The 142,898-nt window shown below is 44.8% G+C and overlaps 3 protein-coding genes across 3 annotated transcripts; all 3 read left to right on the plus strand.

Annotated features, from left to right (window-relative positions):
• Positions 1 to 4,434: 4,434 nt before the first annotated feature.
• LOC146176681 (uncharacterized) lies at positions 4,435 to 46,233 on the plus strand. Its single transcript, XM_084581357.1, has 3 exons — positions 4,435 to 7,175; positions 18,297 to 18,352; positions 45,837 to 46,233. The coding sequence occupies exons 1-3, from the start codon at positions 4,518 to 4,520 to the stop codon at positions 46,231 to 46,233; spliced, it is 3,111 nt and encodes a 1,036-aa protein (XP_084437483.1). The 5' UTR covers positions 4,435 to 4,517.
• On the plus strand, positions 36,702 to 93,805 carry LOC146176682 (ATP-binding cassette subfamily G member 4-like). The gene is made up of 14 exons (XM_084582921.1): positions 36,702 to 37,061; positions 58,022 to 58,122; positions 63,518 to 63,649; positions 70,047 to 70,164; positions 71,302 to 71,491; positions 74,332 to 74,477; positions 83,850 to 83,973; positions 85,046 to 85,160; positions 85,419 to 85,585; positions 86,281 to 86,370; positions 89,715 to 89,883; positions 90,917 to 91,017; positions 91,769 to 91,924; positions 93,129 to 93,805. Exons 2-14 carry the CDS (start codon positions 58,074 to 58,076, stop codon positions 93,486 to 93,488), a joined length of 1,917 nt encoding a protein of 638 aa, XP_084439047.1. The 5' UTR covers positions 36,702 to 37,061; positions 58,022 to 58,073; the 3' UTR covers positions 93,489 to 93,805.
• A 24,397-nt stretch (positions 93,806 to 118,202) lies between these two features.
• LOC146176683 (progestin and adipoQ receptor family member 3-like) lies at positions 118,203 to 120,409 on the plus strand. The gene has a single exon (XM_084582922.1). The coding sequence runs from the start codon at positions 118,232 to 118,234 to the stop codon at positions 119,054 to 119,056; it is 825 nt and encodes a 274-aa protein (XP_084439048.1). The 5' UTR covers positions 118,203 to 118,231; the 3' UTR covers positions 119,057 to 120,409.
• Positions 120,410 to 142,898: the final 22,489 nt, after the last annotated feature.

Below are 142,898 nucleotides of genomic sequence, written 5' to 3' on the forward strand. Positions count from 1 at the left end.
ATTCCTTGCTGCAAAAGTGTACTACGAAAATCCTGCACATCTGCGGAAATGCATAAAGTGGCCAAACTACCCACTGTTTAATATGCATACAATTAAATGTATGAATTCTTTGAGCAGTGACTGCTTTTATAACCTTGCAGACAGTAACCTTGCGCCAAGCGTACGTGATGCGTTCCATGTTTCGAGACCTGCTGATCTTTTCACTCATTATGCTCGAGTCACACTCGAGTTAAAGGAAGCATACCGCATTCCTAAATTATGTGAAGTGTCTATTAGGAATTTGTCAATTCAATTTGGAAACTATATAGTAACTATATTTTGGAAACTATATAGAGAGGAGATGGAACCACATATGAAATTATTTTTTTCATCTCAGATGAACTTCAAACTTGTATAATTTCATGTGATCAGCTCATATAAAAAGTGCCAGCAGGGATTTCAGCTCAATGCCGGCTCGTTCAGCTATGGATACAAAATACACGATTTATGCTCATATTAAGGGCATTAAAGTAAATTTTATTATTGATGCGTAGTTATTTGACATTTATTGACGTTGATGTTTTTTGACTGCACAGTATTGAAATGACAGCCTTGTAGCTCAGCCAGTGATTTGACTCATTGTGAGGACATTTAACAACTTTGCTAAAGCCAGTAAGCAATACATAATGCCCTTCATGCAACGTGCAAAATATTCAAAAGGGTCAGGATATTTAAAAGATTGCGCATTGTTGTTGGGTTAAATACGAGTGTTTAGGGACATCTCGTAAACAAACTGCGGACAGTTTACAAAGCGGGACGCAATGCTATAACGGAGAAGGGAGGAGGAGGTATAGGTTGACGCTTTCACCGCTTTTAACAGTTCTTCAGCCAGGAACGATGTGACACGCATGTACTCCTCCTCTCTTATGCCATCAATGGCAAACTTTCTGCCCTTTGCTGCTCTTTGTGTAGTTTCTAACCTGGCATTGTCGTCCGAGCGCAGCCAGCTTCTAATGGGACAAGCTAACCGTAGCCTTCCTATAATAGCACAGAATTCAGTACATTATAAAATGTGCGCGTCTGCCGTCAGCTGGCTACATTGGTAATTGCTTCACCTGGCCGCAAACACTACAAAAGCCACGATAAAGCAACAGTATAAACCAGCTGCAGGAATGAGACCACACGAGGCTTTAACTCGCACATGCGTGCGCGGCATTTGTCCCAGCTGATCTGTCACAGCTGGACGAGAAGCACGCCGAAGTTCATGCTCCGGCCACGAACAGGTAGGCTACAGGGTGGTCCCCAGGTATGATTGCCGATGTCATATAACTAACGCTCTCTTATTGCGAACGATTTTCTGGCTACCATCACAATATGCATTAGGGTGTTGGCCCTTATTTCCAATGAAACCGAGGACCGGGATATTACAACTCAGAGCGAACGAAGATCCATCAGTAACTTGACTCCCCAATCGGGAAGAGGGAAGGCTGGGGGGGGGGGGGGAGGGGTGCTTTTAAGATTTGCCTTTAGGGGCATGAAGAGACATCGTTTAACGTCTTCCAACCACAGCTCCCCGCACAGATTCTCGCTCGAAACCATATACTTTGCCACCAGCTCATTCACTGATTCCTTATTTCTGTGCTGCAGAGTGGGTCAGAGAAATAACTCGTTACCGAAATTCTAGTGGAAATTAAGAAGAAGAAATGGACATGGGCAGGGCATGTAGTGCGAAGAGAGGATAACCGATAGTCGCTGAGGGTAACAAACTGGATTCCATGGGAAGGAAAGCGTAGCAGGAGGCGGCAGAAAGTTAGGTGGGCGGATGAGATTAAGAAGTTCGCAGGGGTCAAGTGGATGCAGCTAGCACAGAACCGGGTTAAGTGGAGAAATATGGGAGAGGCCTTCGCCCTGAAGTGGGTATAATCAGGCTGATGATGCTGACACTTGGCCTACCATCCTGGCTCATCGAGCACGTGGCGCGTGTCACCTGCCCGATCAGTTCTTCAACTCCTGCGATTTGGGTGTAGTGCGCATACAACAGCAGCAGGTGACGTTTGTTCCCGAGGTCATTCGAAGTAATTAGTAATAATGACCCTGAAAATGGTATTTCGAACAGATAAAATTGGCCAGAGTAACTGATCAGCATTAAGAAGGAGACAGAAATAACAGACCTTTTGTAAAAATCAATGCCACTTTTGTCTGACTTTTGATTTTTGGCTCTGAAGGAAAGGTTGAGTCACTGCGATACCCTGGAACAGAGGACGCAATGCCCCCCACTGACAGGTTTAACAGCGGGTTCGATCGTCACCACCGATATCTTGACAAGGCCAGCGCACACAGGCAGCCCACATCACGACTACGGATAGGCAATAAAGTGCAGACAAATGAAGCTGTGAGCGCCCATTTAGTCGATTCACACGGTCTCCTCTCGCACTTTACCACCTCCGTAAGCTCAGATTCATTTACTGAACCCTTTGTCACCCATCCGCTGTCGTGACATATTTGCTGCTAGGAGAGGTGGTCATGTACCGGTCTCGTTAGATAGTCGGTGGGGACGGATCGACGCAATTTTGCAAACACCTTCCAGATCACGTATGCCTGATATATGGGCTCATTTTACGAGGGCGCCTAAAAGAACTTTAACTCAAATATCGTAAATGTTTATTACTAATGTTTTTGGAGCTACTCGTGCTCTAATTGCAGGGCTTTAGCTTGTGTCGAAGTACTCCTTTCGTCTTCAAATAATGCAGAGTAATAGAGGTCTCTTTTGCACCAAGCAATCAAGCCAGTTCGCCTAAATGTAATGCATTTTGCTTAATAAAAATAAATTCTTTTCTAATCCAAACGAAAATTTGCACTCATGTTAGAATGCTATAATTGTCACCAGATATTTGAGCTCTGTCAGTTTCTCTATACACGTGTTTGGTACGTAAGGAAAACGGACTGCCGACAAGAGTAGCAAAGACAAAGAAATAGAAGAACATTTAAGGCACATACTGAGACGCGTTTTTGAAGTTGCAGGCATTTAATACAGTTAAACATTCGTGTATAAACATCAACCATGATCAGGACAAAGAACTTGTTTACAGCGAAAAGGCATATAGTATTCATGGGTGATTCTGTGAGAGCATGGTATTTTATACTAACAGCTGGGGATGTGCGGATGTGCAAATAGAGCTTTTTTGATAGCGAATTGAAAAAGATAGGCTAGGTTTGACATGGAATGGAGCCATCAGTAGCCTAGTTGAATATCAAATCCAATACGAATCGAACGGTAAATGACAAATACTGATGTGAATGTAATATTTGTGTGATAATTAACGACTTATGCCAATATTTCTTAAATGAATATCGATGCGGCACAAGAAAATGTCAGCGGTAACATGCTAATTTTGTGCTTTCGGAACTGTGACTTTAGAAAGATGCAGCCCGAACTCAGTATATTAACTCTTTAATAGTCATAAATACTGAGAAAAATACACTTCGCTATTAAGGACGAGAACGCTTAATAAAGGCCCATCGGGTCAGCAGCAGTCACCAGTGTTACGTTTCGAACTTCCCGAGTAACGAGACGGTGCACGTGTCGAGATGGGCGTCCGTTTTTCTAAGAAGACTGCACGCGACCACCTCGGAGTTCGTGGACCAGAACCACCCAGGACGCAGCAACGCGGTGTCGCATATCGGCAGCGACGGCAGCAGTTGCCCCAGTTTGTGTCCGGAGGACTGTGCGCAGAGGCGCTAACGAATTCGCCGAAGAGCGGGCGCGCCTGTGTTTGGAAACAGAGAGCCGCGGCGCCTGCGTGTTAGCACCGAGGAGAGAGAGCGGGTCATCTCCCCCCCGTGGAGAAGAACGGTCACCGCATTCCTTTCGCGCGGAGTGCTCCCGCGCGAGGGGTCCGCGTGGGTGGCGCGCGGTTCCGACCTTGGACAGCCAGCAAGCCTCCTTGGGACCGCCATGCCTGACTTCCCCCGGCGGAGTCGCCATCGTGCCGCTAAAGTGGAAAGAGTGCGCTGGGAGGACGTTCTAGTGGGCGGTTCCCGAATGCCAGCAGATCAGGAACTCAAATGTGATTGGACTTTGACAAAATAGAAAATTCCCCAACTAGGTACTTGGGGACAAAAAAGTTGTTAAAAACGAGAGCACGAGTGCTCTCCAGTGTGTACCTTCTCAGATTCACCATGTAAATAAACCTTCGTTAAGTTCTCTCTAACTCTCGGCCAGTCTCTGCTTGGGTGACCACCGCCCAATATTGAAGTGCATGCAGCCCGACGTCTGACTCGGCTTTTCGCTACCCGTTGGTCCGCTACCGGAGCAGTACCAACGCAAAAGCTGGTTGGCAGCGTCGGGATGGACTCCGCTGGAATCATGGTTGCAAGGTTCGGTGAGTGCTTGGCTTTTCTTCACTGAGGTTTTACCAGGCTTTGTAGTAAGTAAGTTTACAAAAGTGGTGGGAATTGTTTATCGTTAGCACGGGACTTGAAAGTACGTGACGATAAGAGATTTCTAAAAGGAAGAAATTGCAGCACTCGGGATAACCATGAATTTGAAAGTGTTGAAAAAGCCACTTTTGCTGGAGTTGGCCAAAAGTCTGGGTTTGGATCTTCAGGACCAAACGAGAAAGCCAGATATCGTTGAGGCTATTGAGGCACTTGAGGCAGACGACGATGAGCTCTCGGAATGCCTGGAGCTGATTGCTGAGAGAGAGAAATCAAAGAGGGAAGCAGAAGAAAAAAATGAGAAACGCATGGCTGAAGAGAGTAAGCGCTTAGAGCAGGAACTTGAGCTGAAGCGTCTCGAACTGCAGGTGCTAAAAGCTCGAAATGAAAGTGATGAGAGCGTAGCATCGGGCACAGTAGAACGCAAGTCGTTCCGCATGAAAGACCTTATGCAACCTTATAGGAAAGGAGAGGACATAGGTCTGTTCTTGGTAAACTTTGAGCGCACGTGCGAGAAGGCAGGGTTTAGCAAAGCAACTTGGCCACAGTGCTTGCTGACACTGTTGCCTTGTGAGGCGGCAGATGTGATAGCCCGCTTGACTAAAGAAGATGCAGATGATTACTATAAGGTTAAATCTAGTCTGCTCAAAAAGTATAGAATGTCAGCGGAAGCTTTCCGGCAAAAATTTCGCAAAGCTAAAAAGGAGAATGATGAGTCGTACCCGGAGTTCGCGTATAAGCTTATGGCTAACTTGGGGGAATGGCTCAAAGAAGCTAAAGCTTATGACGAAAGCCAAAGAATGTTGCAATGCTTCGGACTCGAGCAGTTCTACTCTTGCTTGCCTGATGAAGTAAGGCATTGGGTGCAAGACAGGCCAGAAGTTGCGACTGTTTCGAAGGCAGCAGAACTGGCAGAAGAGTTCGTCTCGCGCCGTGCGCTGGACAGGACGGAAAGCCCTAAATACCAGAATAGGAAAGCAGCTGGATGGAGAGGGCAGCCTGTAGAAGAGAGACAGCAAGCACGAGGCGTAGACGTCTCAGAAAGAAGTGTGATCGTAAGAGAGGAAGCACTTGAAGCAGAAAACGGTCAGAAGAAAGCTTTTGAAAAGAGACGGCAATTGGTTTGTTACAACTGCCAAAAGCCGGGACATTTAGCTGCGGCTTGCAAAAGCCCAAAGATTGTTTGCTTGTCAGTGAACAGCAACAATGAAAGTATGCGGCTTTTAGAGCCATACTTACGAGATCTCGTCGTGAACGGAAAACCGTGTCGCGTGCTTCGAGATTCGGCGGCTACAATGGATGTAGTTCATCCTTCGTATGTAGAGCCAGAAAATTTCACTGGAGAGTGCACATGGATTAAACAAGCGGTGGAAGCAAATAGCGTGTGCCTTCCAATCGCTAATGTCAGCATTAAAGGTCCATTTGGCGTACTTCGCACAGAGGCTGCCGTGTCAGCCAGTCTGTCGAAGCAGTACCCCTATCTTTTCTCGAACAGATCTGACCAACTGTTACAGCAGAAGGGACTAGTGTTCGGAGAGGGGGCTGCCCAAGGGTTGACTCGCTCGAAAGCAAGAAACCGGGCTGCTAAAGCCAGCATACTGGAAGCGTCAGGTGGCGTTGATGCGGCAGAACATGAGCCGTTAGACACGACAGAGGCAATCCACGCGTCGACTAACGAGGATGGTATGGAGTTTAAAGAGGCCTGTCGGGAGCTTCTCATAACGCCGCCATCTGACAGCTTGCAAAGATTGCTGGGGGTGGACCGATCGTCCCTGATAGCCGAGCAAAGAGCCGATTCCACACTGCAGAATCTTAGGCACATGAAGAGTAAAGGTATCGCGAAGAAAAACGTGATATTCTTAGAAAGGTCCGGAATACTTTATCGAAAGTATCGTGATCGCAGAGGAGTGCAGGTCGACCAATTGGTCGTACCAAAACGCTACCGCGGTGATCTTTTGCACTTGGTTCACAAGAGCTCCCAGTCAGGTCATTTAGGGCTCAAGAAAACAAAGAATCGGTTGTTGCAGGAATATTACTGGCCGGGATGTTTTCGGGAGGTGGAAAATTTGGTAAGGACCTGCGACACATGTCAACGGGTGGGCAAGCCGGGAGATAAGGCGAGAGCCCCAGTGAAGCTAGTGCCTGTGATCACGGAGCCATTTCGACGACTCGTGATCGACACTGTTGGTCCCCTTCCAAGGACTAAGACTGGTTGCAGCCACATTTTGACAGTAATCTGTCCTGCCTCCAAGTTTGCTGAGGCAGTGGCCCTGAAGGAGTTAAGCTCAATGGAAATTGTGAACGCACTCATGTCCATTTTCGCACGGGTTGGGTTTCCCGCTGAAATACAGTCAGATCAGGGGACTGTTCTTACCAGCGCACTGAATACAACTTTCCTGGAGAAGTGTGGGATTAAATTAATCCATAGTTCAGTGTACCACCAGCAGTCCAACCCGGTAGAAAAGATGCACTCGGTAATGAAACGCATACTGAGAGCCCTGTGTTTTGATCGCAAAACCGACTGGGATGCCTGTTTGCATGCAACAATGTTTGCGCTGAGAACCGTGCCTCATGAGGCCACGGGGTTCTTGCCGGCCGAAATGGTCAACGGCCGCTCCCTGCGATCGCTACTACGCTTTCTTCGGGAATCGCGTGAGGGCAGGGAAGAGAACCCTACGATGGTCGAATACGTGCTCGCGCTGCTTGAAAGGTTGCACAAGGGGCAGGAGCTCGCGGGAGGCGAAATGAGTAAAGCGCAGGTGAGGGCCAAACAGTGCAATGACCGAACAGCGAGATTACGCTGTCTTGAAGCTAGAGACGCGGTAATGGTGCTAGAACCGTCCCAGAAAAATAAATTGGAAGTTCAATGGGAGAGCCCAGCGGAAGTCATTCAGAGACTGTCCGACACGCGCTGTCTAGCTAGCTTGCCCGGAAAGAGAAAGATAGAGCCACGGTAAACCTAACGGCAATGCCGATGACTTAAGTCAATGCTTTTGGTGTTATTGATAGCATCGATGAGTCTGGCTTGGGTATGTTTTTTTTCCTGGCATAGGTTTGCATAATTACCATTTTTCTTTTAATCTTGAACATTGTGTTTGTGTGAATGAATAATGTTCTGGTTGTATCAAGTGCTGAAGTAGTAGTAAAAGGATTACAGTAATATTGGTATGAGAGCCTGGTGGATCTCGTGGAGAGAGTCCTGGCGCTTGCCGTCTTTGCGGCTGTGATTTTCGTGTTGTTCAAACTGATGCTGTCTTTCCGGTGAATGAGCTGGTCTGCAGAGATCAAGAAGCCCTCCATAGTCTTGACAAGAAGCAACGAGGAGCTGCAGAGTCCGTTGGAGGCAGCAGAACATCAGCAACAGTGAACCGAACCAGAACGACATCGTGTATCCCTCTGGACAATGGTTGCTGACCTTTGTGCATCGGGATCTTCAACCGCCGCCGGAGAAGCTGTTACGTTTCGAACTTCCCGAGTAACGAGACGGTGCACGTGTCGAGATGGGCGTCCGTTTTTCTAAGAAGACTGCACGCGACCACCTCGGAGTTCGTGGACCAGAACCACCCAGGACGCAGCAACGCGGTGTCGCATATCGGCAGCGACGGCAGCAGTTGCCCCAGTTTGTGTCCGGAGGACTGTGCGCAGAGGCGCTAACGAATTCGCCGAAGAGCGGGCGCGCCTGTGTTTGGAAACAGAGAGCCGCGGCGCCTGCGTGTTAGCACCGAGGAGAGAGAGCGGGTCATCTCCCCCCCGTGGAGAAGAACGGTCACCGCATTCCTTTCCCGCGGAGTGCTCCCGCGCGAGGGGTCCGCGTGGGTGGCGCGCGGTTCCGACCTTGGACAGCCAGCAAGCCTCCTTGGGACCCCCATGCCTGACTTCCCCCGGCGGAGTCGCCATCGTGCCGCTAAAGTGGAAAGAGTGCGCTGGGAGGACGTTCTAGTGGGCGGTTCCCGAATGCCAGCAGATCAGGAACTCAAATGTGATTGGACTTTGACAAAATAGAAAATTCCCCAACTAGGTACTTGGGGACAAAAAAGTTGTTAAAAACGAGAGCACGAGTGCTCTCCAGTGTGTACCTTCTCAGATTCACCATGTAAATAAACCTTCGTTAAGTTCTCTCTAACTCTCGGCCAGTCTCTGCTTGGGTGACCACCGCCCAATATTGAAGTGCATGCAGCCCGACGTCTGACTCGGCTTTTCGCTACCCGTTGGTCCGCTACCGGAGCAGTACCAACGCAACACCAGCCTAGGTTTGACGTGCGCGCTACGGTGAGCGGAAGTGTAGGCAGCGGCAAAATTGAACTATTTATTAGACTCCACTTGAAGCCTCCACGCATTGGCTAGCCTTGGATGTTCTAGTGTGCCGTCGCCCGATAAATGAGCATACGCTTGTAAACCTTATGAGCTTAAGCGATATGTGTCAGGACTACAGCTCCACCATCAGCTGTGCGCTGGCAGTATACCTAAGTCATCATCATTATCACCAGAAGCAGCATCAGCCTGACTATACCCACTGCAGGGCGATGGCCTCTCCAGTATTCCTCCAATTAATCCGGTTCTGTGTTAGCTGTATTAACGTGACCCCAGCAAACTTCTTAACCTCACCCGCCCACATAACCTTCTGCCGGCCCCTGCTACGCTTTCCTTCCTTTGGAATCCAATTTGTTACACTATGCGACCATCGATTATCATATCTTCGCGCTGCATGCCTTCCCTGTGCCCATTTCTTCTTCTTGATTTCCACTAGAATGCCATTAACTCGAGTTATCTCTCTGACCCACTCTGCACGCTTCCTATCTCTTAATGTTACCCCTACCATTTTTCGTTCCATAGCCCTCTGGGTTGTCCTCAATTTAAGTAGAACCCTCTTTTTTAGCCTCCACATTTCAGCCCTATAAATGAGCACAGGTAAGATGCAATTGTCGTATACTTTTCTCTTGAGCGATACCGGTAAGGCGTCAGGGGTTGATGGAAATACCGGCGCTAAATTTGCACCAACGCATTAACAGGATTTAGCAGCCGCGGGGACACCTCGAGGTCAGCGTTTTGCTGACCTCTTTCCAGTCAAGCAGAACCTTAGCCGATATAGTTGTTGCATATCCTTTCAATGTCGGCAACCTCTTTCGTACCTTTTATTGATTTCGTTTTTGGAGGGTAGTTTTAATTGTGGTACTCTACTGGGCTAGCTGTTCCGTCAGTGCGTCATGCTTAAATAATGCTGCATGTTAAAGAAGGCACATACTGAATATTTCCAAATCCTGCGCGTTGATGTTTGTTAAGACCAGTCCCGTATGACTCCTCACTCTGTCGGGTGAACCGGCTAGGATGCGCATATATGCATGAAGCGTATTCCTTAGCAATCTGTGGCTGCTCGCGCGATATTTCACAGTGGCGTGTCCGTCTTCGCGGAAGCAGCGATATCAAGCCGAGCCACGCAAGTAAACCGACTACAAACACAGTGACTCCAGAGCGATAGCGTCAATCATGCTTTCTCGAGTGCGGTTTCGCTTACTGTGGCGGCAGCCATTAAATAGGCTTTTTCACAGCACAACGCTCAAGCGGGCAACAAATCCATAGAGCAGTATCAATTGTGGGATATTTTCAGATTACCTGAACCGCCATTACCACTGCTGTAATGACAAATTATTAACAGAAACTTGAACCGCAGAGACAGTACACAGATGCTGTTTTTAAGACGAGAGTCCTCAGAAGCAAGTAAGCAACATTAAATAAATTGCAGTGCTTAATTACTAGTTCCATCTCTAAGTTTATTTTTTTATTTTTTTTTTCTAAAGTTCTAAAAAAGCGCCATTTTAAAGATTGTTTCACAAGATTACGTCTACAAATATAATTCTACAAGGCTAGCATAAGATGTGGGATTACTTTCTTGCTAGGCTTTTTCTGCTCTGTGAAATGATAAAGTGTACTCATCCGACCGCTGGCAGCTTGGACATGTTGTTCACCAGTCAAGGTGGCTAGTCTCTCACGTGATTCTGAGCGAATCCCTGTTCACAGGGGATGCCGTCCACCAGTCAGAGTGGTAAGTAGAGGAAGAGGTGCAGGTCTCTTTAACTGAGTGGATGGATTACGTGCTATAGAACGCCTCGCTATTAAAGAAACGGTGCAGTATAAATTCAATGTTCGCAATTAAATTCTCTTCAGCAATCTGCTAGGCGCAGTTACACAATTACGACGACTGCTCTTAAAGTGCTACGCGCGCATAAAATATTGTAATGATGAATATCTTAATGGCATACAAATTTTCCAACAAGAATAAACAGATCGACTAATTTTATTTTTCCCTCACGTCCCTGAATTTCACAATGCTTCAAATATACACAGCGAGACGTCGTCGAAATTGGAAAAGCTGTGGCATGTAGCACAGTTTTCTCTTTAAACCGCCTGTTAACAACTAAGCCGTCGTCTGCGACCACATCGCGTTTTAATTACAGTGAGTTGACGGAGACGTTATAGGGCGCCGCAATCTGAACGCTGCGTCGTTCGTGTTGACTGCTGCTGAACGGATGCCAAGGCTTAATTGTATACATTATTGCCAACGGAAACTTGCACCCGACTCGTTTCCCACAGACCTATGCTGTGGTTACCACTTCTAAAGTGGGTATTTATGTCCGCCGTGATCATCACAAAGAAGCTACTTTTGAAAGCCGAAGCGCCAAGAAGATGCGATGCAGATACCCCATCCGTGCATGCTGTCGCGAGCATGGAATATTCGCAGTTGGCATCACAAGGACATTGTGCGTTGCTATTTTCACCCGTGATGTGCGTGAATGTCAAGCCGTGTTTTGTTTCATCCTCGCATATATCATTATTCTCGCTGTTGTTCACTTCGAAAAGCAGCCTCGCTCGAGGCCTTGAACAACAGCCTCCTTTCCCACGCCTAGCGTCCCTCCTCACCCAAAGTTTCGTTTCCCGTGTCGCTCTCGACGGCTGTCACGCAATACGCTTTAAATGGAATATGCCCAGACGTTGTACAACGCCGATGTCCGTGCATGTACGCAGACCCATTTATTCTTATTCTTCTTTGCGTTTCAAATGCGAACTGCACCAACCAAGCTTGGCAGAAAGGAAAACAGTACATGCCCACCGTCTCCACCGTCTGTACCTTAGCTAGTCCGTTTTTGCTGACTTAATCTGTCTTCATACTAATAATGCAGTCACGAGAAACGATTAGGGGAAAATTGGCCTTGCTCTGTCATAATCGTCGTTTTCTAAGGCCGTCACTAATGTGAATAGCGGCAAATACATTCCGCGCTCTCCGTCTACCAGCATGTGCTGTCTACTTTTTTTTAGCCCTTTCCACCTTGGGTCTCGTCGGGACTTTGCCGCGTCGATGCCTGCGTTACGAGCTCGAAAAGTGTCGCATAAATCTTTGGTTACGGGGTTAAATTGACATCCGTTTACAATGTGTATCCTATTTGTAACTTCCAGATACTAACAATAATAAAAAAAAATACAGTTTGAGGGCAGATAAGCACCACCTTTTAAAGGGCCTTCTGCTGCCGGACATTAGTATGAAAATAGTGGCATAATTTAGCATCAACGAGTGTAGACCTCATGGTTTAGGCAGAAAATTCTATTTTCAACTGGTCAAGGAAATCAAGCTTGAGCGGATTGTGGCGCTATGCTGTGTCCTCTCGTCACAGCAACCATGGTAGAAGAATGGAGTACCTGAAGCGAATGTACTGTAACGAAGTGTTTGTCCTTGATGGCACGATGGCTCCGCCACATCAAAGAAGGGGACCAGCACGTATAAATTGACAGCATTGGTTTACTCAATTTAATAAAGATAAGGCCGAACATTGCTTAAATCTAATGAACTGATACAAATTAAACGACAAACTGAGACTAAACAACAAAGCAGTCAGTCATGCCCAGGGACGCGCAACATCTTCCGATCAGAGGTCCCGAGCAACATCTCGGATGGTGGCTGTTTCTCGTCCACTTGGCGCCAAAACCCGCCCTTAAGTACACTTCCCTAGGATACTGAAGACCCTGAAGACAAATAGAATATGAGCTTATCGGAGCCATTGAGAAGAATTACTTTAAAAGTTAAGAATCAGTAGCACGCTGGTGCACTCGAAGTTGTTTATTCGCAAGGGCCGTGTAAATTCCAGGAGGACGCGACGCATTTCTGCTTGGTGCACAAACACACAAAAGCGGCAACCAAAATACAAAGAAAACAAATTCACAGTCGGTACCACACGCTACGCTCCGTCCGCTCTCAGCCATCGCCACCCGTTTCGGGGGCATTCGGTCCGTCAAGCGGCGTGTTGTCCAGAGCGATAAAAATACCACTCCCCCAAACCCCCCGGTGTCCGTGTGTTAACTGACCCCGTTTGGCGGCTCGGACGAGAGCTTACAAGGACTCGCCCCTTCGTAGCCGGTTAACCTTGTTTGAGAACGGAGTCGGCCGTAAAGCATACCCCCACAAAGAAGAGCCAAATTAGCCGGCGTCCGCTAACCGCTCCACCCTGTGAGCCCCCTTTAAGCCTCCCCGTACAACGGCGCATGCACTTAGCTTAACAGGTGAAGACAGCAACAGCCACGTCGCGCAGGCAAGAAAGCATTCCACTCCTCGGCTGTGGGCTAGGAAAACTGGCGCGCGAACTGTCGCGTAGCTTGATATGCTACAACACTATACGTTTCATGACTATGTCACAGCATCATACAGACAGTTATTTTCATTCACACCAAGTTAAGGCAGCCTAGCTACTTTTCTGTCCTTCGATCAACTACTGCTAATTTATTATTTAATCATGCTTGATAAAATAACAAGGTGCTTCCAAAAAAAAAAATACGTAGCCAAAGACGCCGCTTTAGATATAGCGGTGGTGCCATCGACAGCGAGGCAAAATCAGTTACTGGCAGCTCTGATAGATATCACCATGAATATTTAGGCATTCATTCCTATTATTTCAATTAAAGCTACCTTAGTAGTCGGAATTATAGATTTAACAAATATGTGCATCTTAGTAAAGCCGTATTCTGCACGCGACCCAGGCATCGCGGAAGTCATCGTGTCCATATATAGAGTTGCATATAATTACTAAGAAGATTAAGGTAATGTTCAATAGCCTAGGGAAGGAACAGCAGTTTACGTTAGGTAGCGAAGTACTGGAAATAGTAGGCGAATATATCTACTTAGGACAGATAGCAACCGCAGATCCGGACCCTGAAAGGAAACTAACGAGGAGATTAAGACTGGGATGGAGTGCATTAGGCAAGCACACCAAGATTATGACTAGCATCTTACCGGTATCGCTCAAGAGGAAAGTATACAACAGTTGCATCTTGCCTGTACTCACCTATGGGGCTGAAACGTGGAGGCTAACCAAGGGAGTTCTACTTAAGTTGAGGACAACGCAGAGGGCTATGGAAAGAAAATTGGTAGGGATAACGTTAAGAGATAGGAAACTTGCAGAGTGGGTCAGAGAAATAACTCAAGCCACTGACATTCTGGTGGAAATCAAGAAGAATTGGGCATGGATAGGACATGAAGCGCAAAGAAAGGATAATCGTTGATCGCTTAGGGGGCAAGAAACTGGATTCAAAGGGAAGGAAATCATAGAAGGGGGCGGCAGAAAGTTAGGTGGGCGGATGAGGTAAATAAATAACTCAAGTCACCGACATTTTAGTTGAAATCAAGAAGAAATGGGCATGGACAGGACATGTAGCGCGAAGAAAGGATAACCGATGGTCGCTTAGGGGGCAACAAACTAGATTCAAAGGGAAGGAAAGAGTAGCAGGGGGCGGCAGAAAGTTAGGTGGGCGGATGAGGTGAAGTTCGCAGGGGTCAAGTAGATGCAGCTAGCACATGACCGGGTTAAATGGAGGAATATGGGAGAGGCCTTCGTCCTGCAGTGAGTGTAGTAAGGCTGAGGATGGACTATACTAACCGTATATAGCTTATATATAGCCTTATATAGCTCATGAATCGCCAGTGTGGCCGGTCATGTGTCTGTCACCGTATAGCTTTTAATCAAACTGATGACGTCATCAATAGTTTATTATAGAAGGTGAAAGCCTTTAAGAAAAAAAACCATCCTTCACCGGGAATTGAACTCCTACCATTCCGATCACCAGCCGAGCGTCTTTACCGATTAAACCACGCCGAGAAAACGAGAAACATATTTATATTCTCCTTGTCTAGCTTCATGCCAAACGCAGTTGCCATGGAGACCACCGCCGGTGATGTCACGGCGCATCGTAGCAACAATGTGACGCCATGGGAGAAAGCGGTGGCGTGATGACGTTGTGACAAGAGAGCGCTGACGCGGCGAAAAAAAAGAACCTAGAAAGTTCGTATACGCTTCGAATCCGCATCAGGCACTTCTGGCTTGTGTCAGAATGTCACGCAGTTATAAAAACGTCGCGCGACAGGAGCGACGCCATACCGCCAATTCGACAATTCAGTGACCACTGCAACGAACAAGCGTCAAGGAACGCCAAGGCCTTTATAGGGTCATGACAGCACCGTCTTTGCCAAAAGTAACCAGGCTGCAGGGTTTTCTTCTCAACCCTGTTTGGAGCCTTTGATCTATTTCAAAAGGCAAAAAATGGTCTTTACAGATAAGAGTGATGTACTTTTTTTTCCGCACAGGTGATTAATAATTTGGCATGTCCTGTAAAACGCTTAACTACAGGGCTAAGGAGCAAATCGGGCAGCTTGGTTACTTTTGGCAAAGACGGCACATCCATGCCTACGTCCTTCCTCAGAAAGTGTCACATACACGAATAAACTTTATCAACTTCTAATCTCACACTCTGTCTGTAAGAAACAAATAAACTTCTACTTGCCGAGTCTTACACACGTACGTGCCGTGCCGTCCTTGCCAAAAGTAACCAGACTGCTCTGAAGGCTGCCGGAGCAGGCGCGCGTACGTATGGCGGCGTTGCGCTCACTGGTGCAGCACCTTGTCGGTGCTTGTCAGCCCCGATGAAGCAGCTAATGTAGCTTCGTACCTCCACTCTCGCTATTTGGATGATAAAAAACTAGGCGGGTATGATGTGCGGGCCGCGTTTTCACGTGTGCAAAGTCCGGTAGTGCGCAGCGTGAGCGCTCAGTATTGCAGCGGTGTTATTCTCCTCGAAGCTGATATAGGTCGCGTTTTTCGCTATATAAGTGTAAGTGCTTGCGTTCTGTATTCCTCTGCTGAAACGCACCAGCGCAATTGCGCTTTTCAGCTTGTTTCACGCGCCTGTAAGTTGAAGAATTATAAAGCAGCTCGGGGAATTTCAATACGCTTTCTTCGAGATGCCCTGAGTACTGCCACTTTCTGTAATGTGTCTCCGGCACAAAGATGCGGAAAAGCTTGTGAACCGTTTCAAGAACACTTATCTCCCTTTGCGCCTTGGGTGGGGTTGTAAAATTATGTGCAGCGATTGACTATAATAAATTCGTGCATTTGCTGTGGATAAGGTTTGGTATGAGTAACCAACTGCAATGAAACCTTCCTCATGGTTAGCCAATAGGCGCACATGATCCCTTTCGCAATCGCGGAACACTTTTATTTATGGAAACACTGTCTCTTAAACCTAGCACATTCTTCCTAGTAACGAACACCCAGAAGTCACTGTGCCTGCTATCACCTCAGTTTCTTTTTTTTTTCTTTTCGCATTTACCGAGAAAAGCGAATTGCGCCATCTCCCAGCACAACTGGGCTTCGCACAAGTGAGAACGCAGGCCGCATATCATACACACCTAGTTTTTATCATCCAAATAGCGAAAGGGAGAGTACGAAGTTACTTCAGCTGCTGCACCCTCGGAGCTGACGAGCACCGGCTGGCGCCAGCGGACGCAACGCCGCCTCACGGCCGTTCGTCTGCCTTGGCAGCCTTGGGCTGACTGAGACTGAATGAAATTTATTCACAATAAGTGAATAGGGGAAGTCAGCTAGCGTGCCGCAGGCCGTGGAGACTTTTGGCAACGCCGGCCCATTCGACGGCCTTGAACTGAATGCCACGGTCATCGCTGGACCTTAGCTTGTCCCAAGCTTCTTTAGAGGGATCAGGCAAGAGTTCTGAGGGAGGCTTATGGGCTTTGCACGCCCAGATCATATGCTCGAAGTTGTCTTTCTCCACGCAAAACCGGCAGTATGACTTCGGAGCAGCATGGTTACTTTTGGCAAAGACGATACATACACACGGAAGAAAGAACAGACCGACATCGGCGAAATCAGGGAATGGGAATGCCGCGGTATGTTTCATTCCAGTATAAACAGTTCTGTCTTTGTTATTCCTGCTTTAGGCTAGTAATGAAAACAAGATTGTCACACAGCAACGCTCTACTGAAATTCAAACACGGCAAATTCACTTCGTAAATCGTCAAGCAGTAACGGGAAGACAGAATGCCGTCATAAAATGCAAACTGCGAAATTGCGTTGCTACACAATAACACGTTGGGTCTAAACATGTATACAGTCAATTTCTAGTGTTTTACTCTCGGATATATCTCTATCTTTGTCCATCTTCACCTTTTACTTGTTTGCACTTCAGGAACTAGATTCCATCATTTCTTTCATCTGAAAGGTATTTCCTCGGCAAGTCACACTGCAGCAATTCTCACGTTTTTCACAGGTTTTTATTTCGCTTACGCGCTGTTCTGACGCAAGCATTCAAAAATATATATTTGGTGAAGAGTGAAGTATATATAAATGCAAAACCAACATCCGTTTGGGTACAAAGAGTGCATGGTTTGTTTTTCGCAACACAGACGTCTGTTCATTTGATAAAGGTATTCCGGGTAAAGGGGAAGCAGAGTAACAAAAAGGAAAGATAAGTTCACAAAAAGATAACACATATTGCGGTTCGCTGGAAGTGGGTATGCTCGGCCACTTAATGCTCATCGACGCAGCGTTATTTCTGGCAGCACCCAGCTTTCACAGATAGCATTTCAGTAGATCTAACCACGTGGGCGCACTTTCTCGTGGACAATTTTACGTAGCTCTAGCAGTCGACGGCGTAGCACTTTGAGACAGAGAAGCCCCTTATCCAGCCTTTGAGCAAAATTAAGCAAATGCATGTAGTCTAGCACATTCACTCTGCGACCTGTGCGTGGTGAGCACAACTAATGCGGCTGTTCAAGTCCACTATTCGGCAGCGTCAGCTTGGAAACAATGCAAAAAATTCATACCGCCGCTCTGAAGGGAAAAAAGGCCCAGGAGATCTCTGTATAAAACTGTTCATGAACTGCGGGGTGAGAAATGCAAGGGTGTTGAACAATCCAAGTCACAAAGAAAGAATCCATGGCGTAGCTTCTCTGAAATCTAGAAAGCAGCTCTGAATGCCTTCCCTGCACTGCATTGTCCATAACATGCACAAGGGAGATCACAACAAGTTATCAGATTTGTGTAACTAAATAGCGCGCACGCAAGTTATACTATATATCTCACTGCATTCGGCCTTTTCTTTCGCGCAGAGAGGACGGTATTAAAATAATATCGGTATAACTCCAGATTTTGATTCAAGCAGTAAGATGATTGTAAATGACCCTTATAGCCCAGAAAGTAAAAAATAACATACATTCAAGGTAGCTACAAAACTCCTTTTGTGTTGAAAACAAGCGAATTTCCATTTTTTGCAAGGCAAAAAAAGATTATTTCTTCAGGCAAAGTTCCTTCAAAAGGCAATCATCTAAAAAAATTACCTCTATGCAAGCCATTTTTGTGAATACCCCAAAAAGACTTCCTTTATTAAAAATTGAGAACATTCAGTTTGCTTGCCCCGTTTACCGAAAAGTTCTTATTGTTATTTCCTATTTTAATCCAGCTAATCCCGTTTCAAGAATTTCGAAGTTTGCCCCCTGTGAACCAGCTCTCCCCTTGCAGTAAAATGAACATTGCATTTTTTCTTTTGAGCAGTTCCACTCGAGCAAAGTGCTGGTCATCCAGAAGCTCGCAGATGCACGCGACAATAGGTAGATCGAGTGTAGCGTACGCCGACGTAAGCGAGCCATAGCGTACGCTTCAAAATAGCGTGGTTCGCAACGCACATCCGCTAAACGTTAGTTCGAATCGAGCTTTAGCGTACGTTCGCACTCCGCACGCTATTTATTTCGTTTAGATTGTCCGGCTCTTCCCCTCACCTGAGTGCGAATTCTTCATTGTTGCTGTGTTTCTCGCGGTGTTCACTTCCCTTCGCCTGTGACAAAACTCATATGTTTTGTCGCAAAATTGTGCTTTGTTTTTTATTGTAATGATGATTCCTATGCCTAAAGAGGGCCATGCTTTTATTGACCAGAATGGTGTTTTCTTTATAACCACCCGATGACGCCACTTAGACAAAGTTATCGTGGCCATTCCTGGCCCCGGCAGGTCTCTCTCTCAATCTACGGGTAGACGAACAATGTACGAACCACTCGGTTATCACATTTTCATTATACAACCACGTCATTCGGACCACATAGCTGTCCCCATCCCACTCCCTTGTCAAGACCCAAAGCGTAGCCTGCAGACATCACACCCAATCATTTCCTTCGCCCTATATCATACACAAAATTCATCCCACCTTCTACTAAACCCCCACTGAATCCCACGCTAAGTACCATATACAAACATATTGCACTACCTATGGGCATGTCCGCACACTTCGTGGCAGTACCAACCATCCCTTTTTCTCCCCCACCACCTGGGAAAACGCTCTGCTGACCGCTCGACCATATGACCAGCTACAGTTTGTGAGCTATGCCTGACACGAGGCGACAACCACAGAAGAGCAGGATTTGGGAGCCTTCCCAGGACCTTTTGCTTAATCTTCAGCATGCTGTAATACCCCGTACTCCTTGTAACTCGGCTTGCGTACAGTGAACTCAAAGATCGAATGTGACAGCGCTCAGCGACCTCATGCGCAGATGCGCTATACCAAAACTCAAATTACTCGCATCATCCACGCAGACCAAGCGAATAAAGCTTCCATAGAGCTATCCATCGCTATGGTATACAATAGCGATTTTATGAAATTTACCGTTTCATAAAGCGTCTCGTTTCATACCTTCAAATTCCTGTCGTAAACCAAGCCTCATCGTCATGAAACCTTTTTATCCTTACCTCTTCTTTCGCACCAAAGAAAAGTTTACCGAAAATTTTGTTGGTAGGTCTGTTATACCAATTCCTTTTTTAGGGGCAGCATGATAACACGGCACCTCCCTCCCCCCCCCCCCCCCCCCCCTTTTTATTTTGTGATTTTTCAACCTGAGTTCATAATCGCGCGATTTGGGGCTCTTTTGGGTTAATCAGAATATATTTTTTTTATCGATTCAAACATTCTACTTATCAGAACTCGATTCTCTATCTTGTAGTGTACTATCGGAGACTGCAGTTTGTCGACCACAAGAACTGCAACCAAAGCGCATAACTTACCTATCGGCCACTAGTCTCTGACTACACTGTTGGATGTGAAAGTTGAACTTTAGTTATTTCATATGTGCTATAGAAATATTTGGGTAAATCGTTTGCATTGTGTGAATTGTCTAATCCAGACGTGCTGTCCAGAGACTTTTGTGCCCGAGAGTACGCAACTTTAATGATTTTAACACTGGTGTTTCTAACCTTCCTTAAAATTTTTTACCTGCGTTTTGCATGCGGAGGGTATTCAGGCCGAAACTGGCTCTACTTCTAAATGCCTGGGGCGGCTATTTCTTTAGTATTTTCTGCTGTTCGCGCCACTAAACACCTAATATTTCATGCGGCTTCCTAATCATCATTAAGTGTCATCATTTCCACTATGTACAGCATTCAGAGTCCAATGACTATGAGAGTAATAAGCTTAATAATAAACCTATTATAATAAATACATTCACATGGTGGTAACCAGAGCAGCAGATTCAGGCCGACAGCGCCTGTAGATGATGCATGTAAGTTTTTATGAACAATGTTCTGACTCAGCCTAGGAAAAATTAAACAACACATAGTTTACTTGCTTATTTTCGGTGACGATATATTTGGCATCGTGTGGGTTGAGGGGAATACCCGTGACCTGTTCTGGTCACCGCCTCGATTTCCCCCGGCTAAGTTCATTGTGGATGCAGAGGAGTGTAAAGTTTGCTGTCTGTCCTTCGGTGCTGCTTGTACTCATCGCGCTCTAGACACTTTTCTTTTGTGAGCCGCCGCCCCATACGCTGTGCCATGGTCACAGATGTCAGGGCCACTTTTCATGGTGACAAACACAGCGCTTCTTAGGAACGACAAGTAGCTCGCACCTTTCTCAGCCTAGTATCGTGTTCTCAGAACTGGTTCGACACTTAAGACCAAGGGCAATCAGCTGCCCACCGAGCTTTCGACTGGCAGTGCTTACCCCCCCCCCCCCCCTTCATTTCTTCTTCGAAGGAAGACCACATGTATGATCTGTTTGTTTTAAACCACGACATTCTTGTGGTCTGTCTGCTGTATACAAGGTTGTCGGCGATTTTTAATATTTGATAATCGTTTTTTATTCCCTGACCACGTAAATGAGTTGTTAAAGTAGAAAAGAGTTAATAAATGAATGGAAATGAAACCAAAACCCACGTGAAAATCCTAACTGGTGTAAAGGGTTTAAAGAACAATTCCCAGTTGATACCAGTTAGATCCCAGTTAAATCCCAGTTGGATTCCCAGTTGATACCAGTTAGATCCCAGTTGAATCCCAGTTAGAGGCAACTGGGATTCAACTGGGATCTAACTGGTATCAGCTGGGAATTGTTCCTTAAACCATTTAGACCAGTTACGATTTTCGCCTGAGAAAGGCTCGCCAATCTGGTGATCTCTATAGGAGTGAGTGATGATATGGTCCCTGAGTCTAAGCACGCAGCATGTGAGGACGGATTCTTTGGCAGGAGATCCACTGCAACCAAGTGGCACATTCTTTTGCGCTTAGCGCCGGTCAAACCCAGCAAAGGTGGTGGATCCAGGGAATTTCAGACTGGACACTCGGTGCGGAGATACCGTTGTAATAAATGTTTCTTCTGACCGTATTTTATCTGCAATGGTAGATTTCGAATGATGTGGGTAGGAAAAAAAGCAATGTGATCGCGTGCTAGAGATAAATGTCGATTATCTACAATCAGCTCACGCGTGCGATGGGTCGTCGCGGTTGGCGAGGGTCATCTGATTTTATCTGCTTCGAAATTTCCACTCGATAGTCTTGCTCTCCATCGTTCAGTTTGGCTGACATCTCACTCGACTTGCTTACTGTCACCTACTCTGCATTCAGCAAACCCAGACGCGAAATACACTGCACTAAACGTGAGTTCCCGTATTGTTTGGTTTGGTTTGGTTAGTGAGGTTTGACGTCCCAAATGGACTCCGGTTATGAGAGACGCCTTAGTGGAAAGCTCTGGAAATTTCGACCACCTGGGATTTTTTTAAACAGCACTGACGTCGCGCTGCCCACAGACGCTTTGATTATCGCCTCCACCGAAACAAGGCCACCATGGCCGGGATGCCATAGTATGGTAGCCTTCCCCTGTAAACTGCTTTTACCGCTCTTGTCTTGATTTTCCCCCATATGTTTGCTTTCATTTTAATTCTCGCATTGATGTTATTGTACTTCTACTTAGTTTGGTTATTACTACCCCGTCGTTTATTATTATTTTTTTTGCTTGTTTCTGTGAAACTTGCATGCGTTTTTAAAATGTTGGCTCTGCGTCGCTCCGCTACCTGCCAACGGGGTCCAACTCCTTTGTCAAGCCTTTTTAGGTATTAATTCTCGCGAAGCGTGGCCTTGTGGTAGAGCATCCACCTCGTGTTCGAGAGGTACCAGGTTCGATCCCTGGTGCCGCCGGGTACCCACCGGCTTTCCAATGGGTACAAGCTTTCTCCCGGCCTGGTGCTCGGCTCTTTGGGGCGAAATGTTTGGGAAAGGGGTCATAGGTCTCAAATAGTTGCTCCGATGTGACAGTGATCAGTTCCGTCATAAGCCCGCCTTGTGCGGCAAAAGCACATTATGTGCCCCCCCCCCCCCCCCTCCTTTTTTTTTCTGTCAACCCGACCTTTGCTGGTCATTAGTTTGTTCGAACCTTTAAGCCCTCGAAGGACCACAGCAGGGTTAGCAGATCCTCTTCCAAACGCACACCCCTGAGAGAGCCTGGCGCCGGGCCGGGGGACGCTTGTACCCATTTTACCGGTGAGTGTCCGGCGGCGGGTTTCGAACTGACCACCTCGATCATGGAAACCTTGAGGAGAAAAATACTGCCGTTATTATCCGCGCGCCATAATGCAAGCACATAATCTGTGGGATAATCTCTGTATATTCGTACTCATTACACTGGGTTCTCATCATTCACGATGCATAATTAGTCAATTTATATATTTTCATTTTTTTTGCTTTTAAAACGGTCGTATATGAGAATGCCACTATGCACGATCGAAAGCATGCACTGCTGGTCCATCAAGTCCGTTCTCTTACGAATCTGTGTTTGTTGGACCAAGTGTCCCTCAAGGAAGAGAAATGTTGTCCAAGGTGTCAGCTGCATATCGGAGCCGACGCTAAAGTATCTCATAACCCTTTTAGTGCAGACGCCTTCAACTAGTTGGTTTTCAGCATCTGATGTGTGAGACCTGTATGTCAGGTTTTATTTCATTGGTTAAATTTTTTTTTTCTTGACGTGTTGATTATTCATCACAGGCTGCTACGGAATTAATTTTGTTGCTTTCAGACCAAGAGAGCAGCCTCGGACTTCTGTTTCTAGTCGCTAGAACAGCTGAGTCAGTCTTCACCAGCCATTAAAACTGTTATAATTTGCATTCTCTTTAATCAGCAGAAGCATTTTTTTTCATAATAAGATGTAAGCCAAAATTTGTGAAAGAAAAAAGAATTTCAGCAATATATTGTAAAGCACTCTTTAAATGTTTTTTTTTCTTTGTAGGTAACAGGATTCGTGCTTTTTATCTCAGTATATGGCTGTAATGTAAGTTAGTTGTATTCAAACTTTTTCAAACATCCTGACCACATGTTCCAATACGATTATTCATATATGCAGATTCACGCATAAACTCTCATCTTTTCAGCTTTCGGTGCGTTTCTGCCTACCTTCAGGAAGCGTCCTTGTAATGAGTTTAAAGGGCCTGTAATAAATGTTTTGTTCCTTTATCCGCCGCCCCATTTTAAGAATGAGAAATGATTTGCAGAGTTTCTAGCTACACCTTGAAGCTTTACGCCACTTAGAATTACCGGCACCGAAGCAGAACAATCTGTTTACCATTCAAGGTTACTTAAACTCTGTCATATTAGACTACAGGCCCACAACGCAGATTTTAAAGCGTTGCCTTATTTTTCTTTGTTATATTTGCCGCTCCTCTGGACATATGCTTTCCTCGGCGCAGCTTTTGCCCGTGTACTATTCCGAAACGCAGACAGAATGAAAGAAAACATATTGATCGGCAGCTGCTCCGGGTCGTTTTCTGAGCCGGCAATGATTAACCAGCTGACGCACTTTCCCGCACACGCAGCCAGTTGTGTTCGCCTTACCTGCGTAGGCGCGTGATTGCCCCGGAATGGCGTCCTTCCTGCAGTCCCGCCTATGTATTCCACAGCGTTGTTCTATCAAGTCCGAATCGCCCAAGTGAGGTTGGTCGTTTACTGCTCGTTTTTCACGCGTTCTTAATTACTTTATAAATTAAACACAGTACGTATGTTCCCTCACCTTATGATAGCTTTGAAACACCGCCAGGAAGCACACCGGGACGTTCATGGTCGTGAAGATGCCGATTGAAAAATATTAGAACGTCAGCGTACTTGGACTCCAAAACATGTAAATGTGAGTGAAGAAATAAGGCCTATAGAGAGAATGGTAATTAAACAAAGAGACGCGAAAATCTCGTGCTTGATGATAGCCCTACCATTTCGATTATCGAGAAAAAGCAAACGTATTATCCAAGGTACACCGCACTGCAGATCAAGTTTGAGGTGTTTAGGGTAGACCCGCGCATTTCTCTCAGAGGAGCACTCTTTCCTAAAGAGGCCATTGGTATTCCTTTTTTTCTTTTTTAGTATCGCCTTCGTGCGTTTCTTTGCTAGCCGTAGGCCCATGTTTCACCCTCTGTTATTCTATTAGTCCAGTCTTCATGCCTGGTTCATTGGCACAAATATCTTCTCAGCACCCTCCTCAGTAGCCAAGCATGAGGTTAAATATTGGCTGAGGAAAGCAGCATGCAAGCAAATTTCCTCGTCGAGCTCTGAGAGTGCTACCATAGGAAAACTCCCCCGTATTCATAAGCGATGGTGTCAGCTCGAAGAAGGGAAGGTGTAAGGTCGTCAATAGTGCATGTTTGCTCGAGTTTTCTTTTTGTGTGTGTTTGTGTGTTTCCTCCCGTTTCGGAGAGCCGGCCCGCGCGCGGGCGGAGCGGCGCCCGTACCCTAGGAGGGGGGACGTTTTTCTTGTTTTTGGTTAGAGTAGGAAGTGTCCCTGCGTGGCGCATTGTCTGTTTTATGTCTTTCTTGAGAGGCGGGGGTCTCGCGCATTGAAAGGCACTCGGCCGTAGTGTGTTTGGCCTGTTGGTTAGCGCGCAAGGCTCCGAACGCCGCTGGCGGACCCCGTTTAGCACTCTCTGGCTGTTTTTAGGGTTTTTTTTTTTTAAATTTGTATGCGTAAGAAGCGGTCGTAAATCTCGTGCGCATCCTCGAGAGTGGTGGAAAGGCCGGGGTTGAGACGCTTCGGGGAACTCTAGCTCGGCTACATTTTCCACGAATCTGTGTGAACGGAGGGGGACACCAAGGACCTTTTCATGGAAAAGTGAGACCGCGCGTAAACGACGAGTTGCGAGAGGTAGCCCGGGAGTTGCGGCTTGAGCGAACAAGAAGACGGACGTTCTCCTGTACGCTCGCTTGGGATGACAGACTGTCCTAAGCCAGAGGGCGACCCAACTCAGTGTCTTATCTGCTCTTTCTTTCGACTGTGCTTTGCTTGTTTATCCAACCAACCTATTATTTTAATTTAACCAGTTTGTTAATTTAATGCGGCTCATTGCGATTCTTTCGGCGAACAAGAACACGAAGAAGAAAACAAGAATCACCAACAAGAAGAAATAAGAAAAAGAAGTTTACTGAAGAGGTAGGAGGGGAGGAAGCATTAGAGTTTGTTTTCAGTTTTATAGTCCGATGGCGCTGGCATGAAGGAAGTAAATTAAACTTTATCAACCTCTACATATCTTAATCGAGGTTTTGTGTCTCCCAAGCTTCTGCTGAAATGTGGGGTAGTCAAATGGCTACTTAAAGATAAAAGGTACCCCTGCAAGATCCTACTCGACATCCACGAATCTTTGACAGTTTGTTGGTCCGTGCTCGTATATGCCGACGCTTGGCTTCATTCTTTTGTGCTTAAAGATGCGGCCTGATTTAGCTCGAATGATCGCAGCAAATCGCAACAGCATCTCCTTCGTTGGAGAACGATCTTGTCGCTTCTGGCGGCTTACCTCGAGCGTTACTGGTCAATTTTACAATGAGCCCGCCCAGAGCGGCAAACATTCCTTTCTGCATCCGCTAAGGAAACATCTTGCTATCACTGCCGCTGAGTTGCAGTCTTTGTGGGCGCAGTTCAGTACACTAAAGGTTCTCTTGAGAGAGCCATGGCATGTGCCCCTGACTGCGTGTTGTCGTTACCACTAGATGCCATTTTGTTTCTTCCATACCGTATTTAAGTTCATGATGTCGTTACCATTTGATGCAAATTTGTTACCTCCATGCAAACGTAAGTTAAACGCAGTCCATCAGCGTCTAAGGTCAAAAAATATGAAGAGCAATGATCCATATGCCAGCGATAGCAACGACTGATACTGACCTCACTTCCTTGCGCGAAATCCGTAAGCAGGTGATGGCAGCAGCTCCATGAGCGGCAAAAGCAGCCAGTGCGGAAAGGCGTGACATCCATATCGGAGAGAGAAGCGGGTGACGATATCGCTCCGTTCAGTAGAAAAACGACCTGGCCAAACCCAAAACCTGACGAGGGTCAAACGCCAAAGGCGTAGCACAATTCAGTAGATTGTACGCTTTACCTGAAATTAAATTGATGCTCACACCTCTTGATGACCAATCACAATACTTCTTTTTTTTTCCCGCGTTCAATCATTGGTGACAGATTTTATTCACCGCGTGTAACTTCCTAAAGCGCTTCCGGCTTGAGAGACGCTGTACTGGAGTGGTCCGTATTTCAGCCCATTGGGGTCATTGAGATGCACTGGCAGCACGCTGCACAGGGACTACCTGCATCTTGCCCCCACATTTTAGAATCGCGGCCGCCACAGCCAGATTCCAACACGCATTGCCCTAATTTTGCGCTGTTACAACACCATCCGCTGAGCCACTCTGGCGAAAATCATAGGTGAAACGCTTACGCCCAAGATAATCATTATTTGAAAGGGTATAAAATATATTTTTTTCTATGTTCTATACCATTTTTGGAAGAAAAAGAAATAAATTACTTCCTCAGCGCCTTTCCAAATCCTTAAAGCAGCACAGCAAACTGCGTTGCTTTGAAACAGCACAGCAAGCAGCACTTCACTGGAAATGATTGTCACGCAAGGCGACTGTTCCTTCTGAAAGTGAAATAATATGAGCGAGAAATAGCTATTTTACCCTCTCGTGACTCCCACTAGGGCACTAAGCGTCTAAGAACGACATTTTATATCATCGCTCACCCTCAAGCATCACAGTTTCTGCGTCAAATTGACACGAGTGGTGTGCAAGCTCATTACTGTAGCCCAATACTTTGTGTCCCGATTACCTGAAACTTCGCAGCACCTCTAGTGTACTGGAGTAAAATTTGTGTCCCATATGAACAAAACTGTGTATTATTGATTTTTTTTTTTTTGATACCTTAACCAATATTTGCACCGATCGTTCTCTTTGTTTACTTCTCCTAGGTAATGTAGGCTCCTCATTTCTTGTATCAATTGAATCATTTTTTTTATATCAAATAGCGAACTTAGTAAATGACATATCTCGACACATCAAGCACCCGAGCCCGTTCTCTGCCAAGTTTCCCGCTTTAGGGCGTTTGTACCGGAGAAATCAGCACTTTTAGTATTTTCTGCTTCACGCCTCACGGAGAGCTTCATAGTGAGGGGAAGCCCCGTGAGTCTCGCTGAGTGAGGGGAGAGGGCAATAAAGGGGAAAGCTGCTCCGCCCGTCTGTAATTGAGGTATGCCGTCATGAGGTAATTAGAGGCGTGACAGCGGCATTGTGTTTCAGCCGATCGCGCTCTGAGGATCTTGCTTACTTCTCGCAGTGTGACGTTTCACTCTCATGAAGAGCAGCACTTCTAATCAGTGTTAAGCTCGCTGTCGGTGCTTGGCTCCCATGATTACAGCGAAGGGGAATACCAGAACCCAGTGAGGACCCAGGGCTGACTCGGAGCGGTCACTGCGCAGCGCAGCAAAAGCAGCGGTGGTAACGGCATGTTGTGGCAAAGTGGCCTTGGTTAGTGAAACAACAAAGAGTTCGTCGCTAGCGCCTGCCAGAAGCAGGTGCCCTTTTCAGCCTGCAGTCACTTTTGTGTCAGGCGTCCAGCGCGATACAAAATTGACACAGTCGGGAATCAATCAATCAATCAATGAATCAATGTATTTTATTTTTCCAGAAAACAAGCTTGATGGTCTCCTGGGCTAAGAGCTCCTCCAGAAGCTTGACTAAGGCCCAAGAGACCACTACGTTTCAGTAGCATACAAAAAGAAAACACAGCGGCAGGATATAGCACCAACAATTGTTATATAGTTGGTTGATAAACAGTCGAAAACATGATATTTACATTGGACAATAAAAAACAAAAACAAAAATCAAACAATTTACTAATTACATCCTAAAACTTAAACACAAATACAGTTCAGAACACGAAATTCACATCCGGGATGACAAAAGAAAAAGAAAGTAGTGAAACTTCAACTTAAAAAATGAGTTCGATCTAAAAAATAAAAAAAAAAGCTGCAGCGAAGGAACGCCAATGAGAGAACAAAAAATACCGCCAAGTAGAAGTATTCACTAACCGGTTCACTGGTGGAAGCATTTGCAGCAGCTTACACGGTTGGAAGCTGAACTTACTGATGTTGCAAAAATGAACGCGCCAAGCCTCATACTACCAGGCGTTCATGGTGAAGTAGACTGGGGAAAGCTTAGCGGACCCTGGGATTGAAATACAGATACATTACTACGGAAAGTTTAAGCAAACAAACCGAAGGTAATACGGAATGAGCTGATAAAAATTCAGGCATTTTCACGCGGTAGAAGAACGTCAAAAGAAATATGCATCAACATCAGACTTCAGGTGAAATCACGGCTATTTGCTGAAGCTGCTCGCACCAGATTGTGTTATCATGCATCAAATAATTTTTCTCCTAAATGCTTAGAGTAATGTGCGCGACTTCAGTTTCCTTTTTTCCTCAAATGCTTCTATTTCGATGTCAGCCGCAGCGATTTCGAGCCGGAAATCTCACAAAACACTTTCTTAAATGCTTGACGTATTAAGCAGGAGTTATATTTCTTCTGGAGAAAACAAACAAACAAACAAACAAAACAAAGGTTGTCTGCAAGCATCTAAAATGATGTCTGGTGTGTCTGGTGTTCCCATCGAGACGGATGTACGACGCCAAGCTCGGTTTTTAGGTTGAGGTAATCATGCAACAGCAAGGTCAATGATCTGAGCCTTTGCTCACGAGCTAGTTGCGTAACCAGGCGCAGACGTTGCAGCGCATCAGCCTTTGCAAGGCCGGCAGAGAGGGGCACACCCCACGCAAGCCTATACTTTACCGCCCTCCCTCTCTCTTATGCCTCCTCGCGCTTCGTCGAGCCCGCCTTCATGGTAGGTATAATGTGGCTCTGGGACAGCTCCTTCCTCGAACCGGTTATGAAAAAGACATCCGCAACTCTGCAGCCAGCTGGTTGCTTTCCTCCTCTCTCGCTCTTTTGAGGGGTGCTACACAGCAGTGGAGTTGACCGCATACAAGCGCCACTCTTGGCTTGTTGGTTAATTTTCAACATTTACAGGGTCTCGTGGTGTTCGTTCCACCGTCCTAGTATGCGGCGCTACTTTTTCTCATTACTGTCTCTGTCCTGTGAGTTCATTACAGTACATTCCTGCTTGGTGCATCATGCCTGGCAACGCTGAAAACTGCCGAAACGTTAGACGAAACTAGGTACTAGTGAAATTTCTAGCTTTTACACTTCAAAACATGGTCACCAAATATCTCATTTTATTTATTCAGGCGCAATGCTTCAAACCTTCTGCCTTTGTTATTCAGCGAAGGCCACTGTGGCACCTGTGGCCACTGTGGCACCACACCATTCCTGCCACTGTGGCACCAGAAGCATATTTATCGCCGTGAAGCAGTTAATATTCTAGCCGGTTCGCTTCCACCGAAACCGGGTCACCATGACCGAGTTTGAAAACAGGTTATTCGGCTTTGCAGTTGAATTGTCTTACACCTAAGCCATCGCAGTGGAGCGAGACTTCGGAAGAAATGCTGCGGCAGTGGCAATTGCCCAAAAACACCGCTGTACTTTAGGGGATGTTAGCGTTTAGAATATGCATATCCGCTTTTTGGTGAGCAGCACGGCGCTAGTTTACCACAAAAAACGATCCGATTCATGAGCCTCCAACCAACTCCCTTTGATGTTACACCTAAGCTGGTCTTTTTCGGGGGAAGTAAAAAAAGTATATTCGAAGCACCGTGAAAAACGTTTTTAATAGACACACGAATACATGCACGCCGATCCAAAATGTAGATGCTGAGTGGAATATCTTCGCCATGTTTTACCTATTTAACCATGATCAATGCATAAACTGCTCCAGCCCACATGCAGTCGCCGATTCACAGATTCCTCCTGAAGTGCCTCTTTGAGTCTTCAGTCGCATTTGATGATTAATAATATTTATTGGTTCAAGGGCATCTGTAGCCAAAGAGCTCCAGAGACTGACATTGGACGGTTACAACGTGAAATGGCCGAGATTCATGAAATGCTGAAAATGTAAAAGAAAAACGAAAAAGCCAAGTGTAAATGGCTGGAAATGTAATCGTAAATGTAATGAAGCGCCAATAGGCGCCAATGAAGCGCCAATAAGGCGGTCGATGATGGGACGGCGTCCGCCATCATGTGCAGTTTGCTGTGCTCTCACCATGTGCGCATCTGATGATTTTTGGATGGGATTTTTTGTCAACCGCTTCGGCGTTAATTTCTTGTGGCGACCGTGTTATCCATATGAGAGACAGATTTTTCATCTGAAGTTTCTGAACGACATCATCCCCTCGTTGCCGCCGCTGATACTGTTTTGCCTCCTCAGTGCGAAAAACTGCTTACCGTTGTTTCTGACCACATCACTGACGGGGACGTACTCATCGCACCATCTCATCGTCATCTTGCACTCGGTATCGCCTTCCCGTCTAGTCTTGTGAGGTTCTGCAATGGCTCAGTGACAGTAGCGGCCACTAACACTTCACGTGAATCCCTCGTGCTCCCAAAAGGAACTTCTCTCCCCTGCATGGTGGATGTTCAACCTTTGTCCTTGATCGTGCTCACCGCCCCTCTGCCTCAGCACCGTGTTTCGCCAGACGTCTCTCTTTCTGTTCTTACAAAGACTATTAATCCTAACCTCACGCCGAACCAACGCCAAGAACTGCTGACATTGCTTCGATACCGCCAAGCCATTATTATACCACTTCCCCACCACTGGGACGGACTAGTGTTGCGCACCATCCCATCATTACTGAAGGTAACTCTATCGTTCGCCGACGGCCTTATCGTGTTTCCCTCTCTGAACGAAAAGTAATTGAAGAAAATGTAAATGACATGCTCCATCGCAATATTATTCGTCCCTCAACAAGCCCATGGTCCTCCCTAGTAGTGTTAGTTAAAAAAAAGAACGGCTCGGTACGCTTTTGTGTTGATTACCGCGCACTCAACAAAATTACCCGCAAAGATGTATACCCAATGCCAAGAATTGATGACGCCCTTGACTCTTTCCAAGGCGCCGAATATTTCTCGACTTTGGACCTTCGCTCAGGTTATTGGCAAATACCTATGCACGAGGACGAAAAAACCGCTTTCGCAACTCCCGATGGCCTTTACGAATTTAATGTTATGCCTTTCGGACCTTGTAACGCATCAGCGACATTTGAAACAATGATCGATACTGTGCTTCGGGGCCTAAAATGGAGAACCTGTTTATGTTACTTGGATGACATTGTCATCTTTTCGTCAACTTTTAACGACCATCTCACGCGCCTGAATGAGGTCCTCACGTGTCTCGATTCAGCGGGCCTTCAGCTCAACACGAAGAAGTGCCACTTTGCACAGAATGAAATTAAAATATTGGGACATCTAGTCAGCCTTGACGGCATTCGTCCAGACCCCGAAAAAATTATCGCGTACTTGAACTTTGCTCGTCCACAACGGACTACAGAATTGCGCAGTTTTCTCGGCCTGGCGTCTTATTTCCGGCGTTTTATAAGGCATTGTGCAAGTATTGCTGCTCCCCTTCATGAACTACTTAAGGCACGCAGCCCTTTCGTGTGGACTGAACAGTGCGAAGCTGCTTTTAATAACCTGAAGCACGCCCTCACATCAGACCCTGTTCTTGGCCACTTCAGTGACAGCGCTCCAACCATCCTGCACACTGATGCCAGTGGTCTCAGTCTTGGCGCTGTACTTCTGCAGCACGATGCAACCTGCGTGAGAAAGTGATTGCCTTCGCCAGTCGGACTATGACTCCAGCTGAGAAAAACTACACCATTACCGAGCAGGATCGTGCCTTGCCGTCGTCTGGGCTGTCCAAAAGTTTCGCCCTTACCTATACGGTCGGCACTTCACAGTTGTGACCGATCAACATGCTTTTTGCTGGTTGTCTTCGCTCAGAAATTTGACAGGCAGACTTGGCCGTTAGATTCTACGCCTGCAAGAATACAATTTCGATGTCACTTATAAATCGGGTCGCCAGCACCAGGACGCCGACGCTCTTTCTCGATGTCCACTTTCGGAATCGGCTTGCTGTTTTTCTTCCTAATGCATTTCCACCTATGACCACAGCCGACCATCTCTTTCCCCGACGTATATCACAACAGTTTCCTTTGACGACTCTGAGAACAAACACGCTCTCCGCTCACAGCAGTTAGCCGATGCCTACTGCCGTCCCATCATCGACCGCCTTATTGGGGCTTCAGACCCACATAATGCTCGGCTTCGCCGACAACTTCGCAATTTCAAGCTCGAAGATGGCATCCTACTCCGCTTCGTGTATTGCCCTGATGGAACTCGCTGGATCCCAGTCGTGCCGCGTGTGCTTCGCCCACGTATACTAGCGGCTCTCCACGATGACGCTACTGTAGATCACCTTGGTGTTGACAAAACCTACGACAGCGTGAAACAGATTCTTTTGGCCTGGCCTAACTTCCAGCGTTGCCAAATATGTCGCATCCTGCCCTCTGTGCCAACGTCGCAAAAGGACGACTTCTTCGCCCGCTGGCCTTCTACAACCTGTTCCCTGTCCCGCCACGCCATTCGGCGTAGTCGGCATCGACTTATATGGTCCCCTACCTCTCCCCGATGGGGGCAACCATTGGATTATAACAGCTGTCGACCACATTACACGCTACGCTGAGACAGCACCTGTACCGACCGGTTCCGATCAAGAAGTAGCAAATTTCTTTTTGCAATCAACTGTATTGCGTCATGGCGCTCCTCGGGTGCTCCTAAGTTACCGCGGGACGGCCTTCTTATCGACAGTCGTTGCCGAAGTTCTATACGCGTCATCCACCCTTCATAAGACAACCTCAAGCTACCATCCCCAGACTAACGGGCTGACTGAGCGATTTCACCGCACCTTATCGGATATGATCTCCATGTACATCACACCGGATCATCGAAATTGGGACATTATTCTACCATTCGTCCCTTTTGCCAATAACACAGCCGTACAGCGGACTACCGGTTATTCTCAATTTTTCCTCGTTCATGGCCGGCCTCCCACTACAATTCTCGACACTTCCTTCTTCTCTACGCCCGACTACTCCACATCAGTACCTACCCAGTTCTTATCTCGTGTGGCCAGATGCCGTCATCTTGCCCGCCTCAACACAGCAGCGTGCCAGGAAGACCGCAAGAGTCGCTACGATTCTACGCATCGCGTGGTCTCTTATCGTCCCGGTGACGAAGTACTGCTTTATACTCCACTGCGCACCCCTGCCCTTAGTGACAAATTCCACCACCGCTACCTTGGTCCCTACGAGATCATCAGCCAAACTTCTCCAGTTAACTACAAAGTCACGCCTGTTGATCCCCCAGCCGATCGACGCCACCGTGGAACTGAAATTGTTCATGTTTCTCGCTTGAAACCGTTTGTGCGCCGCGGTACATCGGTTAGTTAGAAGCGGCTAAGCTGGCCGCTTCCGACCCCCCGGGCAGATTGTGTGAGCCTTCTGTGGACCTTCTTTCATTTGTACATGCCATGATCTTCTTCTTTCGTTTGTACATACCATCATCATCGTCCCGCGGCGCCGGCTCCGGCGCGCACCTGGGTTCGCGATCGGATTAAAAACGCTAGACAAGGCTTCGCTGTCCTTGCCGTCACGACCTCGCCGTCTCGACCTAGCCTTCTTTTACGATATTATAGACATAAACTATGTGATGTCCCGGTTAATTAAGAGGTAGCATGTTTAAATTGAGGGAACTTGCAGAGTTTGCCATGAGCAATAGGGCGGAGAAATTATCGCCACACATGGCTACGGCGCCCTCTTGTCATTGTTAGGAGAGAATTTTATCTAATGTATAGAGCGATTCCGCAACCGTGGCCTAGTGTTTAGAGCGCCTGTCTCGGCTGCGGGAGGGGGTTAGTTCGATACGCACCTCCGAACACCCACCGGTAAAAATGGGTACAAGCCTCCCCCGGCCTGGAGCTCGGCTTTTCTAGGGGTGTGCGCTTGGGATAAGCTCCGTAAACCCCGCTGCGCCCCCCTCTCCGGTGGGCCCAAACCCAGTTTCGAACCTCGTAGCCTGCAAATGTGGTTCATGTTCATGATAAGCCTGTGTCATATCATAGGCTCATCTGTAAAGTGCCTGCAAGATGTAAACTTTATAAAACCGCACTGTGTAGTGAGTGCAAGTCTAGGAGCTCTTGTCAGTTCACATAAAAGAGACGGATTGTAGAAAATGAATTTTCTTTTAATAAGTTAAATGTTCTCGCCAAAGAAAATAATCAATCGTGTGCTAGGAAGAGCTTTGGATGAAGTGGATTGCACTGCTTATACACGCCTATCGTTCCTTCTCACAGCGGGTGCACTCGATGAGTGCATGCACAAGTAGCCGTGCTCCCCACATTTATCACATAGAGGCCGAGGGTCGGACGTGTGTTGATACGAGTGCGTTCGATGAGTGTGGCCTATCCTCAACCTTGTCAGTGCCGCTTGAACGAAGCACAGCTTCACTAATTTTTAAACTACGATGACAATGTCGCTCATGTCTGCGATTGTGACGAATGGCGATTCGACCATGCTTGCCAAAACATATATGCAGCCCTGCTCTCTCAGTTTCCTTCGAGACAAATCTTCGCTCGCGTTGTCCATGGTGGTGCTCAGTACTGACTGTCAATGTGCGTGTAATCTCCCTGGGGAATATTGTAAAGCAATAGCGTTCAGGGATCCGTCCCGTAGCAAATCTGGAGTCGGCGGTGTCTGCGTTGTGAGCGCGATCATGGTCTTGACTTTGTAATCTGACAGCTGACATGACCGGGAACTCACTAGTCGTAAGACAACAGTGCGACATAACCTCCCCACGTTACGTGGCCAATTTGGCAGAAGCTTCCATCCAACTTGGGTCCAACAATTAAGAGGAAAGGGTTAGAATCTTTCATTCCGAATCAGCCAAGCTACCTCTAGGTTACGCGTGTACGTTCGTACATCATCATAATCATCATCATCATCATCATCATCATCATCATCATCATCATCATCATCATCATCATCATCAGCCTGACTATACCCACTGCAGGGCGAAGGCTTCTACCATATTTCTCCAATGAACCCGGTTTTGTGCTAGCTGCATCCACTTTACCCCTGCGAACTTACCCTCATCCGCCCATCTAACTTTCTGCCGCCCCCTGCTACGCTTTCCTTCCCTTAGAATCCAGTTTGTTACCCTGAACGACCATCGGTTATCCTCTCTTCGCACTACATGTCCTGCCCATGCCCATTTCGTTTTCTTGATTTCCGCTAGAATGTCAGTAATTTGAGTTATTTCTGCGACCCACTCTGCACGCTTCCTATCTCTTAATGTTACCCCTACCATTTTTTGTTCCATAGCCCTCTGCGTTTTCCTCAACTTCGTATATACGACTTCGTTAAGTGAGGCTCCAATTTCGATGGTCTCTGGCATATATGGTTATCCCCTGAACTACCATAGTATGACAGCAGTATTTACTAGATGATAGTGGTAAATTTTAAGGGATTAGGATGTACGCCAGCTAAGATCCACAAGGGGAGCTCCGGACGGAAGTCATTAACGCCTAAAGGCGCAGTTTCAGTGTCCCCCTACCCACTCCGTCCTCCTCAATTTTTTTTTTAATCGCTTGAAAGAGGTAACTGACTTATTATCTGTGAGTAGAGCTCAGACTCGAACTTTGTTAGGTTATGGTTAGACAATGAGCAATGCCGATTTTCCGTCATTAGCTTCCGTTTTGCTAGGGGACTCTCCCGCCCTAAGCCCCTTTTTTGGGGGGGGGGCATACGTGGTTTCGGCCCTCCGACGAGAATGACTGTTTTTGGCGCTTGTATTGATCACAATTTCTTCTGATAAAGGAAAGAAAATGCAGCGCTTTTCACAAAGTACCATATTGCACATGATTCGCTCAACACTGGCCAATACCAACCGTTTTCGATCTTCTTTTCAAGTAATTGATTAAGGCAGTTGTATCGGGCGCCAACACCAGTAAGCGCCGCTCCCTCACGCCGGGCATACGTCAATAGCCTCGATTAAGGCGCACGACTTTTTCCCTTCGCCTTCCCCAGTTCAGAGCAGTAGGTGAGGTGACCTTATCACCGGCCAACTTCTTCATGTCGGCTATAGACATTTCTTTTGGTATGCATTTTGCTCTCCGAATGGAGTGAACCCGTGTTACTGCCGCTCCCTTTACGTGAAGTGCACCTTCATGCGCCACCGGCAACAAGTGCCTCCTCTCTGTTGCCTCCTTTTATTTTCTTTCTTCCCGTTCTTTGCCCTCCGAACCGTTCCTCTCACCGCGGTTTGTCTCTCTAGTGCGTGACGCCACGTCACTTGCTCTCCATGCCCCTTTCCGCGTCTGTAAACGCGCCAAGCTTTCACCCTCTCCCTGTCAACCTCCCCCAGATGACTATCGCGAAGGGATATTCTCTCACAACGCGAGTCTTAGCCGTTAGGATAAGCAGCGTGCGTGCTGAGCGTGCAACACAAAACCTACGATCGCGCCATACAAGAGGTGCAGTTCCCCAGCTCTGAAAAAGCTCGTTGTAGACGCGTCCCTTCTTTATTCCTAACGCTGCGGTGACGGAATCCCTTATCAATTTCTCTCGGTTACTGGCTCTTGTGCTTCTGTGCGCGCATTTCATCTCCAGTGGGGCTTCGTATGCAGTGTAGATATGTATCATGGTGGATATATCGCCTCTTGTCGGCTGAAGAACCAAGCGGCACTCTGACGGAAAGGTCAGTGGAAAGTGTGTTTTCGTTTTTCCCGACATATGCGCCTTCGCAGGAACGAGTTTATGTGTGAATTCGGTAGTGGTTGACATTATCCAGCATTTAACTCATTTTGCTGTCTGTTTTAGCGCTTCATCTCGCTTGAGGAAACGCTAATCAAGAATGTATGCACTACGACGATCGTATATACATCTCATTCGATTGATCTGCAAAACTATTCGGATACACGATTGTTCCTTTTACTTTAAACCGAACCTTAATACGCAGATCATGGGTGGAGAGTGCTCCTCTGATAAAGGAGGTTGAGTGCTGAGGTGATTCGACAGTGTCAGTTGATGGGGGGATATTAGGGTGCGTGAGGTGGTCATGTAGATTATCGACGGTGCTTCTGGAAAGCAGTCGCTTTCCGATTTCTTCTCTCAATTAGATTCAGCCATCTCTTTCGTTTTACTGCTGCTGTGGTTTCTAGTGGGTGAATGACAGGTGGAGTGTAGAGGTACGTAGCGTGGCTTTAGTGGTGCGTGCAAGGTGACAGGGGGTGAATTTATGTTCAGGGTGTGCGAATAGCAGCTCTGTGTGTGACAAGGCTGCGCTTCAACATATATATATATATATATATATATATATATATATATATATATATATATATATATATATATATATATATATATATATATATATATATATTGTTACGTGCTTAGTACACAGAGGGGGGGTTTATTTAGAGAGGGATTGATGGAAGCAGGACCGCGACTAAAAATGTCCTTCTGACCCTCGTCCTACTTTCTCTATCGATCGTCCAATGGTTCATCTTCTTCCGTGCTATGGTGCTATGATGCGTGGCATTTACCTCCTCGCAGACGAAGCCCGTAGGGCCAGCTAAAAAAGATAATCTCGAATGAAACCGCTTGAGGCGGGCGACATGCACCACTTGAGACTGGCGTGATCGCCCGACGGTTCATCCCTTCTTGCGATGTTTCTTGCGCTTCGTGCTATGGTGTGTGAAAAAGAAATATATGTATATATTGTCACGTCTCGATAGAACGCCAAGTAGGACCCAAAGATAGGACGGGTTTAATAATCAACCAGGACGAGTCTTGCGCTCAAACTTCCTCCTCTTCCAGGCTGGCGCTTGAGGGCCAGTCATCATCTTTGGCGTCGTCTTCTATGCGGCAACATATTAATATATATATATATATATATATATATATATCCGTCTTTCTGGTTATGACACCACAGCGCTAACAGGTGCCGTTTGTCGGCTCCTTCTGCGGATCTTTTATTTGCTCATTTGGTGGTATTTTATCTGTCCCACTTATTCCAGACATACTCGATCAGTCTTACGTTGAAGGATATGTAAAGCCCCACCCGAGGTAAATATAAATGACCGCTTTGCTCAAGCCGGAGGAAAAACCTGCCTGCGTGACCCAAATGAAGGGTGTCCCATTCGGGATCGAAGGATCATTGAGGGCTGGATTCTTATCTCACATTCCCATCTCAGAGGCGAAGCGCGAGTTGGCAGTGCCTGGCAATTCGGCAATGTGATTAGAATTCATGACGTCCCATAACCGGACAATCATTCTGCGCACGATCATTACCTGCCAACTTCTATGTGCCAGAGCCATGGCCGTGCTTATTTTTATTTATTTTTTTCCCTGACAACGCCCGCGCTGGCGCTATGTTTTCGGAGAGCAAAGCATTTAAAGCTATCTCGTTAAAGGGCTGGCTAGATTTCAGTGTAATATCATGACCACGCTTTCAGTACCATCACAACTTGCGCAAATAATTAAACTGGGATAAAAAATAAGGACTTGCGGAAACATTCATATACATTTTATTATCCCTGCTCAATCAATACCGCTACTTGTAAACAGGCAAATTCTTATTAATAAATCGGGACAAATTGCAACTACATTGCAGATGAAAAAAAAAGGTATTTATTCTAAAGATAATATAGCACTGTTCGAAGACACTGCTGTTGCAGTTCAGGAACAACTACACTTATCAAAATACAAAACAATCACTCCAAACGTCAGCGATTATCAGCAACGAACCTTTTACGGTCGCTGCGGTAAACGAAAAAAATATAGTGTCCAAAAAGTTTTGCTGTTCACATTAGTGTTGTCATCATAGTGCATGCGGCCTACATCCTTTTTAATAATCTCTAACAGTGTAGACAAAACTGCATGCCTGCATTTCACATTGCGTTGAAAATATTCAGCTAGCTCTGTGTTTCTTTTACTAACCAAAGTTAATCGAGCGAAAGGTCGCAAGATTACAGAGAGCAAAAGCCGAAGCTTTTGCCTCAAATGGTGCTCGACGTAGAGCATTTGGTTTTACCTTCTGTATAAATTTTTCTTCTACAAGCACCTAATCCTAATACACTCTGGCATTTATACTTGATCCATACCTCAGGGACTATTTGCATATGAAAGTGCATCGCAATAACGCCAAAGCTTCTTCACATTCTTCCCTACTATAAATATCGCGATCAAGCATCGCTTATTGATAGAAATGGCAACAAGGCTGCTGGTTGTAATTAATACGCAATTTATCTTTTTATCTTTGTCGGGAATATAACATCAAATGAGGAGAAGTATTGATCAGATCAGATTTTTTTTTTTTTTCATTTTTACATCGTACAGTAAGCGCTCAATATTGTCTATGGCGTGTAGAGCGAACAAAACCAAACAACGTATCTGTCTCAGGATGCGCATCGTCAATGTAGGGTATGCCAGCAAGAATATTAAGGTCTATTCACACTTCCGAATAGATGAGGACGCGCGACTACCAGTCGCGTGAGCAGAGGAGAGGAGCTCGCCACTACCAATGTTCACACTTGCGACAGTCGCCTCCTCGTTCTGTTCTCGTTCCGAACGAGTTGGGAGTAGGAGAGCTGCTGGGCGATGACAGTGAACGTCGGTAGCTGCCGCTTGCCATACACTTGAGCTTTTTCAGGCGAGCCGGTACGCATGCCGCGCTCTCGCGTTTCCAGGAGAACGCCGACGACAAATAGACGATGTCAATCACCGTGGTGTCAATATAAAATCTTGCACCTGCGTGAATAACCCATTTCTCAAAAGTTCATGGTACTTACGGGATAGTCCGAATATCTTTCCAATCTCCTCCCAGCCCATATCCTATCTCCCTGCCTTTGAATTCCGGATGCCGTTTGTTGAAAAGGTAGGGGTATTCTTTATTTGCACTGAGAAGGTGCTCGTTCTAGTACTCCGGGACCTCGCTGATTGGTGAAATGGTTTGCGACTAGTAGTCGGGCGACTGGAAATTCGAGCAGTGCCCGATCGGCCCGCGGCAGTCGCTTTTCGACCGATGCGACCATTTGCGACTGTCGCTTTTCGACCAAAACGGTCGCGCGACCGCTGCTAGTCGCAAGTGTGAACGGGCCTTTATTCTGCCCTGTCTTCAGCTCCAAGAAAGAAGTTAGGGCTCTACTTAAGCATTGCCTTAAGGGTACCATGTGATAACGGCTTGTGGCGCGGTCTAATTGCACGCTTGCTTATTAGCATACATTCGTGAAATCGGACTGTACGTGAAAGATTGCGCCATATGCATAAAGAACTGCTTCTACCCCAGGCGTTGAGTCCTTCCTTGGGTGTCGTAATGTGACCGTGACGTCGTGACCATGTCAGCCACTCTGAATTTTTTGGCCGCATCCAACATCTCCAACGGCAACGCTAGTTGTTCTGTGACACGCCAACATTAACTGTACCGCGTTACAATAAAGCTGGCGAACAGCTATTAGATTTCAAAAACTGCATTATCAATGCTTAGTGGACGGTTAGCCTGTAGACATTGCTAGATGGCCATCACGACACAGGATAGAGACTAGAACCCGAGTATTGGTGAGGTCAGGGGAGTAAACGAGGGCGCGTCATTACAGATTTACGACTCCTTGTTCCTTTCTTGCAACACCCTGTTAATTATAGTGGATATCCACAGAGCGGATTTGGTATTAGTTCAGCTATAATTAGAAAGAAGGGTACAATATTTTACACCTCGAAAAGCGCAGGGCAATGTTTTTTTTTGTTTTTTTACACTGTTTTTTTTTTTTTTTTTTTTTTTTGCGGCGTTTTATTAAGCGAAATTATGATGCCTTTTTTGAGCAGCGAAATAATTTGAAAGAAGGCGGAAGAAAAGATAACCACATGCTATAGGTGTGATTGAAACCATAACTACACCACATGTCACGTGCAGTCTTCTACCGACTGAGCGACGGCTGTGGCTAACGCGTTGCCTTCTATATCAAAGGATACTTCTTGGGAGCATTCAGCGGCGACGCACACAATGATGTCATAGAAAGCGGGGTGCCCTGTTACTTGGTGTCATAGAAAGCTTGAACGAAGGAGGCTGAGTGTTACAGCACCGAACGTGACGTGATATTCAGTGGCAGTGAGTTCGCAACCATCGACTGCATGTGACGGTCTGTTCTCTTACTTTAGGGCAGGGTATCTCTTGGAAGTTTTCACCCACTTTACTTTCGCTCTCGGGTAAAATGACTTAGGATGTTAGAAAATAAAACTGATAGTTTACTGTGCTTTCCGCGGCCTCAGATTTCCTGATAACAAGTACAGCTCAGCAAATAAGCGATTATAGTGGAGGAATTTCAGCATAGGCATTTTCTTTTAACGCACTCACAGACGTGTAAGCGATTATCACTTCCGAAATCTTATTTGGACGTCACTAGCAAGAAGCTACCTAATCCTTACTCCTTAGACTCCCGCACCTCCTGAGGGTTTTTCGTGATGGATAATGAAGGGGTGGAATGGCATTATGTTATTTTGCTCGTTTAGAAGTTTGCATCTCTTGACTACTAGTCGCACTATTCTAGCGTGACTATAGGTACTCCTACGATTGAAACGCAATCCCGTTTTCCTTTTTTTTCGCGTGTTTTATTAATCGTTATAGGCTCTATTTATATATGTAAAACTTCATGATAGCAGAAATATCTGAAAAAAATTTAGGCTCTTGTTTTATGAAGCTAACACATAGGAATTTAACTTGGCACTTCATTCTCCAGCTGCGTAACAAGTGGGTTGTATTTTTGTAGCAAACCAATAATGTTGCAATTCGATTTCAGAAAAGGTGCTCACCTATATATCAACACGTATCAATAGAACGCCAAGGATGGCCTGAAGATAGGACGGTTTGAATGGTCGACCAAGCTTGCGTTCAAGCTTCCTTCTCTTCCAGGATGAAAACAAAAGGAAGTAGGAGGTGAAGGTCAGTCCGAGTTGTATGACTTCATACGTACAACGTGGACGATGTCGGCTTGTTGCTGGCGTCGCTTTGATGTCGACACCCCGTCTGGCACCACCTCATAAGTGACGTCGGTTAAACATCGCTGAACAACATAGGGCCCGAAGTATCGTCGCAATAGTTTTTCGGAGATTCCCCAGCTGCGATTAGGCGTCCAGACCCACACTTTGTCGCCAAGTTCGTACATCCCATGTCGGTGGCTATGATTGTAGTGTCGTTCATTATACTCCTGCTAATTTTTGACCCGCACACGGGCTAGTTGGCGAGCTTCCTCTGCACGCTTAGCGAATTCCTCGGCGTCCTGATCGAGATTATCGGTGTCGGCATTCGGGAGCAACATTGAATCCAGCATAGTTGTTACTGGTCGCCCATGAAGGAGGCTGAATGGTGTCATGCCAGTTATGTCTTGATGTGCCGCATGGTAGGCGAACGTGACGTGGGGAGGAATTTCGTACCAATTCTTGTGGTTCACGTCGGTGTATATGTAAGGCATGTCTGCGATGGTCTTATTGAGGCGTTCCGTCAGCCCATCCACTGGTTTCAGGGTGATAGGCTGCGGTTTTACTGTGACTGGTATCACTGAGGTGGAGAGCGGTGTCCAAATGTTCGGCCGTAAATGCGGTTCCTCGGTCAGTTATAATGAGTGCTGGAGCGCCATGCCTCAGGAAAATGTTCTCAACGAAGGACAGAGCTGCTTTGGCGGCGGTACCCGTTGGCAGCCTTGGTCTCCGCCTAGCGAGTTAGATAATCGGTGGCGACAATCATCAATTTATTGCCGGCTATAGACATCAAAAAAGATCCCGGAGGTCCATGCCAATTTGTTTAAAAGGTGTCGTTGCTTGAAGAGAGTGGAGTAGGCGGCTGGTTTTACAGGGGGTAACTTACAGCGCTGGCAGTCTATGCACGTACGTCGTGGGCAGAATAAAATGGACTACGCTTCCTGATTCAAATGCTTCTGTGCCGTCATCTGATAGAAATACATAAGTTTGCTGCCCTCGCGTTCAAAAACAAAGTAAATGTTACAGTCGTATGCAAAACGCATGCGTTATGTTTTGCTATTTAACGCGTGACAAGACTCTGTCCGCCAAAGCATGGTCCATATTAATTCTTCTGTCCGCGACTGTACATAGTGCTTCACTTTCGCCGGCAGTTTTGGCCAGTAGTATCAGTGCTATACTCTAGCCAACGTGCGGGTGTAGCCTAGGTGATCGGTGTTTGGCTCGTCGTGGCACGCTTGCAAAACTTCACTACGGAGAGCCGATGGATAGACGAGTAGATGACCGTTTCCAGGACGGAAGTTCTTGTTAACAATGTTGTTGCGAATAGAGAATGAAGAGATTACTCGTCGAAAATATTAGTCACAGTTGTAGTTCGCTTCTACAAGAAATCAAGAGGAGGGAGCAATTCCTGGACCCACCGTTGCTGTTGGGAAAACGTTGTGTCATCTAGGACACCTAAAAACGCATTGTCTTCATCGATCGTAGTGGAAGGTTCGACCGGCGCTCGCGAAAGGCAGTCAGCATCCGCGTGATTCTTTCCAGATTTGTAAGTGCCATGTAGAATTCTTGTAATTGATAGCTCCACTGCACGAGACGAGTCTCCCTGAAGGGTCCTTTAGGTTTGTCAGTCAACAGAGAGAGTGATGGTCGCTAATGACTTGAAAGGAGCGAGCGTACAAGTAAGGGCGGAACTTCATAACCGCCCATACCACTGCTAGGCATTCTTTTTCGTTTACCGAGTAGTTCGCTACCGATTTAGATAGGGTCCTGCTGGCATAAGCAATTACTTTTTCCATACCATCTTGGGCTGCACCAACACAGCACCTAAATCCACGTTGCTGGCATCCGTATGAAGCAGTGTAGGGGCGTCGTAATCAAAGTGCGCTAGGACAGGTGGTGTCTGTAGACGCCTCCGCAGCTTATTAATAGCTTGGTGCTGTTCTCCACCCTAGCGAAAGACAGCGTTGTCACGTGTTAGTGAAGTTAATGACCTGGCAATTTGTGAGTAGCCAGCCATAAATTTACCGGCGGTAATGGACGCAAAGATCCAGGGAGCGCCGCAACGTCTTTTTGTCCGTAGGTGTTGGGAACTTGGCAACGGCTGATAGCTTTTCAGTATCAGACCGGACACCTTGTTGGCTAACGACGTGATCTAAGAATCGCAGCTCCTATTAACCGAAGTAGCACTTCTCGGGTTTTAGTGTAACGCCCACAGATCCTATGGCCTGAAACACAGCTAGCAAACGGCGTAGATGCTCTTCAAATGCGGCCGAAAACACGATCACGTCGTCAATATACACCAGGCATGTTTGCCACTCACGTCCCGAGAGCACAGTATCCATCAGCCTCTGAAATGTTTCTGGTGCCGAGCATAAACCGAATGGAAGGACCTTAGAGTCATACAATCCGTCGGGAGTGACGAATGCTGTCTTCTCCCGATCCCTCTCATCTACTTCGATCGGCCAATATCCACTTTTCAAGTTCATTGATGAGAAGTAACGTGCATTTCGTAGGCGATCAAGGCAATCGTCGCTGCGAGGAAGAAGGTATACGTCTTTTTTGGTCACTTGGTTGAGCTTGCGGTAGTCTATATAATATCGTAAGCTGCCGTCCTTCTTTTTAACGAGTACCACGGGGTAGCCCAGGGACTCTTTTACGGCTGAATAACGTCGTCTCTAAGCATTTTGGCCACCTGGCTCTGAATGGCTTCACGTTATTTCGAAGCCGCACGGTAAGGATTTTGTCGAATTCCCGCGAATTGAGTCATCCGCGATATTTCGATGTTTTGTCAAAGGCATTTGGCCGATCCGCGATTCTGTAGCAAAACAGTGTCAAAATTGATCTATGAAATCCAAAAGGCGGTCCCGTTCTGAAGAAGACATATTTGGGCTCACATCGACGATGATTACGGGCGTCTTGCATACTGATCCTTCCTGTTGCAGCAAAAAGCAGTGCTCCGCATTTTGGAGGCTGTCGAAAAAAGCCACAGTTGTGCCTTTCGGAATTTGCTGACGCTCGTCGCTGACGTTTGTCATCACCACTTCAGTCTGCCCATCGGTCAAGTTGACTAGCCCTCGAACTATAGAAACACCTGTGCTGAGTACCAGGGTGACTGCCCCTTCGGCGACGCCATCGCTGGTATGCGCCACGTCACACTTCACTTGAGCATGACCATGGTGGTAATGCCACCGTCTCAGAAACATGCCGGCGGCCATGAAGTGGTCGGCCGAGGGAACTTCCCTCCTCTCTGGAAGGGAGTTCGTTAACATCATGAAGTTACGTCTTAATGCTCTGCCATGTTTGGTCAGGACGAAGAGAGGCCGCCAAGCAGACAAGACATGCCGTGCAGGATGCAACTCCCCGGAGTGGCTTTGTCATATTCTCCAGGCCTGCGAAAGAGCCCACAGTGCGAGACGACGGCGCCACGATGTGATGGTTAGATATTTAGCGCGGAGACTCCAAAAAAAGATTGGAGCGTGCGAGTGGAGCCAGTGTTCACCTCCAGTTTGGGCAAGCAAATCCCTGACCTGGTACTCACAAGAGGGAGCCAGGAAGTGGTGCTGGATGTTCAGGTGGTGGGCACTCGGGTTGCCCTGACGGACGCGCACTTCGCCAAGAAGGCAAAGTATTCCAACAGTGACCTGCTGGCACAGATTTCTTCGGACCCCGTCGTGGTGACAACGGCGACTTTGAATTACCGTGGATGCTGGGCCAAGCCCAGTGTGGACGGACTGAAAGATCTTGGACTTGGCACAAATGACTTCGTGATCCTGACGCTCCGTTGCCTCCAGGGGGGGTGGCTTCGTTGCTTCAGAATTCATCAAAAGATGACCTCCGTATCGAGTGAAGTGGTGTTGCGGGGCCACCCGCTCTCTTCAGCACGCCACGGAAGGGGCAATTAAAGTTGGGGTAGCACTGCCCCTATTCAACAACTACAGTGCTCATGCTTTTCCTCAGATCGTCAAGAGGAAAAGTTGAAAAAAAAAAAGCATGACCATGGTGGTAATGCCACCGTCTCATTGGAGACTTGTAAGGCCATCAGTAGAATTTCCGCATAACGAAGGTCTTCACGATTTTTGCTGAAGGTAACGATGCTATACTGAATGCTGATTACAGTCCTATGAAGACGCAGAAAGTCTATGCAAAGATGAGGTCTTTGCAACAGTGAGGGAGAATAACGAAGCAGCCAACGAACACCGCGTTGCCTATTCCTATCAGGGCAGTGCACTTCCCTGTCGGTGCCAGTAGCTGACAGCCAGCACTTATTACTGGCCAAGTCCATTCGGTTTTTACTTTGTGCAGGGTGTCAGACAGTTTCTGGCTAATAGTTGAAAATTCCGCCCCCGTATTCACCAGAGCACGTACCTCCAGCCCGTCAATGGAAACGGCGAGGTCAGCGCTAACAACTTTATCTGGGTTGCTCGTCTCTTTCGGCATTTGCGGCGGAAGTGAGGCAAGGTCGGCGCTGTCAGCTTCGTCGTTGAGACTGCTCATCTAGTGCGGCAGTTTTGGCGGTTATGTAACAGCTTTTTTGGGGTAGTGCGGCAATGTCAGTTTTAACGAAAAATAATGCTGTGGCGATGGGGAGGAGGGGGGGGGGGGGCGGAAGCTCGGAGATTCGGTTTCCCTGCTGACCTGGAGGGTCTTCCTCGGTTTGAGCATGAGTCAACGTTGAAGTGGTGGCGAGCAGAAGCAGGCGTAAAGGCTTGCTCCTCTTCGCGCTACGGCAGTAACGATGCACATGGCCAGCTTGTTTGTTGAAAAAACAGAGTGGTCGGCTGTCATAACAGCGCCACCTGTCAGTTTGGCGTGGTTGAGCGCGCCTGGAAGGCACCCACTAAAGCCCCTGGAAGAATCGCGTCTCCTGACAGCTCGGTGAGCTCGATGGAGAGTGGTCTGGAGGCGGGCGACGAAGGACTGCGGCATAGCTCTCGAGTTGCAGCTCGTGGTAAGGTGCAGAAATGTCGGCCATGTAGATGACCGGTTGTGGAACGTGGTATGGTTCGGTAATGGCTGCCGAGTTGTCGCGGGGGTGAGACCGCATAGAAGACGCAAATGCCGCATAGAAGACGACGGTGAAGATGACGACTGGGACCACAAGCGCGAGCATGGAAGTGTAGAAAGCTTGAATGCAAGACTCGTTCTGGGCGACTATTCCTACCGTCCTATATTTAGGCCTTCCTTGGCGTTCTATCGAGACGTGACACTGGTGGAGCGTACTCGGTTTGCAAAAGAATCCTCCCGGCAGCACAAAGCGGATCCTAGACATCGACACGCCGGTCCATCGCGCTAGCCGCCGCCTTTTAGGCCTATAGCATCGGACTACAGCCATCTGCCGAGCGACTCTTCAAACGCCCAAGTTCGTCAGGTCTCCCAAGCCATAGCACATCCGTACCCTATGCCGGGGACTCTTCAGAACACCAAGGTGACAGAGTGCTTTCGTGGGGACACGTTTGGAGATGTGGAGGACTGGCTCGATCATTCTGAGCGAGTGGCCAGGATCAATCAGTGGAGTGCTGACCAGAAGCTTTCCAATGTTTATTTTGCCCTTCTGGATAATGCTAGAACGTGGTTTGAAAACCATGAGGCCAGCTTTTCCACATGGAATGACTTCCGCCGCCAGCTGGTAGATACTTCTGCGAGAACTGACCGACGAGACAATGCGCTGCGCATACTTGAAGTGCGCGTCCAGAAGCCGAATGAGAGCGTGGCTATGTTTGCGGAAGACATGGCTCGCCTTTTTCGCCGGGCCGAACTTGATATGAGTGAGCCAAGGAAGTTAGGGCATCTCATGCACGGTATCAAAGAGCAGGATTTTGCCGGCTTTGTACGCAACCCGCCTAAAACCGTGAGTGAGTTCATTAAGGAGCCAGGGCCAAAGAGTGCGCCCCCCCCCCCAATACCGGTGCCGCCAGTACTACCGACCCGTTAACTGGGCTCCGGCGACTGCAGTGGAACTGACTGCAACCCATAGGACCACTCTTCGAGACCTCATTCGAGAAATTGTCCTTGAGGAGCTGAAGCGAATTACGGCTACGAAGGCTCAGTCATCAGAGACCCTCATAGAAGCTGTGAGAAATGAACTGCGGTGCGCCTTATCGCTGTCTGCACCATGCCGCGAGTCCTGCATTCAAGCTTCCTTCTCTTCCTGGCTCGCGATCGTGGGCCTAGTTATTATCTTTGGCGTCGTCTTCTATGGGACAATATATATTTGATGATGGGAAGTTTGGCTCGTCATTGCTGCATAGACAAATTCTTGCTTGTTCGCTATTTTGCACATAGGTTTAAGCCCGTACACACGTTTTTGAACGTGATCGGCCGCAAGCCTGTCATGCAGCTTCAAGCACACATTACAGAAATGCAAGCATTTTTTCCCAATGATGCGAATTATAAGGCGATTCGCATTTGTCTATATGCTAATGTTGCCTCAGTTGGTTGGTGCAGAAACATTATCACTATGTGGTTTGGTTTGTGGGGTTTAACGTCCCAAAGCAGCTCAGACTATAAGAGACGCCGTAGTGGAGGACTCCGGAAATTTCGACCACCTGGGGTTCTTTAACGTACACTGACATCGCACAGCACACGGGCGCCTTGCATTTCGCCTCCATCGAAAAGCTGCCGCCGAGGCCGGGATTCGATCTCGCGTCCTTGGAAACAGTTGTCGAGCGCCGTAACCACTGCGCCACCCCGGCGGGGTTTTTTATCACTATGTAGAGGTATCGATAACTTTGGGAGACCGTTGTATATACAGCACATTTAGACAACATTTTGTAGCGTCTATTGCGGCGATAACTGTGCACTAAAACTGGTATGGAAATATCGGAGTTTCTGTAGTACTGACCTCTGCAGTGAAGACAAAACAGAAATAAAGAAAAGAGGTTTCTTTCTTAATGATCTGAGGCAATTTTCACGCTCCTATTCTGTACTGCTATATAGCCTACTACCAGTGGCCACAGGTAGCCAAGCATGAAGAAGATGCTACCAGAGCTGCTAGAACGCGGAACACATTTTATTATCTGCCAAAGTGTATGAACGCGTACTCAACAAGGTCATGTGCCTGCTCATGGGGTCCTGTCAGCGACGGAGGGAGCGTTTCCGCACAAACGCAACACAACGTGACGCGCACTCAAAGCAGATCGCATGTCGGTCGGCAAGCACAACACCTCGTGCAGCTTTTGCGTCGTGTCCGGCGTCCTCAGCTTATACTACACCACTCCGAGACTCGATCTACAGGTGACTAAGCCGAATCGTAAACTGCATCAAATCAAGTCCAGGATTCTGGAAATCATTTTATTTGTAAAATAATTATGATATATCGTAAGATACTTTCATAAACACGTTGATAAAAATCGCTTAAGCTTCAGTTATATAGCAAAACTTTGCTTCTGAAGTTTGTCCTTCATTCCGAATGAGTAAGTATAAGTGCCGTAGAAAACGAAGGATAGACTTTTCATATAATTTTGAGGCATATGAAGAATATTGGAAGATAATTTTATGAAGTTTGTGGTAGAAATATTTTACGTTTCCGATAGGCAGCAATATTTCCGTTAAAAAAAAAAAAAAAACAGGTCTGTGCCTTAGTCCGATTAAGAGAGGAAATAGCGAAAGCCACTTTACAGGACTGTTTTCACTAACTGCATTGTCACTGTCATCATTATTATAGTCAGCATTATCACCACCACCACTATCATTGCTGGGTTCGATTCCAGGATCAGGACGAATTTTTCTTTAACTACGAAGTTTCTGAGAAAGCTGTATAGCTTTCCTTTGTAGCCGTATGGCTGCGCTTGGGTGGATGCAAAGAGTAATTACTCCCATATTACAAATCTACTCCACCTTGGGGGATTCCCCTAAATATTTGACCAACCTATCGCCACTATCATCATTATTATCAACCGAACGCAACGTCATTGCCATCCCTACTACAATAATTATTATTACTAACTACATCGTCTTTGTCATCGCTATTATCATCCTCACGCTGGACAAAGAGCATTTCGATCGGTTTCTCATGCACCCGGCCTAGCCTAGCGGTTAGCGTGCTCGGCTGCAGGGATCGAACGGATCGTGGTTCCATTCCCAGTGGAACATTTACTGCGGACACTTCAGCAGTCCATTAGCCTAGAAAGGCTTTCGCTTTTAAGGCTCGTCCTGCACTCGCAACAAGTAATCAATAAAGCAATAGTTTGCGTTTTTTAAAATAACTGCCAAAACGCAAGAAGCCTGCCGAGGAACCTGCAGATATATTGTTACCGTGAAGTCATCAAACTCTGATAAAGTTATGTTAGGAACCGCTTTCCTAGTAATGTCCGAAGCTTCTTATTATGTCTCCAGTGACCAGCTCAGCAGATCTGTTCTCTCCCTCCCGTATTATATCTTTCTCATAGTTCCCTCCACTTAGCAGTTCTGAGAATGCCTTGAAAAAATAAGCTAGCAGGCAACTTCGAGGCAATGTTTTCGTTTCGAGATAGGTGACCGTAGCATTTCCTGAGGTCATGACATCACCGTCAGCAACTGTTCCTCTGAAGAACAATAGCACGAACGCCAAGTTCCGGAACCTTCCCTTGCCTGTGACTCGTTTTAATAGGTTGTCGTCCTTATATCTCTTCATACCAAACACTTTGGATGTATTACTGCGTTGATTGGCAGTAAGTTAGAGGCCAAGCAACAGCACATATTGCGAGGGTACTCCCAATGCATAAAATATTTTACGCACGTAAAACATTGGCTCTAAACGAGCTTTTTTATTTCAGGCGTGTTCTTGTTCAAGTAGGTGCCGTCCTAGCAAAGGTTCTTTCTTGAGCTCCCAATTATTAGGCACCGGACCGAAAGGTTAAGTACGTTTTTGTGCGCAAATGCCTTTCATCACCTAAGATGGCAGTGCAACATTTCTGTTTAGCTTACAGAAAGCAGTGATCATAAAAGCAATGAATCATGTTCCCTTCCCACTTCCGATCAAAAGTTATTCATTTACATTTGAAATGTTCAGCTCGACTAAATAATTTTTCGCGAAAACAGTACGGCATCGGCTTATTTTCATTGCAGAAATCACGCTGTCGGAGTGGTTTATTTTGTAGTGAATGAATGTCGTAGTACAGAAGCGTGGCTGCCGCTAATCCGCATTTTTCTACAGCTTAAAATATGTTACTCCATTTCTCACTACACTTTAATGCAGCTTGAGTTTTCACATTCACGACACGTAACCAAAGTGCACTCAGTAAATTTTGCCTGGCTGTTCACATCACGTTCCCTTGGTAGACCACTGAGAGTAAATCGTAATGTGGGCAGCGTAGAATGCGAAGCACACTGATTCCTGCTATTTCTAAGGTCATGATACATGCGGCTACTACTAACGACGTAAAACACCTTAAGAACAGCACCTATGGAAGTTACAAATGAGCATAACATTAGGCATTATTTACAACTTTTGTCATTGCCAAAAGAACGGCGGAATAACAGTTTCACAATGGATAAACATAAAGCACATTTCGAGTAATAAGGTACATGGAGCCTGAAAAAAAAAAGGCGCCAAAGTATTGCACACTGTCACCGGGGGTGCATACGTTGTCCTTTTCTTACTTTCGCCTCTATCAAAATACGTCAGCTACGGACATTATTTACAGGGGAGGTTGACTTCTTAGGATATGCCGCAAAACGCTAATGGCTCCCGCCTGCTTCTAATATTGCAGAAGCTCGTGAACATACAAGCACTTTTTTTTGCTGCTCTCTTACCATGAATATCTTAACTTGCGCCTCTGCTGTCTCATGTATATACAGTGCTAAGCTACGATACTGTGCACGAGAGCACCCGACGTGAATATAAATTTTCCCCGAGTCCGGCGAAATTCCCTGCGTGGCAGTGCAGCGTACCTTGCTCAGGGTTCTCACCGTTTCACCTGAAATGAGGTCCCCGAGTTGACAGCTTCTGCCAGCTGGCACCTTCCATTAGTGTTATTTCACAATACATCGGGTTTTCTAGGAACACAGGGTCCACAACGTTACCGCGTTAGTAATTTGTACAGCGCACCGCTGCCCTCGTTCGCCATATTCAGTTTTTTTTTTCAAGGTAATGCAAGACGTGCGTGTGATTGCTGGTTCTTGCGCATTTGTTTGGGATAATTCGTTCATGGTAAAACATTTTACTTAACGGAATGGTGAGCAAAATAAAGCGCCCATACACCAAGAACATCGCATTTGGTGAAGTCTTTGTGGCACTTCGGCTGAACCTGTCGATGAATAACATGTTTTTGTCCAACTAGGCGGTCTTCACGTGCGTCCCATGGCTACTACGAACGCGGCAAGGCTATGGCGCTATGAAAGCTTTCACGAACCAAGATTGCCGCGCTATCGCCCTAGACTCGCTCGTTGGAGGGCAGACGCAGATAAACGGTAACAACGCTTCGGCATTGACCAACGTTTCCGTTTTTGTTCGGATTCGTTAAGCGTGTGGCTTGACCAAATAGCCCCAACGGCTAAACGGGGGATTCCTTTTGTCCTGTGGGAATGGACGAAACAGCTGTCTACACTTCAGCTAGATGAGGTCAATGACCCAACAATCCCACGCACTTCGCTGTAGAGAAAATACGTACTAGAAAAGTGGGAGCTCGTGTCCTCGAGTGTGAAATACCTGTGACACTGTGTCTTAGACCCTACCTCGTTCAGACAAAGCACTTTAAATGTGATAGGCATGGCGCTTTATGGGGAAGTGGCTTCACGACGCTAAAACGAAATCAAGTGATCATCATTACGATCACCATGTGTGTCACTGCACTAGATCTGTTTCCATATTAAGCAATGCGCTTTATGGGGAAGTGGCTTCACGAACCTAAAACCAAATCAAGTGATCCTCATCACGATCACCATGTGTGTCACTGCACTTGTTCTGTTTCCATATTGATCATTTCCTTTAAGAAGTTAATAAATTGCCTCAGTTCAAACAATTAAAATATGCTTTTTGTTATTTTTTTTCAAAGAACAGCAAGAAAATGGAACCACCTGCCCCCTTTCATTACCTGCATTGATGATCCCACGGCATTCAAAGCTGCAATGAAACATCTTTCTGTATAGCCCGGCCACCTTTTCTTTTCTTTGATGTAATTTTATGTATTTCCTTCATGATTGAAAGGCATCTATATTTATTTGTTCGTGTCTCGCAAAAGACTATGATGTTGATTTCATGTGGCCACACCCTCTGCAACGCAGAAAGGCCTTGAGGATATTTAAATAAATAAGTAAATAAACAATTAAACAAATAAACAAATAAATAAATTATTTGATTTTTATATACCGACACATTCATTCAGAATACTGCTGACGATATGTCAAAGCGCAGATTAATGCAATATTCGTGGAATCCCTAAGGAGAGCTGGACTTCTTTGAACCACGATAGAGATAAAATAAATGTTGTGGACACTCGCTTGTGATGAAAAATCGACCTAATTGCTTCTTTAAATATGCTACTGCGTTGAATTAGCTGACGCTCCAGGTAATATTTGGCGATCGAATGCAGTGGAAGTGTCTAGTTAGAACTTATTTCAAAATTAGATCATCTGACCAGAAAAGGCGATGTGAGAAACTAGAAAATAACAGAAGGGCTTAATCACGGATACTCAAGACACAGCTCTGCACGAAGTGTACTACGCAGTCACTTTACGATATTGTGCGACATAAAGATACGAGTCTTAACTGCAAACGAGTACGCATAGTTAGAACATAACCGTTTTCGTGCTAAAGCTTAGCAGTCCCTCAGCTTGCGTGCCTTATTGTATTTCTTCTCTAGATTGTCACGTGCGCTGTACAGTTGGTTGTCAAGCCAATGATTTGTTTTTTTTGCGACATTCCATATGCGAGCTCCGTAAGTGACAGGTACTCTGGTGAGCCAGTCGTACAGAAGGTAGTTTGTGCAAGAGCCCAGAGCAGCGGGTATGGGAACAACATGTTTTTGCCGAGAGCGGAAGTCGTCATTATGCGCATAGTTGAGGGCCAGCGCTTTCATGCACGGGTCTCAGCCCGCCTAGCACGCATTTGTACGAGGCGCGTGGATGTGCACGTTCTGTCGTGAAATGTGAGCACTACCATGGCTACTTTTTTTTTTTTCGAAACCTTCCTCTCCCAGGTAACTTCGATCCCTAAAATTATGTTTAAAAAAGATCATTTAATCTACAGTATGATTACGTGCTACAGTAGAATATCATTCTATTGTAAAATCCAATACACCTTATTTTGTGTTTGTGCTAACAACTGGTACAACATTAAACTTCTCTTTGTACTGATTGTTTGTTTGTGTCGCAGTGTAAACAAAGGCTTTAATGTTGAAAATTAACAAATATTGTGACCTGAAGAGAGTAAAAAGCGACTCATACCAACAAAAACACAGGGAATATCTATGGTGGGGTCGATTAATGCGAATAATAATGTATTGTTGAAAGGTTTGCCTGCAAGTAATGATAAAAAAGAAAACAACCCTATGCTGTCCTTATTTTCTGTGGCTGTTGGCTTCCTTCGTGTGTATTTTATAATCATTCTTCATTTGCCTCAAAATATTATCATCTGCGTTATGGAGAATACTTGTTTCACACTTCTACCCAACATTGCCCTAATATTCTATCCTTAATGGTGTCAAACACTTACTGACATTAAACATTCTTAATCAAATTTTGAGCATGATGTCCCAGGACATTTCTCGTTGTTCTCACAGAAAATATGCGCTTTCAAAGAAACGTTTTATGTCGCGTTTGCTAGAAAGAGATTGCAAAAATGCAGTACCATGGAATCTTCCTCGTTACGCATACAGCGTCCTCGGTGTTGAGAAACCCTTGAATAATAGTCGCAATCTTCACGCCCTGGTATTCTTTCAGATATACTACACGTTCACGATACTAGCGCATCGGCTATAGTTTTTTTTTTCTCCTGCCTTTAAACTCTATTCCATTCACATCTTCAACAAATTACGTTGACGCGTGTTCAGCTATCGGTAAGGCTGATTAACATTTTTGTTTTACTTATATTTTTGTTTGTGCTAGTCGTCTGCAACGAGATTGTGTGCTAGGTTAGACGCCTCCAATAATCGGGCCTCCCATTTCGACAAACATTTGTCAGGTCACCAGCATACATGATGGGTCACGACCTACTGATTCACAGATTGGCACAGCTAATGGGGCCCCAAAAACGTTGTTGAGCAGAATTTCTCGGTATTTCTGGCCGCTAAGGAGGTTCTTTGGCACTGTTCACCTGCTATTACAATCGTTGTCTAATATTTTCCAAAAATGTAGCAATAAATGCAGTTGTGATAACAAATTTGCCACTCTAGAATAAAAAAAAAAAGTTTCGTTGCTTTGGCTTACATGGTTTTACGTCCCAAAGCGACATCATCTATTAAATATGATCAGGTTTAAATATCGCTCAGTTTTGAGAGGCGTCTTCAGTGAAGGAGTCTTCCTCATTCTTCGGATTTGCTCGTCTCGCATAGCCTGAGTCGCTTTGCGATGTTAAACCCCATAAACCAAACCATTCTTCAAATTCTGGGAGAACAAAATGCGGCGATTAAAACCGAATTTAACTGACGTTTAGAATTAGCTGGCGTGCTATTGTGCACACAGGCGAATTCTAAACGCCGGATAAGTTATTTGTTTTTCACAAAATGTTCCCCTCTCTCTCTCTATTTATCTCAACAAGCCTTGCTTGCGGTAACTGCATGAAAATTTTGGCACGGAAGCCTGTGCCTCAGACGTCTACCTTTGCCTTCAAATACGCATTTTGTTTTACTTCTCGTATCAGCTCATATTGCAACACGTTAAGCACGAAATATTACGCGCTGGCATTTGAAAGGCCCTTGGCTGAAACCTTCGCTCAGTCTGTCGCTTCGGCCTGTAATTATTGTCCTCTGATGAATAAAAAAAAATTAGCTGGGGTTTAACTTTAGTTAAATCCGATAGATTGCGTAAGCAAAGCTGACGTAGCTTCTCTTTCTGTTCTTACTTCTTCTTCTTCCTCTTCTTTTATTCTTTTCCTTTTTCTTCTTTCTATTCTTCATTTTCTTCCTCTTCTCCTTCCCCTCCTTCTCCTTCTTCTCCTTCTCATTCTCTTTCTTTTTCTTCTGCGGCGTGGCGTGGCGTGGCTACCGACCGCGTTTACCCGACGACTAAAGGTCAAAGGTCAAACGTGGATACCGGCCGGGTTTACGCGACGGGCTGAAACTGGGCGTAGTATTGCTTACGCAATAAAACTCTTCATATGAAGCTAATTATACCTCTTGCGTGTATTTGTTTATTTTTACCAGTAGGACTACATTGTGGGAGAACAATTTGGCACGTGCTCCTTATTCCTATCTACAGCTTGGACAAATGATATGCCCTCACTATTTCGTAAACAAATAAAAATAAGGTCGGTGGCGATCTATATTGTTACTTACTTTAATACATCGGATGCTTTCACAAAGAAAACAAAATTACTATTTTTGTACACGGTGCCACCGTCAACAAAAAATATTGCATTCATGTATCCTTTATAAGACTGACAACCGGCCTACTAATACTGAACCAACCGAGTACGCTACTCTGACGGGTGGCGTATTAGCAAACCATATCCCGTAGGGGCACTCGAGCAGACGACGCTTTGGCGTGATTCCTCTGAGCAATGCCACCTGGCGACAAATAGTGTATATATTGCCTAAAACGAAAAAGAACGCATTTAAAGGCCAGCGTTCTCGTCGGATGCGGTGTTTTACTGGGATGTGTTACAAAGGACACTTAAAAAAGACCTGCCATTGACGCCACGTGGAATTCGGTACTTGACAACGGTTAATGATGATTTTCAGTATGACCTCATCATGCTATTGGGCCTTCACAGTATTTGGAGGAATAGGATGGCTTATAGACACTGTGATGTCGATGCACGATCTGTGTGTGAATATTTTGTTGAACAAGTGTATAAACTAAAAGAAATTTTGAAGCAGCAAGACGCTGCGGAGGAGGTCTTGAGTCTGATGGGCGAACTTGTGGAAATGAAAGTCCATTAGACACGGTTGTCAGCCAAGGGGCATGGCAACCACGATCGTTTACTGATGTACTTGTACCAAATTCATGCAATAAAGAAAAAAAAGTTTTGGTGGCGTAATGAACCAACATCGCCCATCTATACCTTGCTGCCACTAAATATCTGTTCGACTCCTGTGTTGTAATGTTTTCCGGAATATTATTTTGCAGTTGCCTTCACCACAATTATATCCTGCCTTTAGTGAGTGTATGTTACCTTTAGGTTGCGTTCAGAGAGACTTTCACCAACAATCGGCATGACAACAGTTACTACACTAAGGAATTACATTACCCATTATCATTTTCTGCATCAGTGAGTGTATGTTACCTTTAGGTGGCGTTCAGAGACATCTTTCAGCAACAATAGCCGTTTAACTCGCTGAGAGCGTCGTCTGCTCCAGTGCGCTTACGGGATATGGTTTGGCAATACGCTGCTGGGTGCCTAAAGTGCTTCGAGATGCTGCGGCACGTTGCTGACAAAAATAAACGCTAAATTTGTTCCTTTTTTTCTTTTTTTTTTCTGCAACAGCGCATGTCGTTTTCTTTAGGCGAGTCACTTTCCTAATACGGAAGAGGAGGTATAACCGCCTATTATGTACACATTAGCATATTCACTGCTAATTACGCTGCTTTTTTATCTGTCTACATTTCACGCAGGACGTCTTGTGAATGCACTACGTCTTCATACTGCTTCCGAGACTGGTGACTTATGGGTAGCCTAGAGCTAGAGTCCACCATGGAAAACACAGTGCTACCAGGTATGAATGTTTTTCTTACACGTTTTTAGCAGCTCTATACAACAGTGAATTGATTTCCGATGTTTTGGCGGCGTAATAACGTGTAGCGTAGTCGTGGTTTTGCTTTAGTATCGTTGATTAAATTTATGCATTTTTCAGTGCTATCGTTTTTTGTTGTTGTTGCAACACGTGTTGTTTTCTGTTTTTCTGTCGGAAAGCTATGAATAATTATTTTGGTTATGTTTACTTCTGATAAAACGGCATACATTATATTTTTATTAGCCCCACTTTCATGAAAGCCTATAATATGGACAGTCACACTACACTGTACCACTGCAGTGTTGTACATAATTGTTTCCATGAGGACCGGCAGTTAGGTCTGCATGTTAGATGTTCCCTTCATTACAACTCCATAAAGTCAAAAGTGGTCTTAATGGACGAAAGAAATTTTTTTTTTTTACAACAGCAACGCTTGTTTTTTTTGGGGACAGAGCTTACAAATTACAAAGGAGCTCTTAACTATTATGTATACTATTGAACAAGGGGTTCAATAATGTGCGATGGAAGAAAAAATACATGTTTTTACAGATTACTTGTTCCGGGAAAATGTACCTGAGCTGTCCGAATTTATACCCATCAGTTGAAAAACTAAACGATGAACGTGCCCTGAGGCAGTCGTTAATAATTTAGTCTTCAGGCATAACTTCGTTACGTTGGTATAACTTCAGGTTTTCCTGGAAGAAAAATATCCGCGGAAAGGGATCTGGTTGCACGGTGCAGGAGGGGTGGGGTTATTTGAGTGTAGCAACACCACGATTCCTTTTGTGATCTTCATACAAAATTACCCGAGCATGTATATATATATATATATATATATATATATATATATATATATATATATATATATATATATATATATATATATATATATATATATATATTTCAACAAGATGTCACACAACTTTCCCTGTTTGAATTTAACCCTGGACCATTCGTCACAAAAAAACCATGTCTCATTCTCTCTCTCTCTCTCTCTCTCTCTCTCTCTCTCTATATATATATATATATATATATATATATATATATATATATATATATATATATATATATATATATATATATATATATATATATATATATATATATATATATACTCCCTTCCAATGTCAATTTACGGTAGCCGCTTTCTTTGAGCAGATCGAAAAGCAAGGTTCACGTGTACTATGCGATGTCAGTACAGGTTAAGAACCCTACGCAGTTGAAATTTCACCAGCTCTACTATGGCCTTTCTAGCAGCCTGAGACACTTTAGGACGTTTTAAACCATATAGAAAAAACCAGCTTGTAATCAGCAGGCAGTGCTGAGCACACCTTTCATTGTACCAAAATTACCATTGAGCCCATTACCATTGCCAGTTACCATTGCGTCAAATTACGCATTGGCAAGGATTCGTCCTCATGCTTTTAGCCTGATAACATCTGCTGGGCATTTTCAAGTTAAACAGGTGTTCTATTATATCTGAATAGCATAGAACATTACAGGCTGGTACCGCTTAGTAAAAGAAGAAGATAAGAAAAAGGAAATAAAAGCTCTGGCCTGCTTTTTTTTGTGTGTGTTATTCTAACAGCTGCATTTTTCAGAGCCAAACAATCAGTCTAATGCTACGTTTGTCTTTCAAACGGCTATTGCGCAAGGCGTTTATATTAAAGCTGTGAACTCTGCATTTTCTAGCCACCAAAAGCTATCTAGATTAGCCTCTGTCCAGGAGAAGGGAATCAACATCAGGACACAGCTTTCTTCAATGGGCAACTCCATACGCACCGAAAGGGACAAATAGGAATCGGCACATCGCAACGCAAGGATAAAAACACACGGAAGAGACGAAAAGGAGAAGAGACTCATCCCATAATGATTCTAGCTCATATATATGAAGCACAATTTGTTCGGCTCCATTATTCTTTCGACTTTTCCGCGTTACGCAACCTTTATGTCTTCTTACGTTCCTAGAGTAGCAAGGAAATATAGCTCAGGAATGAAGCAATCTAATTTCCACCTTCCATTTCTTAGGATTTGTGCCAAGGACAAACTAATGTGCCACAAAGGCAAGCCTCCTGCTCAGTGCCACACAGGTCTTACTTCTGCCGGTGTCGCCAGGAGGACTAGCTGTTTTGCAACAGCCCCCCCCCCCCCCCCCCCCCCCCCCTCTCAGTTTCACGTGGCCTAGCGATTAACAGCGATGTCGAACCTCTGGAGACCTGAAAGGGAATAAAGCTCTTCGTTGGGTTCCTTATGTTGAAAGCGGGGCTCATTTGCGGGCTCGCGACGCCGGACGCTGCAACAGCGTCCTTGACAGCACACCCTTCCTCTTACGTTAAGATGCACGGAAAGGAATACACAGCATTCCTGTGCATGTGGAAGGTAGCAGTTGCCTACTATCGCTAAAGCACTCATAACGTCATCGGCGAAAAAAAAATAAATATTGTTCTATGATAGACTATCTCATGCGTTTAAGAGCAGACAATGTGATCACAAAGAGCGTTTAATTTAGCTAAAACTAAGGTCAGTTTTAAAAGTAGGAATTTGTAGTCAGAACTCTGCTTCGGTACAGCATCACCAGCTCTGCTGCGCATGAGAAAACAGCTTCTGAGCTCATCAAATTATGCTAAATTATACACTATTTCACTATACAGTTAGGTTCCTTCACTTACTGCATTTATTGAGAGATATGTCGACCGCCGCATATATGATATCCATACAGGTTTTTACGTTTCAAAAATTGCCATTTTTGTCGCCTGTGCAGCATATCGCACAAATTGAAAGTTGGCGATCGTACGAAAGAGTTAGTGAGGGCAAAGCGCCCACGGGCTCGTCACGCTGCTGAAGCCAGACGCACACACGCACAAGAGCACATTTTCACTTTTTCCCAGGTGGGACCCGAATATTCTGCACGGTGTATACTTTAATACCTCAATCTGTACAGATATTAGCGACAGTGATCTTCAGGACTCTCAACAAATGGGGACATCTGCTGTAATAGTTACAAGGTCAAGTATTTAGTATTTTAATAACCTGCTAGTTATCATGTCTGAGCTGCATTCTGACGAGTACGGCGTCTAAAAGTGCATCCTCTAAGAAAGCACTCTTCCAAAAACCTATTTTTAAACATTGCTTGAGATCCATGGGTTACACGTCCCGTGAGGTCCTTGTTCTTACTAGATAATTTTAATACTTTTTTTTTCTGTTTTCCTCTCTTCATTGTATCTTCCCTTGCTTCATTCAATATCCGATGTTTTCATTCACACATTAAGTTGTTCTTCGTCCTTTATGTTTGTTCTTTCATTTCCGTTTTTCTTGCCTTTAGCACGTGTTAATCGCCTAATGTTTCTATTTGCATGCCGTTTTGTTCTTAATTTGTTCTTATCTTTAAATTTAACAGAAATACTTTTGTGTTGTTCTCTTCTTTGGGTTAGTGGGACCTAGTTGCCTGTGTTGCGTATACCAATGGCAACCATCCTAAACAAGCGGAGCGAATGTTGCGTTTTGCTGTCAAGTGTGACCCAAGGACGAGCCTAACGAATCCGGAAGGTTGAAACGAGAGCGAGACGCCTGGCGGTAACACGATGCTTCCTTGTGTCGACACCACAAGCCGAGCTCCAAAGAAGGTTCGGGTGGGGATAAGAAAGTGCTTTCCGAGGTGCCGGTTACGTCATATCAAGCCGATTATTGCCTCACCTTATAGCCACTTTATTTCTTTTGGCACTAGCGCTATACGATTACAATGATAATCGGTTGTCTTCAGCTCTTTCATGCGTGAAATTACACCATTATGTATTATGTCCGTCTCTTCACGCCTCGTATTCGATTCTCGTAATCATTGTGGCTCTGTTCCCAGATAATGTTTCGGCAAATTTAACATACGAGAGACCGCTCGCAACCCTTTGAATCACGTTACCAAGGGCCCTTGCTCTCAGTGTAAGTAATAAATCTTAGGCCCTTATAGACACACTTTTACAACAAAACCACAACATTATGTCGCTATCTTTATAATAGGGGCCAGAACTTGGCTGACAGGCAGGTTTGTTCACTTTTCTAGTTCTGTCATCTATTAAGCTCACCTACTGGTTTCCATTTTTGGGTACGCTGTTACCGCGATAGCTTGAAAAGCCCGTCTGCAGAAAATCCGAGGTTGTTGGCCTTGTCGTCGTTGTAAACAATAAATATCACAGGCGCTGCTATTTCAATTCGTGGTTGGAAGGTGAAATGTTTGTGCGCTGACTGGACGGTGTGTTATGCAACGTTACAAGATCATGTGACATAGACAAAGCGAGTAATTAGGCTTCTGCTTTCAGATAGGCAGGTTAGGTGGACCAGCCTTCTAATAACATTAGGCGAAGGTATCTTAGTAGGTATCTTAGAAGGTTAATATTAGTCTATACATGCACATCCGCACGGCTTGTTTGAAGCGAGAGTTTGTATGTGTTTATGTCGAGTGCGGAGATTAATACTCTATGCCGATGGATATGTGCGTGATAAGTGAGGCACAAATTATGGGAGTATATATTAAGCGTGTAACGAGGCTACGTGAACGACGATCCCCAAGAGGAAGCTATTAACAATATCGCTTCACGCCTTAAATACTCTTCTTAAGTGTACTCCTCACATTTTCCTCTTTTTCTGCCATTGAGCACGATGTTTGAGTTTCAGCAATAGGCAGCAGGGATCCTATATTGCCGAAGCGCTAATTTCAGGAACGTGTGCATATAAAGTTTCGCCGCCGATTTTGAAAACATGAATGGTGGAAAATAACGCCGCAGCTATCGCCACGCTGTTAAAACAGTGCAACTGGGAAGAGTCAAGGAACTGACAGCTAATTCCTCCGCGTTGCTCAAAAACAATGTTCTATTGCCGAATTCAGGCGATAATTAGCACTAATGTGTTTCTGCGTAATCCGTATAGATTTTATATTAAATCGTCATCAGCGGCAACAATACGCTTAAGAATGCATGACAACGCCGCGAAGTCGACCTGGTGGTATCAAACGTCGAAAGCAGAACGGGATATCTCTTTTTGAATTTGATAGACGATTTGTTTCGGGATATCTTGGCAGCAGCAGCAGATAATTTAAATGTCATATATGGATAGCGGGTAAAGTGGCCTTTACTACGAAAGCCATCATCTTGATCATCGCCCAAGAACTAAAATTTCATTCCGCAACATTAAAGGTTGCAAGGTAGTTTATGACGGCAAAGGTTTAATATGGCGTATGGTCTCCAGTGATAACTTCATCATTTTTCTAATTTTGTATCACTTATGCAAACAGATTAGACTGATGATTTGATGCCCACAAGGCACAGACAGCATAATTTAGAGCGTGACGTCATCATCGATTTATCGATAGTCTTCCTTACCTTCCCAGACGTGACCGTGGAGAGGAAGCCGCAAATACTGACAACTTCAAACGGCGGTGGACCTTATGCTATGGACGCACCTGTCATCCCAACGACCATAAGCTGGAAGAATCTCACGTACAAAGTTCCGGACAAGAAAGGTTGGTTTTGGGTTGTTATCGTCGACATGCCTTCTGTTTTTTTTTTTTCTTTCTTTCTTTTTTTTTTTTAATGGAGACATGCCTTTGAAGGCCTACTGTCCACCCTCCGGTGGAAAATGTTTTCTTCACCCCCAGAACGCAAGGCCGCAAAATGTTTTTGAAAAGAGCAATCAATAACGCAGTTACAGCCACCGCAATCACCCAATTCTGTCATAATTCTCTCCTCCCGTTCCCTCGCAAAGGTTTTTCACTCTCTTACCCGGTCTTCAAGGCTCCGCAAGCCAAATTCCCCTTCTTTTTCCAAGTTTGGCGGAAGGTAGGGCGTGGCCTCTGCGTGCGCGAAAAAAAAAAAAAAAAAAAAAAAAAAAAAAAACGGGTGCGGGAGCGCACCCCGCTGCATTTTGTCCAACCGTGGCGAGGGAAAAGCGCGCAGCAAGCGCTGGACGGAATTAGTGGTGTACGCCCATCCTTCACCCGTCAGTAAACGAGACGAACCAATGAATGTCGTTTGCAACTACGACGTCAGCCTTGCGGCTCATAGAGAACGGGGAAGCTGGTTTCCCGACGGGGAGGATGAGAGAGCTTTGATTTGCATTTTTGCAGCTTTGCAGCGCGCGTATCACTGTAGAATTTTGCGCAGACTATATCCGGTACCTGATCAAATCACTGGGCTCATTTGCTTAAAAGGTCAATCCTTAGACAGTGGGCCATTAATGGCTACCACAACGACGTTCTTCTCATTAAAACTGTATGTAGTTGGATTATTTCCCACAAGAGCCTGACCTTTTGTTTCTGTCGACATAATGCTTTCGTGCATTTCCCCCAAAGAATTACGTGGCTAATGTTTTGTTCACTTAATCATGTGGCGGGATTTTGTCTTTTGACCAGCCCTAAAGCCTACCAAGAGGCATAGGTTGAATCGAAATGTACTTCTCTATAGTGTACTCACGCAACCTGCAGTAACGTCATTCATGCGAGATTAGGCACCAATCAGCTATCGTAATGCTAGACTGTATACGCCAAGGTATCATCACACAACTCCGTTAAAGCACATGCACTAAACCTTTCTCTCGTGGTTCCCGATTATACATTGCTTTAAGTCAATCTATTCATTGTAACTGGTTCATATTATTTCCATGCAACAAACGAATGCAGCAACAAACAGCCTTTTAAGGAGCTCTTGTAACAAATACTTCGGTCTACATTCACTTCATCGCGGTCAATCACCAAGTTTTCGCGGTGAGTCACCAAGCGACTCAGGCTGTGAGAGACACCGTACTAGAAATTTCCGGAAATTGACTACCTGGAATTCCTTAACGTTCATTGACATCGCACAGCACACGGGCGCATTCGCCTCAGTCGAAAAACGGCCGCCGCGGCCGGGATTCGATCCCGCGTCCTTCGGCACAGTAGTCGAGCGCCATAACCACTGCACTACCGCGGCAGGGCATCGCATATTTGTGCAACCTCAGTTGAAAAGACAGGTGGGTTTCAAATATAGTGCCTTTTTAAAATCCGCTCGTATGCTGGTAAACTGCTTAGACTGCAATCAAGCAAAGGATCAAGCAGGTTTTCGGAAACGGTACTCTACTATCGATCATATCCATACCATCAATCAGGTTATAGGAAATGCTCGGAATATAACCAGCCCTTATACATAGCAATTATTGATTAGGAAAAAGCATTTGACTCAGTTCAAACCTCGGCGGTGATGCAGGCATTGCAAAATCAGGGGGTAGACGAGCCGTACGAGAAAGTGCTGGAAGATATATAGTGGCTGCACAGCAACCATAGTTCTGCATAAAGAAAGTAACAAAATTCCCATAAAGAAAGGTGTTAAGCAAGGAGACAATCTCCCCAGTACTATTCACAGCTTGTTTAGAGGAAGTATTCAGAGACTTGGAATGGGAGCAGTTAGGGATAAGGGTAGATGGAGAATACCTCAGTAATCTGCGATTTGCTGATGACATTGCCTTGCTAAGCAACTCGGGAGATGAACTACAAATAATGATTGATGTCCTAGACAGGAAAAGTAGAAAGGTAGGTTTGAAAATCAATATGCAGAAGACTAGGGTAATGTTCAACAGCCCCGGGAAGGAACAGCAGTTTACATTAGGCAGCGGAGTACTGTAAGTAGTAGGCGAATATGTCTACTTAGGACAGGTAGTAACCGCAGATCCGGACCATGAAAAGGAAATAACAAGAAGAATAAGATTGGGATAGAGCGCATTTGGCAAGCACTCGCAGATTATGACTAGCAGCTTACCGGTATCGCTCAAGAGGAAAGTATTAACAGTTGCCTCTTACCTGTACTCTCCTATGGGGCTGAAACGTGGAGGCTAACCAGGAGAGTTCTACTTAAGTTGAGGACAACGCAGAGGGCAATGGAACGAAACATGGTAGGGGTAACATTAAGAGATAGGAAACGTGCAGAGTTGACCAGATAAATAACTCAGGTTACTGACATTCTAGTGGAAATTAAGCAGAAGAAATGGGCATGGGCAGGACATGTAGTGCGAAGAGAGGATAACCGATGGTCGCTTAGGGTAACAAACTGGATTCCAAGGAAGGAAAGCGTAGCAGGGGGCGGCAGAAAGTTAAGTGGGCGGATGAGGTTAAGAAGTTCGCAGGGGTCAAGTGGATTCAGCTAGCACATAACCGGGTTAAGTGGAGAAATATGGGAGGCCTTCGCCCTGCAGTGGTTAAAATCAGGCTGATGATGATGATGATGATGCTGGTAAATTCGCCATTAATCTTTATAACAGAAAGGAGGTCCGCCATATTTGTTGAATGCTGTGAGACTAGAAACTGGAACGGAGTTGACGTTTTAAGAGTCTTTTTGGAACCTAAGGTTACGAGTCACGGACGCTCTACTCTCAGGGCCTGAAAGCTAACCTTTAAGACTGGTATGCACCGTCTTGCGTATATACCTTTCCCACCTTTTCGCCACGAGTCTACGGCTGCAGAAACATCGGCATCTGTTCTGTTAGTACTAACAATACAGGCGTAATTCCTCATTTTCCTTAGCTATATCGGCTATGCACAGCCACGGCCGGTCCCGAGGGAGAGTGCTCTTAGGCCAGCCGCTAAAGCAGGTATCACGCTGTTCTAGCCAGCCTGATACTCCTGAATTCCAGAAAGGTGAACTCACGACTCTCACACTGCGATACCTTTAGGTCTTGTACTTACAACGTGGGAAAACACACCAGAAACGAAGACAATGAAATATGAACTTTTCCGGGAAACTTTTGATCAGCACGTTTCGAAAGGAAGTACGCAGATTATACAGGGATTCCCTTTCCTAAGACCTTATCATCGATCAAAGATTTGTTCTCGTCTAAGATAGCCTTACGTGCTTAGTGCGATAAGTACAGGGCGAAGCAAAGGTTATTCGTAGGAAAAACACCTACACGTGATAAGTCGCAGTCACAAATAGGTAACACTGACAATCGCGTGAATTGAATACTGCATTCGCTAAAGCGCTTTCGCGCTTCCTTTGGCTTATGGACCCCCGTTCGTGATCGCGATGAGTCTTTTTAGATTTTCATGGTTCCTTTTATGGTAACACCAGGCGCTAGGTGCCTACTCCTATTGCTGCATATAATCAATAATGCAAGAGGAAATACTAGATAATTCATATAATCGTCTTACTGGAAATATTTGCATTAAAAAGGTTTCGCAATGCTTCCTTGCGTAATGTACAAAGCAAAAAAAGAAAAACTTGGAACCATATGTAATTTGTCGCTACCGCTACAGTAGTCGGCGTTGGTGTTTGCAGAATCCATTTATAGATTAGTTTTATAAATTTACGAGCGTGTATGTCTTCAAACGCTGCTGAGAAACGTAACTTGGAATCGATGAAGCAGCGCGTGTGAAATGCGGACACTGCGTTTTGTCATAGTCACTTAGTTGTTGAGCTTTTTCGTATGATCAAACACAACGAGATTCTCTTCATTTTAATGCGTGGCATTACAGAACCCCATTCACTGGCTTCATCAATAGCGGCTGAAGCATTTGTCAGGAGCTACCAACTTGGTAACACTTTTCATGCTTCGATCATGAATTAGACAGAAATACAACGCAATCTATGTCATATGGCTTAGTTAACGCTGGACTTTCAAGAAATGTAGTTTGATCTTTCTAATATACTATGCTAGATTGTAAGCAGCATTTTACGAAACATGAGAGACTCAGAGCCGGAGTGAAAACCTCCCATGATAGGCTCCATAAAACCCCGGCCCTCAGTCACCAGCGGCTGCGGAACAACTGACCACGGCGGCGGTCAGACCTGTGACGCAGCAGGGGTTGCTAAGAATCCCTGGCTCCGCTGGACAGGCCGCCATTGGAAACTGACCCTGGCAACGTTTAACGCTAGAACCCTAGCTAGTGAAGCTAGTTTAGCAGTGCTGTTGGAGGAACTAGAGGGTATGAAATGGGATGTCATAGGGCTTAGTGAGGTTAGGAGGTCGAATGAGGCATATACTGTACTGAAAGATGGGCATGTACTGTGTTATCGAGGTTTACCAGAGAGGCGACTACTCGGGGTAGGTTTCCTCGTCAATTAGTATATAGCGGGTAATATAGATGAATTCTGTAGTATTAACGAGAGGGTGGCAGGAATCGTAATTAGGCTTAACAAGCGGTATAAACTGAAGGTTGTACAGGCCTATGCACCTACATGTAGTTATGATGACCAAGCAGTTGCAAGCTTCTACGAAGATGTAGAATCGGCAATGCGAAAAGTAAAGACGCAGTATACTGTACTAATGGGTGACTTCAATGCCAAGGTAGGGAAAAAGCAGGCAGGAGACCGGGCAGTAGGTGACTATGGCATTGGTTCTAGGAATAGCAGGGGGGAGTTACTAGTTGAGTTTGCAGAGCGCAATAACTTAAGAATCATGAATACCTTCTTCAGCAAACGGAAGAACCGGAAATGGACATGGAAAAGTCCTAACGGGGAGACTAAAAATGAAATCGATTTCATAATGTGTTCAACTCCCGCCATTATGCAAGACGTAGAGGTAATCGGGAAAGTGCGATGTAGTGATCACAGGATGGTGAGGTCCCAATTAGCCTAAACCTGAAGAAGGAACGCAGCAGATTAGTAAGAAAGAAACCGATTTACGAATTAGCGGTGGGACGGCAGAAGAGTTCAGGATCTCGCTACAGAATAGATATTCAGCTCTAACCGAGGATGGCGACATTACTCTAGAAGCAATGAACAATAATTTCAGAGATATCATTACTGAATGCGTGGTAGAAGTAGGTGGTAGGATAGTTAGAAAGGGTACCGGTAAGCTGTCTAAGGAGACGAAAGATTTGATCAAGAAACGCCAGAGTATGAAAGCTTCCAATCCAGCAGACCAGATCGAATTGGCCGAATATCAAAGTTAATCAATAAACGCAAGGTGGCCGATATAAGGTAGTATAATATGGAGAAAATTGAGCATGCTGTAAAGAACGGGGGAAGCCTTAAAGCGGTAAAGAAGAAATTGGGCATAGGCAAAAATCAGATGTATGCGATAAGGGACAAGGAGGGCAACGTCAAAGTAGTATATATAATTTTAAATTTGTATAAAATTAAATTGGCCCTAATTTCTTACAGTGTGAACATTGTTGCGCCCTTCACTTTCATTTGCTGTTTTAAGTGTTCCTCTTCTCGAATTTTCACTTTTGAATTGGCACTGAGGTGAACTGTGATCAGAGAGAATTCAGTTAATACGTAGCGGCAGGCTTGTTCGTTCATCATACTGAGGACTACAGCGGAGTAACAACCCGGACAAGAACGACAGAGCCGAACGAGAAAAAAAAAAGGTTTTTAGTCAGTGCCTGTGTTTGAGTCCGTTTCTCTTGCTCTTGTACTTGTTTCTACTGCGCTGAAGTCCTCAGAGAATTCAATTCTTGATATTTTATGAGCCTTTTGGTGCTTTGGGGGGAACAAAAGATGCGTTTGCTGCCAACAAAGTTAAAGTGAAACATGTAACATCATCTTCTCTATCAGTTGATTACGACTCGCGACTTCAATGTTCACAAAGCATTCCTCGCTAACCACCCCAAAGAGCGTAGCAGTGCGGTATGACCACCAAAAGTCAAAAACACGAAGCCGGCACTGGCATCATCTCATTACATTTTTGAGCACAGCATTTTGGATCGGTGCTTGCGTTGCAATTTCTCTCATCTTTTAATCTACATTTTGTAGCAACATTTTATAACAACATCTCTACATTTTATGGCAACCACGTCTTTTCCATCGGAACGCAGCATTTAGTGCCTACACATATTGACATACGAATTTGCCCCAAGTGCTGTTTCAAAATAAAGTTGCATACAAAACGTAGACGTGGTTTTAATCGGAGAATAATTTAAAATTTCATTTCTGCCATTCATTTTCTTGCAGGATCAAAGCAAATTCTGCGCAACCTCAGCGGCAACCTCAGGCCTGGGGAGATGACGGCCGTCATAGGCCCGTCCGGCGCCGGAAAGACGACGCTGCTGGACGTACTCGCCGGCTTCCAGTAAGCACTCAAGAAAAACAACAAAATGGCACTCATTATCATAAAAGTTGAATGTACGCAAGGCTTCCTTCAGTTCCAAGCCTCATTGCGCTTTGCTGTTGTCGTGCTCTGTAGATCTACGTCATTTCTACACAGCGTTGTTTGTGATCTCCCAAGTCACTTCTCAAAATGAACGGCTGGAAGCATATCGACGCTTCCCAATGGAAATGGGGTAGGCAGCAATTCCACATCAGAGACGTCGGCGCAGTTACAGAGATTGACGGAATTAAACTCAGCGTGCATTTTCATTTTAATTTTTCTGCACTTCCGTTCCGTATTCGTATCCGAAAGCTCTAAACAGATTTAACTAAACAACAGCACTGAAATAGACTGTTTTGTGCTTCTTAAAAGCTCTGCTATATTGCCCTGTTGCTTTTCAATTTTACTGGTTCTCTAGGCAGTACAGAATTTTAACTGTTTCGAAAATTATAATAATCAGTTTTCAAGCTAAGTAGTTGTAATGAAATGGCGAAATGAGAAGGGTGTTATGTAGCTTCAGCCAACCACATTTCAACCTCTTGATAGCAGCATATTACCTAATGTCGCTGTATGCGCAGGTTTTTCATATTAGTGATAACAATTCGGCACTGTTTTATTTACTATCGAGCTCGAAATTCTCGAAGAAACTTTTGTGCTAACCACTTTAGAATAGTTTAAGAATAGCTGGAATACAGAATGTAACAAATCAGGTAACCCGGCAACGACACTTTATGATTTCATATTGCAACAAATGTCGTATGTTCAGCATGTCGTGCTTGTAGAATGTATGGCAATTTTCTAGAACGTACTGAACTTCTCACCTGTACCTGAAACTACAGAAGGTAGAAAAAGTGAACCAAATCGGCATAGTGTCTCTGAAACATAATTTCAAGCTCTGCTAGAATATCCAAAAATGCTATCACATGGAAGCACCCAAGGATTACATCATAGACGGAGCTAAAGTAGACAAGCATTTACATCAGCGATCATTAAGATAGCAGAACAGCGCATAATCGGATTACTAAGCGTCTCTGTGCATCTTTAGGCCCACATTCTTGGGGTTGGTGATGTTCTGTGGCCGTAGACCTTAAAGTTCTGTCCCGCATTACACACTCGCAGGACCAGAAGTTTTCAAGCAGACCTTTTCGTCAATGGTCAGCCGTTTAAGGACCGAAGCTTCCGCAAGCTCAGCAGCTACGTTGTCAGCGGCGAGGACTTGCTCCCTCATCTGACCGTACGCGAGACAGTGGACACCGCCGCCAAATTGAAGCTGCCTGCAGCCTTCACCTACAAAGAGCGCAGTGCTCTGGTACGCAGACGTATTGGATATTAGAATTTATCTCATATATTTACCTGCTTTCATTTGAAATGCAATTTTATACTCAGCATGTTCACGGGAGTTGCCAGCTATAAAAGCTAATATTCTCACAAGTACTTGGCGCTGAAAGTCCACCATTGGCGTGCATGCAATGAACTCTATAAATCTATACCACTCGACCGCAGCCCTAGCGGAAAACTTTGAGTACCTGTTCGAGGACCGGTCTTTGCCTGCTTTTCTGTCAGCCGCTTATAGCAACAACAGTCTAGGGAAAATATCGTCATTGAAGATGCCAGTTGAAACGTAATTTTGTGCATTCGAGAAGATGCTACTGGAAGAAATGAACCGCAGTGGAGGGAATAAATGCCAATACGGCCCTTATAGACAGAAAATTCACGCGCAGGTCTTCGCGATACTACAAGTGCTAACTAGGTTTTGATGCTGCTTTGCATCGTACAGCATTATTGTTTCTTGCCACTCTGCTCGCAAAATCTAGTTCATAAATACTGTCTAACCTCATACAAATTCTCATAATAAATCATACTAAACTCGTACAAATCTGATATCATATCATACAACCCTCATTCAACATATGAGAAATACATAAGATTCTATGTTATTTCTATGAGTTTAGTATGAGAAATTTGTATGAGGTTATTGTGACTGATACGGCTTTTCTCACTAAAGTAGGATATCCAATTATAGGTTCAGTTCCAAAAAGCTCCTCAGCATCATCCAATAAATGTGCACCGGAGCAAAAGGTTGGGCTCGCAGGTTATGACCGCGCAAATTTAGCTTTACAAAGTTGGAAAAGCAGGCGGGCACAAGAGCGGCACAAGAGCGGCTAATAACCGATGTTAGTAGCGCTAGCGCTGCATCCCTCCGTCTTCTTTTATTACGCTAATTTCTCGTGCTAAGAAAAATGCCCCTTTTCTGAGACAAAATCACATTGCGTTGTTTCTCATGATCACGTGGTCTGCTCACGGCAACTCAATGTGATACACTTTTCAGTTGACCTATCTTGTCAATGACGCCTGTAGCAGCTGTGGTCGTGAATTTCGGCTTTGCGTCTGCGTGCGTTTTACGTCGGGGAGCAGATTTCGGGCACTATGAAGCAATGTCAGCAATTATCTTGATCGCGAGAGAGGAGCAGACATAGTTTCTGCGTTGGTTATGATGACGCTCTTATATTGTAACTTCAACATATGGCCACGAGAGAACAATAACTGTCTAAGGGTGACGAGGCTAGGCTCAGAATTTATGCCTCGACTGATTTCTTTAAACTCCTGCTCAATTAGACCTAAGCGATGCGTTACACGTCACATTAATAGTACAAGATGAAGGACCTGGAGTCGTGTCTACGACTCAATGTCTATCGGAGGAATGTGGAAACCGAATACCGCCTCGCGAATGCCTGACCAGTTCTTCGGGAATCGTTTTGTTGGACTGCTGATCTTTACAGTTAAGCAAACTATATCGCGGGTGCGGACACTGGAAGACAAATACGCCATACTTAGGGTGACGGTTGGAGAAAGTGCTACTCGATCATCCCCATGAAGAAAGACGACAGACAAACGTAGTAATGGCACACTGAAGAGTGCTCAGCGCCCGTTTTTAGTTAGACTTCGCAATTTACCGCTTGCTGTACCTCAAAAAACTACGACTGCCGTTCAGAAAAAAAAAGTGGGGTGCTTCAGTATGTAGCAACTGTAGCTTCGTTGCGATGTAGTATGTATCTTCGTTCACTACACAACAAATATTGTTTAGACCAGTAGTTGTGCCCTTCATGGCACCAGTCGCGCATATGCCTGGTCATAATCATGAGAGGCATTAAGATGTGGCTTCTATCTCGTTTCATCAAACATTTTACAATTGACATGGGCAGCTGCATCACTTTGTATTTGCGAAGCACGCGTGGTTATTCGAATACTGCAGGACTATGCACCGAGTTGCACCAAGAAAATATGATTATATCCTGGTTAATGCTTCAGTTAAGCGCAATAGTGTTTTTGCAAATAGGGGTAGAACGATGCGAAAAGAGAGCACAAGAGACATAAGAAAATAACGGCACCACGGGCTTTTTTCATGCAATTCTCTGAAGCACCGCATGTGTTCTCATCATTGCACAGCCTTTTGAAGCGATCAAATGACCGTAAAAGGGGAAAAAAAACTGCGTTAACCACTATTCAATTTTGCATACGAGAAACACACCTCATTAACCATTCGAGCATAAATGGCAGCACACTAATTTCCTCAAAGCGGTGCGACGCAGCCTTCCTGTCGAAACTCTTGCGCCTGCTCTATCGCCACACATTATTTGTTCATTTATTTCATTACGTCTTCTGAGCACGTGTTAAACTACTCAGCAACAAGCCGTTCACGAGCTAATGAAGAACAAGAGCTACGTCGCAAATCATGTCTTTCAGTTTCCGGCAACTCGAAAGGTACACCAGCATTATTGCCGACTTAACTACTTCCTTCCAAGGCTAACGTCACGCTAGATTGTTTTCCGCGTTTCCTAGTTCGGCGCCCACAGTGGCCGGAGCTTCACAACAATGAGACAATTGAATAGAACAAATACCGCGACTCGACTGACACGCCGTTTCTTTCCTTGGCAGTGAAATAATACTGAAGTGCTCACAGTAAAACAATGGCAACGTTCTACTGCTGTCGTGACTGGAAGACACAGGAGCAACATCTGTACATGATTGTTAAGTTACCTGCCAGCACATACACGTGTTAATTTTCTTATCTAGCGCGCGCTGGTTGTGAATGCGGTCTGCAGATAGTCTAGCCGCGTGAAAGTAACAGAAAAGGGTTATGTCATGCAGGTGTCCGGAATTCTGAAGCTTTGGGGCTTGGACATCTGTGAGAGTCACTACGTGAAAAATCTCTCCACGGGTCAACGGAAAAGGGTCATGCTCGCACAGGAACTGGTCTACAGCCCGCCGGTGCTTTTCCTGGACGAACCAACCAGGTAAACTTTGGCCTGTGATGATATTTATTATGTTGAAGGTGCGCATCAATTTGTTTTTTGGTAGTGCTCGGAGTAAATGGATGCCTGATGCTAATAAGCAGACTTTCAGAGGCTGGTTCCAAATATGATGACGAAACAAGAGCTTGCGCTTTGAGAACTATTGTGTATGTTTCCGTTTGGTGGCCCTCTGTCGGCGGTTTTGACTCGATGCCTACATAGGCATTAACGGAGTAGGCAATAGCTGCAGGGAGGGAAACATAGTGGTTCACCGCGCTAACACAAAGAACGACAATTACACAACACAGCTATGAATAACCAACTAGGTCCAATTTCCGCCATTTGAGGGCAAAAATATGTCAAAAGGAGTTGAGGAAGCAAAGCGGTGACGTACAAACGCTGCATAAGCAACAATTACTCACCATATATCCAGTGATGATATACAGAAGCGTCTACGGTGCCTCCATGTTGTCCGCGCGCCGCCGTTCAGGGTGATGACATGCTTTGTACCACATCGCGTTTCCGCGGTGTCATTTTGGTTTTAGGCGGCTGTCCGTGCGGTCGTCATTTTAGTTTTAAGCGGCTGTTCATGCCGTCGTCCCTGCCACACACGTCCCTGCAGCCGGTTAGCGCGGTCATGCGCTGTCATGTCGACGCGCGAAACGCTCCTTAGGACCAAAATGGCGGCGCTATCATCACCCTGAACGGCGGCAAGCGGGCAACATCGTCGCACCCTAGAAACGCCTTTCTGCAAGCACCCCGCTGCGGGGTGCAGTGGTTAGGGTACTCTACAACTGTGCCCATGCATGCGAGAGGAAATAGCGGTTGCGGCGGCCACGTTTTGATGGAGGCGAAAAGCAAGGCACTCATGTGCTGTGCGATGTCCGTGTACCTTAAAGAACCCCAGGTGGTAAAATTTTCCGGAGCCATCCACTACGACGTCTCTCATAGCCTGAGTAGCTTAGCAGAGTTAAACCCCATAAACCATTCCAAACCTTTCTGCAAACGGGCCGCTCTGTGTCCTAGTGATTTGAGTATTCTCTGGCATGCAAGAGGTCCATGATTTGATTCCCCATGCTGCCAAGTACCCTGCCGCTACCCAATAGGTACAATCTCTCCCCTAACCTGAATCTGAGCTTCCCTATGACGAAATGATTGTAAACTCGGTCCATGACCTCCTACTTTTATGGACACGGAACGCAATATACCATAGCACCTTCTGGATGAGTTCCATCAGCTTAATAACGGTTCTTCCCAATCATTTGTGGACACGAAACTCAATATACCATAGCACCTTCTGGATGAGTTGCATTAGCTTAATAACGGTTCTTCACAATCATTTGCACAAGAGCCTCAAGCAACAGCACGCAGCTATTTTGTACATGCTTTAAGTGACTGCCTAATTCGCTTTCCAAAGCCTAGTTTCCGATAAGGTATGCTTCAATCAGAGTCCTGAAAGAGCTCTATGCTTCAACGCAGTACTACGAAGTTCATGTTTTTAAAAGTGATAACGTCAGTCGTAAACATCAGCGAAATGAAGAAAGTACAAATACGTTTCTTATAGAATTGTAAAAGGTAAAGTGAAAGGAACACCACGTCTGCTTGCGCCAAAATAACGTTCTGAAGTCCTCCAGACTTTCGCCGAAATTACGAATTTTTACAGAGACGCGACGCCTTTTCCCGCCTCCCCACCCCGACCTCGACCGAGCACAAGCCACCCTGCTCCGCATACTACAGACACATTAAATTCTCAGTCGCTCCAGGCTATCACCAATTACTAACAGGAAATACGACCCCGCATGTCCAAATTGCAACAACGGAGAACCCGCCACTCATGCGCACATCCTCTGGGGATGCGAAAGTAACCCGCCCCCAAGAGTCCTCTTGCCAGCTCCCTCTGCGGAAAGCTGGCACCAACTCCTTACCAAGCCAGACAAGAACACACAACTTGCACTTATTTCGTGGGCCCAGGATGTCTCCCCCACCTGGGGGCCACACAGAACCCACCTGTCCTGATTCACGACGTCTGGGGCAAATAAAGTTGCTTCTTTCTCTCTCTCTTTCTCTCTCTTGTGAATTGTTTCGCGCAGATACTTCAGACGCGGTATATTTGAACGGTCCTCGGCTGGGCAGATATACCACGTCTAAACTATCTTTCCTGCAATTCGGCACGACATTTCTCATTATTTAAACTACGTGAGAAAGTGCATTACAGCTTGCTCTTGTATGTTCATTAACAACTAATGGCAATCAAAAAAACACAACCCTCACTACAGCAGCAAAGCCAACAGGAAGTGCTCTCACTTTAAAAGATCAGAAACCATCAACTTATTTCAATGCAGCCTCTTTAAGAACCATCTTTATTGGATGCATTGCCAAAGGGTTGAAGCTCCCTTGACAACATGTGCCCGCGCGATTAATTTGCATATCAGTCTAACCTCTGGTCTTTGTTCTGCCTTTCCTTCCTTGAAATTGTGGAAATTACTGTCAACACAGCGCTGTCCTTGTGGGGCGGTACTTTCGTTTTATTTTATTAGGTCATAATGGAGATGATGCGAGAGGCTGAAAACAAAAAACAAACTTGCAGAAACAGATCGTAAGAAATAATCGGCACTCATTACAGGAAAGTAATGGTTGACAGAGAGCAAGTACTCTTATCCATTTAGATCAGTCAAAAAATGACGGAAGTTTGCGCCAAATAAAGCTGCCCAGCGTGACGGCCGCGCTTCGACGGAGGCGAGACGGAAAGGCACCCGTGTACTGTGCCATGTCAGTGCACGTTAAACACACCATGTGGTCGAAATTTTCGGAATTCACCCCTACGGCATCTCCATAGCCTGAGTCTCCTTGGGACGTTAAACCCTGCAAACGAAAATGTTTTTTAGTGAGAGAACTCTGTTCGGCGAAATCATGTAGGGTCTTTATCATTTTAATATCGGCAAAGTCTGCACCGACGCTGGATATCAGGGTACAATAAGATAGTGACCTACTGTTTCGTATTGGGCGCATATGTTCTTGCGCTTGGAGAGAAAAGAATGCCTCCTTTCCTTCTATGAATCGTTTTTCTCTTGCTTGAACACCATTTGACCTTCGGGTCACTAAAATTATGGAGAATGCGTGAACGAAATAGCTTTTTTTTTGTGGTCGCAATATGCTCATTTGTTTTGACATGGCGGTGACGCATGGACGGGCGATGTATCTGGATATTACCACTTAATCGCGTCTTACCTGCAGACGTGTACGCATAGACGTGTTGAAGGCGGGCATGCGATTTGTTTTTTCGATTCGAAAACTTTTTGTCTTTTAATATCTACACTCAAATGCTAGTGTCTCAGGGAAACGTTTTGCTTTACTTCCTTTAAAATTACAATGTTTGCAAAACGCGACGTTAAGACCAAAGCAGTTTACTGGGCATAAATTTTTGATTGCTCTAAATATAAAGAAACAAAACGTCTGCTTCCTTTTCGACTTAACAAGAAATTTCGAAAAAGCACATTTTTTGAATGGAAATATGTTTATCAACGTGACTCTTATCAATTTAATTGTTCTCAAAATATTATTTCACGAACTATTTTTGTAGGGCCTTTCTTGGGTCTCTGGTAATTTATTTTCTAATTATTATCAACAACAACCACGTTGGGAGCCTGTGGGAGTGGAGAACAAGCATTAAAATAAAAGTTTTCTTCCTAGTTCGAACAATATGACGTTCTTATTCCAAAATATTCCACAGTTGCCTCACATTTATTCACCAAAATGACTCGCATCGGTTCCGTAAGATATTTTTCACTAGTTAATTCAAACGCGGAGCAAGGCTAAAATTCGAAATTTCACTGTGATTTGAAAGGTTTGGCAATTAGCCTTAATATGTTGCTAATATAATTTCTACAATATTCCACACCTCACTCAACATTAAAGCCAATGACAATAAAAGGGGGGCACAGTCACTGGGTGTTTTTTTTTCTCTGTATTTTCTTTTGACGTTACCAGACAACAGAGATAGGAGGTCAGAAATATAAAACTATTTATCCTTCATTATTCGTTAACAAATTATGACTTTCAACAAAGTGAAATTTCGACTGAAAACAAGCACCGATCGCCACGAGCCATTAATATATGTTTTGTGCATAAAAACTTCGCAAAAGGAAAAATTCAAAAGGAAAACTTTATGAAGTAAAATTTCTCGGTCAAGCAAGCAGTCTTGAAACTCCTGGAATGCAAGCATATAATATTAGTGACAAGGGCAGCAGAAAGTGCCTTGTCACGCGTGTTACACACACGCACACACACACACAAAGACCTGGCCCACCTCATCGGCGCCACATCTAATAATAATAATAATAATAATTGGTTCACAGGAAGGGAAAGGCGCATCTCAACCGCGCCGTAAGGGAGGGGAGGAAGGTGGGAGTTAAAGTGGAAAGAGAGAAAGAGGAGCCGTAGTGGAGGGCTGCGGAGTAATTTCGACCACCTGGGGATCTTTAACGTGCGCTGACATCGCACAGCGCACGTTAAAGATCCCCAGGTGGTCGAAATTACTCCGCAGCCCTCCACTACTAACATTTAAAATTGTTTCTCGAGTACTCCACTACGGCGTCTCTCATAGCCTGAGTGGTTCATAGGAAGGGAAAGGCGCAGAACCTGTACATTTGTTTCTGTGGACACCTGAACCGCGCCGTAAGGGTAGGGGGAAGGTGGGAGTGAAGGTGGAAAGAGAGAAAGGGGAGCCGTAGTGGAGGGCTACGGAGTAATTTCGACCACCTGGGGATCTTTAACGTGCGCTGACATCGCACAGCACACGGACGCCTCTTCGTTTCGCCTCCATCGAAACACAGCCGCCGAGGTCGGGTTCGAACCCGGGCATTCCGGAGAGTAGTCGGCCGTCTTACCACTGCATCACCCCTGCGGGGTGGTGGGGGTAATAACTTTATTAAAACAGAGGAGTTTGGGGCATGCATGCCCCTGGGCCCCCGCACGGCCCCACTACACTCAAACGTTCATGTTTCTATGGTTCATGACGTCGGCAGCCCAGTCTGTGGCGATCTTCTGCCGAACCGGGTCCTCAGAGTGCAGCAGGGTCTCCCAGTCCTCCCAGGTGGTAAGGTGCTCTAGACCCCGCGGGGGAGGATCCGCCGGGCATTGGAACAGGATGTGGGCTAGGGTGGCAATGGAGTTGTTGCAAAGGGTGCAGGAGGGATTGGCATTGTTTCTCAACTCAAGACTGGTTTAATGTTAGTCTTAGACATGAACCACTTGTATTTGCTAAGAATAAGCGCACGTACGCTTATAAGTAAGCCCCGCCGGTGTGGCGCAGCGGTTAAGGCGCTCGACCACTGTGCCCAAGGACGCGGGATCGAACCCGGCCTCGGCGGCTGCGTCTCAATGGAGGTGAAACGGAGTGGCGTCCGTGTGCTGTGCGATCTCAGTGCACGTTAAAAAACCCCAGGTGGTCGAAATTTCCGGAGGCCTCCACTACGGCGCCTCTCATAGCCTTAGTCGCTTTGGGACGGTAAACCCCACAAACCAACCAACCAGCTTATAAGTAAGGTCAATACAGGTACACGTAGTGCAAATTGCGCATCCTGAATATTCTTTTTCTTTTTTTGCGTCGGACTACCTCTGCTCCAAGGACACTAATGCTTCTCGTTTAGACGTGGTTTGCGATTGCATTATTCATGCCTAACCCCATCGTAACTTAGCCACCTGATTCACTGATTCTCAGTGACTATGAAAATTAGTTGTTTCTCAACTCAAAACTAATTTTCATGGTCACTGAGAATCAGTGAATCAGTTGGTTAAGTTACGATGTTAGGCATGAATAATTCAATCGCACACCACGTCTAAACGAGAAGTATTAATGTCCATGTTCTGGGCTTGGAGCAACCGGAGTCCGATGCAAAAAAAAAAAGAATATTGAGGCTGATCAATTTGCACTACCTGTACCTGTATTGACCTTACTTATAAGCGTACGTGCGCTTATTCATTGCAAATACATGTGGTTCATGTCTAAGACTAACATTAAACGAACGGAATGAGGTGAACGTTATCGCACATGCAAAAAATTTCATTTCCAACGTACAGCGTATTACATCTAATCTCTAACGCATTCCTACTCGCGTTCTCAGCTTGCTAGAGAGCGTGCCGGCTCTTGTCTCTACGACACGAAGTCGTGTCCCACGCGAAGTCTCCCAAGGCCAGCCGGTTCACACGCCCTCATCAGATTTGCAAATGCCTTGCGTTTCGACATAGCAGGCAGACGGTTGGCACTGCAGTATTCTATGACACAACTCACAGGAACGCCTCTGGAGCTGCTTTCCCATAACTAAATGCACGCAATGTCATGTACGTAATTCCCAGACTGCATTGCTCTCTAGCTGTGTAGCATACATTTTTTTGTCATTAATTTTCGCTGACAAAATTATTATATATGTTCATCCGCAAGTGGTTTACTGTTCAGACGAAAAGGTACAGGAAAAAATGTGCTTTGCGTAACATTTACGGGAAGCCAATTATGGCCACAGTTGAGCTCTGCGAAGACATCGCGACCGTGAGCTTTTAATGCTTCTACTTCGGCATACTTAGCCGCTGAGTGGTGACATCCAGTACCACAGTTCTAGCGAAAGCGAGCGTGGTCTCAGACAAATCATTTTTTCTCTATCAGAGAAGAAATCGTGAATGATGTTGGTCTGCAGAAATGTCCCAATAAATGTGAATAATTATGCGAAGCTCTGGTATGGTAATAAATGCAGAGTGCACAGCTTTAAAGGACATCATGGCAGTGGAAATCACGTTGATCTTGGGAAGGCTACTGTATTCTATGCAAAAAAAGGTGAAATCATCGCCTATGTATTCATGGATTGCTGGAAAGCTGTTTTCATTTGAGACGCCCACAAAGGACTCTTATTTTCAGCTTCAGCCTTACGGTGTGAGGTATCGTCTGATTGAAAATGTGGACAGTGTAGCATATAACCCTGTTATGGTGTTAGGCCGGCAGGTGTATAAAGAAGTTGGATGGTAGTGCTTAACGCAGGTCTTTACACATGTACAGGGGGAGAATCCTTAAAGGAAGGTTTTGTAAGGTATTGTGAAGTTAACAAACTTATTGATCCGCCGCCCGCACTTTAAAACCTTAAAATCATTCAAATGAAATCATTCAAAGGTTTTTATTCATGCTACGTTAGCCAAATATGGTTGAGAAATCTGTAAGTATCGTATATTTGGAGCGTAATAAATAAATATGACACGCTGTATTGTGTAGTGAGAGGACGACAAAGCTTCAATGTCCGCAGATGAGAAACATTCGAGGTACATTTCGACCACCAGGGGTTCTTTAACGAGTGCTGGCATCGCACTTCTCTTTTCACCTGCATTGAAAAGCGGCTTTTCGACATTCAAGTCGTTCGTAGCATGCATGAGCACTGGTAGAAGCGGGTTTTTAGTTTCTTTGCGCTCTTTTCCGGCACCCGCTTGTTGGCGCTGAATGCCTTGGATACTGACGCGGGTGCTGACACTGGGCAGACAACACTCCCAATGTCTCTTGCGTGCTCCTGTGGCTCGTTTTGGTCTTTATTTGTCAGATTTTTTCCTTTCAATAAAGAAGAAAATCTATATGAGGTACTGCAAAGTTACGCTCAACTCTTAATAATGCTTCCTTACATGTATGGCATTATTTCAGTTACTGCACTTTACTCGGGAATCAACTAGAGACAGCAATAAGCTGTTGAATCTTAACAATATATTCGATGAATTGAAACCATCCCTTAGTCGATACTTGACTCAAATCCCAGATCTTCCCGCCGAATTTTACTGCACCCTTTGATTGCGCACATGTATCGAATGCCTTTAAGTTTTCAATCGCTATTAGCGTGGGACTGCAGTGTGTTCAGTTTCTTAAGCGACGAGAAAAAAAAAAAGAGCCTTTAGCTACATTCAGCGAAGTTGTCTGCAAATAAGAATGCACCTTGCGAACACCTACACGGCTTCCTTTGGCATCTTTTGGTAAAGTGCTACTTGCAAGCGATTTGCCTTTCCCTTTCTGGAAAGCAGCACCAAGACGGGTCCTTCGGCTAAACGAACTGCATTGCAGACACCCACTAGCTTAACATCTGATTCTAATTAGTGTCACCGTGCAGCGTGCCACGGTCAATAATTACAAGACCGAGCTCAGTGAGCCACATCGCAGGCCAATCACTAGAATAATGGAACTCGCGGCTCAAGAGGGCGCGCCTGTCGTCAAGGCGCTGCTGTGGCGAAGAGGCGGTCAGCACACACGACGATTCTTTCCAGCACTTTGAGAAATTCGCGCGTGGTTGACGTCCTCGGGATGAGCCTTCGCGAAGCCGAGGAAAGTCGGTGGACTGAAATAGCACTATTCCGTCTCGCTTGCGGTTTCGGCGGTGGGGACGAGCCCTCCGGTTCAAGAAGAAGCGTCCGAGCCAAGCGGCAGTTTTGGAGATAGGATCACGGGTCACTTCCGAAGAATTCAGAACCCTATTCTTCGTTGAAGGCGCATTGTACTAGAACGCAAGAGAGTGTGCTAAGCAACAGTGTAATGCGGCCGAAGAACAACAATGGAGGATGAACAATGTTCACATTATTTCTGTTTCCACAGTGCAAAAGAGGAGGATATGCTGAAAGAAATACGTTGCATCTGATTATTGTTAAATTCTTTTTAGTGGCCGTAAACGGATCTTCAATGTTCCAAGCAACGGGGGCCAAAAAGAGCACTACTTGATGCGTACGCGGCGGATGAGACTGAGCACCGTCTTTGAAAAACAACTCTGTGCGACTACGTTTAATTAATTGAATAATTTATTTATTTATTTATTACTATACCCACAGCGCCGTCTGGCTTTACAGTGGGGAATTACAATGCTTGCGACGTGACTCCAGCACTTCATTCGATTTATGCGCTCATGAACGCTTTTTCGAAATTACAGGCTTTGAAGAAAACTGCTTACACACAGGCAGCCTGAGATTCTTTTTTAGTACAATATTCTCGTCTATAGCTTGATGACCTTCCGACTTAAGAGTGAAGCGACCGCACTTAACAGAGAACGAGCACAATTTTTCGGTTCAGAAAAAAAAAAAAAAAAGCATCAAACTCCTTTAAAATAACACTTGCTGTCTCGGGCTTAGCGCTTTTTTTTAATTGAATCTTTTGTTTTGACTTAAAACTTTTTTGATGTTCTAAACTTTAAATATCACCGTCGTCAAAATAAGCCTTATATAGCCGCTGTACAGGACGAAAGCCTCCCCCATATAATTACAATTAACCCAGTTCTGGCACATTGGCCTAAAGCTAGAGGATGGCGTAGAGAGTGAAAATTTACGTTTACATTCTTAAATCCAAATTGTTGATTTATCTTTCCAACCCAGTGGCCTGGACAGCTCCAACGCTCTGCAATGCATCCTGACGCTCAAGCAGTTTGCCCTCAAGGGCCACACGGTAGTCTGCAGCATACACCAGCCAAGTTCAAGGATCTTCCAACTTTTCGATCGGGTGAGGCACACTGCGTTCACTCACGTGTCTTAATGTGCAGTTTTGTCCCAAAGGTTTCGAATCACGTCGTTTCCCTATTACAGCGCCACTTACGACACTGTCGAAGGCCTCGAAATGCATGCGGGACAGTACAATTCACCATTCAACGAATTTGTGCTTCACGGATTTGCCATAACTGCCCATGTGCTCTGAAGACAAACTAATGCATTGTTTACAACACTTTCCGTGTGTAATAACCTGTTCATTCTCACACATGGCATATTTAATGAAGTTTGCGTCCTGGGTCGTAGCATTTGTAATGGCGTTTGGTTAAAATTCATTAAAAGAACATGAGAGCTTTAAATATACTAGCTCTTTCTCATAACGTTGTTCTCTATATCCCGGCCTCGGGCAAGGTTTTCCTTTCTCAACCAATGCACTGACCTCTGCATGTCAGCACACAAAGTGAAATGAAGTTGTTGATGGCTCCAAAGACTAATTGCAGCACTTGCATAACATTGAACAATACGGTAACAGGGACAATATTCGGGAGTGAACATTTTCACAAGCTTTCCGAACAAAGTTTGATTTAGTGTTTTAAAGAATCGAGATCAGGTAGTCGATGTTTACAGTCATTTTGAAGGCGCACATGACATTGAGCATTATTTCGTCGCCACACCAGACGCTAAGAGCAATATTCTAAGGAGACGTCAGCGGAGTAGCATGAGTTTCCTGCATGTATTTAAACAGGCTGCGCAGTAACGAAATTATTTTCTGCTCTTTCCCGATAACTCCTTAAAAGTTGCACAAAACGATATATTCGCCGCTGATAAAGATATATGCAGCACATAAGCACCCAGTAAACCAAGAATCGGGAATACAATAAAATTGAAAATCTTCAAGGCATATATTGGGTTTTTATGAGCTAGCTACTGACACCATTACAGCAGATCTAAGCTCTGTGATACCGAACAATATGTAATAAATATACTGTATTGGGTCTGAGGAATTCCTGGTAAAGCATATGCGAAACCTATTCGAGTGGAGTTTATTATATTCACTCACAAACGATTTTTTTTTCAATGCCTTACAGTTATATATCATGGCTGATGGTTATTGCATATATCATGGCACTGTTCGAGATCTACTGACTGTCATGGCAGCCAACGGGTTGCAATGTCCAGCATTTTACAACCCCGCCGATTTTGGTAAGACGACATTTTTGTGCACACAACCCATAGTTTAATTTCAAGTCAGTTTGGTTTTTTTCTTTAACCATTTTATTAAAAAGCGGCTATAAATTGAATTAGTTTTCCCAATAAAGAAAACCTTTTTGTTAAAATAGCGGTTGAAAAACTTTTCATCTGATAATTCAACATCGCATAGTGGCATTAATTTTAGTTAAATGCGAATTCCACGTGACGGCTCAGCTTCTTTGACAATAAAGTTCTGGCCTTTCTATCCAGTAATTGAAGTGGCCTCGGGTGACTATGGTGACGTCAAGGGTGACCTAGTGCGCTACGCCGAGCGACATAGTGAGCCCGTGCCCTGCAGCGCGACTCCAAAATCGCTTGCGAACGGAGGAGATGATCTCAAGGAACCAGTGACGGCAATAGCACCTCTTCTGAAGCAGGTATATGATTTGCGCTACGTTCGTCTACCTGTTGTAAACCAAGGTAGCAAGACCTGGAACGCTTTAGACACGGAGTTGTTTGCCGTTTCAGATTTTAAAAGGGTCATTGCGAAGAATATTGTCGAGTTTATTTAGTAAAAAGCTGTTGAAGCGTATTGAACGAGTAAAAGGAATTTCTAAATATTTCCTTTCTTTTTTGATGGCTTTTTGGGGCAATAACGCAAAGTGGCAGTGAACGTCCGAGCAACAAGGAAAGATTTATTTCGCTTCAACATGTTTAAAGATCTAAGTGGCTTGAACCTCGCTACCAGCTTCTCTGGCTCTATTTAAGATGAATGGCAATGTAGGCTAAATGTCGAGATAGGGAACTCTTCGGTCGGGAGTCTTACTTGGCTTAGGCCAACATGCGGAACGGGATAACTAAATCGGAAGTTTTGAATTACGACATACTTGGACGACGACGTACGCACCATTTACTGTAAGGAAAATATCTAATCCAGCTATCACAGCAGGGATAGTTCAGATGCCTGACTGCGCTGTTTCTCGACTACGAAGCTCCAACCGATGAATCTGGTCTAAACATGTTGCATATAGTACGCGGCGTAGTATAATGAAATGCATTTTTCTTCCTACCGCAATACATCGAGAACTAAAAGTAAAATTTTCCTTTTTTTTCCTTTGTTTTTACTTTTCAGGAGAACCATCGGCTAGTCACCACCGCCCCTTGCTGTGTACAAATGAATGTTCTACTCAAACGCTGCTGTCTTTCCCTTATTCGAAATCCGGTGAGTACCGATCTCTCATTTGAAAGTTACTAAATGTTCACTTGGAGGGACATGTAACCCTTTTCAGAAGCGAAAGAATAGAACTTCTATTTCTGCGTGTCACAGTTTAGAACAAAGCTTTTTCACTGCATATACCTGATGAGAGTAGCACCATTAAACGACTGTGTATCAGGCTCTGCATTTCATATAAGCGAGCAAGGCACTTCAGTCATGCATTAGAAATTCCTCTGCAATATTTTACAGCTATGGGGACCGGAAAAGCAGTAAAATTCGACTCAACTCTTCATCACGCTTTTTTCGATGCGCCAAACCTCCTGCGCAAATACGCGTCCACCATAAACGCAGCAACTGATTTGACTCACGGATGAACCATCACTCGTCGCACAAGAGCTTCTTCGTCGCAGTCGATCGGGTGAAGGCAGTAGATCCAGGCGTCGTGCCTCATCATTGCCGCAATGTGTAGACGCATGTCCTCATACATGGTTTAAGAATGCAAAAATGCTTAACGATTAAAATTTTAGCTCCCATTGAACGCCATGGCTCTGTCCACCAAGGCAGACGGACATCCCGACATGGAACGGTTATTCGAATATTTCCAGAACTTCTCTTGTGTTGTTTTCATGAGCGTTGCTTCAGATGTAGTCATGTGAAGAAGTACTAAGTGTGAATAACCTTTTTTTTTTAGTTTACTACTTTAAATAGTGAAAATGTGAAGGTACAAGACTTATTCTGCGAAAAAGTCTAGCACGAGCAAAGGATGCCGTTGCTCGTCCGCGCCATCCGACGCAGCCAACGCGCACCGCGATTTTGTTCAAAGCGCGTTAATGGCACCAGACGGCGCCAGTCTTTCCGAAATAGTCGCATACTCTGATAATTATGTGCATAAACAACCACTTTCTTTCAATTTTCCTACTCGCCAACAGTCACCTAAGTCGCTGAGACGCTATGAGCTATTTCTATTGCTAATAACTCACATCAAGTTACTAACAGACGCTCATTTAGTATTGACATCTTGGCACGACATGTCGATGTATCCAGCATGAACTAGGTATGTTACTTCAGTTATCAAATACCGCTATCGCTGTCCCCAGCGACCACACAGGAGCACACGCATGATTAAAATTAGGCTTACTCAAAATATGTGCTTTGTTTATGCCAGCAGAACATTGACCAGCATGCATACATCCCTGCAGGTAGTGATCTACACGGAGCACATAGGAGAGCGCCCATTTTTTTTTCTTGCTATTCCTTTTTTCAAGCGTACAAACACGATGCCATTCACTTAATTGCAAATAAGCAGATTGCGACGACGAACAACGCGTCGAAGCAAGCCAAGTTTAGCTTGCTTCACTAGGTGCTGCATTGCTTCCCCTAGAAAAGAAGTTCGACCTCAGCGTAATAGAAAAAAAAAGGAAGAAAAAAAAACACCGTACAGCGCAAGGCCATGGCCCGCCATTTTCACCAGCATCGTAGGAGGAGGGCCAATTTCGCTTGCTGAGGATATTTGATACTGCAGGAGTGTGAAAAACATCAGAGAAGTGACGGTGAGACAGGAGCCAGTCGAAATAGGCTGATGGCGATGGCTATAACTCCGATAATAATTATTATTTGGAAAAATATGTTGCTGCAATGACTTCAGGTGATGACGACTCAGAATCAACAAGGTACAAAATATGTTTTGCTGGAAGCAGGCTATTAACCCTTTAATTAATTAAAATAAAGTTACTGCCTTTTTTCAGACAGATTCCCTTAGCCTCAACGTAAGTATAGCAAGTTTTACCAGAAATCTCCACGGTTTATACAGTTTATAAAGTTGTTAAAGGGTTAATTTCTAGATCGGCCTTCTGTTTGAACAAGTTTTTACGTTAGGATTGGAAATGAGAACTTTTCTGAATGTCGTCTAAATATCTTTCTTTATTGAAGAACTCACAATAAGTGCTCAGGGCTTGCATCTAGTGACATAAGTGGCATAACTAAGACCTATAGCCTTTCCTAGTACCTCCCAGACTACTCGATTCATTATTGCGACGAAGGTTCCATTATCACATATATGCATGGATAATAGCCCCTCCTGGATAGGCCCAACCAGCACCCATACTATCGATAACTCAGAACATAAGACATTGAGAGGCAATTCATATCTTCATTTTACTATTTGCATCTGACAAAATCGCAGTTCATGGTAAGAAATAATGTAGACCTCACGCCACAAGGTGACTAATAATTATCCTTGCAGTCATTCTCTGACGAGCTGCCTATCTTCGACAGCATGTATTCTCTTACCTGGTGATGTGCCTATGAAGGTAAAGCTTGCGTCACACTGTCTTTCTTGTGCCCTTTTGTATTTTTTGTGCGTGGTGCCCTCAATAGGAACAAAATTGTGCGAGTCGTCTAAAGTGTAAAATAAAGAGATATTAGTGCTCTCAAACCATTCTTTCCTGCGTGGCGTTTCACAACATGCCTTGTCATTATATATATCCTAAACACTGCTTCTCTTTATTAGCTGTTTTTTTTTTCAGTTGCATGAGTTTAGTCCTGTAATAACCCGTAGGTAATATTAGGCTGCAAAATCTGTGACAATAATGACTTCCCCCGTCCCTCTCTTACCCACCACCTTTATATACACTCACCCCCTTCCCCCAGTGCAGGGTAGCAAACTGGTTTATTTTACCAGTTAAGCTCCCTGCCTTTCCTGCTCCTTATGTTCCTCCTTCCTCCACCTCCTTCTCCTATGCACTGCTGCATGTGCTCTTATCGTGAGAAAGAAACCACTAGTTAGATTCCGGGTGCAGCATCTGAATTTTAGAGAAACCACGGTGGGAAAGTGCTAATAGGTCATCAAAAGAAAACCTGGTTGCTGTAACCACTCTGCCTTTGGATTACGTATTTCACCATCACTGTTTTAGCCTCATCGTACGAAAAAATTAATCAATATAAATATTTCGAAACCCTTTTACGCTCCGAAGTTCTCCTAGGGCACCTAAAGTGGATTTGTTATGTAAAGATAGACCTAGTGTATAAAAGATTGGGTCAATCCTTCAATGTTCGTAAATAAAACAACGCTAAAGATAGCACAGAAAGGAACAAGCACAATAAGCGCTAATGGTATGGAGCTACTCAGGTCTCCGAGGATTCAAATGCACTAAATGTGCACTATAGGGGGAATTTCAATCTGATTTTTGTCGTTGACAACCAATCTGATTCGAAACTACTTTTTTCAAGTCTTTATTTTTTGAAAAGCCTTCTTTGTTCGTGGAGCAGCTCAATGAGCACGATCCTTCTCGGAATACTCCTCGAAATACGGGCAACAGTAACCCCATACAGGATCATCACTCTTTGTACAGATGGTGTTCCACCTTCGGCTGGCTACGCATGTGCTGGTCGGCGTGTGCATGGGTCTCCTATACTACGACATCGGCCACAAAGCGGACAGCTTTTTCAACAACGCCACGCTCATATTCTTCTCTGCAATATTCCTCACTTTCACCGGCATGATGCCCGTCGTCCTCAGCTGTGAGTACCATGGAAGAAAATATCTGCACCCGCCCCATTCACATACTCCCTAAAACTTAATTGGAGAGGAAAGGTTGAGAGCGTTTTTGTTTAAGCTTAGTCACAAGATGACCCCAACACTGCAGTCTTGCAGAAGTGTTTCTCGCACAAATTCATTGGAACAATGTTCGGAAAATAGAGATTCAAAACTACGCCCACTAGAAAAGGAAGGGTCGAAATTGGCTTAAAAAGAGTACAGTCGTACTGAGCATCTGGACCTTTGTCTGCTAATGTTCAGTGTCGCGCATTTTCGACGTGCGGTCTTCGCAGTGTGCACTTGCTACTACCACGAAGCTTCTATGTAAAATTTTGATATCAACATATTCTAAGCGACCAGCGCATCCCGGGCAAAATGTTTCTAGTCTGTAAGCAAGCTGTATAGATTAAAATGGGACTCCTGAGTGCGGCGACTACCAGCCAGCGTTCAACGGTGATTTTCTCGTTTTCTGAAATATGTCGAGGAAAACTATCGGTGGATCTGTAGATGAACAAAAAAATTACTCAAACTGAGCATTAAAGTTCGCTTGTGGCCTTCAATTTTATATTTCACGCAGCGAACGGTAGGCAAAGTAAAAGGTATTCACTCCCGAATAACATAATGCTCAAATCTCAGCACCGTTAACAAAGCTTCTAACATTGTTTCGTGTATGTGCATTGGCTAGCATTTCTTGGGGGGATAATTTGTTTCCTTGACAAATTCGTAATTTAGGTATGAATAGATTAACCCCGACAGAGTTGTTTGCGGTGGATATTGTTGCTTTCTACAGGTTTTGTTTTGAAAGTGGCAATAATGATAGAGTTTATAACTACGTAATCATAGGAGCACGCTGAAACAATAGGCCCACCTCATTCTATTTCATAAGAAAGGCTCTTCGTGACAAAAATTCGTTACCAGAAAACGTTACTTGTTCGTTCCCGCCAGAGTGTAAAAGAGAAAAAAGGGAGCCAGCGAACTTCATACATTCACATTCTCTCATGGTTTGTCCTTGTACAGATCCCCTCGAAGCCGCCGTATTCACAAGAGAGCGGAACAACTCCTGGTACACCCTAAAGGCTTACTACCTGTCCAAGACCATCGTTGAAATTCCATTTCAGGTGGGCTGTTTTTTAATAAAGTTTGGAAGATTGCTGATTATACATATCACGTGGTAGCCAGGTTCTTAACATCTAAAACTGCAAAGTGGAATATCACACAGAGTTGTGTATCACTCAGACGGGTCACGAGAAAACCTCACGGACGCATGTTGAAGTTCTGATCTTGAGTTATTGGTTTTGGTAAAAAAAAATGACTCTTCTAGGTTCTTGATACAAAATATCAGATGACTTGGTCGTCTTGAAATTATGGCACCAATACTCATAAAAAGATACTGCGGTGATGTTATTTTAACATTATTTTGCAAGTGCTCTATGAGTGCGGCTACCACTTTTGTGAACAAAAGCAATTTTGAAATTACTAGCTAAGGGTGTGGTATTCCTTTCTTCCTAAACGGAATCTGAGTCATTCTCTAGCGTTCCGAGATGTGCAGATTTACCAATATGGGACTTAAAATTAAAAAAAAATGCATGCTTTAGAAGAAGTCCTGGGATGTGTGCTTCTGTGTGTAATGTATGGGATGTGTATTCTAGCTTCCAATTTTTTGATATATTCCTGTTTAAAAATTTTGCAAGATATAAAGAGAAAAAAGTCAAGGCAGCATTCTAGTATCATTTGTCGCCAGACTAATATGCGCTAATAAAAATTGTTTACTCCTTTGATCTTGCATGCTTTACCATGTACTTCAAGTACTGTTGAGAATTTTGCCTCTGCTTAAAGATGACGAGACACACTACACTCTCTCTTGTGCAGGTAGCCTACCCCGCCATATTTGTGGCAATCCTCTACTGGATGACGTCTCAGCCACCAGAGATGAGCCGCTTCTTCATGTTCTCCTTGCTTTCCATTCTGCTGACGCTAGTCGCCCACTCGTTAGGAATGCTCATCGGTGCTTTCGCGAGCGTCGAGGTAAGCAATCAACGTGCCAAAAAAGAAAGAGTCAGGCGTCTCAGAGCAGCAGTGCACTTCAAAGACTGGCCTCCGCGCCAAATATGAAATCAACCAACTAGGCAGTCTGGGGAAAATTACGAAACATAAATATGAACACCAATCGCACTACTGGAGACTCCAATTTGCTTTTCAATAAAAATAAACTAGGTAACTAGTACACCATTATAATGCGCTTAGTATCTATGGAAGTGTGTGTTTAAGGAAGGAGCATATATATATATATATATATATATATATATATATATATATATATATATATCAAGGAAAGCAAAACCTCAGCATGCAGAGTACGCAGAGAGCCTTATGGCAGTGCGAGGTCAGGCCATTTGCGGAGAGAAAATGATTGTAGTCGGCGCAGTAAATTGTTTCTTGAAAAATAGATAATAGATACATTTTTGCTATGCCAGAATACCGCAGTTATCTTGGTATCACTTAAGTGGACACGTTAGTCGCCATCTCTGGGTTGTTGCTGAAAGTGCGTTGGTCCCACCGTACTCAACGTTCGAAGCTCACCTTTTTTTTTTTCGCGGTGTACTTTACCAAGCTTCCAATGGGATATCAGCACAAACATGCTTGTGGGCACAATACGCTTTCTGTACCTTTTGAATTCCATACATTTAGGGGTCGGCCCAGTCAGAAGTCGTGTCTCGCCATATCAGACCCCGTATTTAGCTACACAGTATACGGCAACGCCCGCTTTATTATCTGCCTATTCTTGCTTTAGAAAACTGCACTTAGGCTGACAACATTCGTCTACTGTCTCGCACTCTGAAGTGCGCTGTGCATAGTTCATGCTGATATGCTTCTGAATACCTAGGCCCCGTCCCGTCGTCGGAGTTTTCCACAATTACATCGGCGGAGCATTAAATAGGCTCCAAAGGTTGTTCCTGCTTAAGGTGAAGAGAAGCCATGGCCTTTATGCAGCTATATTTGGTTGCGGTTGTAATCAAAACTGTACAGTTTTTATTCTTTCCAGGGACACTCTTCAGCACTGTGCGATTTGAATGACCGTTTTTCGCGCATCTGCATTTCTTACCACAGCATATTTTAAAGGACGGTCATTAGCAGAACGGGCAGAATAGCGAGAGTTAGGTTTATTATTCTGCACCCTCAACATTTGGCAAACGCGATGCGAGCTCCACTTGTCTTTCCAATTTCCCAGGTGGCCGTGTTCCTGGCACCGGCAGTGGCCATACCGATGCTCCTTTTCAGCGGGTTCGTCGTGACACTGAGAGCGATGCCCCGCTACCTTCATTGGATTTCCTACGTGTCTTTCGTGCGGTACGCCTACGAGGGATGCATGCTGGTCATCTACGGCTACGACAGACCCGAGCTGGAATGTGCCGAGCCCGATGAGTGGTCCGTGCCCTGCCTTTTCACGGAACCGGCTGAGTTCATCCGGTTCATGGGCCTCAACGAAGTCAGCGTCGAAGTCTGTGCAACCGCTCTCGTTGCGTTCGCGGTAATTTTAAACGTGGCTACTTACGTGGCTCTTAGGCTGAGAGTAAAGCGGACGTTTTAAAGAAGGCTTCCACCAACTCTAGCACGATACGAACGGTGACCGTTGTGCGAGGTGTGCTGATTGCTATCAGCGTTGAGCGGACTGTTTTCGAACGACGTGACTGCGTGTTTCCAAAGAAAGACCAATAACGAAGCTAGCGAGTGAATTTTGCCCGTCTGTGTGACACATTGGGCGCCAAATGGTGTGTACCAAGCTGCTGTTCCCGGTTCTACCTGGAAGACGGCATTTGGTCGTCAAAATGACAAGACGACAATATTTTGGCCAGGCTGGAATGAAGTAGAGCGTGCACCATATTAAAGCAACATTTATTTGCACCGGTACCCTGAATCCTCCGTGTGATCATGCAGAGAGGTTCATCGCTGTAAACATAGAAGACATAGGCGAATATGTAGAAGTCTCATTCTCACAAGCATTCCTATTGCCGGTCAGGAGTGACTTGAGTAGCACACCTTGTAGACAAAAACTGATGTCCTTTACAGTACGCACTGTTACACGGCAAATAATTTCCAGATTTTACACACATGCAAACCACACTTTGTATTTGTTTTGTTGGCGTTGAAGATTCTCTATAACAGTATTCTTCCAAAGAAAAGAATAATACAAACGAACAAAATATGTGCATATCACTGCTATCTATTTAGAAATCACATGTTCAGTAATAAGTTTAGCTATAAACGCCGAATTATTAGACCCACAACAGAGGGGAGATATTGCTATGAGCCGATGTGAAAGATGACGATGCGGACGAACTGTGTGTATGTCTGGCACGCTCTCCCTGGCTGAATCCATCTCATCAGCCTGTGCCTCTACGTGATGTGCGCACTTTGCCTGTGCCTTGTGTGCGATGTGTGCTTCTACGTGAGGCGAACACCTTCTCTCCCGTAATAATATGAAGCAAATGAATGTAAGAAAAGCTCAAGCGCAATGCGCTGCACATGGCTACAGGTAATGCAAAAACAACACAGCAGAACCGAAGATATGACGCAGAAGCAGTGAACAAAACCACATCACTTAAAAATTGTCTTCGCTAGAAAGGTGTAATGAGCAATTGCTCACACAAAAAAATTATTTCCAAAAGTTTGAATCTTAGAAAACTAGGCTTTAACAAATGTCGTCCTGACCGTCATACGTGTCCTGAGTTAAACGCTTTGTGAGTACCGAGTTCCGATATTTTTAATGCACTAGGTAAAATGTTATGCATAATTCATTAAGGAAGCAATCCTGCTGCGCATTTCGAACGTTGGAATATGTTTGGTTTTCATTAGTCGGGTAGGTGAATTCAGTCCCCTCTTTGTTATTAATCAACCCGATTTTTCTCCTTTGCACTACCTCGGGCCGATAATATATTTATTATTTCGGGTCTCTTAAAAGTGCCATTATAGGCTGACTAGGATCAAAGAAATCTCTTAAATGTGGGAAGTTTGGCCTTATCAGCAGTGCGTCTCGCTTCCTGGCTGCATAACTTAACATAATATCGATAGGCCAATGAACCAGTATTTCTAATATAGTTATGCAAATTGATGTGTTTGTTTACATATAACCCTAAGTATTTATGATATACAACTTGCATAAGGCAATTATTTTGCATTAAAAACTTTATGAAACAGGGTAAATTATTTTATCCGTTATTTAAAAAAAAAGATAGTGATTTCTAGATTTTTTTTTTTCGCATCGAACTCAGTGCCGATGTCGCCCAAGTGGAGATGCGAAACTCGAAACTAAATAGCCCACAAGCGGCCCCTTTTCTCGGTCACTGACGGCTACCAAAAACCCGTTCGCTGTGAGGAGGCTGGGAGAAAAAAGCGGGTCAACGCCAGGAAAGAACTCGGAAGCTCACGTGTGGGAAAGACAGAAAATTCTGCCTGTGCATTCTAGAAACTTATCCCACTATGGTCGTATTCGCGCTTTCGCAAAGGTTGCATGTGTTCGTGATTGTGGTGTCTGGTCCGGCCCGGCCAGGCCGGGACAAATATACATTGACCCTGACTCGGCCTGAGGAAGAAGGCTTCCGAACCGCCTGAGACCGGTTTATCAACCGGTCTACCGTCGGTCTAGAGACCGGGTACGAGCTTTCATCCCTGCCAGAGCCCGTGCACAGCTCTAGTCGGAGGTGCTTGGTAATTCGTGTCTCCTCATCCTGGCCCGGAGTTTCAACGCCCTGCGGCTTCTTACGCCTTCGGCAAGAAGGTCCAGGGGTCATCGCTTGGCTGGTCCTCAGCCTGCCTGACCCCCGACGCGACTTCACCGTTACGCAGCTCCGTCCCCGCCCGCCCCCTCCACAAGACACGATGGCGAGACTGACCCGAGACGCGACTCACACGACCACAAGACACGACGACCAAGCCGAACACCATATGACCCCATTGACCCCTATGGGCCAATCTTCTTATATGATAGATTGATAATATATTATATTATATTATTAACTGACCTATATGAAGAGAAGGCGACCCAGGCTTTTAGGTTTTTTTTGCCTGTGAATAAAGGAGCCATCGTGGTCAGATAGGGCAAGGCTTCCAGTGTTTGATTGAAGCGTTGCCTTGATGTTTTTGGCCGTTAAAATCTCAAGAACCGGACTCGTTTTTAAATGTTCTAGGAGTGAACGTGAACGTTATACGTTACAGCTGCAGATATGTGGTGGAAGTTGTGGATGTGTCGCCCGGACAATGTGAGTGTTGGACTGGTATGATTGTCCTTCTAACATTTATGGTTGGCTAGACATCTGCTTGGGAAAGAAGTGTGCGAGTGTGATGTACTGAGTAGAAGAGGAAGTTGTGGCTGAGTGTTGAAGAGGAAGTGTGTGCTCATATTATTATAGTTGGTAGTGTGCGCCTGTGTTGTGTTTCTATGCACGTGTTTGTGTACGTTGCGCCGCAGTTCTGGGCACTATGCAGCACCAACTCGCCCCTCAATCTGTTATTCCCAGCTGACGACCGAGAGATGGCTCTGCTTGGTAGCGTCTAATAGAGCTCTAGCGTCCAAGAGAGCTAGCCATAGAGACGTGCCGGTAGAGGAGAACCGCGTGCTGACAGAGAGGCAAAAGCGGCGTTGCGGCGTTTATCAAGTGGTGCCTTTAGCTAACATTACACTAATTTATCAGTGCGCATTCGGCACATCAGTAAGTATTTTTGTATCTCGCCTCAAAGATGTTTTTAATAAAGAAACGCGAAAGTTTCCACAAATTGCGATGTGATTTTTCTTTAACACTTCCCTCCCCATGGTGACGAAGTACATGCTAATTCAGAATCCAAGTGCTTTCTGAACTTTCGCGTAATCTTAATAATAATAATAATCAGTTCAGAGGAAAGGAAAGTCGCAGTATCTGTCACACTTCTCGATAGACGCTTGAACCGCACCGTATTGGAAGGGAGGAAGGTGAGAGCTAAGAAGGAAAGAGAAAGGGGTGCCGTAGGGAAGGGCTCCGGAGTAATTTCGACCAACTGGGGATCTTTAACGTGCACAGAAATGTAACAGTTTCTCCTCCATCGAAACACAGACGCCGGCGGTCCGGTTCAAACGTGGGTACTCCGGTCGGCACAGTAGTTGGGCGTCTTAACCACTGCACCACAGCGGCGAGGCACTTGGAATGTCTTCAAATGCATTTTTCAGACAGACATGTTCAAAAAAAGAGAGCTTGAAAGAAAACTGCTCTTAGCACGCAGTCATGGACCCCTTTTCGAATATGAGTATGAAGGACGCCCCTTCTTTTTTCCTACATAGATTTCTTCTGGACTCCTATTCTCAGCAATGGCTGCATACTTTAATGCAGAGGCAGTTGCATCATGGTATTTATTATCAAGCTACCTTTTGTTTTCCTTCGCTTGTGAATCGCCAACCAATACAAGAAGGGCCTGAGCGAAATCTAATGGGTTTGATTTAAAATATCTTTTTGATCACTCGAAGCCCTGCCCCACGTACACACATTTTCTCAGTTAACTGAAGCTAACGCAAAAAAAAAAAAAAAACCTAACCCCTTTTAATTCTATGCTATTATTTGGGAGCATAATTCTCTGATATCTATGATATGCATCCTTTAGTTTTTCACTGCCTTCTTTCGAACTAGTAGCCCATAAATGTAAGAAAAATACAGCGTTCTCTCAGTACTATAATCTGTTCTAGTTAACCCCTTAAAAACAAGCAGCTGTTTTTGAAGATTCGCAAAATAAAGATCAGCATCTTCAGTACGGAAATTTAGCAGCGGTGGTATAAACATTTTCAAATCATTATTTCAAAGCTATCTTACAATAAAGGTATCTGGAAAATGAACTGCGATGCAGTAATTTCAATGACGCCTTTACAATAAATCTCTGAGGCAATTCGGAGAAGCCCGTTCAAAAGAACGGGACTGCGGCCATAAACTGAAACTAGCCCGCCATTCCCGTGGCCGGTCGAGCTGGCTTGTTACGGCGATGTGTGCAATAGCAATTTACAGACCATCTCAGCCGCCTCGCTACACATCACCGCTTACCAAAAGCCAGGCTCTCTCGGTTGTCTCGACTGCATTTCAGGCGTCTGCTTCGTGTTGCAACGCTTACGTGCGGTAGAAATAGGCTCAGTGGGTTTGAAAGAAGCAACGTGACATTACGAGTACCGCTGCGGGCTACAGAATATACTGCCAATTGCTCACTTCGGTTGCTACCGCGGCCTTATGGTTCAGGAATCATGACTTTACTTTATAAGGCCTCCTTGCACGGTAACCTAAAATATATATCCCGTGTTCATTGAATCAAAGTATTTAGCAGCCTTCACTCAGTCATGGAGCGAAAAATGGTAGGGGTAACATTAAGAGTTAGGAAGCGTGAAGATTTAGTCAGAGAAATAACTCAAGTTACTGACATTCTAGTGGAACTCTAGAAGAAGAAATGGGCATGGGCACGACATGTAGTGCGAAGAGAGGATAACCGATGGTCGCTTAGGGTAACAAACTGGATTCCTAGGGAAGGAAAGCGTAGCAGGGGTAGGTAGAAAGTTAGGTGGGCGGATGAGGTTAAGAAGTTCGCAGGGGTCAAGTAGATGCTGCTAGCACAGAACCGGGTTAATTGGAGAAATATGAAAGAGGCCTTCACCTTGCAGTGGGTATAGTCAAGTTGATGATGATGATGATGACTCTGTCATACTCATTTGATTACGGGTCTTAGGCAGGCGACAGGGTAGGTACGTATTGCTGGTTTTGCTTGCACAAATTATCCTTAACTTGATTCCACATATGCATTCATGTATGGCAAGAAATTCAGAAAAAAAAATAACCCATCCCTCTCTGGCCCTTCCTGCGGAGGCCGTTTGCGTCACGAAAACTCATTACTTCTTCACGCGATGCTTTAATAGAATAAATCGTGGCACTGGACAGCCACATGCGTTTGGATCGTACGCAGTCGTGAGAGGTTGGCTACTGGCCAACGAACAGAGCTAGCTAGCATTAGCTGCCGGTTCGATGAAAGAAGTCGGAAGCTTATGGACAGCTGCAGCTGACCAACGCCAAGTGAAATATGGCGTGGCTGACTAACGAACTTCGAGAGGCCCCGCATCCATAATTAGAGCGGGTGAAAAACGCACGACGAGAAGGCGAGGTGAGGACGGAAGTGCGAGTGTTGGGTTTGTCGTCATGAAGTTTGGATTAGCGCTCGTGTTTGCTGTTGCTGTGTGGGACGTGCGAGGTAAGTGGCGTTAGACCATTCCTTATAAGTTGTATGCCCCAGCAGAACTAGGGCGGATGGGAGTGATCTCTCGTGCAGCATATGCAATGGTTAGCAGATAATAATTGCTGTTTTTATCATCTATATCGCAAATGTAAAGCATCGTAAAAACCATAAAGATTTAAGTGGCACGAATTGAAGGTGGCTGGTGAAAATTGTTCCTGTAAGCAGATGAGACTGAGTTATAATGAGTTATATGAGCTATCTGGATAGCAGTGTGCTCACTGAGACTGTAGTAGAGCACAGCTAATTTGATAAGGAAGCTGAATTCCTCAGGTGGGAAGTCATGTGGGGCTTAACGTACGAACACGACACAGATGTGAAGAACAGCGTAGTGGAAAGGGACATATTAATTTAACCTGCGCCCCGCCATGGAGGTGCAGTGGTTTGGGCACTCGGCTTCTGTTCCCGACGATACGGCATTGAATTCCGGCCGCGGAGGCCGCTCTTCGATGGTGGCGAGAAACAAGACGCCCGTGTGCTCTGCGATGTCAGCGCACGGCTATGAACCCCAGGTGGTCGAAATTTCCAGAATTCTTCAATACGGCATCTCTCATAGCCTGATTAGTTTTGGGACATTAAAGCCCGCAAACCAAATCAAACCAATTTTAGCTGCCTTGCGCTATTTAACGTGCACTGATATCGCCGAATAGACGTAAATTTTTATTATCCCTTTTATTGTAACGGGGCTGCCGGCACCTGGACAGAAATTCGTTCAACGGCTCTGCAGTCGAGTGTACTGGAAACTGATCAACTGCGGCAGGATCAGTGGAACGATTCCTCGTGTTGAAATGCACGCATCTGTTTCACTCCAGTAACAAAGTATTTCAGAAACAAACGTAAGGAAAATGAAGCGATTGTTACGAGGCTCATACAAAGAAATCAAGTAGCCACTGGCACCGAGGAAAGCAAAGGAGATTTCTGTTTGTGCTGATTATAGTTAGATAATATTGTTTTCATGGAGATAAACAATTAGGAAGTACAAGAAAAGCAGTCACATGCTTCCGGAATGATCCGAACTCACGATGGGCAAATTTCGCGTGCGGTATAGTCTACTTGACCCCATCGGCGACATATTGTTGTTTTTCCTCTTTATTCCACTTTCTCATTGGTAATATTCATAATTACATATTAATAACCTTCCATAAAATTCCATAAGCTTTCCTTGCTATCGGCACGTTGGCTACATTTGGCTTTTACGTCTATTTGACTCTGGGCATTGACATTTGACCTCTATTGGACATCTAATTGACTTGACTATTTGACATTTAGCTCTTGGCTCTTACGTCTATTAAGACCCGCTGACTACATGCTTTTGGGAAAACAAGCCTTATTCTTTCAAGTGTCTTCATAGATTGTTCCAGCAACTGTCAATGCTACGTCGTTCAGAAGAAGCACTTTGGCTAAATGACATAATTGTTATCATGGTAACAGCATTTGCTTTTTGGAGCGACCATACTTGATTATACAAGAAACAATATTATTTGCAAGAATTGTTTAAGCCTACTGAATATAATGTTCTGCTTGCAATGTACCGATATAATCAATGTTTGTGCAGCATGAACACTTGGCATTTTACGTATTTCTTACAGCTGCCTCAGGCGTGACTACTGCTTAATTAGCAAAATGAACTGAGAAATCAGCTTTATAAATCACCCTTCCTATCATAAGTGGGGTGCAGCCACAAATGCTTCATATCGCTGATTGCTTATAATTGCAAGAAAAGATGCGGTAAAATATGTACAGTGTCTGGCAAGTGTAATGCTCCCTGCACATAACAGGATTTCATAACTTCGTAGCCAACAGCTTGATATATCTTAGAATAGCGCTGCTCAAATATGAACACTCTCTCACCCTCATCCCTCAACCCTCATCAGGAGTAGCATGCTAGGATTACCACCAGGCAGACATCTCTTGTGGCCATTAAAGTATCTCTCTCTCTCTCTCTCTGTGTGTAAACGAAAATATTGGGGAGTTAAAGCTTCTTCTTGTCATTTTACGGACTATGTTGCACAGAAAACTGCTTTTTCTTGAATAGTCATGACGTCCTAATTTGTTGCAGGGATGTAAAATTGTACAAAGGAAGTGTCTACAAATAATACTTCTGTAGTGACAATGGAAATTAATCTTACCTAACTAATTTATGCGAGTAGTCAAAACATTTCACTCAAAATATATAATTTTTGATTCAATGTATGTCACAGCTTTTCTTTTGATCATAGAAAAGCAGCCCACTGCTGAATATTATTTGGTGCACAGATATTACCTTAACACGCTAAAGTAAAATATTGTTCTCTTTCTATGGTAAAAAGCGGACATCAAGGAATGTCCCCACCTAGACTGCGCCAAAGAAGGGCCGAAATGCGTCGCCGTACAAGTCCCTGACAGCGCCTGCAAACGTTGCTCATGCAACGGTACAGAAAGCAAGAATCCAGATTCCAGTAAAGAGCCAAATCATGAAGTTGCAAGCGATTCTGCTGGGAAAGATGAAGGTAACAAGAGGACTGCGAATGCAGGTGCACCAGGCGCAGATGCCGAAAAGGAACATCCAAAATCCAAAGAGAAATCGCTTTCAAAGCCAGAATCAGAGTCGCACAGCAGCGGCGGCACTTCCGGCAACAATGGCGACGGGACAGAAGTCAGCCCCTGTGCTGACTGCCCAGAAGGCTGTATGGTAACCATGTTCAGGGGCAAATGCACCGGTTGCGTTTCCATCGAGGATCCAAACACGGAGTGTCATTGAATTAAGAGCATTGCTCTGTGGATTTCAGTCGTCATATACACGAAAGCACACGGCAAAGCCTTCAGATCTGTGCCTAGCTTTAATCACAAGATATTTAATTTAAAATAAACACCACAGATGTTTTTCTTATGACTCGTCTTTCGTGTTCATGAAAGAAGAGGTGAATAGAGTGATGGCTCTTGCATTAAGCACCTTGGCGTCATGTTTCCCTTACTGCCTACATATAGAGCACAGGATGACAGGTGGCAATGGAAAGCTGTCGATGCATCAAAACATGCCTAGCAGCAAATAAACATTAATAGTAAACCCTAGAAGTGATGTGTCAATTCGTTCCATTGACAGGCATGCAGCCTACCCGTTGTTTCGTGTGAAAACTGTCACACAGAAACATCAAAAGTGCTTCTTTCACAAATTTCTTTTATGAAGAGTCTTCCTAGATGTAGCCGAGGTAGGACTAACAGCGATACCTCTCTCGGCGACTCCCCGCTGTCCGTGGGAATTCCGAGTCCTGGAGCAGGGGACGAGCGCCGTATCACGGAGCACAATGTCAAAATGCGCTAGAATACCCGCCTTCGCGTAGTAAAGATCAAGATACGAATGCTTTGTTTTAAGCTGTTGTGAGAAAAGGACTCAACCCATATTTATTCTGTACTCGTTATCATCGTCTTTTTGGTTTGTTTCTTTTTTGTTCCTATGAACGCCCTAGTTTCAAACTATAAGAAAAGGCGCCGTAAGCCTCAGCTGAATATGATCTGTTACGTGCAGTCAAACCTGTCGTTGTTTTTTTCTAACTCCTGTTTTTTTTTTTGCTTTTTCTTACAATTACGTAGGCATTACACTTTCTCTTGTTTCCTTTGCAACTAGAGGAGGCATCATTTGCTCTACGCAGAACTGCTTCCAGAGAGCGGAAGGAAGGATAAACATAAGGCTGTGAAGGTTATCAACGATATCAGGTCGCGCTATTTGGCTTAACTGTTCACAGTTGCCTTTTGCACAAGAAAAAAAAAAAGGGGGAGGTACGTTGCCCACTATCATCCCGTCTCAGCGGCATGTAGAAAACAGAGCAAAAGGGTGATAACGGACTCAAAGCTAAGTGGGGTTGGGTCAGGTGTCCTTAACTGTCCTTAACTTTCTATAACTGAGGTCACTTGCTCCGTACTGTTGACTGCGCGCACGCAGGTTTTCCCACAAGTTTCTTCATTGTACGTCTTGATACGGTACTTATCGACTTGGAGGTCGACGCTCCAGCGTCCATGTGGAAAAGTTGGATTGGTGCACTATCTTTCGTCACTCTCCGATTGTATAATGTAAACACAAGGTTTTCATAGCGGGCATTCTTCTGATGGTGGACAGTGAACGTTTAAACCATTTTCAGAAGTGAATACCTCACACGTTGCTTTCATGGTGTGTTCATGGTGCGTTCATAGAACTTGCCGTCTTTGCACCTGCTGCCTCCACGTTGCTGGCGCACCACGGACAATAAAACATCGCCTGATAGCGCATATCCCGAGCTTTCATCTGAAGTCAGCAATTTTAGTGCGCCGCTCCAATGCACCCGTTCGGGACGTGAGCCGCGTCGCCGAAGGTACCGCTGCTGGTGTAACCAAGCGAAAAAGAATTCCGAGCCACGAGCAATCGGCGCAGTGCTCTTAGCCCTTCTTTCTCTTCTTTTAAGTTCTCTTGACTCGTGAGAAAAATAAAGAGAGCTTTGTAACAGCACATACATACAAGCAACTCTCAATTTCTTTGCTATGGTATATAGCAAGAGCGCTTAAACAAGTGCCCTCAAATTTCACGTTATGGGGTACCGTAGTCGTCCTCAGAATTTCCTTACTTCCATCAATGATCAATAAGTATTATCACTCCCCTGTGGTTAAAAAACCGATCATTTCTGTCTCTTGTACCCAAATAAAGACCTGATGTTTGCGAATAAAATCTAGACATCCTGGCGTATTCTCCAGGCTCTAATTCCACTTTTTAAAACATTATCAGATACGAAAGCGTTCACAAATTTTTAAATTTCATTCACGCCTTATTATAATCATTCACCAATTATTCTTTTCATCCCATTCGCTTCTGTAATTACGTACCCAGATTTCACCAAAACTTCTGACCCAAAAGTGATCGGATTGCAATTATCTTCACTGAGCAGCATAATTGCGAAAGTCGAATTGTTTTCGTCCTCTTAAAACATTGCGTGCAACCACCATAGGGTCGAAGATATAGTGGCATATACAATGTAGACTAAAAGCAAAATGAAAGGAGAGAGCCTTTTCTTCTAATTCTCGTCTTTCTCTTCTGTCTACCTCTCGCCTTCCTCCCAAAGTAACGTTGCCTTCCTCCGTCATACTGCGTGGTTTTGTGCAGGTTATAACTTCATTGCTTTCTTTCCTTAAGCTTCGTTGGCAGAACATATCGCGATGTCTCGCTCACCCATCGGGAAAATGCTTGGTTTAGTTTTGGGGGAAAAAAGTCTAGCAGGATCTCGCTGACACACCTCGCGGGATCTCGAGGACACATCTCGCCGACTCGAGCGATTCACTGTGAGCCTAGAAAGGATTTTGCCTTAAAAACGTGCAAGGAACAGACATGGTTTCGACGTCACCATTTCAAAGTGGTAAATATTTTATCCACCACTACATAGTGTAGCATGCGGACGGACGGCTCTACAGCTCGCCCCTTGCAAACGTTTCAACGAAGAATTCATATTGCAGCCTTACACTGTCTCTGGGCGGTGCGAATAATATTAGACAGATTTAGCTTACCGTGATCCGCCACCGTGACCCTCTGCCGTGCGTGGGCGGGGCGCACAAGCTGATTGGTCCAGACGCGGCAGGTCTATGTGCCGACATCGAGTATGTGGCACCATCTATCGGCGTCATGGTGGTCTGGGTATGCGCAGTGGAACGCGCGGTGGCGGATCACGGTAGCGGATCGCGTATCACGGTAAGCTAAAACTCTCTATTGTGTAATTGGTGCGCTGCTCTGACCAACGGACAGGCGTGCAATACTCAAGTTGCTAGTGCGCAGTCTCCACATCAGGGACAATTTAGCATTCTTTCCTTCATTGTGCATCGAACGCTAAAGAAACACGCGGGAAAAAAATTTCTCTGCTGAAGCGTCTGGGGGTTGGAAGGTTAACCCAGTAGATTTTAGCAGCCAGACTCGACTAGCGCTGCAGTGAACGATCTCACATTCATGCAAACAAAGGCGTGCATTCATGTTAAACAATTGGAAGGCCATACAGCCTCGCAACCCAGGCTCTTTAATCTGAAACACAAGCATCGCAGTCTGAGCATTCACTGTACAGCTGATATTAGGTGTGGACAAAGTGAAGCGTAATCGGCTATTATTATAAACAGCTGATTGCAACAAAGCTGGCAAATCGCTCGAATTCATTACTATCATCTTCGTCAAAACTGCAAGTAAAAAGTTATGCGGGACTCTTAAGCTCCGCCTTTAAGGACACAATACTGTAGGTGATCACCTGTCATATAAAGCCCCATTTTAACAAAGCTGTATGAACGCACCTGCGTGGTCTAGGAGTAACGTATCGTACTAAGAATGGAAGGGTCCTGGTAGCCATATTCTGATATCACTCTCAGATGTGAAACGAGAGGCTCGAGCTGTAGCACCTCCCAACCTTCTCATATTATGTGGCCTTCTTAAGTCGCACAATCCATCGAAGTATCAGTGTCCGGCCATGCAAGCTGCCAGCTACCGCCTGCCAGTGCCATGCTCGTGCTGTCTCGCACCCAACGCCAGCTCCGATTTTTCAGTAAACGCGGCCTCAAAGCTATCGTTTTAAAAAATTAGAAAGAGGCTTAAACTGCGCCCTAGAAGTAGACATGATCGAGCCTTTAACGTCTTTTCAGTCCGCGATGTTTGTGTTTTGCCATTGGAGTGTGGCGTAGAGTTGGCAAGCTACTAAATGTATTTTCTGGTTTGGTTCTGGAGAAACGGAAGGCACAGTGTCGATCTTACGTATTGGTGGACACCTAAACATACAATGAAAGCAACGGAAAACAATTGACGCTACATACTACGTCGATTCGAATTCCTATCGCCAGCTGGCTTCCAGCTTGTCTAGAAGATGGGTGTTAAATGGGAAGTGAAATAGTCAGACACCGCGCTGACTGCGGCACAGAGAACGGCTGCTTCAAAATTTCGATAACAAATCATCATGCTTACCTTTTTAGACGCAGTTTTCTCAATTCCCGTTACAGCGGCGGTAACAGCGTCGCTTTTTCAACAGAAGGAGTTGTATAGGCTACCACGTGAAATGGTTTCGCGGTGCATGTCTCGTGGGCTGAAAACGTGTAGAGTTTGCAGAGGTTCAACAGACATTCCATAGAGGCTGAACAGAGGTTTAACCGAGGAGTAGATATTCCGCTATAAAACTACAAAAATAAAGTTCGGTGGCGCTTCCAATATGTGCCTCAGTATGAAGTAGATGGCGTGGACATTTTTCGTTCTGTCATCATCATAGACATAAGTTCATCACTAGGACCCAAATACTCAACGGCAATGTGGAGAGCCTCGCTGATGTGGTGCAGTGGTTAGGGCGCTCGACTACTGTTCCTGAGGACGCAGAATCGAATCCCGGCCTCACGGGCCGCTTTTCAGCGGAGGCGAAAAGCAAGACGCCCGTGTGCTGTGCGATGTCAGTGTGCGCTAAAAAACACCAGGTTGTCGAAATTTTCGGAGTCCTCCACTACGGCGTCTCTCATAGCCTGAGTCGCTTTTGGGACGTTAAACACCATAAATTAAACCAAATAATAATTAAAGAAGTGTGCTAACTTGACAAAAAATACATGACACTATAATTATGAACAATCGAACCAGCCCCTTTTAAAGCATTATTGACCAAACCAAACAATTAGGAGAGTACTCGGGCACAACACCGTCCTATCTTCACTGAGTTAGATAAGACCACGTGGCAACATCAAGTATTCATCATGTGAGCGTTCTTAACGTTAGCTTCGATCCATGCATCATGGCGAAATTGCCAGTTCACCTCAATGAGCGCAGTAAGTGAGATGCTCCGTGCACGTGTGACTCGTGATCCACAGAAAGAGGTGGTCAGCCAAACGCAGGGCTGTAGATTGACTTCAAGACCTAAAATATGGTCACGTGCCGCCACTTACTCGAAGCTTTGTCTCATTTGCCTATCAGCCCTGAGCTCACGCCGCATTCTCTCAGATTCCAAAGATATAGGGCCACCATGTTCTTTCCTTCTAACGAACTTGTCAGTATTGTAATAAGTCGTTGGTGTCATAAATGAACACCCTGATACATCCATGACAGCATGCTTTCGCTGCAGTTAAAGACAAACTCTCTGCAGCGGACCCCGTGCAGTTCATAACGGCCATACTCTATCGCATGATCAGATATGATATTAATGTGTGATGGAAAGCTTAGGTAAATGTGAAATTTAGAGCGCAAAAAATCTGATGCCACTGATTAGTTTACTTGGGCCAAGCATCAGAACGTAAGTTTCTTTTATTTTAATTATTTAGAGTAATAGATGGCCGTTTACGCGTGGGTTTCTGTTGCCAACAGTTGTATTTTTAATTTAATCTGCTTTATTGAGTACTGGCAGAAGCGAATGCTGTTTCCGGAGGCAAAATGCAGAGTAGCCGTTTTCCATGAAGGAAAATGATATGAAACACTCATTAAAAGGTGGCATACTTTAAAGGCACTCGGATGGTAAAAGTTGTAATGTGGAAAACGTCCTGAAAATATTTCGTTCAGACGCTTGGAGTTCTGTGCAGAGTTTTGCTTTTTTTCCCCTGGAGTAACAGGTAGGTAACAATTAGCTCTCCTTACAGGACCATTCTTCCAGACGTTGTCACCAGTAAAATTGCTGCAGGAAGCGTGGCATAAAATGGAATTGATAAAGATCATCAGTACAAAATTTGTGCCTTTTAACGCAACGTCGAATCTATATATGCACTTACATCCTTGTAAAGAGTCACCAGGAGAAGGGGGCCATGCACTTACGGCTAGTTCTGCTAGCATGATGGTCCGCATGATCAAGCTAACTAAGCAGCGAAGAAGGTGCCCTCGGCATCGCCATAGGTTTAAAGCACATGCGCTTGACTACCGTCCAAACTATCATGTAGGCAATGATTTAAAGTTCATACCTGACCTGCGAAGCGAAGGCAGTGCATCGCTCTCGATATCTGACAGCAAAGTCTACATCATTATAGAGTTATTTTTCAGGAGCGAAATGCATCATGGTTGCATGTCAAGAAGGGATAGTGATGATCACGTCAGGTCATAACCATATTCGATTATACTTAACTAAATCACAATTCTTCGTTTTTAATCGTGCCGCCGACCTATGGGGGTTTTTAAGCAAGCCTATCGAGTTATAAAATATTGCAAATAAGCCAAGCTTGTCTGTTCATTGTAATGCGCCTAAACTGGCCGTGGGGGATCGTGGGGATCGTGGATTTGGATCGTGGGGATCGTGGATCGTTAATGGGGATCGTGGATTTGTCTGGTATCAGCATCCCGAATCCCTATACGTTTACCACTGAGTCTGAGAAAGCATGTTAGGGCAGCTACAGGGCACCGGACGGAAACAGTGTGCAGCGTGACCTCGATTTCGTCGGTATGTACGTAGCACGCTCTTGCCAGTCCTGACCACGCTCGTGGGGAACCATACTGAGATCAAATAAAACTTCAGCTGTAACGTTAGCGCATAACGCTGAAATAGTTTCTAAGAAAACGCAGTATATATAAGGGTGTGAAGACAACACAAGAAATTCAAATTCAAATTTTATTCTGCAAACAAAAGTTTACATGGAGGACAGGAAAAAAAGCTGTCAGAACAGCTTGAGGAGCCGTGACCTCCAACCACACGGGCAGCAGAGGAGCGTGCGGCTAAGGGAAAACAGTATAATGACGAAAGCATACAGGATTCATGGAACATCGTTTAAAAAAGGAACATTATAAAGCAAATAAAGTGAAGTCACTATGTTACATTGTACAAATATTGAGCGCAGTTCTCTTGGCAATATAAGATAGATGTCAGTGTCAGTTTCTTGAATTATTCGATTTAGAAATGTGGGTAATTGAAATTTCAACATCTGATGCCCATAATGTGTTCTACATTTGGCTACATGCCACCTTTCAGGATGGCGTACATTACAAACAGGGAAGTTCTCTGTTAGCTGTGCGAGGCTTGTTATGGCATTATTTTTTAATACACCAAGTTTATACATGCGGCATAGCTTGTAATCATACATTGATGAAACAGGAATTATGTTGTGGTTCCTAAATAAACCTGCAGTGTGAAAACGATATGGAACTTTACACGCTAGGCGTAAAGCTCTTTTTTGTACGAAAGCTAGTTTGCTAATGTTCCCCGTTGTTGTTGTTGTCCAAACCAGAAACGCGTGACTTAATAAAGAAGAGAATAAAGAATTGTATATGAGAATGTTAACAGAGGTAAGGAAGAAGTAACAGTGGCGGCGCATAATGCCGATCGTCCTTAACAGGGTTAATAGTGTCGTTCACGTGATCATCCCATGTCATGTTTTGTGAAAAGTACACTCCGCGTAATTTAAAGTTTTCAACCACTTCGATTTCAGTGTTATTTAACAAAATATGGGGCAATTGTACATGTGTGTGGCCAGGGTGAAATAAAACAGCTTTCGTTTTATTATTGTTTCGTTTTAGGCAGCTCATTTCAGCCCATGCATTATTTTGGAAAGCGTGTTAAGGCTTGACAACCCAAATCAGCACATGATCTACCTGAAAAAAAAAAAAAAACAGACTAGTGTCATCAGCATAAATTATGTAATGTGCGGTTTCATCAATGCGGACTATCTCATTGTTGTAGAGGATGAATAGAAACGGTCCCAAAATGCTTGCCTAAGAGACACCAGTTTTAATGTATTTTATCGAGGAATGTTCTCCTCCAATGGTGACAAATTGAGAACGATATTGCATGTAGGATTCAATTATTTGTGTGCGATACCTCTTACGCCATAGTGATCAAGTTTTTTAAGGAGAATTTTATGATTAATTAATTCAAAGGCTTTTGAAAAATCCAGAAAAAGCCCAAGTACCATATTTCTGTATTCAAAATTTTCTAAAATGTATTTCTTTTGGTCAAGTAATGCGAGTTCTGTAGATTTGGTTTTGCGGAAAACATACTGTGAAGGATTTACGAAGTTCAAGCGGTCAGTGAAAGAAGTCAGGCGTTTCAAAATTATTTTCTCCAAACCTTTGGAAAACGCGAGTAAAATCGATGTAGGTCGGTATTTGGACATACCATTTTTATCACTCTTTTTAAATACAGCAGTTACCTTTGCCATTTGCATATTGCGGGGAAAATATCCTGTCGACAAACAAATATTAAAAATATGGGTAAGACAATGTGCCAGAAGATAGATTGCGTGCTTTGCATGCTTCATTTGAATATTGCAGGCATCTACGGCTTTACTATTGCTCAGGGCTAAAAATGTCGCTACAACCTCACTATTAGAAACTGGTTCTAAAAATATGGTTGAGTTACTTCGGTCATTCATATAATTTAGGTAAGAGCTGTAGGTGGTAGTGTCACCGACTGAAAGAAAAGTCATTGAATGCGTTGGCTAACTCAGCGCCTTGAATTTCTACACTATGTTTAACAATTTTAATTACAGATTCGGATGTACTATTAAATACACTGTTAAGTGCCTTCCAAACATTGTTAGTGCGTCCCTCTATAGAGTTAAACAGGTTAGACTAATACTGCTTTTTTGTACTATGAACGTGCTTGGTTACAAAATTTCTGTGTTTTTTGTTCTCTTTTAATGATTCGGGGGATTTGCTTGCTATAAATGCTTTGAATAGTTGATCCCTCTTTTTTATAAGTTTGAGGCTTTCTTTACTTATCCATGGTTTCCGACTTCTTTTGCATGTTTTAAATGTCTTCAATTGAAAACAAGCAACATATATTTCAGAGAACTCTTCCATAAATAGATCATATGCCAAATTGGGGTCGCTCACTGCAAATAAAACATCCCAATTTGCGCGGCTTAAGCAGTCTCTAAAAGCAGTTAGCGTTTCAGGAGTAATAAGTCTGTATGAATATTCCGAACGCAGCGGTTTTGGTGTGTTAATAACTTGATTTAAAAACAAATATGGGCAGGTGGTCACTAATGTTGTTATTTAAGGTTCCAGCAATAACAAGGGAAGAATCTAAGTTGGTTACAAACAGATCTAGAAGTGTTGTTGATTGCGGGGTGATTCGCGTAGGGGCCATTATGTAGTTTTCACAGTAATGAGAATTTAGTAGTGCTTCTAGCTCTATCTAAGCCTTGCTACCTGCTAATGTGTTAATGTTTAATTCGCCACTATAAATAACGCATATTTTCTTTCCCTGACGAATTCTAAAAGAGAATCTAAAAAAAAAAAGAACAAACTGAAATTAATTGATGGAGGTCGGTAACAAACACAAAAGATTTATGTACCACATCGTATACAGCGAGCGTCTCATAAAAGGGTGTGATGAAGCAGAATTCGGACATTAATTCAGAATCTGTTAAGTTTGAGATTCACATTGCTACGCCACCACCTCTCTTTCCTGTGCAATTCATGAAGTAAGATTTGCACGTTGGAAATGCAAACACATCTTTTTGAGAGGCAAACACGTTTCTGAAAACATGACAACATCAAAAGCTACTTGCGCTTCACTAAAAAAATGATCGAGTTCATTCTGCTTATTTCTACCCGATGTAAGGTTGAAATGAACACAACTGAGTTATTTTCGGCAATCAGTGTCATACAAGGTTTTAAGGTTCGTGACGTCTACTAGCTCAGTTGTAAAAGGAGACATGATGAAAGAAAACCAAAAGACCAGAAGGCACTCTCAAGTGAAACAGCGTCAGAGCTTATCGAGGCCAACAGCACAACGAATGTGAACAGTACTACCGCCCTCTCTTTTCCTTACAAGAACAGTCGCTTTCAGTTGCTGAATGTCTGAGGAAGCGCATGCCGCGTCTAATTTGCCTACACGGCTGTTCAAACCACTGATGTCTTTTTCCTGTTTGATCTGCTTATTCAAGATGTCATCGTACTTCTGGGACAATAACTCAATTGAGTCCATACTCTCGCTAACCTGAGTAGGCAGCCTGGCAAGAGCATCGAGCCTTCGAGTCAAATCTGCCAGAAAAACAGTTATCTCAGAATCAGGGTTCGGTTTGTCCCACATTTGGCTTTTGAACGTCAAGCGGCACATCGCCATGCCCTGCGACCACTCTCGCCTTTAGTCTTAAATCTTGACTCTGACCAGCCAGAACAACTACCGATATGGTAAGAAGACTCACATTCGATGCACTTCAGGAAGCGTCCGTCATCTGGCAGGGGTCGTCGCAGGACTGGCATGTGTTTGCCATGACAGTTGCTCCAGATACGCCCCGTAGCATTCAGTTAAACAAAACGTACTACATGTAGCAAACAGCATAGAGCAAAATCACGAAACACGGTGGCGACGGCGATAATAGCGAAGCAGCAATAATCAGGACAGTAAGTGAATTTACCAACCTGGATAGGCAAAAAGAGAGCAGATAAGGCAAGAGCCCTTGCACCACCGCCGCCGCCGCCCGTATGCCTAAGGTCTCTTCAATTTGGCTTGCACTGGCTGCACTAGTTCTGAAAAGTGCTGCAGCGGTACCAGGTGGTCACGTGAGCGTGCAGTGCCAGTTCCGACACTGGCGTGCGGCGGCAGCTGCCAAAACGAGTACGCAAGTGTAGGACTGCAACCTAGCAGACGCGTGCGCGCATCATGCATCGCGTGCTGTAACATGATCACGTCCAGTTTCGAAGCCAGCTGCCGTAGGCCTACAGCGCTCGATCGGAAAGTGACGACGACTAATAGTGACACCAATTGACTAAATACGTGCGACTGCGCACGATCGTTATATCGGACGGTCTGCGAAGGTGCCATTCATGCGCCTGGGTACGAGAAAATTAACTTTGTAAGCAGTTGCCACGAGTACTAGCTTAAATAATTAAAACTGCCTAACAAGACGCTTGATTGGTTTCCACGAACTTACTTTGTCCAAAAGCACTAGCTGACGCACGTATGTTTGTACCTCATTGCGCTCTCAGACATTCTATGTGCTCCGCGGGCGACAAGTTTGACGTCGCATAGTCGCTGCGCAAGCTGTCTTGTGGCACACACACTTGGCACGACAGAAACTCGATCGATCGCAACTGATTTCTGTTCGCATCCACCCGTCTTCCGAGGTCACAACGCGATAAAAAAAATACTACGTAGGACGCGCGAAGGTGCCGTATCGCGGCCACGTACCACTACATATGTGGCCACAACTACATATAATACCGCTCCTCCATCAACAAAATGCCAATCACCAGCATGCAGCCCAACTACCTTGTATACGCAACCATTTGCGGATCCGTTAGCAGCGAACCGTCCGGGTTCTGAAGGAGACGGACTTTACAAAAGCTATGCAGAACGATGCGCAGCGTCGTCTGCTCTTGGCCAAGCGGAGCGTACGCCATGCTGCACTTTTTTCTGCACCTCTTCTGGAGCAAGTGCAGAGTGAGCGAGAACTCGTGCAGAACTAGCCTTGCACCTTGACCAAACGAGGAGAGAAGTGCAGACGGCGCGCGCGGTACTGGCAAAATGAGGACGGCGTTCTACACTACTTGAACTAGTGCAGCTGGTTCAGGCAAATCGAAGAGACCTCTAGTTGCAATTCCGGCACCAGAAACACGACAACACCTCCACGATTTCCGTGACGTCAAACAGGGGGCAGTTCCGCAGTCACCGCAGCAGATAGTCTGGAGGGTGAAGAAGATTTGGTATTGAAGAACATATTGAAAAAAACTTCGCTTTGGAAAATAGCAGCAGGCAAGACAGTTCCAGCAAGCCACGAACAGTGAAGCACCGCCTGCGGTGATAAGGCAATAGCCTTTCCACCTCAGCCGCCACCGCCCGTGTACAGTAAATACTGATCACACCCCCGGTGGCCAATTTAGCTAGAGAAATTCGATGCGTCCACAGCCGTTTTTCGGTGCGGAATTCCGAAGCTGTGTTACGCCGATATTCGTTCAAAGCAGAGTGACGTCATTCTTTCTTATAAAAATGTTAAGTATTCTTTTTTTTTCTCACTGCGGCAAAAATTTATAAAGCACATTTTCTCATTGATAAATGCGTCCAGCGCTCCAGGTCAAGCGCCAGCATGGCCACGACAAGCCAGTAATTATAGATAAGAGATAAATCTAATTAGATGGCATTTTCTTCTGATATAGCTTTAATATTAGGGGTAGAGGCACGTATGAACTTGTGTGTCGTATCTTTATTTTAGAGCTGCTGTGAAATTAAAGAAAGCTGACATTTCTGTTTCCGATTTAGCAATTTCCCTCACATCCTCCGGGCGCGGAAGGGGAGGGTGGGGGGGGGGGGGGGGGGGCTACAGACTCTATTGTGTTTCTGAAGGCACCCTATTAATTTGTAGCAAATATTGTGACTTTGGCGAAAAGACGTGTTAAGGCCGCAGAGGCGGTAACGTAGAGAGCCGGTGTTGGCGTTGTCCAGAGTCGTCCGGTGGAAGCGCGGGACGGGCACTTCGTCGTTTTATGCTCTTCATCGTCCTCTTCAGGTGGCATGATTAGCTCCCCCAGCGCCCAACCAATAAACACGATGTTCGAGGAAGTTCACACACTCCAGAGGGAGCCCTCGCGTGATAAAACTTGAGGTGAAAAACGTGGACTATTTCTGGGCGTGCGGCACGAACTATTCGTGAGGCCTCATTAGGAACGACTTCGTAATTGAGAGCGCCAACGCGGTGCAGAACTCCAAAAGGATCGAAATAGTGACGCAAGAACTTTTCGCTCAGTCCGCGTCGTCGGATTGGAGACCAAACCCAGGCAAGATCACCCGTCTGTTATTCAACCTCGCTGTGCCGCAGGTTGTAGTGTCGCGCATCTTGCAACTCACTGATGCGCAGCTTAGCGAGTTGGGGAGCTTCTTAGGCACGTTGCAAAAAGTACGCAACGTCGTCATTGGACTGGTTGTCGACATGGGACAGCATGGCGTCGAGCGTCGTGTTGAGTTGGCGACCATAAACAAGGCTAAATGGTGTCATATTGGCCGTTCCTTGTAGGGCTGTGTAATACGCAAACGTTACGTAAGGTGGGACTTCATCCCACGTTTTATGCTGAACGTCCACGTACATTAAAATCATGTCGACAAGTGTCCTGTTTAAACGATCGGTTAATCGGTAAGTTTGGGGATAGTAGAAAGTAGCCCTGAGGTGACTTGAGTGGCTGAAGTCGAGAATAGGCTGAATAAGCTCAGCGGAAAAGGCTACAGCTCGGTCCGTAATTACAACCCGAGGAGCACTGTGGCGTAGGATAACTTACAGTACAAAGAATTTTGCGTCTTCAATAGCGGTTCAACTTGCAAAAGCCGCTGTCTCCGAGTAACGTGTCAGGTAGTCGGTGACGACAATGATCCACATCTGTCCAGCGCTTGGGGTAGAAAATTGTCCTATAGCAAATCCATCCCGATTTGTTGAAATGGCTGAAAAAGGCGCTGTATATGGCTTTTAGGAAGCCGGCTGGCTTGACATGAGGAATCTTTCGGTGCTGACAGTCACGGCAAGTGCGAAAGTAATTCGTAACGTCATGTCCTAGACGAGTACAGTAGTATTTTTCTCAAATCCTGGCTTGCGTTCTAGTGATTCCAAGGTGGCCGGAAGCACTACGGGAAATCTTGTTTAATAGCACCATAAAATGCGAAGGCACACAGAGACAAATCATTCATAGCTAGTTTTTAGGGGAAGAAGACACGCCTGCCGCATGAAAGACAATACATCGAATACGGTGACCGCCCTGGCTTCAACGTGACAGCGGCATGGCACAAGCATGACAAGAGTGCCGCAAAGTAATGCATATGCTAAATAATTATTCAGTACTCGCTAACTTTATTTGCTTTTACATATACAACCAGCCCTTGTGTGTAGCAGTCGTAAATTCATACCTAGTATCAGTGTCGTCAAAATCGTCGCGGTTTGTATCGAAACATCTTAAAGCAGCGCGAAACACAGGACAAAAGAACAGGAGACGACACAAGCGCTTGTGTCGTCTCCTGTTCTTTTGTCCTGTGTTTCGCGTAGATTTAAGGTGAATCCAATCCAACTCGCCCAGTTTTCTCTATTGTATCGAAACTCCGATATACACTTTCAGCGTCTGTATACACAATTGAAAATCGAGTCGAATTCCTAGTGTTTGTTCCGTTAGACATGCTGTGTCCATCTGTAATGGTGCACGCGGTTTAAAGCGTTTTGAAGCCAATTCTTCACACCCAAAGTGATATTGAACAGCAAAGTTTTTGATTTTTACTAGTAGCCTGAACAACTTGTTTGTAGTCCTTCGTGTGGTGGAATAGCGCATAACAGACCAAGAACCGAGGAAAGAGAAGATGACCCAATATGAAATACTTTCAACTTGCACAATACATCATCATCATCATCAGCCTGACTATACCCACTGCAGGGCGAAGGCCTCTCCCATATTTTTCCACTCAACCCGGTTCTGTGCTAGCTGCATCCACTTGACCCCTGCGAACTTCTTAACCTCATCCGCCCACCTAACTTTCTGCCACCCCCTGCTACGCTTTCCGTCCCTTGGACTCCACTTTGTTACCCTAAGCGACCATCGGTTATCCTCTCTTCGCACTACATGTCCTGCCCATGCCCATTTCGTCTTCTTAATTTTCACTAGAATGTCGATAACCTGAGTTATTTCCCTGACCCACTCTGCACGCTTCCTATCTCTTAATGTTACCCCTACCATTTTTCGTTCCATATCCCTCTGGGTTGTCCTCAACTTGAGTAGAACTCTCTTGGTTAGCCTCCACGTTTCAGCCCCATAGGTGAGTGCAGGTAAGATGCAACTGTTATATACTTTCCTCTTTAGCGATACCGGTAAGCTGCTAGTCATAATCTGTGAGTGCTTGCCAAATGCGCTCCATCCCAATCTTATTCTTCTTGTTATTTCCTTTTCATGGTTCGGATCTGCGGTTACTACCTGTCCTAAGTACTTCCAGTACTTCGCTACCTAATGTAAACTGCTGTTCCCAATACAGCGTATTGTTAAATTATCGTCCTTGTTGTTCAGTTTTCTGTCTAATCATAAATGCTACCTTTGTACTTGTGAATAAGGAAGTAACTGTTCTGATCTTTCTCGTGCGTGTCGGAGAAAAAGCAGCACAAAAAAGCAGCACTTACTAACCATGGGTAAACAATAGTACGCGGCGTGTGTTCTATTCTGCTGAGCAGTAAAAAAAAAATTAATTTCTATATTGTACAACTTGACACACCGAACAAAATAGAAAATAAAAATATCTACGGCTTCTCAACTACTATCCATGTCCTCCACTTTCATCCCTAGAAGCCTAAACACCCCCCTCACCCCTAATGTCACTCGTGGTGAAGCCTATGGTTTAAACTCGCCTTCTTCTAAATAATTAAAATTCAAATTACGGTTTGTAATGCACGAAATCTGCTCATTAGCGTCCTGTCACTAGACTCCCTTCAACTGCAACGTTTTATCGTTTGCTCTTTATTTTCGCCTGATAAGGTGACACCTTTTTGCCGCTTGTCGCCTTATGTAACTATATTTTTTTTTGCATAAAGTAGCACGTATGAGCTAAGTTTTATTCGGAAGAATGCATCACATCCTTTCAAAAAATAAAGTTATGCACACGCATCTTTCTATATTTCATTGAGCAGTGTCACCTGCGCGCAGAGTTTTTGACAGTAACCGAATTGTTACCGAATCTGTCGAAGCGGTAACAATTTATTACCTCAAATTCAGTCAGTTCCACAAAGTAACAAGCGCCATCATGTGTACGCTACGTCAAGCTTCAACGTCGATTTCCGCGCGCTACTTGCACAAAGAACCCCTGCGTGGCACCAGCAGTCCGAGCTATTCTCTTTCGTTTTCGATTTGAAATCCATTCAGCTGAGCTGCCCCCTTTCCTTTGCGCTCGATAATAATCTTCACGCAGAGACCGACCTAACAGTGCACTCGGTGCAAAACTTCACAAATAAAAAGCTTTCTGTAGGGAGATTACAAACGCTAATAATTGACGCAGTTTTGAAGTCAGCGCCACGTCAGATACCAAGCAGTGACACCACAATAAAAGAAAAGAAAGCAAACAAAGCTACTATCATCATCGTCACGATCTCCACCGGACACAAAACCGATCGGCATCTGCTATCATCATTGTGACCGCTTGGCCGCCTTGAATCACTAGAGGCGCGCCGGCTCGCACCATGGCGGCGGCCGCCGACTACGGCCTGCAGCGAGACCCTTACAAGCTCAAGGCTTTTGAGGAAACTCCTGCTTTTCTGCGCCAGAACCCGTTCATCCTGACTGGCTACCGCGTGCTCTACACGCCGCAAGAATGCCTCCGCAGTGTGTTCCAGTGGAACAACGAGACGCTCAATATCTGGACCCATCTAGTAGGTATCCTGCTATTCAGCGCAATGCTGGTGCGAGACGTCGGCTACCGGCTTCCCGCCGCCAACGCTGACCCTGAAGACTCCGTCCTGGTGGTAGCCGTGACGTGTACTTACATCACCACGCTCTCGCTGTCCGTCCTGTACCACACGTTCAACTGCCAGTCCAAGGAGGCCTACTACAGGCTCTTAAGGTACGACCTCGCGGGTGTCGGTCTCAGCCTCTGCTCAACGTTTTCTTCGGGAGTCATCATGGCCTTCGACGAACTCAGCTTCTACAAGTACTTCTATGTCGGTCTCGAGGTGCTGCTTCTACTTGCCATTATTCTCAAGCAAGACTGCGACGACACCAGGGTCCTCTGCAGCCTCGGCATTTTTGGCCTGGTCCCCACACTGCACTGGCTATGCCTGGCACCGCCTCACATCTGGGTGATCTTGCCGAGAGTTATTCTGCTTTTTGTGTTCGCGGCGTTTTCCTACGTTGTGCTCGAAGGACGCTTTCCCGAACGACTCTGGCCCGGTCGCTGTGACTATATGGGAGCGAGCCATCAGATATGGCATATCCTCGTCATCTTGATGACTGTGTGGTGGCACGAGACGGCTTTCCAGTTCATACACTGCAAGAACGGCCGATGTTGACATCCATAGACATTCGCCAAGCGTGCTATTACACCGTGCCGCTTTGATTCCAACGCTTTGAGAGCACCGCGAGTGCGTAGACGTCACGTCATAGACCGCATTTCACTGAGCGCGTGCGAATGATTGTAATGGTTAGGGATGACGAACATGATAAGCGAGAATGCGCGGCCCTTTGGCGTGGTGCGAACGATGCATAGCACTTTTTTGTTTCCTTATGTACTTTGATCTGAGTTGTCAACGCCTACTGAATGGACAATTTTTCGTTTTATGCAAGAAGTCTGCGTCCAAAATTTCGCTGCATCGAATTTACAATGCTGGGCAGATAAAACGTCTTCCCTTGAGACTTCATGAAATGTTTTGTGTATATGCGATTTTACCCATTCGTCGGGTCAACAAATGTAGCCGTGTCAAAGTTGAAACCGGTGCATCAGTTTTATCGCTCATTCTACAGAAATGCGATAAAGTTTCCAGACTGACGCGGAAAGACAGCTCGTTACTCTAGTGCACTTGAGTACTATATACAGGCAAGAATGAAAGCCAGTATTAGTTTGTTGCGACGTCTTATTCAAAGCTAGTTGGGAAAGAACAGCCAAATGCGGTCGCTGAGGGAACAGTAAAAACTTTGAGTAGAACTCCTTCATCAGATCCCAATAAAGTTGCGAGAAAGGGCGCTAATGAAGGTGACATGCGTACCGCATGCGGCTCGTTTTTCTTTTACTGTTTCTTTTTATCGGCCTCTAAGAATATCCGCTCCTGTCAGTGTGAAAATATGTTTGAAGTTTGCTTTCAGAGCGTGTTCAAGAGAGGCCATAAGCACGAAGCGACGTCTTTTTGGCCTCAAAGTTCTGTTGTACGCTCACAGATTGGCATTTGTTTTCCCGTCCTCGGAGTTTCTTCCGCATAGCCACTAAGAAAGAAAACAAAATTTCTGACTGGGTAAATCCAGAATAGCTGCAGGTTCAACGAACAATAGATTGAGCGAGTTTTGTTTCCTCTTCAGAGGACTGTTTTACCTTCTGTCTGCATTGTTCATAGTTTCTACTTCCTGAATAGTTCGGAAACTTGTGTACAGACAGCTGCATGGAATAGAGAACTTATTCCAATGAACTGCCATAAAAACGGGGATTCTGTTTCTTACTATTTCCTTAGCATATGCTTGTTTTCTCGGCGTAGGAACGCAACCTTGCACTCATCAATTACGACAATGTAGGTCGCGAGAACTACACAACCTTTTGTTTTCGGAAGATGACATCCCTCAAACCACCTTAGCTATTCACTGCCTTTTTTGTTATTCCAGCACGTTTGGCTTCTTTATGTTTGTAGACAATGCAACCGCTACATGCGATAATAAATATCGGGGGATATCTCGTTTTCTATGAAGTTTGTGATTTTTGTTCATCAGCAGGAGGCTGCTCTTCAGAAAAGACTGATAGGCGGCTAAAACAAATCGCATGCAAGTAGAAGCTAAAGATTGCTAATGATGATGATGTGTTTCCACGTATTTGGTATCTTTTAGAAGTCTAGCCCGTCGCCTGAGCCTCAAAAAAATTTCCACTTGCGTCATACTGAAGCCGTCAACTTTCTGCGTAAAAGGAATAGGCCCTATGAACACAAAGATTTCTTTCGGTATTCGATAATCATGCGCTCACAGGTCGACAGCCTTCTTTCCATCCCTGTATACAATCAGCATAGTCAGTAAGAAGAAGTATACAAAATATCCAATTGGCGAAATGCGAAACAGCCACGGCGTCAACATAACATTTCCGGGAAGTGTTCTCCGTTCTTTGGAAGTCTGTTTTTGTATTTTATGCATTGCGTATACTTTGTAGCAAATCTGAAGTTTGGATACTTAGATTCATAAGTGACATCGCTCGCTGTTTATTCTTCTCTAGAGCAACACGCACTCGTTTCATTTACGTAAGATTGCACTGTTTTTGATCTTTTCACGTATCGTCAGGAGGTGCCTCGTTGGTCGTCGCGAAATATTTTGATTATTTTTTTTTTTTTACTGAACACCGTACCAGCACATTGCCCTAAATCAGCACGTCACTGCTGTTGCATTTTGGAATCTTGAAATGTATTCAGTATTCTCTGTTGTTGAATGGCCTTTACTTCTTTACTGGGCTTTACTTGAGGCTTTACTTGATGCATCAATGCTTAATTGGTGCACCTAATTATCCCCTAACTTTATTTTGGAGTATATTATGTATATCACTAATATATTGCCACCTGGGGTTTTGAGGTAGCGCTTGAAAGACGAAGAAGTTGTAGACTCTCGTGCGCTTCTTCTAGCTATGACTGTGCACTCTTGACTTTGTTTCTCTGTGTTACCGTTTCCCGTGAACCCCTGTCTTGAATGTGTGTCTCTTCTTTGTTACCGTTTCCCATAAATCCCTGCCTTCGTTAAAATTCTTAGGGAAGACCACCGAAACTTTCTCCCAAAAATAAACAGTGTGTCTTTGAGTGTTAGAGGATGTATTTCAACAGAGCATTACCAGGGATGAAGGACCCGGTTGGTACATCATCAATTTTCGTAACCTTATGAGTACATCCCTGTGGTTTCCCAGGCTCACTGGGCTTTACTGCTTTTGCATACGTTCACCATCCTTTCAACAAAAGTGATTAAAATTTAGTAAATACTTGAGCGCCGTCCTTGAGGTGTAACGCGAAATCTTTAGCTATTCCCGTCGTCGTTACGCTTTAACATCCGCATTTATGTGCATGCACTATCCTCTTGCCTTAATCCCTAATGCCTAGTCCATGTGCTTCTATCCCACATACTTTTTAGTATACTATCGAAAGCTACCACATAATGCGAGAGACCACTGCGCATAGATCCCCCGCCCCTCCCGCTCCTACAACCAGGATATGCGAACCTGCATACTTCTTTTGCTTATAGGCAACGTGTGTGTGTCGGCCGCCAAAAGTCCCTGGTTGCCTCCCCATGTCAAAGGGGGTACCCAGTTTGCTGCTGCTTGTTATGTCGTCTTTAGGCATCCCATTATGTGCACAATATTCAGTGTTTGACAGGCCAGCTGCTATCCCCTGTCAGATGTACGCACACGAGTTTTCCCTCTCAACACCAGCAACCCCAACGCCAACGCCGGGCTTCCTGCAGAACGAAGTCCTTAACAGAAGGACAATTTTTTAAACCTACCCTAGCTAAACCAGTCCGGCAAAAAAATTCTAAGGGGCACTTTGGACTACTAAAGTGCGATGAGACGAAAGCCTTTATAGTGCGGTGGTCCGCAGCCCTCCACTGCTGCACCTCTTTCTTCTTTCACTCCCATCTTCCTCCGTGCACTTATGGCGCGCTTCAGGTGCCCACAGAAAAAGTGACAGCTATTCCGCCTTTCCCTTCCTGTGTAACCAATTTTAGATGCCGGTGATGCCTGCTGTACTGCGTGTGCTTCTGCTTCTCCTTCTGTATGCTGGGTGATGCGGCGTTCGAGGAAGCGCCAAATTGAGGGCGCAGCACAGACTCCTGGATCGAACGTTCGGCGGGTTACGCTTCGTATATGCGCGATAAGGAATCTGGCGGTATCCCGCGAAATCTCGCCAAGAAGTGTGACACTTCTCGCGGACGCACGCACAGGCGGACACTAGTCAGCCTATAAAGGTTTGCCCTTTAAAGCTCCAACATCTTTAATGGTGTTTTGCAAAACTAGTGAGGCTGGCCAGGTAAAAAAAAAAAAAATGGCCATAGATTTGCGTGAATAAAAGCAGTAGTGACGTTTTATCTCTCATTTGCAATAATTCTCTACGCATCGAAATTGAGGGGTGCGGCATACTTAAGCTCCACCTTTAAAGGTATTCATGACGCGACATCGTTCCCGGCTCTCGTTGGCGGAATCGCTTGCGGATCCACGTCCGCTCAATAATACATTAAAATTTTGCCTTAATTATCTTACATATTATTAATTTGTTTATCAATTATCTTACGTATTATTTATTTATTCATTTATTTATTTGTTTATTAATACTGCGATCCCTACAGGTGATTTTAGCAAAGTGAGACAGTGCATATGTAAAGAGTACAATAGTAATACTGGTAAAAAAAAATAAATAAAAAAAGCAATACAAATCAAAGCAACGAAACTCGGAAGTTTGCGGTGTGCAACTTCTTTTTTTTTTTTTTTTTAAGACTGCTTGAAACAAACGCCGACAGTGATGTTTTCAACACTTAGTCTTCTACTGTTCGTGAAAAAAAAAGAATGCCTAAAAAAATTTATACGTGCGGTAAACGGGATTATTGTACGGTTATGTTTCTGCCTGGTATCGTAACCAGGAGAAAAAGTGGATATTTCTACGAGATCTATATTAATCCCGTCATTAAAAAGCTGGAACTGGAATTTAAGACGCGACATCAGGTTTATTTTCTTAAATGGTGGCAGGTACGTTTGGTTTTGTCGAGAGCTCTGCTACGGAGGTACGTCCAAAAGTATTAAAATGAAGTAGGCTGCCCTTGTTTGCACCCTTTCTAACTTGTTAATGCTGGTTTTAGTGAAAGGGTATCAAAATGGCGCATGAATATTGTAGTATTAGCAGAAGCACAGTTTTATATGCGAGTAAGCGGACAGCTGGAGTAGAAAGTTCCAAAGATCTTGCTCTCTATCTTCGCACTCTTTACTTTATAGTTTATTATCTGTAACATAAAGTCGCAGTTACCACATAAGTTACAAAGTCTATCTGGCATAAAAAGTCATATATAAGTTACAAAGCCCATCTGACATAAAAGTCATGTATAGGTTACAAAGCCTATCTGACAAAAAGTCCTATATAGTTACAAAGCTCCGCTTAAAGAAGCCGTCCGAACGTGCCAGCATGGATTATGAGTACCATGTGCGACTGGAATTGCAAGGGTCCCGGATATATCTAATGTCGTCACACTCCCCATGTTAAATGAGGAGCCCTTTTGCAGCGCCTGTCAATTCAGTTGCGTTAAGTGGTCTCGTGGTGTAAGGCACCCCTAATACCAATCAGCGACCGTCCACATGTCATCCGCCAGGTATAACACCTGCTAGAACAGAACCATGCCCATGAGTTTGCTCTCATAACGCCGGCACCAGATTTTCTGGGCAACCATGTTTTTAAGATTATTGCTTAAAATTCCACACACAAGCATTTGTATGCAGGCCCTATCCCCCTCTCTTTCTCGTGAAGAGGCTGTAGCACCAGCTCCTTGTAATAAAGATTCAAATTTGAAGGGTGGCCTTTATACCGGGTGTTCAAATAACATTTTTAAAAAACTACCGAATGCACTGAGTTCCCAGTAGAAAAATAATATGTGCAGGAACAAACTCTCAGTCGTAGCGGACACAGTGTGCTGCGAAGCCTTCTCATTGTATAGCTACTTGACGTAACCGACTAATTTACTTTTTAATTATCGCTGCTGGGTGGTTAGCCCTAATGTGGCGCTCGAAGCCGAGTTCCAAATCTGGTAGTAGTGTATTATCGCTGCAAATACAATCTACAGTGTTCTAATTATAAACATGATCTTGCGTTCGGTCAGTTTTCCTAAAACATCCCTAAAGCACAGGAGTTGGCGTTGGTTAGCTAACTCGTGAGTCTTTCGGCAGATGGCGGCAGCATGTCAAGTTTTTTCCTGCTGCCGCTAGTGCCGCCAAAAGTTTCGCGCCTTAAGTGTACGAGCGCAAAACTGTGATAAGTTTGTTTCACAATTAAGTAGCCCAAGCTAAGAATTATTATCTTTCGATGATGACGAAGTTAGGGCCAAAAAGGCCACCGCCAGAGGTGCCTTTTCTAATTGGTTTCGACTGCCCGAGGCAGTAAAGCGCAAATTTGTGGAGCTGTTCTTTAATATCGACCGCACCAATTGTGCTATATGGAGCCGGAAATGAGAACCAATAACTTCCCCACGAGACAGCGCCTTGACAGATGAGGTATTGTACCCAATGACCAGTGTGCCAACTGTGGTGCTCCCGAGAGCGTCGCGCATGTTTTCTTCGAATGTGTAGTTGCGAGAACTATGTGGCGGCTCGTATATAGGATGTTTAACGTCTGCATGAACCCCGGCGTCAGGCGCGCCGGCGCAACCCTTTTGAACACCTTGTGTTCAGTGTGGTTCTCTTGGTGTTGTGGCGTCGCAGGTGCCTCGCTGAGGCGCACCGCACTCCCGCCCGAGCAATGTACCCAGCCTCAGGTTGCAAACTACAAATTCTGATTTACAGTCTACTTTATACAAAAGTTTTTTTTTTTTTTTACATAAATGCAGTCATTGCTTTTCTTGAGGTTAGCCGCCGAGCCAAGCAGGTCATACACAAACGAACACGTGTACGTGGTTGTTCTTTTGAAAGTGAAATCTTCAAATAATCGGTCGAAGAATAGCTCCTTCATGCAGACAGAAAGTCGAGAGAGAACATTCTTTCCCAGCTCTTTCCATCCAGGCATCTCGCACTCTACCTCATCCTACAATACTCAGTCTTCTGAAATACCGCTTCTTTTATTTTGCATTCGATTTTGAACATACCCTAAATAGCAGGAGTGCAGTATAGCAAAGTATGAGGGGGCATAATAGTATATCCTAGCATAGCGTATAAAGTATAGTATAGTACAGTATAGTATTAGCAGCGAAGTGGAGGAGAGCGTCGTGACTTTGCACCGCAACGAGGGCCCTATCGTTACGACGTCGTTAGGTGCGGTATGAAAGCAAAACTGACAGATTACTCTGGCTCCTATACGTAAAGGCAACCACTGAGATATCATATATTATCGTTTTTGTTTGGAATCCCTCAGGTACTCAAACATGAACCCGTTTCAAGATTACTGCCCATGCCATCTGCATGCAACCCAATGTTGCTTGAGTAATAATGTAAAATTAGTATCAGTTTATAAGTTATTAGGGCGCTGGAGTGCCGAGTCTGAGGACGCGAGTTCGATCCTCGCCGCGCCGGCCATGTTGCGATGAATGCGAAGCGTACGGCGCCCCTGTGCTCTGCGATATCATTGCACGTTAAATAACGTCAGGAGGTAGAGACTACAAACGTCCGACACAGTGCTGTTCCACACAGCTGACGTCGCGTCAGTACAATGAACTCCGTGCATTGAGAATCGAATCAATTAAGACAGGGCAGTGGCTAAAAATGTGCTAACAAGAACTGGGAGAACGTTCGAAAAGACATCCACAGCAGCACTTTTATGCTGCTCCAAATGTTCCTTGGTACAGGAAGATAAATATATTCCGCTGCTAGTCTAGTAAGGTCTCTATTCGGCTCAGAGCTACTGCTTTCTCCACCGGAAACCCCTTGTTTCTGACAAGCGGGTAAAATAGAACGACATTTCAGACAAGCTCAACAATCTCGCTTTCCTTCATGCTTGGTGGTATTTGTTTCGGGGATAAACTGCATGTTGACAGTAGAATTAATACAACAAAAAATTCACTCCTTTCAGAAAATTTTGAATCTGGCACCATTTTTCAATATAATCTCAGCAATCTGTTTGGTATAAGACTCAGTAACTCTTCGACAATTGCTTCGCCAAAAGATCTCCATTTTCTCAAATCTCATTGTTATATGCGCAATTATCTTTAGGAACCTCGCAGAGCTTAATTCGTCGCTTACACTTCTACTTAATAACGAATTACTTGCAGAATACACTAAAATTTGCAAAGTTGTATATAAATACTTTTCACACACCCAAATGTACAGACATTTTCAAGGACATTCAACTAATAAAATCACATTTATAGACCTCATAAGCCAAGCAAAAAGTTTCCATACGCTTTCCTTGGTTTCAGGCAATGTTGGCTGTTTTTATAATCGCTTGTTTAGTATTTGGCGCAGCGCCACCCTATCCTCACAGGCAGTGGCTGGAAAGAGCACTCGCCTTCGTCACGTCTTCGGCTATTTCTCTCTCTCTCTGTCTCTAAGTCCACTCGGCAAGCTAGACGTGGACAGTCAGCCTCCTTGTGCCGTGAGAATTCCTGTTATAACGAACCTCAATATAACAAAATTCGCAATACAACGAACGTATTTTCATTCAGTTTTCTGCTTCCATTAAAATGCATCTTTTTTTTTTCTAGATTTAATGAAGTTTTTACCAGACGCGATTTCAATAAAACGAAGACTTTGTGAACATAGAAAGCAACGTTGAGCAACATTAGCCATCCGGAAACAAGAAGGATGTTTGTACTTATTGCGAAAACGTGAAAAGATTTAAGACCGCACTGAAAAAAAAACAACAAAAAGGCAGTTTTCCCTCAGCGAAGATCCTGGTCCGCGGACGTTTAACCAGCACGTCTTACATCAAAGTGTAGAGTGACGTTCTGACATTTAAAGCAGCAATGGAAAGAACGTCTATATTCGCTGGAACACATGCAAAAAACAAAAACTTTGAGAGAGCCCTTTCATTGTCTTGCAACTGTGGTTCTCCTGTTTATATTTTCAGATAACTAAAGTAAGGTGGTCGAAATTTCCGGAGTCCTCCACAACGGCGTCTCTCATAGCCTGAGTCGCTTTGGGTTAAACCCCACAAACCAACCAACCATCAAGTCCATCTCAACCCGCCGCAGTGGCCACAGGAGTATATCTTGTGAGTATTGTTGTCCCACTCATCGTTTCGGTCGATCTACAACGGCTGGTGTAACAGATGCGTGAGTGACGCAAGCATACCATGACGGATGTGGACGTGGTGCAGCGGAATATCTGATCCTCATTAGCTATTGTTACGATATACTAGTCCCTCGCCTACTTTATACTAAACTTTCGCAATAGTTAGATCTTTGAGGGTGTGCATGCTTCGTTCGACTTTGTTCGGGCTTGAAGGTCAAGCGCGCACAGCGAGGCGAAACTGAGTTGTGATTAATGTTCAATAATCACACCATAAACATGCAAACAAACTGACGTCGCTGATAATCCTGCTACCGCTGTTGGCTGCCGCTTCACATATAGGAACGATGTTGGCACTTCTTTGTCGATCTCGCCGTATTGGTAATTCTCGCGGTATTCGCTATTTTCGCGAAATCGACACCCCAGACTAGTGTGAACAATAGGCAGTGCACGGTACAGTTTTCTTTGCTCCCTCGCTAGTGGTTGTTGGGCGCATGCAGACATTGCTCTAATAAAATTTCGTACGGAAATATTGCCAATTTTCGCTCCATGGTTGCAACAGTGAGGCTTTGCAGATTAAGCCTTGTCGCGGCCTCTTCGAGGTGTCGTCGCTCGCGATGTGTTCTGCGGACGCTGCGCAGGAAGTATTTTGTAGCAGAAGCTACATTATGCTACCCTGCACGCATTTAGCGGTGCCTAAAATAAGGCGGCAGTGCGCATGCGCCAAGACTGGTTTTCACCTCAGGTGCGCCACGTGTTCCGCCACTAGTGGCGCTCGCTACAGAGGAGGAGGAAGAGGAGGAGGAGAGCAGCGGCATCCCAGCAAATGCGCGCGCCGCCGCGGAGAGCTGACCGAGTGAAGCAGGAAAGCGTCTGCTGGCATCGCATGTTGCCGGCATGAAAGTGGATTGTGCCCAGAATTCCGGCGAACTTTGATGCGTTCAAAGAAAGGCTGGTTGTGTTCGATGCAGCGCTTGGTCATCCAGAGCCAAAACTTTGTTTCCACATTCGATTCAGCAGCGTTGAAGCCCTAATACTTATACTAGGCACTTCTTTTTCACGGCATGCAATCTCTGCAATGTACGCGCGATATACTATGTGTAGAAGCAACGTTCACTCTTAAGCATTTCTCCAGCGCAGATTCTGTAGTGCTCTCGGAAAGTTTTTTTTTTTTTTTGTGTGTGCAGCACACAAGGGCTAGTAATAAGTCTTAGTATGTAGCGCATGCAGTTAAATGCTTTCTTTTTTGCTAAAACTTTTAGCAGGTGATGGATACATCTGCCACTATATTCTGAGGTGTTTCAGTATCTCGTCATATCTTGTGAGTGGATCCAACTGGTCTTATTACGAAGTACATTATCGCGGTCCCGAGGGAGAAAAGATCGGGTTGAGTGCGCGAACTCATTTCTCTTCCTACCCTGGTGGACAGGTAACGACACCAGTTGTTTAACGTCAGCGCGCGGCTTGTCTCATTTGGAAGATCGATGGGGCAGGTGAGGCGTCCCATTCTTCATGAATTTCGATATGTTATTTTTGAGTCTGACTTTGTATTACAAGACGGAGTGTCCAGCAGCTAGAGCCATAGCCACCTCTTCTGTTGTGTCATGGCTGACTGCTGTAAACGCATCGACTATCTGTTCTTCATGGACAACCACCAGTCTGGCTAGTACGGGCTCTCATATGTATCAATTTGTTGACGCGCAGGAATATTGCGCTGGCGACCTTGATATGGAAAAAAGGGTCATGCGGCGGGCTGCGTCGTGCATGGTTCCGCTCGTACGGCTTACGTTTACAGCCACACGACAGCGTTTTGGCTTCAGGTTGTCATGAGGTATTTCTCGCCTGATAAAAAAGTGTTTAGCTTAAATTTTGAAAAAAAAAAAGATATTCAATCGTGCTATCGAGGACGCTCATAATTGCGATTAGGGCTCATCATAGATGAAGCTTGTCATCTACACTACGACTGCGAGGTCGCCTATAATTTTAGAAAATCCCCACTTGCTTAGTATAGTAAAGTATACTATATTACAGTATTGTGTATTGTATTTACGTCCTAACGTGATGTGTTATGAGTAGCACTGCAGTGAAGTCTACTGGTAATACGCACCACCATACAATTCATAAGCGCCCACTGCAGTTGCAGAGGCGCTCCGTTGAAATGCGGCCGTCGCGACAGGAACCACATATGATCCTTGGGACCAGCAGAAGAAATGATCGACCACTTGGCCATCGCGGCGGGTTTTATCTGAGGTTCAGTTTGTATATCATATACACAAGCAAGTTAAAACTAAAACCAAATGATGGTTAGATGCACGAGTCATACGTTCGCCGTCCATATCTTTAAAAGTGGCATTGCTCACTTGTCAATTTTGGCACTTGCGTTATTCAACTTGTGCAAATGGCATCTGTAGCTGGTTTCTTTGTTGCCTCTCGTAAAGAGACGAAGAGGACAAAGTACATGCTTGCCCGCAGGCTGCCGAACCGGCTGTTTGCGTTAATATTTTCAACCGTGGCAATATGCAGCTGTGTAGCAAGAGCACTTCGCCATAAGCACCTACATGCGCATGCTAGCGCCCGAAATTAAACATAGCGTTCTTTCCGACCTTTTTTTTTAGAGTGAAGTGAATTTCCATAGCGTGAATTCAGCGATGATGTTACAAGAAAGGGCTCGACATAATTTCTTTCTCATTTTACAGTAATTACTGAATAAATGCACCTTCTTTGAGGTTTCTTTATCAAACAGCTTATAATTTCCGGTAGTTCGGTAAGGCGTACACTCGATACCCTTGAAATAATAGAGAGATTTAGCACACCGCGATTCGCGATCCGCTACCTTGATCCGCCACCGCGCGTTCCATTGCGCATGCCCAGATCACTTTCATGCCGATAGATGGCGCCACATAGTTGATGTTGGCCCATTGACCTGGCGCATCGGAACCAATCAGCTTGTACGCCCCGCCCACGAGCGGTAGAGTGTCACGGTGGCGGATCGCGGATCACAGTATGCTAAATCTCTCTAATAGCGAGGTGCAGTTAACGGTGCATAAAAGTGATATTCGTTCAGAGTTAGGGACGTTTTTCTCGGGTTGTAGGTTATATTTGTTTTGTTCAGTATACATGGCAAGATGTATAAACTGCGATTTTTCCCCTATCGAGGCTTAATAAATGTCAGTGATTTGCAACGAATGAAACATAAAGACATTTGCAAGCCGCATGAGGTCCTCCTTTAAAGCTGTGACGCGGCAGCATTAATTGCTCCCGTGTGCCTGCTCGCTGTGTCGATCCTAGTTCACTATCATACAGTCTTCTACCATGCTTAGTCACTAATCTACTAATCTGAGCCTCTCTCATACCATGCATGCTCATTAATACGCGTTCATAAGATCTGCTATTACGTGACCCCGCTTTAACGTAACCTTATACAAATGTGCCTGCGTGGTCTACGGAGTAGCGTGTCAGGCTGGCAATCTAAAGGTTTTGAGTTTGATTTCCACCCTATCTTTCTATTTCAAAGCAGATGTCTGAGCAGGCTTTTCCTGTCAACTCGGTCGTGTAAGGTGGCTTCATGACGTCGCATAATTTGCCTTCCAATTAGTGTCTGGTAATGTCACTTGTAAACTACCGGATGCAACATGCATGCTCGTGGCTTTTCGCTTACTGCACCACGTTTCCGATTTTCTGAAGGAGGGATCCTTCAACGCATTCGCGTTCAATATATCTCACCATCTCTTGGCTGCATCGGCCGCTGCGAAGACCATTGCGCTTTACGTACCAGCGACCTGTAATGGACTCTGCTATTTATGAAGAGTGTCTGAAACTGCCTAATACATCTTATGACAAAACTGAGATGATGCGGCATTATATGGGGTAAGGCAGCCATTGACGTTACATTCTAAGTGAAGCCAATCTTTGATGGCGACGGGCGATATCTGCCCGGTAATATACCAGAAAGACATACCCGGTTCCCACGAGACACTCGCAAAATATAATCTTTCATGGATACCCTCGATGAGAGTGCAAATATCATGAAGATGTACATAAATGTCGCACAATTGTGGTAGTTATCCCACATGTGCATTAAGCGATAACTGCACGCGGCGATAATTGGCGGCGACACACCGTTCAGTGGAATTTTACGATGATTTCATGACCTCTAAAGCACTGCCGCTCAACATGTCGCTCATATTCTGAGTTTGTAGATAATTTTGCCCATCTTTCGAAATCAGCTTACCTGTAAGCTAATCATGGAAGGGTCTGCCGGTACGTAATTTCCGTTCTGTTTGTATTGCGAATAAGGTTTGTTTTCATTGCGCATGTTGTTCGAATCAGCGCTCGCTTCGTTTCTGTAATGCGCAATAGAGCTCCGAGATAGTTACATTAAAACTTGAGGGGGTAATCAAGAACTAAAGAGGCTGTTGTGCCTAACTATTGTAAAATATAATCGAAAGAAACGGAGTAAGTAACTTTTTGCAAATCTCTGCAGTGCGGTGTGTAGTTTGGCACCACTGCTATGCAGTCCGTAGTTTCACCGGAACCGCTATTGTACTTCATCCTGTCTAGTCTTAAAAGTGGAGTACTAGCATAATCATGCCTCCTTGATGATTCAAGGTGACCGAACTATAAGCAACACTGAAAACGCGTCGCTCTATCGCCAAATCCCGTCGCTTCGCGTATGCGCGTTAGCGGCAATGATAGGCGATGGCGTCCTCATCGTGCGATGCATCGTCGAGTGACATTGTCTGATGTTTTTATCAATTGACTGTCCTCCATGTTTTTTTCTGAGTGATATTACTTGTAATTCATTTCTTTAAGAAGAGAAACTAATGGAATGCTAGAGCTGTCTCCACTGACGTCTTCTAAACAGACCTTTCCACCCGTTCTCTGTATTTTTATTTCTAAACCCCCTATCCTGCCTGTTGTCAATCTATCGCACCTTTTCCCCCGGCGCACTCTTCCTCCCTCCTTATTACAAGAATGAATCAGCAGAGCCTGGACTGATTTAAATTGTCGTGCACAAATTCAGTAATGAATTTAACAAACAGGGAACACGCAGCTTCAATGCATTTCTTTCACCATGCGTGGGTACCTAACTTAATGATACACTCTTTATTGTTCAATTATTCATTACTGAAGTATTCTTGTCGACGTAATTAAAACTACAGGTACTGATTACGAAGCGAGTTTAATAAAATAAATGCCAAGCATGTGGCTTTTCTAGTCTGAACGCACCATTTCAGCTATCGTCATGGTAACCGTGACGTCATAAAAAACATGGCTAAGCCACGGGAGTCTAAACAGAGTAAATGAACACTTTTCTTGCAGCCCACGCGAAAAGTAGCGGACATGATCAGGAGATCGCTACCAGCAGCTGAAGGAAACAAAAAGACGTATGAAATCGTCAGAAACACAGCACATATCCATTGGCATGAAATCGATAAAAGCCGGTAGAGTGGCCTCATTACCTTTGAACGGCTTCATTAGGGGCTGCATAATTAGGTTCTTTAGCTTTCTTAGAAGCAACGTACCTGGTCAGGGCTGCTTCCAAATCCCAGGATTATGGGTGCGATTAGTAACCTATACGACCTATTTTGAACCATGTCATGAAAGTTTCTTGTTGATTTTAGAGTGCCTTAAGTTGTTTTCAATACTTTCAACTAAAGCGCTGTATAAATGTGCATTGTTCCAAAGTTGTGAGATATTCTCTGATGGTTTTCAAACCTTCAATTGATCAAAATACTCAGAGTGACAGAATATAAATATATCGGGGTACGGGTACATGAAGAACTGGTATATATGGAAAAGCACAAACAGTATGTTATCACAAAAGGGCGAAAAGATGCCGGAGTAATGAAACGTGGCATTGTAAGGATAAAACAGGTATGAGGTGCTGAGGGGTATTTGCAAATGAATTATGCTGTCAGGGCTTACTTCAGGGAGTACTGTTTTGGGCCTAAAGGCAGAGATACAGTTGAGATTAAAAATAAACCAGGGTTGCTAGACGATCAGCAATAGGTGCCTACGGCAAAACACCAAGGAGGCTGCACAGGGTAATATGAACTACGCTTCTTTTATAGCATGGGAAGCTCCGATAAAAATATTATACATGAGGAGCACAGTAGCAGGCGGGTAGCTAAAGTAGCATAAAGTATGAGATAAAGTAGGTAACTCAGAAGCATTAACTCGAAGAGAAATAGGAAGCTAACAAGTAAGTATGCAAGGCACAATTGGGACGGAGAGAAGAAGAACGTTAAACAAAGGGTGAAAATACACTAGATAAAACTTGAAAAATTTTGTGGAAAAAGCAGAGTGGAGATCTACATCTGCACTGGAAAAAGCAGACCATAAAGAAATGTTTCTTTGATAACTCAAAAGGTAGTGCCCTACTTTTTGAAGCTAGTAAAAGCTACAAAAAGAAATTTACCCATGAAGATGGCACCCGTACAGTGTGTTCAGTGTAGAAATAACTGAATATGTTATACTTTATTGCGATTGTATCGATCCGGATCTAGATGCTGGCGCAGCCCTTCATCCTGAGGCCTTTGGGTTCAAAGGCGCTGCGGGTTGGATGAATGAATATGCGGTGCAAGTTAGTAAAAACCAATCAGAAGTTTGGGGAAAATCAGAAAGATAACATAAGTGTAGAAATACACATTTAGTGGCTGAAATGACGAGCCAGTTGAGGGTTATATCACCATCCGCTGTGAATGTAGTCTCGTACCTCTGAAAGGTTCCGCTGGCCGGCCATCCAAGTGACTGCAGAGCCTCTTTGGTCAGAAGTGAATTTTTTGGCAGCCAACTCGCTGCCCAAGATTGGTAAATTGAAGAGGTCAAGAGAGAGCAGCAACTCGGCATATTTACAAATTTAAAGTTTAATAAGGTACAGAAAATGTGAGACAGACTGCGGTTAAATATATTAAAATCATCCTCCCCAACTGTACAGGCGTGCCAAAGTAAAACAAATCGCGCTACCAGACACAATTAGGGAACAAAGAATAAATTTCGATAAGAATAAAGAGCACCCACAAGAGAATTGTTTTTTAAAGTTTTGGGGAGCGTAGCAAATCAGAGCTTGTTGCTTGAACTGTGTTTTTGATGTTCCCAGTTAGTGAAATGATCTTGCTTTGCTGGCATGTTTCTGGTCTGTCAACAGTGTGCTGCAAGTGCCGCCGTAGAAAATGAATCAGACGAGACAACTGTACAGAACAGTTGCTTTAATACACATTTCCATAAACTACTTTACTTCACATATTGCTGTAAAGGCGACAGATGCAAAAGGATGGCGACATGCCTCAAACTCATAAGCTACTTGCCTGGTTCATCTTCGACGACATGACATCACACCTCAAGTAAGTAGCGAATCTACGCTGGTCTGGTGATATATTAAGCTTCCAGGGGATCACAGAAATCCTAGTTATATACTTGAATCTACCTTTTGCTTTTCTCACTTTGTGCTAGGACCATGTTTTGCAGTCATGTTTCACATGTTTCCGGTTTGTGAACAGTGGCCCAATGTGCTGCCTCAGGCAAATATTTAGACAAGAATATAGATGAAATTTGGTGGAAATCATGTTGCCACAAACATATGTACACAAGGATCAGACAAAAAGATGGCCTGGTTTTTCTTTGACGAAACATTACATCTCAAGCAAGTAGTGAATCTATGCTGACCTAATTATATATTTAGCTTCTCTCAACCCCCCCCCCCCCCCGTTATCAATTCAGATGGTTGATTCAGGCTAATTGACTGTTGGTCTAGTTGGTACATGGTGTGAGTAGACACACGGCTCAAAATGAACAGGACGAAATACAGGAACACACAAACAAGTGCCTTGACCGTGTGTTCGTTTGTTTCGACCTGTTCTTTTTGCGCCGTGTATCTACTCCAGAAAGTTGGGTCTCTTTCTTAATTACATGTTCAGCTCATGTTCATTTCCTCCTCTTTAAGTAGATGTGCTAAAATGTGCTTTGAACAGAAAGAAATGGGAATAAACTTTTGAACCAGAAAATTGTGCAGTGTTTTGCTCACAGAGAATGTTAGCCTATCCTGTGATAAGATTCAAATGACTACTGAGTAATTTTGTTTTTTCTTTAGATTATGCAGACTTTGTTTATCAAATCAAATGTCCAAATGAGTGCCATTATTAAGGTGAACGCAATTAATCAGAGATTAAAAATAAACCCATTGGCAATATAAAACATTGCAGCCTGCAGTGAGGACAAATGAAAGCAAAATCCAGGCCTTATGCATGCAGTTATAAGCAGATTGACTATCACCTATGTAACCTACACTATACAACTGTCTAAATTTATTACCACTTATGTCATATGTGGAGTTATATGTTGTTATATTGGTGATTTATATTTTAGCAATATGTAAGTTACGACTTGTGCTCTGTCGCCAACAAATGTTTATTTTAAAAGTAAAATATCTCACATATAAAATAGCAGTACTAGTCTGTTGGTCTTTGAGTAGGCTACATGGTATTTTTTTGTAAGGAACAGGATTATGAAACTTAGAAAGAGAATGCCCCTGTCTGCACAGACATTGTAGCGGAAAAGGAAAGGGTACATAAGGGCATTGATGATTGACAGCGAAAAAACCCAATCTACCGAGGGGTATTCTTATTGTGGAAAACTTCTAGGTAAACAGCTTCTGTTGTTCCATTACTCTATAACTAAAATTTTCTGTCCGATTTTCAACCTGCTTTCGTCAACAGCGTGTTCAGTGCATGTGACTTATTGCATGAAGCATCGGCTTTCATGCAGACACTGGCATCCTGAAGCTCTTGCTGCATCATTGAAAACTGTTCTGAGGTGCCTGAAAATTATTTTCATTGTAGCCAACTGCAGTCGTGGCCTCAGCATGCAGATTGTCATTGAAGTACTGCTTAAATGTTATGTGTTTCTAACACTGGACAGAACATAAAACATATGGTGCCTTTACTTTCAGGCGCAGGTTGCAAGCACATTTGACATGAATTCTATTCCTTACTGACATTTTGAACTTCGCCAGAAGAAACTCAAGAATTTATTCCTTTATATAGAGTTCATTAAAGATCCCACAGATAAAAACTTGGACACCATACACATGAGAGCACCAAAAAACAAACAGCCCTCAAAATTGACAAACATTTGAATGATTTTTCTGAACTGTATTCCACTTTGAAAGTTGGCAAAGAGGTGAGCCTTCAAAATCTGAAGTTCTATGCATTTTATATTCAAGGAAAACATTCAGTATTGTAGCTGCTCAGGTATGTGATGTTTTGCAGCTCATGTGTTATTCAGCTTAAATAACTGAAGTAGTCTCTTTTGCACTGAAATTAATGTTTAAAAAGTCAGGGTATTTGTGGATTGCTGCTTCCCTGTGCTTTTTACAGTTTTATTTGTTAGACTTGTTAAAAGTATTCAAATATAACGCTGTTTAATAAAGTTGTCACCTTTTCAGAACTCAGTCTTTTCAGAAAGATGATTATGCCCACGTTGCATGACACGGACACTCATGGAACTCTGGAGACGATGAGTAGGGCTCCCTAAATAGGAATCACCTGACAGTTTTACGGAAGTCGTCTAACGCACAACAAATGCTATGTGACTCAGAAATGAGGGTCATTTCATTGTAATAAAGGGCGCCCTGCTGCACCCCTGAAAAGTTGTCAGCTGAACACCCTGAAGGAGGCAACGCGGTGATATTCTAAAAGGTCAATGTGATTCCCATGCAGGGGAGGGTCATTTTACTGTAACAATGGAAGTCATGCTCAACCCCTGAAGGGTTGCCATTTTACCATTCGGAAGGAGGCAGCGCGGCAATTTTCTACGGAGTCGTACTGACAATTTTCCTGCCAGGGTGAGGTCGTTAGGATTTGTGCTGAGGGAGTCGCTGGATACCCGCGAACAGAGTTGCACACGTGGCAAATTTTTACCTTCCCAAAAGGGGTCTCGGGTACCCTCTTTTTTTCTTAGAGTAGCATACTACTAAACATTATGTCGTCTTCAGGGACGCAGAAAAAAGAGAGAGAGTTGATCGTCAGGCCCGGTTGGGGTGTAAACTTCTACGTCAATTTGCATCCTATAATCTGAAGCAGTCGCTTCGTTAGGGCACCCTTTCCCCCGTGTATTTTCTCATTGTTATAGCGTCATGTTGTATCGCGATAAGGATGCTCGTGATGTCTTGTCACGGCTTATCGCGTTCGTCATGTCTGCCTGCGCATGCGCCGCCAGCTCACGCAGTGTACAAAACTGCGCGCAAATTCCATGTAAGGTGGTTGTTGGTTTGAGGCTTCGAGCATGCAACTCGTAATAAAGCTTCCTGTTCCCTGGCCTGGAGCCTGAATACGACAAGTGGCAATGAGGACGGGATGATTGGCCAGGCTGCTAGGATTACCAACACTGTCGGGAAGCTACCGGAGTTCTAGCCGGACAGCGGCGACTTTGAAGTGTACCTAGAGCGCTTCGAGTTATTCGCTGCTGCCAACGACATCAAAGATGACAAGAAGCTGCAAGTTTTCTTAACGGCTATAGGCAAAACGATCTATATCACGCTCCGGAGCGTACTGCTGCCAATGACGCCGGAGAAGTCTTCATTCAAGGAAGTGGGAAGTGCACTAAAGAGGCACTACGCTCTCAAACGCTCGCTGGTCATCGAACGGTATCAATTCAACCAGCGCAGACAGGAAACCCATGAGACATCGAGGATTTTATAGTCGAATAGAAGAGGCTAGTGGCAGCCTGCGAATTTGCAATGTTTCTGAGCGAGGCTCTGCGGGACCGGCTCTTCGCGGTATTACATTCCGAAGCAGTACGACGCCAACTGCTGGCCCTTCCTGATGATGAAATAACATAGGAGAGAGTGTGTAGTGTGGCCACAGCCATGGAAGCTGCGAGCCAGGACACTACGAACATGCTACAATCGTCGAGAAATCAAGCAGCAGCTTCGAACAGCACCGAAGTCTACTGGAAGCAGGAGACAGTGAAACAACGTAAATAGCATGCCGGAGAAATGGCTGTCACGCAAGGAGCCAGAGCAAGCTAGCGTAGGAATGAGTCGCAAGGGACGAAAGCACCCTGGCACCGATGCGGAGGCCAACACTCACCTGTGAGCTGCCCTTTTGTAAACAGCGGCTGCTACAAATGTAAAAAAAATGGTCACGTTGCAAACGTGTGCAGATCTAAAGGAGTGCACTCTGTACAGTCCGGTGATAACAGTAACGAGCTGCTAACTCTGTGTCACACTAACCAGAAGGCGGGCGCACCTGCCATTGCTATGGCGGTTACGATAAATGCCAGAGCGATTCAAATGAAAATAGATACAGGTGCAGCTGTATCAATTATGTCGGAAACAAAGTGGGCGAAACACTGTCCGAATGCCGATTTAAGACAAGCTAATGTGAAACTTCCCTTCATGGATCACTGCCTTGTCGTGGCAGAGGGGCTTGCGAAACTCGATGAAGTCGTGAGCTCTGCTGTGCAGGGCCAACCAAGATAGACAGGTCACGGCAGAGAGTTCTGACAAAATGTGATTCACTGGAGATGGTAATGGCAACCCACTCCAGTATTTCCTGCCAAGAAAACCCTATGGCCAGTCACAATACCATTAATGATATGGCGCCGGAAGATGAGCCCCCCAGGTTGGAAGGCGTCCCAAATGTTACTGGGGATGGCCAAAGGGCGATTCCTAGTAGCTCTAGGACGAATGAAGCGGCTGGGCTAAAGCCAAAAGGAAGCTCAGTTGTGGATGTGTCGGGAAGCGACCAGAAAGTCCGATGTTGCAAGGAGATATATCACATAGCAACATGGAATGTAAGATCTATGACGCAAGGTAAACTGGACGTCGTCAAGCGAGAGATGGACAGATTGAACATTGTTATCTTGGGTATCAGCGATCTCAAGTGGACCGGAATGAGAGAATTTAACTCCGGCGACCATTATGTCTTTTATTGTGGGCACGAATCCAAGAGAAGGAATGGGGTCGCTTTCATAGTAAACAGAAGAATGGGCAAAGCAGTACTGGGGTACAACCCCAAAAACGACCGAATGATTTCACTTCGGATCAAAGGTCACCCTTTCAACATGTTATCCAAGTCTATGCACCGACCACTACTGCTGAAGAAGCTGACGTGTAGACATTTTATGCGGACCTACAATGCCTTTTATACCACACCCCATCATCAGACGTCGTTTTTCTCATAGGAGACTGGAATGCTAAGGTCGGGAGTGAAGAAATATCCGGAATTATAGGCAAGTTCGGTCTTGGCGAGCCAAATGAAGCTGGGCAGAGGCTAGTAGAGTTTTGTCAAGAAAACAACCTGACCATAGCGAATATTCATTTTCAACAGCACAAGAGGTGCCTGTACAGATGGCCTTCCCCGGACGGTCTGTACAGGAATCAGATCGATTATATTCTTTGCCGGCAGAGATGGAGAAGCGCTATACAAGCAGTAAAAACAAGGCCTGGGGCTGATTGTGGCACCGATCATCAGCTTCTTGTTGCCAAAATTAAGCTTCGATTGAGGAAAACGCAGAAAACTAGAAGGCCTTTCAGGTATGATCTGGATCAAATTCCATTAGAATATGCTGTGGAAGTGAGGAATCGATTTCAAGAATTAGATCTAGAAGACAGAGAGCCCGAAGAGATGTGGACTGACGTTCGTGATATAATACAAGAAGTTGCTACTAAGGTAGTTCCAAAGCAAAAGAAATGCAAGAAAGCAAACTGATTATCTGAAGAGGCTTTGCAAATAGCTGAGGAAAGGAGGATGGCAAAAGTTATGGGGGAAAGAAAAAGATACAAGGTTTTCAATGCGGATTTTCAGAAAATAGCAAGGAGAGATAAGGATGCCTTCCTGAACATACAGTGCCATGCAGTTGAGGACAACAGCCAATTAATGAACACAAGAGCTCTGTATAAGACAATCAAAGATATCAAAGGAAACTTCTGTGCTAAGCTGGTGGTGATAGAGAACAAGCGAAGCAAGGACCTCACTGAAGCCTCAGAGATAAAGAAGAGGTGGCAGGAATACACAGAACTGTACAAGAAGGACCCGAATGTGCAAACCCAACATAAGACAGTTGTGATTACTGATCTCGAGCCGGGCATCTTGAAGAGTGAAGTTGAATGGGCCTTAGCCAGCCTTGCTAAGAACAAAGCAGGCGGAATTGATGTCATTCCAGCTGAGTTGCTTCAAAACCTCAACCATGATGCTGTTAACATTCTACATGCATTATGTCAGAAGATTTGGACAACCCTGCAGTGGCCACAGGATTGGAGGAGGTCAGTTTACATCCCCATTCCAAAAAAAAAGCAGTGCCAAAGATTGTTCCAACTACCGCACGATCGCGCTTATGTCGCATGCTAGGAAGGTGATGTTGAAAATCCTCCAAGGTAGGCTGCAGCAGTATGTGGTTCGGGAGCTTCCGGACGTGCAAGCTGGGTTTCGCAAAGGCAGAGGAACTAGAGACCAAATTGCCAACCTTCGCTGGATCATGGAAAAAGCAGGAGAGTTCCAGAAACCCATCTACTTCTGCTTTATTGATTATGCGAAAGCGTTTGACTGCGTAGATCACAGCAGATTGTGGCAAGCTCTCCAAGAGATGGGAGTTCCAATTCATCTCATCTGTCTCCTCAGCAACCTGTATGAAGGGCAAGAGGCTACAGTCAGAACTAGGCATGGTCTTACTGATTGGTTTCCGATTGAGAAAGGAGTGAGGCAAGGCTGCATACTGTCGCCCTGTCTATTTAACCTATATGCAGAGTGCATCATGAGGAAGGCCGGTCTGGACGAGTCTTCAGCTGGAGTGAAGATTGCTGGAAAGGCCACTTTAATGGCAGAAAGTGAAGTGGAACTCTAGAGACTTCTGATGCGCGTACAAGAAGAGAGTGAGAAGTTTGGGCTTAAACTGAACATTAAAACGACAAAGATCATAGCGTCTTGCCCTATCAAGTCCTGGAGAATCAATGGACAAGAAGTGGAAGCTGTGACAGATTTTCTGTTCTTGGGCTCCAAGATTACCTTGGAAGGAGACTGCAGCCATGAAATTAGGAGACGCCTGCTTCTGGGAAAGAGAGCAATGGATAGCCTTGACCGTCTAGTAAAGAGCAGAGACATTAGTCTGCCAACCAAGATCCGTATAACTCGAGCTATGGTCTTTCCAATTGTGATGTATGGATGCGAGAGTTGGACTGTGAAAAAGGCTGACCGCCGAAGAATTGACGCGTTTGAATTGTGGTGCTGGCGAAGACTCTTGAGAGTTCCTTGGACTGCCGGAAGATCAAATCAGTCAATATTGTTGACCATAAACCCTGACTGCTCATATGAGGGTAAAATTCTAAAGTTAAAGCTCAGCTACTTCTGATGAGAAGAGAGGAGTCGCTGGAGAAAGATTTAATGTTGGGAAAGATTGAGGGTCGCCGGAGAAGGGGTAGGCAGCGAACGCGATGGTTAGATGGCATCCTCGAGGCACTGCAGATGAAGTTATGTGATGTTAGGAAGATAGTGAGAGACCGGAAAGCGTGGCGTAACATGGTCGATAGGGTCACGAAGAGTCGGACACGACTGAACGACTGAACTGAATGTGAAACTGGTCACATACAATGACACACCTGTGCCAATTGCTGGAGTCAAAGTGCAGTATCAAGGTGAATGTTTCAAGCTGCCGCTATTTATTGCAAGCGACATGCAGGGTGGGGAATGCCCACGTTGTTCGGTCGAGACTGGCTTTGAAAAATTAGGCTCAACTGGCACGAGATAATGACTGTGCAGACAGTAGAAAGTTTTATCGAAGGCTTAAAAGCTAGCAATGTCTTGAAAGAAAATGCGCGCCTAGTGTTTGCAAAAGCAAGGCCAGTTCTTTACGCGTGCAAGTCGAGCATGAATTGGAAATTTAGAAAAAGCTGGTGTTGCGTATTGGGTCAGGCATAGTAGTTAGGCAACGCCCCTGGTGATGAAAGAGCTGCGTCTTTGTGGTGATTACCGCGTCGCCGTAAACCCGGTAATTGAGGCTAGGCAATACCCTTAAGGGTATTGAGGCTAGGCAATACCCTTGAGGGCCGCTTAATACCCTTGCCGCTGCCCGAAAACATTTTTGCCACCTTGCAAGGCAGAGCGGTGTTTTCCGTTCCTGACCTGTCGAAGGCGTACCTGCAGCTCGAGCTAGATGAGCAAGATCAAGAACTGCTTACTATTAACACGCATGTGGGCCTTTTTAGGTTTTGTGACGTGTCGTATGGCATATCGTGTGCACCGGCAGTGTTCCAAGTTGTCATGGACCAAATATTTTAT

The sequence above is a fragment of the Amblyomma maculatum genome, chromosome 10 (genome assembly GCF_055883805.1).
Source record: "Amblyomma maculatum isolate TAMU_Amacu chromosome 10, ASM5588380v1, whole genome shotgun sequence".
Taxonomy (NCBI): domain Eukaryota; kingdom Metazoa; phylum Arthropoda; class Arachnida; order Ixodida; family Ixodidae; genus Amblyomma; species Amblyomma maculatum.

Coding starts and splice junctions, on each gene's coding strand:
- LOC146176681 (XM_084581357.1), top strand. CDS start 4,518: ATGAATTTGAAAGTGTTGAAAAAGCCACTTTTGCTGGAGTTGGCCAAA. Junction 7,176..18,296: donor GCGAAATGAGTAAAGCGCAG/GTGAGGGCCAAA, acceptor TCTTTTGAGCAG/TTCCACTCGAGCAAAGTGCT. Junction 18,353..45,836: donor GCAGATGCACGCGACAATAG/GTAGATCGAGTG, acceptor GTTCACCTCCAG/TTTGGGCAAGCAAATCCCTG.
- LOC146176682 (XM_084582921.1), top strand. CDS start 58,074: ATGGGTAGCCTAGAGCTAGAGTCCACCATGGAAAACACAGTGCTACCA. Junction 70,165..71,301: donor GACGTACTCGCCGGCTTCCA/GTAAGCACTCAA, acceptor ACACACTCGCAG/GACCAGAAGTTTTCAAGCAG. Junction 83,974..85,045: donor TCTTCCAACTTTTCGATCGG/GTGAGGCACACT, acceptor AATGCCTTACAG/TTATATATCATGGCTGATGG.
- LOC146176683 (XM_084582922.1), top strand. CDS start 118,232: ATGGCGGCGGCCGCCGACTACGGCCTGCAGCGAGACCCTTACAAGCTC.